Below are 141,146 nucleotides of genomic sequence, written 5' to 3'. Positions count from 1 at the left end.
TCGAATATTCTCCTCCTTATAAAAAATACATATTTTATTTTTCACTCCTCACCTTACATGCAGGAGAAAAGTAAGGGTTTCCTTTGTTGTGCTCCTCGGCTGCATTGCTCTGTGCCGGATCGGATTTGAACTTGAAGCCTTTGCTACAGCATTTCTGCTGGGGCTGGACCTGCTGCAGCTCTGCCCAGCTGGGGAATGCAGAAGAGCATTTGAGCTGGACTTGCAGACCCCTCAACTGGGCACAGTGACCAGCATGTCTGCTCTGCTGTGGTTTAACCCGCTGTTCCCAATACTTTCAGTCCTTGTTGTAAATCGGGACTCACCGACTCCAACTGCTTTCTCCAAAACACTCGAGATAGACCTCCACGGTCTATCCAAGCTGAATAACCCTGGTCTGTTCAGTCTCTTGGCATCAGGATCATTGCTGGATCAATCTTTTCACTTTTTTTCCCCTTGTCTTTTATGAGGGCCGGGGTCAGGAAGCTCAGTATTCACGGTGAAGATGGGCCATGGGTCTTTGTGCTGGTTACGAGGGCAATTCCCGTGCTCCATCTCAGGAGATGCCTTCCACGTCCTTGCCTGTTGGCCAGCACAGACCTGAGCAGCTTTCCCCGAGCACCCTCCATGGGGCTCTGTCAATTCTTTGATGAGCAGCGGTAGCTAATTCAGTGCTTATCATTGTCTGTTTGAACCGGGTTGCTGTTCTGGATTTTTTCACCTTTTCTGACGTTCACTTACATTTATTTACACTGAATTTCATCTTCTGTTTTATTGTCACTAACTCAGTCTCAGAAGATCCTCTGGAGCTTTTCACTGTCACTGTTAGATTTCATGATCCTGAATAATTTTGTTGCATAGGCAAACACTGTCACTTCATTATCCCCCACTTTTCCAGATCATTGATGAGTGTGTCACGCAGCACAGATCCCAGCACAGGCCTCCAAGGGACCCAGTGTCTATTCTTTGGCCAACATGAATAATGGCTAGCTTTTCTTCCCTTGGTTGCATGTTTTTAGCCACTTATATATCTTATGCCCTTATACGAGAGTGACTCCTCTCATATTCCGTAACCTCAGTGTCTGTAAGCACCTTTTGTGAGAGACCTTGAAAGTAACTTTGGGAAAATGTAATTTAACTACAGCAACCAGCTAATCCTTGCTTGGACCTGTGTTGACACCTTCAAAGAAATCTAATAGATTTATGAGATATGACTTCCCTCCAGAGAAGCCAAGTTGACTCTTCCCCAATATATCCAGATCTACCTAGGCTCCTGTTAATTCTGTTGTATATTACAGTTTCTTCATATTTGCCTGTCACAGAAAGCACACTTACTTGTCTCCAGTTCCTTATGCCCTTTTTAAAGAAAAATGATGTCATATTTCCTACCTCCCACACCAGTTAGTGCCACGTCTGAGGAGAGCGGAGGAAAGCTGGGATGCGAGCGATATTTTATCTTGCAACCTCATGAGAAATGAGAGCTACCTCAGCAGCCCCTCAATCAGGTTATGCGAGAGAATCAGCGCAATTTGCCAAAGCCCAAGTTAGCACCTGCACAGACGCAGATTTACACCTTTACATTCATCCGAGCAGGTCAAGATGCAGCCTTGGGCAAGGACAGGATTTGCTACCATCAGCTTAAAGGGACAAGTCCACGTCTGGGCTTGGGAACAGAGGGCAGGGGAGGCACACTGGACATTCGCATTGTCGTTGTTTTCCTTCTGTGTGGTCTTCTGCAGTTTACATGTTGGCTGCTCGGGCTGCTCAGTGTCCCCAGGCACGCTGCAGGAGTCAGCTCCTGGAGCATATTGTGCCCATCTCCGGCTGGCTGCTAATACACCTTGTGCACAGCTCGAAATATTCACTTGAGTAAGACTTCAAAGGTTTTGGTAAAAGGCAAACCAGAGATCTGGCCTGCTCTTTGCATCCTGCCTCTGCATTAGTCCTGAGGCTCTGGAGAGGACGCACCATGCCGCAGAAGACCTCAGTTGCTCCTTCTTTGAAGTGGGAAGACTGGGACTGTCTGGCCACTGGTGGTGACAGCTTGGCAGAAAGGGGACACCTCCAAATGCCTCCTCCTCTACATCAGGACTGAGAGCTGCAGTGCCAACTCTCCTGTTGCAGCCATAAACATCTTCTCCATCACTATTTATCCATCTTAAACTTACTTTCAGATCATCCTTATATTTTTTTTCCTCTTTTTCAGCCACTTCTGCCTGTATTGCTTGGGATACTCCCTACATAATCCCTATCAGCATAACCAATGCCCAGCTGACCTGCCCCATTAGCAGCTCGAGGTTAGTTTCTTGTGGTTTCTTTTCCAAAGCCACCAGATTTTAAGTAACACTGAGTTACACATCAGCAGTGACCGATGGAGCATGCTTTCGGCCCCAGCTCCCCATTCTCATTTCAGGTTTGTTTTTCTCCTGGCTGCCTTTTCACAGCTCCTGCTCTTTTCCCTTCTCTCAGGCTCTAAGGGAACCAATGTTTTCCATTCTTTCTTTATACTTAGGCTCAGACACTTTCCCTGGAGTTATCCCCTCTTTACTGTGGTGGCCACAGGACCTGCCTGCAATGTCCTATGTGTCCCCACTTGCAATGTCCTATGTGGTCACCACCTGCAATGTCCTGTGAGTCCCCACCTGCAAAATCCTGTGTGTCCCCACCTGCAATGTCCTGTGGGTCACTGCCTGCAACGCCCTGTGGGTTCCCAGCTCCAGCAAGAGGCTCCTGAACCCAGGTGGACATTGCTTACTCAGAGAGCCATGGGCAAGCTGTGCCTAGTAGGAAAGACTGCAAAAAGAAGCAGCTATTATTTTGGTGTCCTATCTCAGACTGCTTTTCCCTAAAGAATTAGGCTGGTGCTTTAGATACTTTTTTTTTTTCCTGTTACTGTTTTATTTTATTATACTTGTATTGAGATTTCTGCCCAGCTGCCGCCCCCACACCGAGCACCTCAGATATGAGAATAAAGCTTCGCCAGCAGTGCGCTCCTCCTGTGACAAAGCACAGCATGTTCAGCAGCCGGGATGAGAGGCAGGGGATGAGAGGCTGTTGTGAGCTTGCAAGTGACTGTCCTTGTTTGTTTTGTAATCCTGGGTCATCTAAATCGATTTGTCCCCCCGCGAGCAGCACTGACCAATTCAGAAAACCGGATCCTCCTCTGAGCCTCTCGCACACGCGTAGCACTGTCACTCAGAAATCCAACTGCCTCATCCTTGCTGAGCCTCTTTTTCCTTCGGGTTACACAGCTTGGGATCTGATTTGAGAAGCGGAGATTGCCCATACTCCCCTAGAAAGCACTGCCTGTCTTTAGACAGGGGTCCTCTCTTGTGTCGCTTCGCCTTTGGGTGCTGCACCCCTACAGCCGCTGCAGCCAGCTGCAGGGGACGGGTGCTGGTCACTGCCAACACGTGCCCGAAGATGTGGACTTCTGGACTTCTCCTGAGTGTCGCTGGCTGGCTGTCGCTGTGCCCTGGACCTCTCCAGGTGCCAGGGACACGCAGCTGGCAGGACCGAGTCGCACTCCGCACCGGCGACGCGCTGGCTTGAGCGTGCATTGCTTCGGGTTATTACAGCTCCCAAGGCAGACTCGGAATGTAAAATAGGTGCCACGGCTGCTTCTTGGAATCAAATAGATAAAAAATCAATGCATTTGAAAGAGAAATAAAAAATAATGTCTGCTAACACTAATATTCCTCCATGCGAGACTGCAAGTGCTGAGCTTCTCATGGCAACCTTGATTAAGAGAAACATCTTACTTTAGGGGGGGATTGAAGATCCACAAGATACATCTAAAAAGGTGACCTCTGGGTGATAAGCATAATTACTGGCGCTTACACGGAGCTTTTTTATGTGACTTAAAACAGAAAAATAAGGACCTGGCATGGGATCATAAATTCAAACTATCAAAGTATCAAAGCTTCTTGGAGGCAAGAAGGAGATGGGGACCTGCGGGTGCTCAGGTGTGGCACAGGCTGCTCTGCTAACAGACCTGCACACAGAGTTCTTTCCATTGATTTGAGAAGAAACAAGATCAATTGTCTCTTTGGGTTCCAGTGTGGGAATGAGATTATGTAGAATATTAATTTGGCCTGCAATGGGCCCTGACTGTAATTTTCTATCAGCAAAGGAGAATTCATATATTTCCATAAATTCAGATACTTCCATCTATTCATTCCACATATTCATAGACATTATCTCAATTCCCAGCTCTAGTTCAAACAAAAGTTAGTCCTTTTACAAATAAATTATTTTTCGCTGTTGATATTTCTAATTTTTGTAGGCAAATTTATACATTTGAACAAAGGAGACAAAAAGTATCTTTGATGTAGCAAAGCCTTTCTGAGAGCCATACATAAAATAAAAGAGAGAAGATAGTCTGGAAAATTTGAGGAACGGATGGGAATGACTCCAAGTTACCTTGTACTTAATTGAAGTTCTCAGAAATGTTCTTTTCTTGTTTTCTATATTGGAGCTGTTCCTTGAAGTACATATGAATGCCTCTTCAAACTGGCATTTAATCTTTGACTGCATATATTTTTTCTTAATTGTGGAAAGGGAGGGGCTCTTTATAGAATTTCTTATTCTTTGTCATCTCTCCACCTTGGTCCCTGGTTTGTGGTGGATGTTGCTGGGAGATATGGCAGCACCATCTGTACAGTTCAGAGCAGGATTTTCCCCAGTTTCTTCTTTCTGCTGCTGAAAATCCCCCCTGCCCGCTCTGCAGTGGTTTCTGTAGCAGGGTGACAACCTCCACCAGCACAAGTCTGCCCTGCTTCACTGCCCGTAACTTATCTCCTGGGAGGATTTCCTTGGATATCTCTAGCTAAACAGAACTATTGTCCAGTAAAGAGGAAATCTGGCCACTTTCCCTGGTTTTCTTGATATTCCACAGCTTGGAGGGGGCAAGAGATGGATGACAGGCACAGGGGAAAGTCACACTGGTTGAAACACACTCTTTCAATCCCAGCTGTTAAAATCCAAGCAAATTCCCAGGCCCTGTTCACACAAGGCTGCTGTGTCCTCCTGCAGCATCCCCAGCTCCCCGCTCCCCTCCCAGACCCGCTCCTGCCCGGCTTCCTCCGGTCTGCAGGAGCCCTGCTTCGAACCGTCCTGCAATTTATTAATGACAAACATGTTTGCTGTTCCAGCATGTGTGCACAGCGTCTCTGTCTTCAATTATTGCCTGCATTTGATTTCTTATATTAAGCTGCGTGAATCAGGGATATGCTTGACCTGTATGGAGCCACTCGTTCTGCCCGTAGTATACCAATCCTGGTAACAGCGGTAATAATACTAATGACAATGTTGTCATGGGTGGGATATTAAAATCCACTAGTGCCACAGCTCCCAGAGGAATCTTAAAAGGCACGATAATTAAGTCACAACAGAGTACGGACCTGCTGCGAAGGAGAGACGCGAGAAGAAAAGATGCAGGCAGGACGACTTCGGTACGGGCTCTCAAGGAGCCAAGGTTCACAAAACTGCTATGGAAAATACAATAGCAGGAGGCAATTCGGGATTTCTTAAGGCTTGGAGGAAAAAAAGAACAGGCTAACAAGCTGTGCTAGCTAATGGCATGGCCAAGGGTACGGCAGCACAACAAAGGGACCTTCTGCAAATGCGTCACAGAGAAAAGAGAAGACTTGCAGTAAACAAGGAGGGTGTGAAATCGATGTCAGCTCAAAGACGTTGAATTTGGGTGACCAGCAAAAAGCTAAATTCTTTAAAGAGCATTCTTCATAAGCAGTATACAAATGAATGTGTGATAAATTAAATTTGTGTAAAGAAGGGGTGTGAGAAGCAGGGAAGAGAATTAGCAGTGATTTATTGCCACACTGGCAATTCCCTGGGGAAAGATTTGTGTAATGGAGAAGAATAAAACACTGGAAAAAAAGTCAAGTGTTGGTATTAAAATGTATATGGAGGAAGAAACATGATTTTGGCAACTCTCATAAGTTAGTATGACCTTAGCCACTAGTAAAATAACAGCACAAATGGAAAAAAAAAAGCCTGTGTCTCCACACAACCAGGAGATAATGGAGCAGTAAGCAATATACAATATAATTTAAAAAGAAAAATCACTGCAGAGTGACTGCCTTTGAAAATAACAATTAAAATAAATGGTTTGATCAAAATATGCCTAATATTTCTACACAGGAATAATGTTGTTCGCAGGCAGCCCTCCTGAGTTCAGTGTAAGTTTCTGAAGCTGGAAAGATGTTTGAATCTATAAATGTGTGCAGGATCAGAGTACTTGTGAGTAATGAGAATGCAGCTCCCGGGATGTAAAACGTGAGCCTGGATCCCCGGCACCACTTTGTGGGGCCAGGATGGTCTGTGCCAGCAGGACAAGGGAAGAACTCACCTATTTGGATGCCCTAAGGGGTGCTCAAAAGAGTAGAACAAAAATGATAACCATCTGCATGCATCCGCATGCATAAACATGGGAAGGGGGGGAATTATTTTGAATGGCACCGAGAGGTGGAATTTGCACTACTGCGATGGGAAAAATAATAAAAATAATGCATACCAACAGGGAAAGGTAAACTTCAGAGAACATCAAAAGCTCCCCCCAGCACCTGGGGTAGGCTGAGCAGGGCCATGCTGGCGCGGCAGCCTGGGACGCGGAGAACCCGGTTAAACAAATCATTAGAAAACATAGAGTGGGATTCATTAGGAAATACGGAGTGGGACACGGTCTTATTCTTGCAAAAGCGAGCGGCTGCGAGAAACTAATTAGTTATTTCAATCAGGCTCCCTGGAGTCAGTCATGTCTGGATTTGCCTTCCTGATGCTGCAGCCAGCCTCTTTGGTGACCCATGCTGGTGCCGGCATTCCCGCCGGTCGCTGGTGGGCTCGGGCAGCTCGCACGCTCCTATCGCAGCCGTCTGCCTGCACGTGCACAGCACAGGCAGGAAGGAGGGGAGGCAAGCCGGAAAATCACGGCTTGACTATGCCGATGTATTCATGTGCATGCAGCCTGGTGGTATGAAGGTTGCACGTCAGTGCTTTGGGGCTGGTATCAAGCAGCATGCTGAGTTTATGCTGACATGGTGCTTCCCAATGTGTGAACGTGGCTATTTTGGTCCTATAGTTTGAGCTATAGATCTGGAGTCGCTATTGAAGTGTGGCTATAAGGGAAGCTTGGAAAGCACTTGGTAGGGTGGCAGCTCTGCTAACGGCTTTCCACCTCCAGCTCCAGGCTGGGTGGGTGCTGACGTGGTTTCTGTGAGTCAGACCAGTCCTGGTGGTTCTGTAGAAAATGCAAGGGGGAAAAATGCATTGGTTTTGTGAAGCAAAATCTTCTGGGCTGTCTTTATCCTTGTGGCAAGGGAGACAGGGGACAAGAGGGAGATTTGAGCAGGGCGGTAGCATGCCACCTCTGAGCATCCCACCAGGAAGGTGCCACGCGGCCAGCTGCAGCCACCATGTGTGCATGGCCCCATCCAAGAGCCAAGAGTGGCTTCCTGCAGGGCGAAGCCTGGCTGACACCAGGCAGCCATCAGGAGGTGCTGGCTCACGGACCTGAAGTGAGGTGGCTCCAGCTCTGGCTGCGGCTTTGCGGCTCGACTGCAGCCCCGCCGCTCGATTTGGTTTGTGTGGCCACCAGCAGGGCCTGTGGAGGAGAAGCAGAGGGACAGGACAGCCCAGGGACATCTCAGCGTGGATGGAGACCGGAGAAGCCTTGTGTGCCCCATGTTTGCTAACAGAGAGCTAGTTGGGGCCACCTGATTACTCCATTGATCAGCTCTGCCACCGTGCCTGTGCCGAGAGTTCGAAAGGTACCGAGCCCAGCGGAGAAGAGTGTGGTGGGGACAGCAGCGGCAGGGCGAGCTGCCCCTGTACTGATATCCACCACAGGATGTCCCAGCAGGATAACACAGAAGAAGAAAGCCAAAACATTGCATCTGTCACACCCAGATCACCATCTCCTCCAGGCTGCTGGGATTTTCCCCACCTTCTGATGTGGGCTAGGATGCCACCAGTGATGCTGGGGAACTTCAGCTGTCTGTCCTCACCATCGCCCCCACCATGTGAACAAAGGCAAAGGGGGATGTGGACACCAGGGAGGGTTTCACACCATGTCCTGCTCCCCAGCATACTAGGTGCACGGAGCTGGGTGCAGATGCTCCTTTGGCCCAGGCCACCAGTCTGGGACTGGCTCAGGGTCCCAGGGAGTTGACAGCCACACTGGGGAGTGCTGGGGACTAGAGCCACACTCTGTAGATGGATTTCTTTGCTTAACTTATGCTTTAATTTCCTCTCCTGGTACCAATGCCTATGTTTTAATGAGCTCGCTCCCCTAGCATATCAAGCAAGTCTGATCCCTGGTGCTCCCTGTTTGTAATTCCCAGTGGCTCCTAACCAAGAATTGTGCTGTTTAATTTTGCCAGTCTTCTAGTTTACATTGAAGCATTAAAAAAAAAACATAGTCGAAAGGACCATATTTCTCCCGGCCTATTGATAGAGCGTGATGGGTATTAAATTCTATAATTCTTTCACTGGCCTTTAAGCAGCCTTGGTGTTAATATTTAATGATGAAAGATGCTGGTAATCAGCCCTGTATCCCAAGTGTCTGAATGCTTTATGATCTTGCCTTTGGGAGCCTAATTGTGAACCCAGCCTGCTAGAGCTTCCCACCCCAACTTAATAAACTTTGCCATTCCTGCCCAGCACATCATCTGTCTCCAGGCAGGATCCAGCACAGAGATGATCAGGTAGCCTGAAGAGGAAGGATGGGAAGAGAATGATCGTAAGGGTGAGCACAGAAGATGCTGAGATGGAGACGGGTGTTAAGCAGGTTGTGTGCCCTGCCACTGCAGGGAAAGCAGCACCCAGGCAGGCACATTGATAGTGGATTGGCGCTGCTCTGGGGATGGCTCCAACTCCCATCTTACAGCACAGATTTCTGCAGGCTACAGAAACAGCCCAGAAACAGCAGACAAGTGCATTGACCATGTCCTCTCCAGAGGAATCAGGTAGCATGGGCTGAGAGCCTGGGGTCTGCATATGACAGCCTCTAGCAGTCCCACCGGGCTGGTGGGACACCTTCCTACACCCTCCTGCCTGATGCCAGTGTCTCTCCGATCTCCCATTCACCTGGCTCCCACACCAACACCCCCAGCTGGTTCTGGACACACAGCTCCATCTCTGTGGGCTGGTCTGGTTTCCAGCGCAGAGCGGGCTGTGGAGGTCTGGCACAGCGCAGGTAGCGCTGCTGAGGGTGATGCTTCACTGGATTTGAATGGCCTCAGGCAAAGTCAGCAGAGCCCTGTACCAAAGGAGAACTGCTGTTACTTGCTAATAGTATTTAGCACTTACACATCGCACAGACATTCATGTTCAGAGCCATGTACAAACATGATCTCATTAACTGCCAGCATGGGAGCAAGTGCTGTCATTTAAAGCCAGATGCTGGGAAACTGAGGCAGGAACAGGACCCATGCAGATGTCACCTTTCTGCCGTGACTGCATCACTGCCACCATCCCGCACACCGCCTCAGCCTCCCCAGTGCAGTGTTTCCACCTCTGGCTCTCCTGGGGCCAGCACTGGGCACGACTGGTCTCTGGCCCTGCTGGCAGCACTGCAGTGGGAACCTTTCCAATAGCACTGGGAGCCCTGCTGTAATGGTAGCAAAGCGTTTCACCTGAACATATTTTATTCCAATTTAGGAGATGCAATAAGCTTTCTCCATGAGGCATAAACCTTATTTTGCTTTATATTTGTCTGCCTAGAGTTTATGCTTGTATAATGAGATGAGTAAGTAACCTTGCAAGCTGATTGTGTTATACAGCCACATATAACCACAGTGGCGGCAGGGAGCAAGTCTTCCCTCCGAGCACAGCCCTGAGGGCAGCTCTCAAAGCAAGACATGGTTCTAGACCATGGAAACATGAAAAGCAGCAGGTGCAGGCACATGCTGCCAACAGGAGGAGCGTCACAGGACGTGCCAGTGGGACAGAAGGATTGACAGACTGAGCTCAGGGTGCCTCTGCTTGGGTGGCTCATCTAGCTGAGATCCTGGGAGGTTCTACCACAGTCCCAGGTCCAGCCGTAGCTCAGCCCTGGTGTCCTCCCAAGCTACTGTCCTGGCATGTCCCCGTTCCCATCCGGCCACCCCATGCCCATTGCAGCTGCCTCCTTCTCCTCCTTGCCACCAGCGCCTGTCCCTGTGTGCCCCAAGTTGTCCCCTGCACCCTGTCCCTCAGCACCTGCACTCACACCGTAGCTTGCAGCACCCTGTAGCAAGGCATGGAAGGGATCGAATATTGCTGGAAATCTTTGACTTCTTCCTGTTCTTTCAGACTGGAAATATCAAAGGCAAAATAAGATTCTCAGCGTACCAGAGAGCGGTGCAGGCACACTGTAAACAAACTAATGAGTTTAGTGCCAGTGAGAATAGCCCGTGCTATTACATCTCTCTTCGCAAAATGAGAGAATCCTTCTGATACAATTTACTGACATCATTAGCAGGACTTCCTGCACTGCTGCAGAGTCTTCCCCCACCACTGCTTCAGAATTTAAGCTTGCAGGCTTAAAATGTTATTGTTTTAATCTTTACATAGCAAGAACATTTTAGAATTGGGAACCAGGCTTGTCTAGGGGGTTGCCTTGAAAAGCTCGTATTCACCTACGGGGATGTAGACTCTGAAGTATAACAATGACAAATTAACTTTCACTGCTAGCAGCCATTTCAGGAAAATCATCAGCCTCTGGTTTTGTTTACTTATTTATTTATTTTCTTGTTGCAAAATGCTTCCTGTACTTCCTCGGGGGAGCTGAGCTGCTCCAGCCATTTCAGACAATGCCATAGTGATCCAGCGATCTTTGGCTTAGAGATTTGTTTTTGAAGATGAATTTTGCATTTTGATTCTTGATATTTGTATCTGAAAATACAACATTTCTGCATCAAATCCCATGGGTGTTTGCAATTTTTAGTGCAGCTGGGTTTGCACTGAGGAAGCTGGCTGGGTTGCAGAGTGCCCAGCTTGGAATAACAGCTGCAGGACTGGAGAATCGAGTGGTGCCAGGATGCTTCAGAGTCCAGTGTTGAGTCTGTTTTTGATGGCAGCACATGATCTTGATAAGCCTAACAGAATATCTAACGAATATCCAAAGTAATGTGTGAGCAATCCAGCCTCCCCTTCAACACCCTGTTGGTCTGCATACTGCTTCAATTATAAAGAGTGCTGAAAAACTTTCTGCTTGAAACAGGACCAGCTTCAAAACCAAGTCAGGTTGCTCAGGGCTTGACCTGCCTCATGGAAAATGACCCTCTCCTCTGTTCAGCTGGGTTTTCCTACATGCGCCTGTTGCCTCTTGACCTTTTGGTGCATACATCCAAGAAGAATCTGCCTCCATCTTCTTCGCACCCAGGAGTTTTCATTGATGCTGTAGGACCGCTTCTTGTTTCTGCTTCCTGTATCATAGCAAGGTCTGTTGGGGTTGCTGTTTTAGCTGTGGAATGGCAGAGGTAATTAAAGAGGAGCTTTCCAAATAAATCATCTTCCATCTTCCTTTACCACACTGGAGGAATCCCAAAATGTAACACCAAAAGAATGGGAGAATTGCTCCCTCCAGAAACCACATGGGTTTCATGGTCGCCTCTCTCCTTAATGAAGAGAGATTATCTCTACAGATTTAATTCTCCACCACTGGGATTTCCCACCGCAGCTCCACCTTCAGATCCACCCTGGAGCATCCTGCCTCAGTGCTGGCTGCAGATGGAGCCTGTGTGGAGATTTTGGGCGCACAGCATGGCATGAGGCTGTCACTCCACTCCTTGCCATCCCCTTCCTCCTGCCATGCACACGCTCAGCCACCTTCCCTTGCCTTGCGTTCGGATATAACTTCAGAACAGCTCATTCAGATTGAGCTGTTTCTTTTCCAGACAAACTTGTCAGAGCTTATTTGTATGCCTCCCTTGTTCTTCTTCAGAGCCTCTACCTTTTGCTTTCCTGAATTGTAATTAAAATCCTGCAGCTGTCCTGCAGACCCTGGGAGCAATTTCCAGGTCCAACACAAACTGCAGCCACATTTTGGATTCCTGTTAGTGCAAGACATGTGTGCACACACCCTTCTGTCCAAATGCTGATTTCCATTCAATCATCCATCCACATAGAAGCTGTGTCTTTTTCTGGCAGGTGAGAGTACTAATGAAGGGTGAACCATAAGCCCAAACATAAATCCTGGTGGTAGAGGAGGCACCATCATAAGGCGACTCTGGAGACCACCCTCAGTGGTTTCCAGGGCAGGTCATCAGATCGGGGCTAGGACTTCCTGAAGACAGCCAACATCCCTGCATTTATCAATGACCTGGAAAAGTGTACAGTCTTTAATGATAAGAATTAAGAAGGGTATAAAACCCATCAGGATGGTAAATGTCACCGAGACAGCATGAATTACTCGCTAGGCTGAATTCATTCCAAGAGTCTGAATTTTGGTACAGCGGAACAGAGATCCATGCATCTAGGAACAAAGGTTTACATGCAGGATAGGACTGTTGTACAGAGCATGGATTAGAAAAGCATTGCGGGATTAGGTAGAAGACATCTGAACTCAAAGTCCCTAAAGAGGAGAACAACAAAGAGCAGCACCCACTGGAATCACACTCATGCAGAACTGTGCATGGCTTTAGTAAAACCAACATTGTGCTCAGTGTCCAGTTCCAGGGTCACACATACTGACAGCTTGGAAAGGCTCCAAGAAAGAGGCACAAAAGTTAGCAAAACTTTGAAAAAAAAAAAAAAAGAAAACCACCTTGTTTTATAATGAAAGGTTTAATGAAAAGCACTTTAAATAGTTACTTGACACAAGTCTGGAAGTACCCAGCAGAAGAGAATGTATCTGAGACCAGAGAACGCTTTAATCTGGCGATCAAAGGTGTAACAAGATCTGGTGGCTGGAAGCTGAAATTAGACAAATTTGACCTGAAAAGAAGGCACATTCCTACAGTGAAGGGAATTAGCCATTAAGCAATGTACGGAGGAGACGGCTGATTCTTCGTCACCTGGGGTTCTATTCCTTGAAATTGGATGTCTTTCTAAAAGCTGCACTAGCTCAGCCAGAAATTGTAGGCCTGACATGGGAATCACTTGGTAAAACTATCTGGCCTTGGTGATGAAGGAGGACAGAGCAGCCTTGCTGGCCTTAGCATCAATAATCCATGGCATCCTGTCATGGAGACATTTGCTCATCTTGATCTACATGACTTTAAAAGCCACATGGACATGTCCAGTTGCACTCGAGTCACACTGAGTTATTTACAGTTTGTTCCACTGCATGCGAGAGCTCTGCACCAAGTGCGTCTGCAATCCCATGCGTGTCAGTGTGATCGGACAGATCCCCACTCCTCGCTCTTCACCTTGCCAGGATTTCACTTCCCGACACCTGTGCCACAAAATCCCCACACCTCAAAGCAGAGCTAATCTGGCTCCCGGGTCAGACACCCCCTGCACAGGGAGGCCCAGCCCGGTGAGGGCCTGCTGGCCTGCTCTGTCCCCGCACTGAGGGCGGCTGTGTTCGGTGCCCGCCAGGCCACAGGGCCACGTCAGGCCTTGGGAAGCAGCAGCAGGCCGGCAATGAGCGCCCTGACCCTGCTATGGGGTGCTGGGACTGGGGACCGATGTGGGACGTGGAGTCAGTGCTGTGCTGGGAGGAGGCTGCATGAGTCCTCAGACAGGGTGGGACAGCCCGAGGTGACACGCTGCGGGGGCCGTGCTCCTGTCCTGGGCATGGTCCAGAAGAGTGGGCGCAGGCTTTGCTTACCTGCTGGTTTTTGATGTTGGTTGTCTTTAGATTTGCATAATCCAGTACAGTAAACAATTCGGTGAAATGAGACCAAACAAGGGGGAAATAGAGAAAAACGCAAACATATTTGTTTACCTAGGCTAATGAGCAGCATCTGATCAGTGACGAGCTGACACCTGAAGGGCACAGCCTGGAGATTAGAAGTGGGGCAGAGCATCAGTGAGTGGGGGTAAAAGCAGGGCGAGGGGTGCCACATCTCTGAAGGGTCCCACACAGTGCCTCTGGTCTGCTCATGCCTGTGGTCACAGCAGGGTGAGGAACACAACTCCAGCACCGCCTGCAGCACTCCCTTCTCCAGCAGGAGCAATGGGGTTGGGATGCTCAGAGAGGCTTGGACCTGCAAAGCCACCAGACCGGGGACTTCCCCAGCTCCCCCAAACCTCTCCCTTCTTTCCCTGCTTCCCTGGCTCAAGAAGGTGCCATGAGCACATCCAGGTGAAAATGCTGGGAACAGAGCTGGCTGTCTGGAACAATGCGACGTTCACAAGCAGGGGTCATGTCTGAGCAAAGAGATCAGGAAACCAACAAGCACTGTCGCTCTACTGTTGAAATGCCAGGCTACTTTTTTTTTTTTTTTTTTTTTTTTTTTTTTAAGAGAGATTTTGAGAGTAAATTCATTTTAATTAAATGGCTTTAAAGGAAGCAAAACACAGCGTTTCATTCGGGGTTTAATGCAACGTTTCATTCCACCCTAAATCAATTTTGTGAAGCTTTGTGTCAGAAAGAGACTTGGAAAAAAGGACTGGTTTCAGCCAATGGGATGTGTTTTCTTTTGTCTTGGCTTAGTAAGCAAACTGAAGAAAAATCACCGTACAAAACCCTCCCCACAGGTGAAGCTCCTGACAGGTGCCAGACAGGAGGCAGAGAAGCTTTCAGCTGGGACTTGCTGCTTTGCCCGCGCTGCTCGCACCTCCCTGGCGGGGGTAATAAGAACCCTGGCAGAAGGCAACCTGCTGCCCGCTACAGAAGTGCATAATAAGGTGTATGTTTTATAAGGGAGACGGTTTTAATGGGGTTTAGTGGATCTAAGAGTCTCCACTGTGTCATAAATTCCCGAGACAAGCTTTTGGTGTCATATTGCTTCTTGTTATAATGAAGGGGATTTGAATAGGATGTAATGTAGTTGGGAGCTAAGATATGGCAGCAATTTATCAGGAGAATCTGCTGCAGTGCTTGAGAAAATGAAAGCTTTTTTAGATATAGATACAGATGGATTGGAAATGGACTTGATTCTCACACAGGAGTCTCCTTTATCACCAATAATATCAGGACAAATACTGCTTTGCACTTGGCACTGTCTCTAATTGCATTAACATATCAGTTGTGAGCGGTAATGCTTCCAGCCAGAAACTCATCACCAGTAGAGCCCCTGGCATACGAAGAAGGGTGCCAGCTGCTTGTAGGTGTGAATATTGTCATAAATGGGATTTCATAAGCAGAAGTAAAAGATCCACTCGTATTTCCTTCTAGAGTAAATGAAACAGCTCCTTGCTTTGCAGCTCCTTGCTCCCCTTCCCCAGCTGGGAGCGTGAGCCTGGATACATGCAGGGGAGCTGTGGCAAGCTTCTGGGGGAAAAAAGGAAAGGTTTACCCCACAGGGACAACACCTCCCATGAGTTCACAGAGAATAAGCCTTCTGCTGTTGTATTGACCCACTGCCATCCTGCAGTGGGACAATGTGTGTCTAATCTCGGCATGATAAAGAACACAGGGCACTGGGGAATGAGTCAGGGAAATAACTTTAAAAGAGTCTTAAAATAAAGTATGGGTGGATCAAAACATGGTACCGCTGCTCTCTCAGCCACATTCCCCTCCCTGCCCGGGATGGCTGGAAGGGATCTGCACAAGGAAGTGCCTACAGTGAGTGCAGGAAAACCACCTAGTGCCGTGTCAGCACAGGCAGCAGGTCCCTGGCCTCGTCCCCAGCCTGCCCCTGTGCAGGAGATGTCACAGGGTGGCCTCATGCAGGGCCAGCCCTGAGGCACAACCCCACCGCTGTGCTCTTGCATGGGCTGGCATGGGATGGGATGCTTGGGGACACGGTGCCACCCGTCAGCAGTGTCCTGCCACCCCTCTGCAGGCAGAGCTGCCCTCTCAGACCCCGCAGTGTGCTAGGTGCTCCTGTTCCCAGTCCTGAGGGGTCTCTCTGGTGGGGCCCTGGGCCACTTCACATTCTGTAGGACTCAGATGAACCTTGTCACCAGCCGGGTCCTGCTCAGTTAATACAGGATGTGGCCATCCCAGGGCACTGCCGTGACTCTGGCGTTGCATTTTGGCTTGTTCTTGCTGCTCCTCCGTGCTGTAGGCTGTCAGGGGAGCTCCTGCTTCACATGGAGAGCCTGAGCGGAGCACTGGAGAGCCTTCCAGCTCCTTCAGGAGGAGGGTAGGCCATATCCCAAAGGGAAAAAACCCATTCCCCAAAGTGAAAGGTAGGGGAAGCAGAGCTGTGCCTTCTCAGCTTGTCTTCTTCCCACCCTCCCAGCCTTTAGCTACTGGTTTGTCTGTGCCGCAGTCCCCAGGCATGCAGGATGGATGTGTGAGACAAAAATAAATAAATAAATAAAATAAATAAAACACCACCCGTGGGCTGTCTACAGCTTATGGATGTAGTGGGTTTTCTGCTCTCTGAGCACCTAGGGTCTGTGCTGCCCAAGACAGGGGTGGCTTGCCAGGAGAAGCTGCTCACCACCTGCAATACATCCTTCCTGCCCATATTCCAAGCCCCTCTTTTCCTTCTGGCTTTCTGTTCGAGTGTAAGCCTGCAGCTGCAACGTGGTGCTGGGTGAGGGCATCTCCTGGGCTCGCTTTGCATCCCCCACATGCTGATGGCAGACCCTGCAAGAGGAGGGCCAAAGCACTGTGGGGCTCTCACGAGGGATTTCGCAGGGAAAGGGTTCTGGTGTGGGGGGAAAGCATTCCCTAGCACAAATCCTTAACCAAAAGGTACTTCTCTTGCATCAGTCTTCCATTCAGGTTAAATATAATTGAATTCCTCACAGTTCTTAGAGGTATGGCTGTTACCTTCATCGTTTGGGCTGTGCCCTGGGTGGGAGGGGGAAGGACCCAGATCTGTTCTGTCACTGCCTGTGGGGCTTCTTAAGTGTCAGCTACTCTGGGATGTAAATGCTGTACACATCAGGGTATTCAGAATTTGGCTCATCCTCTTTTGATCTCATATTTGTGTCTTTTTCAGGGCTCTGGATCTGTTTATGCACCCCACCCCCTTCCTTTCTCCTTATAACTCTAATAATCCCTTTTAGCTTCTAAAGATAGGGCAATGTTGTGATAAGGAAAAAGTAATTTTGCAGCTTGACCTAAAAATGGGCATGTTTGGATTCAGTCAATTCTTGGAATGTAGTTTAGGCACAACCTCAAAAGCCCAAATCTGGACTTTTCTTGTGCTGTGCAGAGGGCTAGGTAACCTGTGGGGCGGTCGGTGCCTGTCCCACTGCCACGAATGCTTGGCACTGGGACTTGGTTTGGAGTCCAGGAGTGAATGGGAAGGGTGGGGTGGAGGTCTGAGATGCTTACGTTGGCTTTGATGGCTTTAAGGAGTGCCATGGCAACAGTGGTAGCTGGATAATTAATACTGCACTCAGGATTACAGTGCAGGCATTGGAGACAGTGCTTCAAATACATACACTCGCTCCCCTGCACGAGCCTGCTGTCCCAGCTGTGCTCCAGGATCAGCAGAGCCATGGGAAAGGCCAAAGGACCTAAATCCAGTGCTCCAGCTGCCCCTATTTCTGGCCCAAGGCTTGGCTTGTGACCGCAGTCCCTGGGCCCTTCGGAAAGGAGCCATGGCTGGAGGAGAGCCGGCGGTCACAGCAAACCTGCCCTGGGTACCTCCTGCAGGTCAGTGCTGGGTCTCCCACCTCTGCGGCCACGAGCTCGGTGAAAAGAGTCCTGCAGAAATAAAAAGGCATCTTCAGTCAGGCCTGACAGCTGTTTTTCTCAAATGTGCGGTGCTGCACTGGAACAAATGCCCAGCGAGAGCACACCTACTGGCACAGCAGCAGTGAGTGTGCCAAGAGACGGTGGAATTGAGATTTCCCCACCCTCCCCTGGAGCAAGGCAGTTCTTCCAGGGGGAGAAATACCTGGGGGGGAAGGTAGCATGAAAGAGACGAAAACAAATCAGCCTTGGCACACAGTGCAGGCAGCCTCTCCCCTCTGCCTCCCAGTGTGCCCTCATCGCAGGGTCCTTGCTCCTGGCCAGCCCACCCCACCTTCCAGCTGCTTCCTCCACGTGAAGGAGCTCGGTTCCTCTGGAGAACCGATCTCTGGAGGAAAGGGAAATTACTGCTAACAGAGCAGAGAGCGGCAGCAATGATGAAGGAAGAGTCAGGTTTCCTTTCCGGAGCCTTTAACAGAAGATATAACAGACAATACCCATAGAGAAGTGTGAACAAACAAAATGAACAGCTCTGCTGTTCATTAACGCAATGTAGGTATTGGCTTGTAGGGGAAAGTCAACCTACTGCTGCTGTGGGGAGCTGTTAACTTGAATAGCTATGGCCTGTTGTAAGTGAAGTGGTACTATGCGGGCCTGAAAGAGGAATGTTAGCTATTGTAATTGCATCTGCGGTAATGAGGAGCTTGGGAGTGGGGCTGATAAGCAGCTAGATAACAGACTAATGAGCAGGATGGCTATGGTCTGTCAAAGGACTAGCTAAGGCATCTGCAGGACCCCTATGGTATTGTAGGAGAAGGAAGTGCGGACCAGGAAACAGCCGAATATAGCATTTAAAAGATGTATAGGATGAACTGAGCACTTAATGCTGATAATAATTGGAGCTTGAGGGTGTGCTTAGTGTATGAATAAAGTAATTAACCAATTAAAAATGCACAAGAGACACATGATTGAAAATGATAACCAACAGGAAAATGATTGATGCCCTGCGCAGGGAGCTGGAGCAGTCGGTGTGTGTTATTAGGGGAGATGCAGGGGCTCCTCAGGTACCGGCGTGTGCAGACCCGCCGGGTGCTCTTTGGGCCCTGTCTCCAACATTGTGCTTGCCACCTGCTGTGCTGCCTGTGTGATAAATTGCTTGGAATCAGTTCAGCCCCCCCCTGTTTGCAGGAAGCAGGCTCTGGAAAACACTGGTGTCAGCACTGGCTGGCCTTGAAATGACCAAGCACATGGGGCTCTGGGAGAGGCGATGCCTGGCCGGAGCAGCCAGCACTGTGCGGCACATCCAGGAGTCCCCGGGTGAGTGGGGGGAATTGGTTTGTGATGTGTGGCTACGTTCTCCTGTGCTATCTTGTGTAAGGCCCCAGAAAATGTCAATAACAAAGGTGAAGAATTCAGAATAAGGCTTTGAACATTGGTGAACACAAAAACGAAGGTCACCTGCGTCACCAGAACTCATGTGTTCTGGATGAGCACCATGGAAAACTCTCCCTTGCACAGGTGTGACTCCCTTTTTGCTAGATCCAGGTGCAGAGGTAGGTCGGGGCTCCTCCTGGGGGCTCTGAGACCCTTCATCAGTTGCAGAAATATGAAGGTGTTAGGGAGGATGGCAAGCCTCTGTGGGAAGGGAAAGATTCAAGTGATGGTATGCTGACCTGGGGAACCACACATTATTTTTCCCTTTGCTACAGTGCTCCCATTTGATAGCTGGCAAGTCATGTACAGCAGATATTTCACCTGTGACTTGTGTTCCTCATTTCCTCGCATCTGGCTAGAGACCCTACTGCTTCAATTGCTTAAGGTTGGGCTACAACTGAAGTCAGTGGGAACCTGGCTCTGAAGATACAAGCTATCCTTCTGATAAGCTTGCTGCAGAAAAAAAAAAAAAAACGGATTCAGGGACTAGGTGTCTCAGACCAGGCATCTAAAACTAATGGATCTATTTAATCTTCATAAACCTGAGTTCGCATTACAGAGTTTTGTGCAAATGAATTCATGAGCATCCGTGAAGCACTCGGGTACAGAACAATGAGTTTCATAGGAAAGCAGATGAGGACATTAATATTTCTGTGTTTGCAGGATTAGGGCAGTGGCCAGTAAATAAGGCACTAATAAAAAATGAGAATGAAATATAAAGCGGGAGATTCTGTTCATGCAGGGGCCGCCTCACATTGAGCCGATGGCTCAGTAACCTTGCTGCTGTTTCCATGTGGGTTTTGGTCTGTTTTTGGGGTGTTTACTTGCCTTGGTGGCCAGCAGCCAAGCAGCTGTTGCTCTGTGGCAGGGAGACGGCACAGCACTAGCCTTGGGCCAGGGAAGCTCATGAAACTGCTCCCCAGCTGTGGGTGGAATTTGCAGGGTAAAGAGGCAGCTTCAGCTCTAAGGATCTCAGCTTGCAGACACAAAATGTTGTGTCTGCAGCATCGCACCTGGCCCTCAGCAAGCCAGAGCTGCTCCACAGCACCTCCCCTTCTGAGGCAGGAGGTGCTGCCGGTGCCAGGGCTCATCTTTGGAGAAGCTCAGGCCCTGACAGGGGGACGGAGTGGACAAGTGTCACGCCTGTGCAGTGCTAAAGGGCAGTGGCAGGGGGTGGGATGCTGCACCCACTTCATATGGACGCTGTCCCCAGGGGTGTAGGACCAACGGGTGTGTGCTGCACTGCCTCAGTGAGCTGCAGGGGCTTAGCCACGAGTCCGAGTCCTGCTCTCCTCTTTTCTCACATCCCGTGGCCTGTTTTAATGAATAAGTATATGCAATAAACTTATGTTATGCTGTGATAACAGCTAGATGTATTCTTTCTACCAGGTCCTTTACAGGGCAGATCGCTGGCAAGGCTGACATCTGCTTCTCCTTCTCTTCAAGCTGCTGGAGCCAAGCAGCAGACCTGGTGTCCCAGGAGGACAACAGTTAGCATGCAAACAGAGCAAGCTTCCCGGAGAGCAAGGAGTTGCCAAGCTCTGATTCCCTCCATGCCTTCATCCACAAGGGAATTGGAGAAACAATCTGATTTTCTTATTTCCTTTCTTACCCTCTTTACCCTGCTGTTTTGCCCTGCCTATCACAGAATCACTAAATATCCTGAGCTGGAAGGGACCCACATCATCGAGGCCAGCTCATGGCATTGTACTGTATCTCCTTTCATCTTCCTCCTCTTTACCTTCCTCTCTCACAACGGAGATGGTCAAATTATTGACTCAAGGCTGTTTATCTGAATATTTCAGCCCCCTGAGTCTTCTCACAATGTGACTTGAAGTGTTGAAACATTTTTGTGCTTATTATTTCTAATGGCTTATTCATCGCTTTCCTTCCACACAATGGAGCCTGCAGAGTGACCTCAACCATGAGGAATGGCAAAGGACTGAGTGAAAGGACACTCTACCTTGGGGTGTGACATATCAGTTAAAGAACGGGATTCTTCTTGTCTGCATGATTAAATGCTGTAAGTACCTCTGCCGCTCCTGAAAACACACTTCCTTAGTCTGTCACAGAATGAGCTTGGTCCCTTGAATAAATGAGCCTAAGCTCTGGACTTGAAATCCACAGCTTATGAGCATGCTACAGATATTAGTCACATTGTCTAATGCAATGCTGGAAAGCTCTTGGATGCTACAGCGACAAGCACAGTGTGAGCACTTGTACGAACTAGCATAAAAAAAAGCTTCTTCCTGCAAGCAGTCATGAGCAGGCTTAATGTAATTCAGTTTCTAGCAGAGGAAGTCTGCCCGACCCACTCATTTTCCCTCCCTCTCTGTTGAATGAGTTTGATATCTATGTTATTGAAGAAAAGTCAAGTCAAAGAGAAGAGGTTTGCGTTTATGTCCTGATTCAGAAAAGCGCTTGAGAACGTACTTAGCTTCAAGCCTGTCGTTAGAGCTGAGCGTCTATGCGAGTGCTTTGTTTTACAGGGGCTGTGGCCCGGGTCCAAAGAAAGTCTTGGGTACCTGAGGTGGGCCTGTGCTTGCATATCTAATGCAAAATATGGCCTTTCTCAAACTCCTATCCCAGTTGTCCCAGCTGGGTAAGCTGAGAGGCAATGCCTCTCCCCATTTCTTTGATGCTCACATTTTTCTTTATGCACCAGCAACCTCCCAGAGCTCCTCAGTCTTGGTGGAGATGAGCACCAGGGCGGTGCTGGGACATCCAGGCAGCAGAGCATCCTCTGGGTCCCCTGCAGGGCCTGCCCTGGGCATCGAGAGTGCTGCGCATGGCTTGGTGGTGAGGGGTGCAGGCAGGTGTGGGAAGGGCTGCCGGGGGAGCTGGGTGCTCCTCAGCACGCCTGCCGCTGAGACAAGGACAAGGACGGAGGGACAGAGCCCCGGGGCATCCACTGCTGTTCCAGGTTGTGGCTTAATAATGAGTCATGTCATATGATCGTGAGATAATACAATTGTACTGTTAATAATGTTAAGAATAACCATAAATGTTCTCGCGAAGGATAATGAAGTCTGAAAGACTTTGAAACATTTTGTGGGCACCCCAGGGTGGAATCCTCTGCTGCCCATGCTGTCTCCGTGCATAGACTTCATCTTCTCGGGGCCGGCTGCCTTGTGAGGCAGTCACATCGGCCACATCCTCGTGCTCACGGGTTGCTTTTGGGCTAGCTGAACCTGAGCCTTTCCATTTAAATTAACCATGTCTCTTTTCCCTTCCCATCTTCCATCCCCTGCCTGTGTGTTCCACTGGTTCAGCCCAAAGATGGGGCGCAGAAGGGCCCCTTGCAAAGGTGCACCCTGTTGCATGTCCTGGTTTCCCCAGGGAGCACTCAGCTTTCTTGCCCTTGCTCCTGTGCCACCCATCATGGGGGTGGGCCCAGACCCTCATCATCCCCCCACAAAGCTCAGATCCTGCAGTGGCTGCATCCCACCCACATGCAGGCAGTGTCCAGGGGTTCCCACGGGGGCCAGCTCTGTGAGGAGCAGCCTAAAAAAAAATCTCCATTGTGAAAAATGTCAATATTTACATTCTGTAAGTTGAGTTGTTCTCTTTCCGACTTTCTCCCATAAGTGCCTGTTATACTGTTTTGAAAAGACACGGACCTAAGAGCAACACAACCAGGAACTGACAGAATTAATAAAAGAGAGGCTGGGACTTATGAAAATAAGATGATATTAACAAGATAATTATCTCTCATCAAATTAGTCCAGAGGGAGCCAAGCCAAGCTCCACTCAGTAGCCTGGAAGGAAAGGAACTGGCAGGGGAAGCTATTTGTATAACAACAATAGAAGCGCTCTGCCCTTCTCCAGGAAAGGGCTCGGAGCAGCGAGGCACCGCTGTGATAAGCACTTTATAAATGCAGATAGAGGGAACCTTTTGTCTGAGGAGCTGGGAGCCGCTTCCACCGCAGGAGCGTGGCTCTGCTCCGGGGAAGGGCTGCGGCTGGGGGGTGCGCGTGCAGGGCTCCAGCACTGTGCTGCCCGTGGTGCCCCCGCTTTTCTTCCTCCTTTAAATCATCCCCCTCCCTGTATTTTTTTCCTCTGCTCTTGAGGCCCATGGAATAATTTTCCACCTGCATGCCTATGTGGATTTAGCTTGGATTTAGCCTCGCTGGGAATGTCTCATTGCTATGATCTCCCCCTTTCAGCAAAGCAGGGGGCTGGGTGCAGCACACCTCCCCTGAGCATGCTGTGGGTGGGTGGTGCAGGGAGCCCCAGCCCCTTCCCCAGCAAACACGGCAGTGCCAGAGTGGCTGCTGCGATTGCTTGGCCAGGGAGGCGAGAGCAGAGCTCGGGTTTGCTATTCCTGCACCTGTGTATTTACCGGGGCTGGACCCTGAATTCGCTCTGAAGGGACAGCCCTGCACAGGCTGAGCATCTTCCTCTCACTACCAAGAAATTTCCCTTTTCTTTTCTCAGGCTTTCAAGGCAAAGACTTGTGTTTGCAATTACACTACCCGGCTGTATTTCAGGCGTTTTATCTGCCTTCATTTTCACTCCGTTTCTATTTTTGTGGTTGCAGCTTCCCTTTGTAAAGCACCTGAAGGCTCCTGGTGTGTTTTCTTTCATAACCCACCTCCAAGCCACTGCCTTCTCCTGCTCCCCTAGATGGCAACTTAAGACAAGCGTTCCTCCAGCCGAGAGCAGCGAGGCTCAGGGAACACGAGCTGGGCAGGGAGGCGTGGGCGTCGGAGCAGATGATGGACTGAATTTTGATTAATGCAATACGATTCTGTTGCGAACCAGACAAATGCCAGCTTGGGTTGCGTTGCTGGTGAGCCTCCTGTGAGGGTGTCTCATCGCTTCCCTCTCAGATGGGAAGGGTGGGCTCTGCCCGTTTTGCTTTGCTGGAAATGTCACCGAGCCACAAACCCTCTTAGTCTCTGTTGTGTCTAAATGGGGACGGGGGATGAGTTCCAGCCCGGGAGCTCAGAAGCTCAGGAGTCCACCATGCTCCTTCTCCACACCACGGAGAGGTGCCCAGGACCTGGTCTGTGTCCTACAGGCAGCAGGAGGTGTTTGGGCCACTCGTTGACATGGGTCTTCACAAGAAACCCCCAGGGATCTGGATGACTGCTGAGCAGCAGGAGAAGGTGCCAGACAATGGGCAGCCACCTCTGGGGGGATGCACGGACAGCAGGGTGGTGACAGCATCGTGGTGTCTTACCAGGTCTTCTACAGACCCAAAGAGCAGTCCTAACTTCAAAGATCTCACTCCCCAGATGCCCAGAGCTTGCCACACTGGCCCTGAGAGGCCACCTCCATGTGGGGGACTTGGTAGCCGTGCCACCAGCTGCTGTGACCGCCATGGCTGGTGCCGGGTGGTGGCTCCTGCGTGGCTTTCCTGAGCTGAGCAGGATAGCATCCTTTGCTATGCAGTCTCCAGCACAAAAATAAATTCACATTGTGGAGCAGCAGCATGAGCGAATGAAGACTTCTGGCTTCTCCTGGCAGTGCAGAAAGCCGTGCTCTCCCCATGTGCCAGGCTGCTGAGGTCTGCCAAGTGCAAAGCCATCTGAAAAAAAAAAAGGGAAAACGACTCAGTGAGCTAGAAAATGCCTGGGCTGTTGTGTGAAATTCCTCTGCACCAGTGCTGTCACTCCTCCTCAGCCTTGCACCCAGCTCTGCCTTTGATGGGCATCTCTCGCATTAATTTAAGGCGACAGGGTGCCGGGGAAGCGATCGGGTGGGTCTCCTGGCGTCGCACCCCGGCCACCTCTCCGGTCTTGCTGCCCCTTTGCTCCTTCTCCTGGCCAGCCGCCAGCCACTTGCCACAGAGATCACAGAAGGGGCAAGAGGCAAAATGTTTGGTGCCACTTCCAATTAGTAAATTATTTTATCTTCTGGTTCCTCGCTCTAAATCTGTTATGGCGGCTGGAAAATGCCTCCCTTGGCTGATTAGATGGATGCACAGGATATTTTTTTAATTTGAAGGAGGGGAAAAAAACAACCCCAAAGCATCCTCAGATTTGTTTCCTGCTCCACTTCTGGCCCCCAGCTCTGCTGAAGCAGTGAGCCCAGGGAAACCTGCCTGGTTTCTGTGTTAGTGTTACAGCGCAGGGAGCGATCCCCTGCACCAATAGCTGCCTGCTGGCTCCCCGTGGAGAGATCCGACCTGACATGGGGAGCCAGCCCCCCGAGAGCTGGGCTGCCCTCCTGGGGGCTCTGCAGCCTGTCACCGTGCGTGGCTCATGAGCATCCTGATGGGATGGGGAACAGCTCTGTAGCACCCGCCTTCTGACCCCTGGACAGCAGGAGAAGAGAGCAGGAGCAGGGAAACTGTGAGCACAGATTGCAACCAGAGGTTTTGATGTGCATGGAGGTGGACTGAGCTGGATGTTGTGGGGCTGGGGCACTGCTCCAGCATCTTGGCCCTGCAGGTGTCTTGAGTTGAGCCCCTCTCCCCCTCCAAATATCATTTCCCAGCTGCTGGGACCTCCAGCTGCTGCGAGAGGTCTGTGCCCAAGCACACGCACCGTTCATGGGTCCAGGAGTGCTGCTCAGTGCAAACCTCAGCCTGCCAGAGCCTGGAGAGCAAACAGCTTAGGAAGAGTCCTGGAGGGAAGAACTGAGAATATCACCCAGTTTGTAAAGAAAGAAAGGTACTGGAGTGCTCAGAGCATGCTCCAGGTGGGCAACGCAGCATGCCAGAGAGATCGCACCTTGGAGAGGCTGCTGAGCCCCTGCCACGAGCCAAGAGTGCTCGAGGGCATTGTGCACAGGAACCAGGCTCTCTGGAGCAGACAAGGCTCTACAAAAAAAAAAAAAAAAACTTAGACACAGTTAAACGAGTGGAAAAGATAAAAGAACAGAGATAAGAGATGAGAACTCATATATGACAACAACACGATCTTCATATCTGTAGTAGATGAACAGGAAAAAATAGCCGTATTCAAACACTTGGAGAATTATCTTGAAAAACAAGAAGCAATTAGCCTATCTGGAGATGAATCACACTTTGCCTGCCTTGGTTTCAGTGCTGGGTTGCAAAGAAACTTCGGGTCACCTGCAAATGGGGATCTCTGCACAAAAAGGGATTTTCTGTATTGCGAATGCTGTTGTGCTGTGAAGACTGTCTTCTCTTTAATTACAAATGTAAAACAGCCTTACTCTGGGTGGAGCAAGGCAGTGTTATTGGCACAACCTCTCTGAGACTACAGGAGGCCAACATGTACCAGGTGGCAACCTGCAGACAAAGCTGGCTTCCTCAGCGGGGCGTGGATTTGCATTTCGGGGTCTTCTCACCACCAGTTTCTGGCCATCTCCTTCCCCAAGACCAAGGCCAGGAGGGCTTGCCCATTGCCTTTAAATCTTACTTGTGTGTTTCTAAGCTTCCAGCTGTGTTGATCAGAGATGTTCCTGGCTTTGTGTTCTGCTATCTAAGGTACCACGCCCTGCCCGTGTTAGGGTTAGGGCATGCTCCTATCTACACCCACATCTCTGCTTGGGAAGCACGCTCTGGGGAAGGCAAGAATAGCACCAGGGAGCATCTTGTGTCTTGGCTTTGGCACAGGCTGCTGGAAAGTGCTGAGGAAGGGTTTGTGAACAGGGCAAGCCAACAGCTCTGGCTGCCCCGATTGCAGCCTCCAGCAGTGACAAGCAAACTGCTGGTAAAGGGCTTCCCAAACCAGAGATTGTATCTGTACCTTGGTTTGTGATTCCTCGATGGATCTTTGTGCTGGTGGTTTATGTAACCACGTTCTGGGCTCGCCTGTCCGGGACACAAGGTCTTGTTATCCCTCATACCTCTTTTTGCATGTGTCAGTCCTGCTGCTCCATTGCTGTATTTGACACACTTAGCTCTTCCTCCATGCTTAATAATAGGGAAAACTCATTCCCAAGCCCTCTTCCATCTCATTTTTAGACCTCATCTGTTCAGCTTCTTCCTAACAAATGCCATTTCATGTCCCTGATTGCTTCCATCTTTCTCCTCTGTACCACTTCTACTTGTGCCAAGTGCTTTGGAGATGAAAACTCCAAGGCTGCAAGGACTGCTTGGGACGTGAGTACAACATGGGTTTATGCTTGGCCAGAGAAATGCTTTTTTGATCATCCAGCCCTAGGAACACAACCTTGGTTCGTCCTCTGCTGCTGCCTGACCTGCTGGAGGAGCCTGCTCCACTGCTCTTTTGACGCCACATAATAAACAGCAGCACGACCTGCAGTTAGTCACTCGTTCTTCCAGATCCAGCAGTGGTTCGGGAGGTCCTGTACCCAGCCCCGTGGCCCATCCCGTTGGGAACAACACAACAACATGCAATAGCGAGATGAAAAACATCGCAGTATATAGAAGGAGGCAAAGCACAAACCTGCCAGTGTGTGCAAGCATTGTATTCCACTGTCTCCTAATGTTTGACTTTGAAATGCTAATGTTCTTTTAAAGTAGGTAATTTTCATGTAACTTCTATCTACAGGACTCAAAGAAGGTGTTTATTAAGATCCTGCCTGTCCTGGGGCATAGGTAATGAATTACAGAGCCTTTCCCTGACCAAAATCCTGCCTGGCTGCTCTGCACTGAAGCTGTTCCCAGCCTCAGAAGGAGCAGGGATGGCCGAGGTATGGGCAGTGCATGACCAGGGAGGTAGCAGGTGCAGCTCCCACCTCCCCACTTGTCCCCAGGACCCTCCCCGTGAGCCCCTGAGCTGTCAGCAGGCAGGAAGACCCCATCCCAGCTTGTGCACCCCAGCTGCACCCCCAACATCCGTGCACATCTGGATTGTGGAGCACTGGCAGGGAAAGGCCCTGCTGCCTGCCCCAGGCCCTGTGTTCACCCATGGGGTGATGCCTCCAAAGCTGTTGGGATCCAGAGTAGGGGCTTTCTCAAGAGCTTTGGGTGGAGGGGAAGAGAATAAAGTTTGGCAAAGACCTAGCTAGAGAGGGGATTTATGAAATAATGAACCAGGAGAAAAATAGAGCAGTACAAGGACTGGCAGGTGAGCATGTAGCTGACATCCCACCCTTGCACGCTCTCTCCACCGAGTCCTAATGCTTTGTTTTGTCCATCCAGGACAAGCCTCTTTGTTTTGTCCATCCCTGTTCCCACTGCCCTGACCTCCATCCTGCCCAGTGATGGTGAGCTTGGTGTGTAGAACCAGAGAATCACCTAGAGTGGAAAAGAACTTGAAGATCATCAAACCTAAGGAGGGCACAGCCACCCAAGCCTTGGGGCTGGCATCCTGGCACCATGGGGTGGCATGGCGCCACTCCATCCTGTGCTGCCCCAGCAGGTTGGGGCACCAGTAATGGGACTGGGAGAGCAGGAGCAGAACTGGCCCCAGGACAGGCTTGGGGAGGGGCAGGAGCCTGCCCTGACCTGCAGCCTGGAGGCTTTTTCTGGGCAGTGCCAGGCTATAGCTGTGCCATGAGCTTCTGGGGCTGGGAGGTTGATTTGTTGCTGGAACTTTGCTGCAAAAGTGGGATTTGCACGCTGTGCAGCTGCCAGAGGGGCAGGGGTTTCCATACAACTGCATGGCAGCAGTGTTGAGTGCTCTGCCATGTGCACCAAAGCAGACCCGGCCATGTGCACAGCAAGCAGCAGTGAACAGAGCATCCCCCAGAGACTCTAGCACAAGCCCAGGTGATATTTTCAATCAGCATCCTAAAAGCAAGCTCCCTGTGAGCAGTGTGCACCGGCCTCATCCAAATATTGTTTTTCCTGGGGGCGTTGGGCATGCCAGGAATGTGTCAGAGCCTGGCCTCCCAGCTCGCTGGGTGATGTTTGTCCATAAGCATCTGGAGCTGATCTGTCTGGTCGCCACTCAGCAGGGCACTTAGTCACCCGGGGAGCAATGGAAAAGGAGCTTCGGTAGCTGGGGTGGAGCAGTGCGGGCCGGCTTGGCTGGCTGGGAGGCACCAGCGAGGCTCAGGACAAGCAAAGAGCAAGCCCCGGGCTCCCCAGCAGCGTGGGCAAGGAGTAGACGACTTGTCCCGCGACTGAAAAAGAGAAGGAAAATGAGATTTGTCAAAGCCACTGTCCTGCTTTGAAGGGCCACTCCCCAGGCTGATGAAAGCCAGTCTGCACAGGGAAGCCTCCGCAGAGGGCACGGCAGCTTGGGGAAGCACCAAAGCGCTTTGATGGGGGCTGAGGTTCCCATGGTGAATCCCCCAGCATCTCCCTCCCCATGCTTTGTGGGGACGCAGAGCGGGGACAGGCACCGGGTTCGGGAGCGGGGAACGGAGCCGATCCCCAGCCTGCGTCACCGCAACGCGGGGAGAGCTTTCTAGATGACTTGGCATGCTGTCCCGTTAATAATAGAAAGCGAGGCTGCCCGGATTCTGTGTTCTGGTGTGAATTATGTGCACAAAATACAATTTGCTTTGCTAATGGTTTTTTGCCGTTTTGGTGCTGGGGAACTTTTCAGAAATCATTACCATGCGCTCGGCTCTTTATATTTTTCTCTCTTCTCAGGCAATTTGTCAGAAGGGATTTTTTGACAATTTCACTGAACCATGCTTGAGAGCGGGTTAACCCCTCATGGGCTTAGTGCATTTTCCTCTCCTTTCCACTGGCTCGGACTGGTTCGTTACTGCTGCCTTCATTAGCGGCAGTGGGAAGCGGGATAGATAGGGGGATGGACAGGTGGCTATCTATTCCTAGGGCTCTGCATTCAAAATCCTCTTTGACATCCCCTGCACATCCAAACTCTCAGTCCTCCATATAATGAGAGGCTCTCCATTCCTCGGGGACACCTAAACAGTAGGATAATTGCAGCAATACTGTTAGGGATGTCTCCAAAAGCGCTGAACCGTGGAGCATCCCTGAGATAGGTACACACTGCCTGCACTCCCCAGGCAGGGGCTGGGCTCCTGTGCACCGATTGCTGGATGAGCCCATTGCAGACCAAAACACCTTGTCCAGCATCTATCTGCCCTATGGCCTCAGACACATTCAGGGGCTTTGCTGCTCTGTGCAGGAGCAGGATGCTCCATGAAGTTCCGTGATGCTGCAGGGTCTGATGGGGACAGAGGTGGCCAGGAGGGAAGGGGATGCTGTAAGCCCCTCTGGCGCCTGCTTGCTCCATCAGTGGGATGTTGCTTCTGCTCTTCAGAGAGCCCAGGGGAAGCATGCTGCTGGGGATGCTCTTCCCGAGCTGTGGCCGATGCTGGGGTTCATGCAGCCCTGCTGCTGTAGTTTTAGGAGAGCTTCATCTCCACCACCACCTCCTTTTATTCTCTGGGGGAGTGTTGCAGGGAAATGTCCAAGAGGTCTTCCTCAGACCCTGGCCTACACCTGCAGGAACTCAAATTCAAAGTGCATGTGGACACCAAAGTCTTTACACACTGCCAAATTTATTTGCGTCCTTATTACCATTGTCAAATTTTGCAGGTTAAGCAGCAGGGCACGAGCAGGTTTTAAATGACAGGAGAGCATCCCCGAGGGACGCAGATCCTGGAGCAGACAGCGGTCTGCAACTAGGATGTATCCGGTCTCAAGCTGTGGCATCTCTGATTGTGTTATTTTTCCGCAAGTGTATGCAGGGCCTGAGTAGGGTTATTAGCCACTGTGTTGTGGCCTGAGGTCGGGGCAGTTGATTCCCTCCTGCTCCCTGAAATTCCCCAGTTTTGCTGGCTGTGGCAGCCCCTTTTCTCCTAAAGGCTGTTGCAGAGCCCCTGCAGAGAGTTGCTGTGCTCTGCCCCATGCCAGTCTACGAATGGCTCCTCCAGGATGAAAGCAATTCTTTTGTTATTGCTCATTATTTGGATTATTTGTCAGATTATTTCAAATGAGAAGTGAATGAAGCTAGCTTGGGCATCGATTGCTGAACCCTTCCTGTTGAGCGACACTTATCATCTGCAGCGTGTGCTGCCAGGCACCAGGGCTATTAATTGCTGCAGTGATTTCTGTGCTGTCGGGAGCTGGTGTTACATGTTAAACCGTTGGCTTTGCTGCCAGGTGAGGCTGGTGTTTGTCCTTGCCTGTCCTTGGGGCCCTTGTGTCCTGCACGGCTCCTCGGGGGTGATCTGCATGGATCCTCCTGGGCCACCAGCTCTGTGGTAGGCTCATCTCCAGGATTTCTGCTGAGCTGAACACACTCCGCTGAAGATCCTTTTCTCTATTACCTAGCATTGCATCAAGCATCCGTCTTCTCATTTGTGTGCTCCATAACCTCAGTATCGGAGGTTCATTCCTTTAAAGCCCCTCTAGCCCTCTCAGAGGCTGCACCAAGCTGGGTGTGCGTGGAGGTGGTGCATGCGAATGCCCTGTGTCATCCCACCTCTGACTGCTCTCACGAGTCGCAGTGCCAGCAGCTCCCTCGTCTCTCTCTGGCCTGCACTACCAGCCCACCGTTTCTCCATGACAAATTAATCAGTTAACCTCTCTGGGATCACAGCTCCTTTTATGAAAGCCAGCCCACAAGACAAAAATTTCAATTTGTAGCCCTACCGGAGTGCTTTCTCTGACACCGTTAAGGACATGAAGCTGGGTGGTTAAATGAGCAGGGAAGCCTATCACTTCGTGAAAGCATCTAAATATCTGCAGTGTCACTTTGCTAAAGCATCACTTTCTGAAGTGAACTAAATCTCTGTGATGTCAGCTCTTGGAGAACAAATCTCGTGTTTCTTCTTCCTCTTTGATGAACTCGTTTCTTAGGGATGGCTGATGCTGGCTTGCCATCGTTTTCATGGACCTGGTGAGCCCCCCACCCTTGTGCCTGATCCCGCTGGTGAAACACCAGCAACTCTGTGGTCCTTCAGCCCCAGTGGGCTGAGCTGTGCTGGGTGGCCCTGGGGAGGTCAGGACCTGCTCCTCCAACGGGCACTTAGCACCCCAGCAGGGTGAGCATCAATGAGGGCGCCCAGCTTGGTCAAAGATTTCCCTGAGTCAATCCATCAGTCAATTCAAAGGTCTCAAACACACAGCTAAGGGCCAAGTGTCTCTTCAAATCCTGAGTGAGATAAGCTGGATTGAATCCTTGCAAAATCACCTCGGCTCAAGGAACCGACGAAGCTGGCCAACACTAGATGTCCTGTGCAGTTCTCTATGCCAAAAAATGACCAGGAAAGGTAAAATAATTTTGAAAGTGCTAAACCTTTAAATGAGACTGAGGAAATTCAAAGCTCTACTTTCAGGGGTTTTGGAGTCAGAGCATTGCAATGGTCTGTAGCCCCCAGCAAAGCCCTCACAAAACCAGCAGGGAGGTTGCTGTCAAACCCACTAAGAGGTCTCACAGGTGTCCCTTTGCCGGTTCTGCCTTGGAGGGCACAAGCACCACAGCATGCTCCAGGCCAGCTTCAAAGAAAAAGCAGTTTTCTGACCCATTTTCACATCCTTTTGGGCCAGTCTGTCTCTGGATTATGTTGCCACAACATAAGTATTGTCCCTGGGAGAAGGACCCGAAGATTCCACTTCTTTCCTGCAGGATGCAGACCCACTCTTTCGGTTGCACCTCAGTCTGCAGAGCAGTTTCCACAGCTTGCTGCGAAGCCCAGGTGATGCTTATAGTCCTGGAAGCTAGACTCTTATACTCCTTAGCATGCATGGTTAGGGCACAAGGGAAGAGACCCCATTTGTTTGCAGCTCCTTATTTGACCAGCCCTTTGGCTGCTGCAGATGAAGGCACCTCTGCCTCCACCCCCTCCAGCCTCCTCAGCTTCCTCCCTGTTCCCTCCTTGCTGTCTTCTCATCCCCCTTTTAGACCTGCCCTCATCTCCTATGCCATTTAACTTTGGCCACCAAGTCTGTGGTGCTGGGAACCACTTGCAGCTCCTGCTACAAACGCATTGCTCCTTGGCTCCTGGCTCTCCAGCTCCCCAGCCTTGGCTCTTTGCTGAGTGCCACCAGAGCAAACGACTGAAGAAGGAACACTTTCTGTCCGCCCATTTTTCCCAGCAGCTCCTTTCCTTTCCCCTGCTGGAAGCTCCTCCATCCCCAGCTCCTCCGGATACCTGGGAGTGTCGGGGCCACCATCCCCTGCCAAGCAGCTGCTTCCACCTGTGCTGACCTTCCGCACGCAAGCTGACGACTTGCATACTCAGGCATTTGTCACTTAACATCTTGATTACTGTCCCTTCTGCCATCTCAGGTGATGCTCATAGCCACAGCCCCCTCCGTCTGGTTTCTGTTGCCTGCTTCATGACTTGCACATGCAGAGATAATCACATCGAAGAGCACAGGAATGGCCCCACGGACTCGGAGCAAAGGTTTCTGCTGCCAGGAGTGGGTAATTAGGGAAGAATGGGAGAAATTGGGCACATTGGGGTGATTTCTCCAGCTGTCCCCGGCTTCCCACACTGCAGGTTATAACAGATTGGTGTTTAATAGCTGCGGGCGGAGCTGCCCTCCGTGGGTGTACCAATGCCTTTCTGGATGCATCCTATGGCAGCAAGCTCCTCCGTGCAGTAATGTGCCATAAAAGAAGGTACTTCCTTTTGTTTGTCTTAAACGCCAGGCAGGATAGTTTCATTTTGTTCGTATATAATGAGAAGCCATGAATAATCACTCACTAATCACTTTCCCTGTGCTATTCATGGCTTTACAAAACTCTAATCACATCCCCCTTTAGTCATCACTGTTCAAGGCCAAAGAGCTCTTATCTATTTAGTCTCCTTACGAGAAACCATCTATTTATCCAGCAGGGGATGATGCTTTCCTTGTTTCCTGATGCTCCCACAGCTGCTGCACCTTCAGTGTGTGGAGTTTGACCCCGTGAAGCTCAGGAGGAGTGTGAGGAAGGTCCCCAGACACCATCAGCAAGGACCTGCCTGTCAGCACTGCCCCCACAACCCCTTCTGCTGGGACAATCACGCTCAGATGCCAGCAGAACCTGCAGCTAGTAGAGGAGGCATCTCTCTGGCCCCGCTTGGCTCTCCAAACCCAGCAAAGAGGGGGGACCCCTCCACCACACAGGCTGTGAGCCCTGCACACAGAGGCAGTGGGGAGCCTGGAGCCAGCTGCCTGCTGCTCCAGCAGCAGTGGAGATCTGCTACAGGCAGGCAGAGCGTATGGAAACAAACCTTAAGTGGTTAATAAAAGAGCATTTGCACCACTAAAACTGTAGCTTTATATACGGAAATTGCCTTTTCCTTTCCTTCAGGGCAAAAATTTGCCTAAGGAGGGATGGCATCCTATGAAGGGATGGTGAAGCACAGTCCAGCCTGCACAAGAGACCCAGTCTGTGCATGCAGGAATCCCAACTTTCACAGCAAAGATAGTTTGCTGTGAGGATCCACAGCAGCTTCTCTTGTGTGGGTTGGGTGCTCTGACTGCAGTGCTGGGGTACCTGGGAAGATAGGCAGAACAGGGATTATTTATCTACCTGCCCATCACAGTCATAGCTGGAGGCTAGCCGTAGAGAATCAACAGGGCGCTGCAAGCCAACCGCAGGGAATTCCTGGTACTTGTCCTTATGTGGGACAACATCTCTGCCTAGGAGTTGTTTGTTTGTTTTAAATCTCATTGATTTCATTTGTTAGCTGGGCTGGTTAATGGTCTGAACAGTGTTGGGATCTGGTGGGTAAGGTGTGGGAAATGATTGGGGTTGTTGGAATGCTGTGTCCTCAGCTTGTTCTCATGGTAGGAAGGCAAAAATATAAAGGTTGGACAGCGTGGAGTGATGTGGCTGAGCCCTGAGGGGACTGGGAACCGCCCCGCAGGCGTGAGCAGGGGCGGGCAACTGGGATTCGGGCAGGGGCAGCGAGCTCTCGCACACGGTGAGTGCAAACCTCTGATCAAACATTCCCTCCTTCCCCCTGCCAAAGTCTAAAGTGCACCCTCAGTCAACAGACAGCTGAAATTTCGTTTTCATCAACCGACAGGCCAGCACAACCCGAGACCTCAAATGTTAGTCCAAAGCAAACACCAAAGGGCAAAGTCAGAGCTGGGTGGATTGGTTTGCTGAGCCTGGCAATGGCAGTCTCCCCAGAATTTGGGTGTGCAACAGTTGGGGTGGTACCTGCGGAAGGGTCTGGGTGCTGTGCACAGGGAAGGAAAGGCGATGCACAGCCCATGGGGAGGGAGGAGGCTGCTGGAGGATGCACAGCCCATGGGGAGGGAAGCGGATGCTCTGCTGCCAGCGTGCTCGGGGTGGTTGATGCAGCATTGGTCCCATGAGGTGCCCACAATCCAGGATGCTTCCCCTTTAAAGCATGGGGAAAAAAAAAGAAAAAAAAAATAAGAAGAGAAAAAAATACAAGACACAAATAAGGAGCCGGACAAAAATTAGTAGAGCAGAAAACTCCAAATGATGCAGAGCTAATTCCTTAAGTGTCAGACTGGCTGCCAGCCCCTCCGCTTCGCAGCCCCCTGGCCCCGAGCATCCCCGGGGCCAGCCCTGTCCCCCGGGGCCCCGCAGCCCCCCTGGCTGCCCGTGTGGGCTTCCTCCCCTGGGGCTGGTGCCATCGCCCCCAGCAGCCCTGTGGCATCGCCCACACCTGGGCGAAAGGGCAGGGGAAGTTTTTTAATATACTTTTATTGGGCTGTAAATTTCTTTTCTTTCCCCACTGGCTTGGATCGATGCTTGCAGTTTACTGAAGTCCCAGGCACACAGATTAAATCCTCTCCCTCTATTACACGAGATGGGCTTTTATTCTCCCTCTGATCACTCGGAAATAAACACAGTGCGAGCGAGCGGGAGAGGGAGAGGCAGGAGGAGGGGTGGGGGCTGACCAATTTCAGACCTGTTTATTCCCTACCAGCCTCGGAGCTCACAGCCATTAAACAAGTCACTTAGTCTGCGAGCTGCCGCATCCATTCTCCTCCTGCTCTCCCCTTTCCTCTGCCCCCCGCTTCTCTCTTCCCTTTTCGCCTCCTCTCCCTCCCCCATTATTTTTAGAAGAACAATAATAATTAGGCAGAGCAGCCTCTAACACAATTGTTTCAGCCTGAACTGGCAATTAGGACAGGCAGAGCAAGGCTAATGAACGGTGCACGGGTCCCCCGCGGTCCTGCCCCTCCACGCGCTCCCGCGTCCCCTCGTCCCCGCAGACGTGTGGCTCTGCTGCCGAGCTGCCTCTTGTAGCGCGGGCAGGAGCTGGCAGCGGCGCGGCCCCCCCGGCGGCAGGGGCTGGAGACAGAGCCACGCACCGAGCCAAGGGTGATGAACGGGAGCCGCACGCAGAGGGATGCAGCCGAGCTGCCAAGCTGCGGCTTTGGCATGGGGACTTGTCTAGAGAATGAGCGTGACAGCCCGTGCGCAGCCCCGGGGCTGGGAGCAGGAGCTCCCGGGTGCTGCTGTGTGCAGGGAGGGGAGATGGAGCAAGGCCCCTTGGGTTGCCCCATCACCCCAAGGCAAAAGCCTGGGATGGGCAGCATCGGGGTCACAGCACTGCTGGCACAGCCACAGTGCCCCCAGGCTGGCATCGGCCACGGGGCTGAGCCGAGGCGGGGACCCTGCGCACAAATCCCCCTGTAATGAGCGCTCCTGGAGACACGGTGCGGTACCCAGGGCCAAGCAGCTGCACTGAAATATTCATGCCAAGCTCGCTTTGAAGACGGCATGATTTCTTGGAAACTTGCTGCGCGTCTTAAATGGAGCTGTCTGCTCTGCACGGCTGCCTGGGCGTGATGGGAGCAAGCGGGGTCCGGTGGGGCTGGCAGTGCCAGCAACAGGAGCAGCATCCGCATGGACCCCGTCACACCTGCAGCTCCCCAGCCCTGCCAGCACCACTGCACACTGCGATCTGGGAGACACGTACTGGAGCCCCCGCTGGGTGCCTGATGCTCACCACCTGGAGGAGGCTGTGGAGCACATCCCATGCACGGCAAAGGCAGGGCAGAACCCATGGGAGATGCAACACCAGGGGACTGTGCTATCAGGGGAGCAGAGCCAAACAAGATGGGCAGAGAAGAAAACAAACAAACAAAACAAAACAAACAAACAAAAAAAAACAGAAGTAACCCCAGAGTCAAAACGTGTCCCAGACAGACAGGGAACAAGCCCTCGTGGTGGATTCACCACCACAGCACAGTGCCATGGTCCTATCACGGTAGTTCCCTGGGAGCAGCTGGCCCTGGGTTAGGACCATCTCAGAGCTCCGGGGATGCTGATGCTGAGATGTGCCCAGCTCGGAGCTGGCATGCCTAGAGGCATTGCTATTCCCCACAGCCTGGTCCAAGCATGAGATGCAGAAAAGGGGGCAATGGGAACTCCAGGTGCTCCTCCATCCCATGCTCTGCTGTGGCCCTAAACTTGCCCTGGGTTGCCTCAAGCTCGAACATCCCCAAATTTAAGTGACAGGACCTTTTGGCCCCAAAGCATCTCAAAATACCGTGGTAGCGTAACATGTAGCAGCAGCCCATGCAGGAAAACAGAAAACCTCCCCGTCTGCCTGTTCTGCAGAGCCCGAGAGCTGCCTGTAGCCTGTTCTGCAGCCCACCATCATGTATCGCAAATCCCAATGTAATTTGCTGTCCCTTAGGCCGCTCTCAGTATTACTGCTTTCCAAATGTCTCTCTCCCAGTCTCCATGGTGTTAAATTATATTTCCCCAGCTGGATTACTTTGCATTTGTTCAGAATGAATTTCATTTGGCTATTTCCTTCCTATGCCTGACCCTTCTTTCCCAGGGCATTATCTTTTAGCTCTTTGTCCTCACCAGGATTTGCAGCACCTTCCCATTTCATATCCTCTGCAAATTTAATTAACATGCTCTTTACCCTCCCTCTTTCAGATCAAATGAAGATGTTAAAGGAGAGCAGACCTGGCACAGATCTAACCACTAACCACTAACAACAATACAAGTACCTTGCACTTAAATTATGCACTTTCCATCAAAAGATTTCAAGGGCCTTTGCTGAACTGGATAAGTATAATTAAAGCTGGGAACTCCGCTACACTGGGGAATTTAATATTTGAGGTCTGCCTGAGGGCATATGTCTTGTTGACTGTTGTGTAGCCACAGACCTTGACAGCCCTCCCTTGGCTGTCCCCGTGGCGTTGTGCTTGTCGCACTGCTCTGGTCCCATGGACACTGAGGGCCCTGGCTAAGGATGCTCTGGCTGGAAACCCCAGTGTCAGAAGAAGCAAAGCAGTGACTTGGCATCAGGCTCAAAAATGCCTTCTGGCCTGGTTCCAGCAAATGTCTCATGCTGAAATTGTGCTGAAGGAGGAAACACCCATGAGATGCTTCCGTGGTTATCTGCACCACGCAGTGGGGAAACTGAGGCATGGAGCTGGTGGTTGGCATGGGGAGGAACCCCCTGGGCAGGGCTCCAGGACGGGATCTTGGAGCCACTCACCTGGGCTTGGACACATCCACGGCTGTGCAAATCTCACCCTTCCTCCCCGGCCCCTGGCTCCTCCCATGGGACAGCCTTCTGTCCCCCAGGTCTGCTCAGACCCTCCTTTGGCTTCGTCTTACTAGCATCATGTAACCATGTGGCATCTCGGTCTGAGTGCAAAAAGGGTTTGTAGGACACAGTTACCAAGCTCTTTACAAGGCAATGGCCTTTTTTTTTCCTGTTTTCCAACATTTAACAACTAAATGTTCTCATCTTGTTAGTGTTACCTTGATGATGAATAATGCATACTGTTCTTGCTTTGTGTGATACTGCTTTCTTAAATCTCTGTTGCATTATGTGTGTATGCATACAAGCATACCATAAAATTTTCCGCTGCGACCTCCTCCGGCTAAAAAAAGCACGAGAGCTGCCGCTGTGAGGAATGATGCATCGGGAGCAGCCCGCTGGGTTTGTGCCCCAAAAAGGGGTTTCACTGAGCTCACTGCCTGGGCTTTCCCACCTATGTATTGCTCAAGGCAACAGATATCGTCCTCGGACTGAAGGAGCTGAGCGTGCAGTTGCTGAAAGCAAACCCCCGTGGATGCAGCTCGAGTGTGATGGGAGCTCAGCAGCATGGAGCCCTAAGCACAGACACCTTGCTCAGGGCTGGAAAAAAAAACACAAACTGCTCTCGGAAGAGCCTCATGTGGCTTTTCCTTGCTTGGACAGCAGTCGTGCTTTCCTGGTAATGCCACAGTCTCCTATAGTTGGTCGGTGCTGCAGGCTCCTGCCTTGCAGGAGAAATTCTGTTATTCAAGGGCTGTGCCGCGCAGGCATCAGTCCTCCCAGTGTTTTTCTCTCCTGATAAGTCAGCTCATAGCCTTGATTTTCACAGCAATATTTCAGAGCTGCTAAGCGGGAATCCAGCCACTGCTTGTAGCGCAGGGAGGATAAACCCCGGCGCCGTTTAAGGACACTGGTGGGCACCAAGTGGAGAAGAGGAGACCGTGAAATTCTGCCTGGAAATTGGTGCCATCTTTCTAGCACTGGAGCAGTGAGCGCCCAAAGTGCCTCCTCTTAAGCGGTGAGGGATTTGGAAACCAACTTTCTCCTGTGATAAATCGTCGTTCATCCATGAAAGGAATGGGCTGACACTGCTGGGAGACAAAACTGCAGCCCTAGCTGGGTCAGATCTGCTTCAGGTAGCTACCAGTGGCAGTGAGTTCCTTGGCCAAACACTGCTAATTAACAAGTTAGCAGCTAATTAGCAAAGTATTTCCATTTTTTCCTTTCTAAGTGAGTTGCCTTACTCTGACATGGTGAGGAGCTGGGACCCCTCTGCACTTCCTCTGAAGTCCCTTGTTTCTCCACCTCTGCTCAAGCTGAATTTTCAGTCCATGCTGGCAGTGGCACCCGTCCTTTTGTGATGAATCAAGGAATTCCTGATTCCCCCCAGTTTTCCACCCCAAATGTACCTTGCACTGATCTCCAGCTCAATCCATTTTCTCTGCATTTGCAGCATCCGTCCACATCTCTGCAGAACGAGGACCGCTCCAGGATGCATGCTGCGATGGAGATGGAAGATAGCATGCACTCCCGCACATCAAAGCGAGGATTTTTTTCCCTTTCTTGCTGTTCTCTGCACAATTTATTATCAGAGAGTTGTGCCAAGCTCCTGCGTGTGTCCTGTGTTGGTGTACGTGTGTTCACCCACCGCTGCACACAGCCGTGCACGCACAGCAGCAGCGAGCCGAGAGCATCGCTGCTGCTGGATTTGATTCATTCAACCCAGGGAAGTCATCCGGGCTGCAAATCGTTCCCTTCTCAGTGTTAAATCTGCTCAGCCTGGATATCACAGCTGGAAAAAGCCCGTTTCTTGGCCTCAGAGAGGAGGGGGTGAAGCAGAAACATGGGGGCTTGGAGGAGCAAGGTGGGGAGAGCAACAGGATTTGGCTGCAGCCGTTTGTTGGGCTGGCAGTGGGCAAACGCAGCTCTGTGTGAATCTCTCAGATTCTCAGTGCCGTGAATTTCATTTTGTCCTCTTCAATTATTAACCCAGCAATAAACTTGCCCCCCTTCCCCATGCCTCCAAGCCCCGGCTGGAGTCTCCAGCTTTTGTCTCCAGCAGCATCACCGAGGATGCAGGCAGGGGGCGGGGTGACAAGATGGTCCCACAGGAGCTCGCAGAGCCCTGGGTTTGCAGGTGCCTCCAGACAGCCTGGGGCTTTCCTCCTTCATCCCAGGGTGAGCTGGGGCAGATCTCCCTGGGAGACATGAGGCCGGTGTTGTGCAGCTCCCCAGGTGCCCTGGGGATGCGGCAGCTCCTCCAGCAGCTGCAGAGCCTCATGGTGCCAAGTCACAGCCCCGCTCCTGACCTGGTGACTTTGTGGGGGGCTCTCAGTCCCGAGGCTCCTCTTTCTAGCACAAGTGCTATCTCTCTGTTTTCTGGGCAACAAGATATCCTGAAAGCCTAGGCTGATACTTGGAAGGATCCAGGTCTCCCAATCCACTCTCAGATTCTCCTCCCTGTATCCTTGCACCTGGTCATCACAGAGGTACCCTCTGAGCATCACAGGGCCAACCCGAGCACAGAAACAGCAGAGAAAATGGAGCTGCACCTCCAGAGATGGCAGCAAGCGGTTTGTCATGACCTGCTCTGTTTGAGGGAAGCAGAGCAAGAGGGAGCCCAGGCTGGTGCGGGGTGCGCGGGGCGGAGGAGGCACGGCTCTGCCTCCCGCCGAGAGCGCTGAGCAATATCTGAATCCTCCCTGCGTGGTGCCACGGCTCGGTGGAGGAGGGACAGCACCATGCGTGATGCCTGAGTGGAGGAAGCGTGTCTGTGATGAAGGAGGATGGGTTTCTTTCTGGTTGTCGATGGGGAAGTATGCATGGGGAGATGGAATACGGAGGTTTAGTGTGAGCTGCCATATAGAAAGGAAAAGAGGGTAAAAGGCAATGCCCAGCAGCAGCATGGTTAGAAATCAGTAAGCAATTGTTCTTGGAGATAATATTGCTTTCATGCAGAATAGTCCTGGACTGCTAACGAGGGGCTGTGAGCAGCCTCCTCCATAAGGTTATACAGGCTATGAGTTTTTTTAGTCTGAGAAAACCACAGCACGAAGCCTGGCTGGTTTTAAACCAATCTGACAGATCTGTCTGAGAGGCTGGGTGTAAGGAGAAACCGCTGAAGCCAGGGTCAATAACCGAGAGACCTCTGTGGGGCCAGCTGATGGAGGGTGCCATGCTGTGCTGGATGGGCACGGCCTGGGTCAGCGTGGTGGCAGGACCTGGTAGGTGGGGACAGGGCAGAGGGGTGCCAGCAGCAGGGGGTGGCTGTGCCTGTCCCCTTCATTCCTCCCTTGAGGACCCTGCAGTGTGAGAGCAGCCTGGGGGCTCTCCTTGGCGTTTTAGAAGTGTGGGCCAACAGGTTTCCCTGCCTGTCCTCCTCAGGAGTGCAGGCTGGTACCCTGCTTGCTTTGCACCCCCCCCTCAAAACACCAGTGCTGGGTCTTGGTGGGCTTTTGCTGGGCTGGAGGCTCCATACGCTTTGCCTTTCCTTCTCCAGCTCTCCAGGCAGTCCTGCTGCCAGCCTCGCCCTGCCCGCTGGCATCTCAGCACCGCCGAGTCTTGCACCACCTTCCCCCTGCTTTGCGCGACTCGCCGACGTGTCACTTACACCACCATCCATGTCACCTCCGATCCTGGCCCACAAGGCGCCGTGTGTCACCTCGGCGGAGGATGAGCCACGGAGAGCTCGAGAGCCAGCCAAGCAGAAAGCAAAGCATATGTCATCTCTCCTTATGTTTACAGGGGAGAACATCACCTGGCATCACCAGAGACAAGGGCACGTGGTGAGTGATCTCCTCCTGGGGAGCCAGCTCCTGATGGTGCTGCAGCTCCAGTGCGCCCAAGGGGGTCACCCCAGCACCCCCGAAATGGAGGTTCCTGCACCTGTACCTGGGAGCTCACCGCATGGCCCGAGCCTCGTGTTGGGGTAGTTTCCATCCATTTGCACCATCTTGGGACTCAGAAGGGAAAAATGCATTTCTTCAGGGCATTGCTGGCATAAAAACCTGTGGAAGCAAAGCCCAGCCTGATCTATCTGGTCCTAAGGAGACTTAATTGCAGAGCAGTTTGCTACAAACTTTCCATGAAATGCTCATCTCCTTTGCTGTGTCACCATGTGTTTGGCACTCCTTTTCATCACAATCCCTTTCTTTAATGTCTGTATCTTTTAGAACTCTTTCCCCCGCAGTGTTTTTGCTCTTGTATTTCACACCTCTGGACAGCTCGGGTTGAGAGCCTTCAGCATCACTCCTTCATGAGCCCAGGGAGAGCCACGATCCCATTCATTTGGCCCAGAAAGCCATTGTGGATGTGCTAGGAAATGCATTTATCCTCATCTTTTGTAAGATCTTCAGGTTCCCGTCGCATATCATGCCCTGACTGCCTTTTGTCTCAGCCACCAGAATACACAGCACCTGAGGGCTCATCTCTCTACCCGGCTTTTAAAGCGTTGTAGTTGTCTCATCACCAGCTCATGTCTGCAGGAGCCAGTGAGTCAGCGCGATGTGCCGCTGCCTGCCACGGTGCCTGCCAGTTACCTGCTCCTTCCTCAGCATCCCAGTGCCCCCAGCCTCGTGCCAGGGCAGGCTCTGGGTGGCGGAGCAGCAGAGGAACCCCCTGGCAGAGACCTAGCTTTAGGGTCCTGTCGGGACGAGCCGTTCCACTCTCCCTCCTGCCACGGTGAGGATGAGGTGTTTCACATGGGGCTATCTCCAGTAATTTTGGTGGCAGGGGTGTGCTGGCATCCTGCCATGGGTCTGCATGTGTCCACGCTGCCCCTCTGCAGTGCTGCTGGTGTTGGCAGTCACCTCCAGCAGGGCACAAATGCACCTGGGACTGTTTTTGGCCATTCCCAGGTGCTCTTGTGGCAGGGACCTTCCACCTTTCTGAATCTTCAAGGCCAGAAGGTAAGGTTGGCATCCAGCTGGCCACCATGGGATGCTGACCCACGCTGGGGTCTGGAAATCCTCTATCCACATGCAGTCCAAAAGTGAACCTCTGTCCCACACAGGTGCCATTAGTGCCGCTACCTGAGTGATGGAGTCTGGGCGTAGCTGAGGACTTGGGGCACCACAGCTGCTCATGCATTTACACACCTGCTCACCCTGTAGCTTGGGCATGCTCATCCCTTTGTGTGCCCTGCAGCTGGTTTCAGGGGGAGTGGGAGGCTCTGCGACGTGCTCGGGCTGGGAGAGGCCGAGCTGATGCCCGCAGCCCCGTGCAAAGTGCCTGACGCACCTGTAATGAGGATGATTGAGGGCTGAGTGCAGGATGATACAGAACAATATAAGTAAGTGGTTTTAGTGTCAGCAATCTTCAAACTTGCTGTCAAAGGGAACATTTAAACGATTTTCCTGCTACTCCAACGCATTCAGGTTATATTTATACCCAGAGAAAACTGGTGCTATAAATGTCAGGTTTGGAGAAGGGCTGGCTGCATCCATCAGAGGAGGAATTAGAAAGTAAGGAGGAATGATGTATCATTGCCGGCTGACAGACCTGTCTGGAAAGAAAATCCCACGGGCTCGACCCGTGCCGCCCGTGCCCTGGGCTGGGCTGCACGCCCTGCACCCTGCCTTGGCACTCACACGTGCAGCAAGCAGTGCCCATGCTGGACACGGCTCTGAAGGGGACTGCCTGGAGCATTAAAAGGCAGCTTGCAACACAACACCAACCTGTACAAGAGAAGTGTAGATAAAAAAATGAAATAATTCTGGTTTGCTGGGATGAGAAGAATAAAAGAGATTGTAAAGAAACCTTGCCCTGCCCACTGTCCAGGGGGGTTCATGCATTCTTCCAGCCTTGTTCTCAGACTAGCAGCTTTCCAGCAAGCATCAGTGGTGTCCCCTGGGTCTCTTCTTGCTGTCTCTGGCCTGACTGAGCTGTGCATCAGGTCTCTGGCCTGCTGGCTCACAGCCCTTGGCCTGGCATCACCCTTTGGAAAGCCCAGGAAGCCCCATCTGTCCTGCGGCCACCCCTGCAGCTGGGGGGTGGGCTGGGTCCCTCTCTGTCTGAGAGAACTGGAGACAGAGGATGAGATGGAGGACTCAAACCTTATCCTCCAGGGACAGCCCAGCACTCACTTTGGGGAAATTCACACCAAAAATGAGTGCGGGATGTGCTAAGGTCTGCAGGGCAGTGAGAAATGGGAATTTCAAGAGCTTTGTGTTGTTCCTGGGATGTCCGCAGCGAGCCAGATTTCACAGAATGTTATTTAGGATAGATATCTCAGGTAATGAGGGATGACTCCCCAAGACAAGCTTGCTGTCCTGGGAGCTATGCTGGAAGGCGGACACCCTCTGAATGGGTCAGAGGTTGGAGACCCCTCTGGGAAAGCAGGGTTGGATGCTTTTGCTTTCCTGGCCTTTTCCAACCCTGTTTGACAAATTTGTTCATGCCTAGGCTCTACAATAAGCCAATAAAATGTAATTTCACCGCACCTGGTTCATGGAGGAGACCGTATGGTGGTGCACATGGTGCAGCGTAACAGCATCTCCGCAGCCGCGCAGCTCAGGGTTTGCTACTGACATGAGACAGCTTTTAGGATGGCACATCCGATGGCAACGGGCTAAGAGCACCTCTGCTCCCAGAGCCCTGATCCAGCGCAAACCCACGCTGGTGCTTCAGCTGTTCAAAGCACGCCGTGGAATTTGCTTTTCCCCAGCAAACTTCCTGCCACATCTCGTCTTGCTGCCCTTTTGCAGCCGGTGCGCAGCCAGGATGGGGCCGGAATAAATAGCGTGTTGTTTGCTGCTGCAAATTTGACAGAAATGTGATCGCGTATTCAAACATAATCCAGGTTGAATTGGCAGCGGCAGGTGAGCCAGTCGTGCACAGCTCCTGCCGCACAGAAGGAGTCACTGAAATTCAGTTAATTGCTGGGTGAAAAATAAAAAATAAACGGGAGGAAAAAAATTGACATTCCCAAGAACCTTTCATGTATCAGCGGGAAACCGTTCCTAGATCAGCTAACGGGTCGTGTTGACAAGTCTGAGAGCGAGAAAAGGTCAGCGCTGCGGGGTGTGTGGGAGGCAGGAGGGGATTCCAGCAGCAGATGCAATGGGAGCTCATCCCTGCCCTGAAACCTCCTCCAGCTTTGCCTCCTCCCGCCCGTCCCTCCACTGAACTCTGCTGACACTTGTGCCTCCTGCCTCCGAGCCATCTGCCCTTACAAAACGCTCTGGGAACGGAGCCCGCAGCACCACAGCCAAATCCTGTGCTTCGCCCTGGTGAAACGTGGCTCTGGGGTGATCCGTGCCACCAGGAGCCACTTACCCTGGACCCACGGCCACATCCAGCCTGCCTGGCCACCGGGGAGCTCCTGCCCACCGTGTCCTGGGCTCCTGGCCCCGGGGTGCTGTCCCCATCCAGCCCCGGCACCAGAATGGGAAACCAGCTCCATACCCCCACGGCACAGCTTCAGCCCTCAGAGCGAGTACAGGTGGTGGGCGTGCAGGTAAATGCTGCGTTTGGATGAAAAAGGAGGGGAAAGGGAGACTTGAGCAGTCCGTAGGAGCCTTCTGGGGGCTAGACCTCTGTCAGTCATCTTGGTCTAAGAACCAAAGCAGAAAGAGATGCAGGGTTGAAGTAGTAAGCTGGCAAATTCAGACCAGAGGACAATTAATCATGGTGCTCCAGGGCTGTGGTGGTTTCCAATGGCTGGCATCTTATTATTACTTTTTTTCCCCAGAAAAATACCCCGTTTGGTTCAAACACAATCTGACCGAGGGAAGTGGTAACACCAGGATGCCATCTCTGGCCTTCAGCCCTTGGAGAGCACAAAGGCAGAGTGGGCAGCAACGTGTGCCCTCGGGCCATTTCTAGATGGGCTGATCATCATCCTGCATTGATCTGGGGTTAAATAAAGCTGTTTGGCAGCGGGTTGTGTGAGCACGGATGAGTTCCCTGAAGTTGCACTGGCAGCTGAGGCACAGGGAAAGGGGCAGGAGGTGGGGGACTGCTGGAGATGTGAGCAGACTTGGGAGCTCAGGCCTGTGCAACAGCACTGGGCACTTTAAGGACAGGGTTTGGGGACATCATTTTGGGGAAATTCCTTCCCTGGTGCCACTTAGTGGGGCGCAGGGGCAGGTAGGCTGGGTGGAACAGTCCCTCTCCCCAGCAGAGCCCAGAGAGATGCTGAGGAAGGGAACAAAGACCAGACAAGCATGCACAGCGCTCTGTAACAATGTCCCAGCCTCCCACAATCTGCAGCTCAGGGTCTTCCTAGGCCAAACATCATCGCTGTGCTTTCAGTAACCCTCTGTGGACTTCTTTTCCATCCCATCTGCCCTTCAGCCTGTGGAGATTTTTAATCTCCCTATGCTCTCCAGACACTTTGCACTTCCCCTTCGCACATCGAAATGAACGCACAGCAGGGGCATCAGGGAAGTTGTCCTCTTCTGTTCTGATGCGCCGGGGAAATCAGAGATGGGACTGAGAAAGGCGAAGCCTTCGTGGAGCCTGGGAACATTTGCATGGCATCGGATAGTGCAGGGGGCAGAGTGTGGAAAAGGAGCCTTGAAATAAGACCCTAGAGCCTCTCTCCTGGATTTAGTTTTTCACCAGGGTCATGTTTCTGCAGTAAGAAGCAGATAAAATTATTATTGTGGCCCCTTCAGGAGGAACTGAAGCTCCTGTGGGGAGGAAAAAAAAAACACCCTGCCCCTGCCCCAGCCCCAGCCCCAGCAGGAGGATGCTGAAAGCTCCAGTGCCCACACCCTGCCACAGCTCCACAGGGCAATGCTGCCGGGGGGTTGTGCTTCTTGTGTTTGATTTTGGGGTGTTTCCATCAACCCCAACCACCGCATCAGCACACGGAGCAGCAGGGCATCACCCCTTCACACCCCGTGGGAGCAGAAGGGTTCCCCAGCACTTCCAGCTGCTCCTGCACAGCCCAGGTCTGCTGGACCAAAGCTCTGGGATGCCACAGAGATTAGTGCTTCCTCCCGACATGAGCAGCTCACCGAGTCGTATTTTTGTTAGGGAGAAAATGGATTAGAAAGTCATATCGCTTGGTTGTAATCCAATTTCAAAAACCGCTCTGAATCCTGTGTCCCTCGGCAGAGAGGGACTTTTCTCACGCTGCCTTCCCACCCAGCACGCCAGGCATCCCCACCCTTCCCATGGCTCTTGGCACCCACAGACAGGCTTTTTCCACGTGGGTGACTGTGTGGAAGCACCCTCCCTTCCCCCGGGGCTTGCACACAGGAGGAGCCCTCCAGCACCTAGAGGCAAACCCACTGTATGGGTCAGCCTCTGATACAGGACAATTTATGGAACTCACTCCAGGTGATTGCTCTATCCAAACATCTATCCAAAAGGGAGATATTGGGCTGGAAAACTAAGAAATCAGACTGCCTTCCCCACCACAGAACAAACCACAGCATTGCTGGAATTGCAAACCGATAGATGGGCCTGCCTGCAGTGCATTTCCCTAGGCAGGGGGTGGCAGCTCCCAGGATTGTCCCACGCAGTCATTCTTGGTCTGCCCATTTTACTGCTCCCACAGGACTGCGGGCTCAGACCCACAGCTTCAGGGGAGAGGTGGGGAGCCCAAAGCATGTCCACGCCTCTCTCCTCGAACTGCAGCTCCTCTGCTCTTCTTTGCGCAAGGCCAATGTTATCTGTGGGAAGGAGAGTTTTCTTTTCCGGACATCTCCCTCTCCGCAGTTAACTCCACCGTGCACTTGGTGCCCATCTAGGAGAGGGCACTCATGGGTGTTTCACTGCTGAGAAAGCCAGAAAGATAAACTAACTGCTTCCCACAGCAGCTCCCATACCAAAGTCCTGGTGGTCCCCACCAGCTGCCAGAAACCCTTGGACCCAGGGCAATTGCCATGGGGAGTCTGGGCACCACGAAGAGAATCCCTAAGGGGACATGAGGATGTGGGACCAGATGAAGCAGACCCATCCACTTTGAACTCTTCCTGCAGAATGCAAAAAGTGTGGCAGAATTATCCCAGAAATTGTGCAAGCTGGGGAGCTTTCCCCCAGCTCGACCCTGAATGCCTGCAAAGCCCTGTGGGTCTTGTCAGCTGCTCTGGGAAATCTCATCCTCCATCCTGCTGACAGTCGGGAGTGCCCCAGTGCGGGGTGGGAAATGTGGAGTTTTTGTGAAGTGCAGTGGTTTCATTTCTGAATCTCATAAATCTCCCGGCGGGCTCCAAAGCAGGTGTGAAATACAGGATGCTCCTCATGCGTCCTGGAGCCAGGCAGGATTTACTCAACAAGAGGCTCTGGTTGCACATTCCTTATCTCATCGACAAGATTTATAGAGGCCCTGAGATTTATTCTGCCTGTAAAATTCTGTTAAATGCAGAGATGAGTTGTGCAATGACTATTGTTTGGGAATGTATTGTGTCTGCTGGCAGAAAAATGGCCACGTCCCTACCCGAAGTCACGCTGCTGCCAGGTGCGCTGGGGCAGCGGGGAGGATGCCCAGGGAGGGATGCGGGGAGCCAGAAGCTGCTGCCAGCAGCCGTTGGGGGCTGTGTCCTCCCACCCTAGTCCTGCTGGTGACGGACACTTGGGTGTGCTTGGGGACCCAGTCTGATGGACTGGCAGTGTCAACGGCAGCGTGGGTGGGACTCAGTGGGTGGGAGGTGCTGGGGGTGCCTGCGATGGAGCGAGGGGCGTCCTGGTGACATGTGTGCTCCTCAAACCCATCCCTGCAGCATGGCACTGGGGGGCGAGGATATCCATTGCAGGACGAGGGCAGAGATGGCGTGCTGGGGGACAGGCTTTGGGCGCCCATCTCCCCAGGCTGGGCTCGTGGTGCTGCCTGGGGGAGGCGGCGCTGGGTCTCCCGGCAGAAAGGCTCTTTTGACGGAAACGAGAAATTTTCGCTTCTGGAAAAAAAATAAATAAAAAAAAACTGGAGTCAGGGAACGAGCCTGGGGGTTACCATGGAAACCCATCGCAGAGCCGCGCCGCAGCAGGAGGCACAGCGACGGCGTCCCCGGGTCTGCGGCAGCGGTGCCGGCAGGAGCCCGAGCCCACGGCGCTGAGCCTCGGCGGTGGGCGCCGCGCCGGGACGTGGCCGCGCGCCTCACCGGGGCCGGGTGGAAAAAGGTCTCGGCCGCTGGATGGAGGCGGCTCCCGGCGACGGGGAAGTGCTGGGGGCCGGCACGCAGCCCCGCTATCGGAGCAGAGGCCACCAGCCCGACCGCGTAAACAAATCAGACGGAACAGCAGCAGCGAGCCGCGCACCGCAGCCTCGCTGCAGATTGGCTCCCAGTTATATCTCCAGGAAGATCAATAGAACAAATTATAGCGGCAGAACAATGCGAGGGAGCCCTGAAAACCCCAATTACTGAAAACCTAATTAATATGTTTTTAAACAAACACTATGGCAATACTTCAAACGGTATTAACACGGCCACAAAAGTTTCACAAGGGCAGCAAAGCAATTCGTTAGCCCATGGCGATAGGGTGGGAAGGATCCCAAAATGAGAGCGAGAATGGAAAACAATTGCTTTGATACAGCCACAGCTGGGGAAAAAACAAGTGCTCTTTCCAACACACAGCACAGGGACTCCCATATGCTACCCCAACACCCCGCAGGGCTGCAGATCAATAGTCCTGTAGAAAAACAGAATCAGAGAGCAAGGAATGGGAAAAAAAAAAAAAAAAAGAAAGAAAAAGAAAAATGCACTGCACCAGCTCCTGAATCCTTCTAGGAAGGAGGTTACCAGACAAAGGGATGCGAAGCCATCCTGGATCAGTGACCCGCAGCTGGAAGGAATCTGACCTGTAAAGCTGGCCCTGAACAGAACAGCATCCTTGGAAGAGCAACGACGCTGAAATCAGCACCAGTTGCTCCTGGGACCCCTGACATGATGCGGGAGTGGAGGGGAAGCCCGAAGAGGGTCTAGCACTGGGCATGAGCGCTGGTTCAGGCGGGGCTGAGATGCTGCCTGCTGCCCCGCACAGCACCAGCAGCTCGTCCCCACACAGCCTGGAGCAGCAGCATGGTGCTGGTCACCGCGCCGCATTCGGGTCCGCTCGGGTCCCTCTCCAGGAACCAACCATATCCGTAGCCTGCGGATGCTCGCGTAAAAGCAGAGGGAGGTGTTCACCTGCTTCAAAGGCTGCAAAAATAAAAATAAAAAATAAGAAAAAAACTCTCGATTCATGCTGGCAGCCAGGACTAACCTTAAACTGCTGCATGAAGGAAATGGTGGCAAATCATCTGACGGCTCTGAACCTGTGCACTGATCCAGGATAAAAATAAACAGGGCCCCGTGTGCCAGAGAGGCAGTACAAGCTGTGTGTGTGGCCAGGGTAACTTGCAGAGGGTGCTGGGGAAAAAACCCATAGGTAGTGTTGTGCGGGGAAAACCGCAGGAACCTGTGTGGCATGAAGGCACTGGAGCAAAAGCCCATGCGGGAGAGCTGTGTGAAGCTGGCCACAAGTGGTTTCACATGAGGAAAAGTCCAGTTCACCGAAACTGAGCCCTTAGGTGGACACACATGGGGATTCTGGTTGGGAAAGTTTCACGGGAGGACGCAGGAGTGGTTGCAGCAGCTCAGACCAAAGCTCCCCCTCACCTAGGTGCCGCGGAGGGCATAAACCCCAAATCGACACCATTTCCCGCTGACCCTCCCAGTTCCAGCCACTTGTTGCACACAATTCCCAAGATGTTGCGTTTTGTGCTCAGCCCAACTTTGCAGATTTCTCTCCCAAGAACATTTTTTGCACTGGCTTTTAGCTCCAAGAGTCATTCTTCTGATTACTGAGGGAGGATCCCATGGTTGGGAAGGAGGACCCCAGACGAGCTGCATGTTGGTGGCCCAGGCTGCCAGCCGACAAGCAGAGATGGACATTCAGCCCCTGCTGGGACTCTCTCTGTCCCTCTCTGAGGTCTTTTTCAGCTACACAGAGCAGAAGCACGGCAGCACAAGGGTCTCCAAGAGGGACCGCGCTGCCCGATGACCGGGGTGCAGGGTTGGACAGGCCACGAGCTCGACTCTCCCACGGCCTGGAGCAATGACCTGACTTCTGGGCTATTTGCAGTCCCTCGCTTCTTTTCGGAAACACTTTGAAAGGCTCCATTTTCATTCTGATGCAGGCCGATGACCGATCTGTTCTGGAAGGTGAATGTGTTTTTGTGCAAAGGGATTGCAATTCCCAGCCAGCCTTCGCAGCCCTGGGTGGACCTGACTCTTCCACAAGCCCACCAGAAGGCAATAGCCTAGCAAGGGGAGCTCTGGTGGGGCTAGAGCAGTGCAGTCACCATGCAGCTCTCCTGTCCCAGCCCCTGTCAGGCACTCAGCCACTCTGCCTGAAGACCCTGGATGAGAGGAGACACAGGAGCGATGCTGCAGCCTGCCCTAAACCTCCAACCTGCTTTGATCTCCTGGGGTCCCCAATCAAATGATGCTGATGCCAGTGCATGGCGCTCCCCAGCCCCCAAAATTGCAGAGGAGGCTCTGAGGCATGCAGGGAGAGCAGCTCGCACACTGTGCACGAGACACCCGTGTGCGTCCAGCACTGAGGAGCCATCAGGCGGTTAATTAGCCCCAGCACCATGCTGCCACTGGGGTCTGTTAGCATGGTTTTAGCCAAGCTCTCCCTGTTTGGGATAAGTGATGTGCACAGGATGGGAGAGAGGCAGCAGGAAGCCCAGAAATGAGGGTTTGTTCTCTGGCTGCCATGGGAGAGTCGAATTTGTCGCCGAGCTTCTTATTCATCTCCTTCCCTCCTGTGCAGGGAGCAGTGGCCGGGCCAGGCAGGAAGCAGCTGGGGCCTGCATTACCTGGTCCGATGGAGCGCCCTGATAATGCCCCGCTCCTTCGCAGCCCGCGGGGAGCAGGAAGGAAGCTGCACAATAGCTGAGGGCCGGAGGAAGGCTCGGCACAGGAACACTCCCCTCCCTCCTTCCTACCCCTCGCCTTGCGTCTTGGGACGCCCCCGGCTGTGCTCGAGGAAGGGACAAGGAAGGGACGTGTCTCGGCCTCGTGTCCGCTTCCCAACGGCCAGGGGTCCGCAGGCATGGAGCCCCTGGGGAGCAGGGAGCAGTTCTCCCTCCCCACCCCAAGCTGATGCTCTTCCCATGCAGCAAGGACTTTGCTGTGGTCAGGAGCAAATGCAGGCAGCAAGAGCTGCTGCTGGAGCCCCGGACGGGGCTGGCACCCACCTGTCCTGCCCACCCATGAAGGAAAACCAAGGAGGACATGTTCCCCCGCTGGGATGTGCCAGGCTGCTGCCTTCCCAGAGACCCCGAGCTCAGCCCTCAGCCCCTGTTGTGGTCCCATCCCCAGCAGCCCCCTCCACGTGCACGTCTCCATCTCACCTTCGCTCCTTGTTTCTCCCCTTGCAGGCTCTCATTCATGCAGATCTGCGAGGCTCTGCTGCCGAGCTGCCTCCAGGGGCCTCTCCCTCTGCTTTGCTCAGATTATTACTTTTCAAATTTTCGCTTCAACAATGGCAAACCCTTCCGAGCAAATGCAGCTGGGGAGCCCCCTCACCTCCGCGCAGGTTTCTACCCTGCCTTGCACCACACCCCCTAGGTGCCACAGAGGTGGAAATTCAGACTGTGTGCTTGCCCCCATAGCTCCCACTAAAGAACATCAAACAGGAATGAAATACAAAAGCTGCCGAGGGAAAAATAAAAGCTCCCAATGTGTTTTTGGGAGGGCTGGGATGGAAACTCTGCCTGCCTGAACGTGGTGGGGAAGGAATGGGGAAGCAAAAAGGATTCACCTGCTCCACGTCTATACAAGTGGGTGGCAGGAAGGGAGGAGGAGGAGGAGGAGGAGGTGTCCTCCCCTGCGAGCAGGACCCTGCCCCGGGACACAGATGCAGGCTGCGGAGGAGCCGTGCTGCTGCCTGTGGGAATCTCCAATTGCTTCCTGAAGCATGCTCGGCTAAATGGCACCGTGGGAATTCGCAGCAGGAACTTGAGGACAAGCTCAGCCTGGCTCTCCAAGGCTTGGCTTTCCTGGGATCGCCGCTGGAGGACTCGGAGGACGTGTCATTACCCACTGCAGAGAGCTAGCAGATCTTTGCTGGGATTTGTCCATGCATTCGGCCCCGTCAGGCTCGCTTTCCCTGGGGACAGTTCTGGCACGGTTGCCGTTTCCTGCTTGGAGCCGGAGCGGAGGTCGGGGGGGCACATGCTGCGCGTTCCCAGCCGCCCATCCCCGGCGGGGCTGGCAGCGGTGCCAGCTGCCCTCCTGCAGCCACCACGCCTCGCTGGGTTTGTCTTTGGGGATGCTGAACCTTTGTGTCCAGTCCTTGCAACACGGCCCCCCACGCTATGGGCTGCTCTCCGTCAGACAGAGCCACAGCAGACAAGTGGGAGAGGAAGCTTGTATGTTCATCCCAGGAGATCTGCCCCAGCCCCAGCCCTGTCCCCCCACAGCATCCCACCCAGCCCCCTTCCACCCCACCCATCTCAACCTCTCTCTGCTCCTGGATGGAGCAGCTGTTTCTCCTTCCCTCTCCCAGAACATCCCCCACAGCAGCCGCTCGCTCTGACATTCGAGAGTTATTTAATGTATGTTTTGCTTCTTGTAAATGCAATTTGGTGGCTGGAAACGGGGAAGAAACCACGTGAGCAGCAGCCTCCCTGCGGACCTCTGGCAAGCGTTCAGCTGCGCGCGCTCGAGGGACCGGGGCTCAGAGAGCGGCAGCCGAGGGCTGGCAGCATTTCTGCCCTCCAGGAGTTAATGCCCAGTGTGGAGCCCCTGTACCCCACCGTGCAGCCTGTCCCTGCACCCTGCTGCTGGGTCCCCCCTGACCGCAGCCCCCCTGCCACCCGCCGTCCCGCTGCGCCCAGGCTCGGGGCAGCGCGGCGAGGACCAGGAACATGGCTTTTCCCAAACCAGCCGCACCGAACTCCCAGGCAGATTAATTTAGCATGAAGGAAACGCTCTTGCAACACAAATGCCCCGCAGCTATAGGGACCGGGCATTTCTCAAGCTCCTCACTTTTAGCCACAGCAGAGCTGCCAGCAGCATGGAGAGCAGGGACCAGCAGGACAGCCAGGGCTGCCCAGGCAGTGAGGGGCACAGGGGGGCCAAAAGCAGCCGAGGGTCACCCCGACAGCCTGGGAGAGGGTCTGCAGCCAGTCCCTGGTGAGAGCAGCATGCAGAAATGAGAGGCAGGCAGGCAGCAGGGCTGCCAAAGCTCTTCCAGAATCCGAAGCAGGGTGGAGAGAGCACAGTCCCCAGCTGATCTGCCATGGTCCGGCCCCTTTCAGCAGAAGGGTGCAGGCTCCGTCCCGTGGTGTGTACCATGGTGTCACCCTGTCCCTGGGGAGGGGACAGCTCTGGGGAGCCCCCGGGGGGTTTCTGTGTGGCTGCAGAGCTGCATGCAATATTCACTCGCCTCGATAAAACAGTCAGCACGATGCTTGCACATGGTGCAAGCAAAGGGTCTGAGAGCCAAGTAGCCAGCACTGCAAAATGACTGCACAAGGCTTTGGAAACAGCATCCAAGTGGGCTCACAGCAGGTACTGAGGGTCTTCACGGTCTGGAAATGGGTCTGACTCAGTGTGCTGAGCTGAAGTTTGCTGAAGATAAGCAAACTATAAGCGGTCGTAAAAATTCCCTGATGAACCAAGAATGGGGGGAAGATCAGTCCTCCAGTGCACAGCCTGCATGTGGTTGTAGGGAGGGAGACCCAGGAAACAAGGTGGATGGTGCTCCCCAGACATCAGGACAAGGGTGGTGCTCCCAAAATATCAGCCTTGGAGAGGGCAAAGCTGCTGCTGGGGAGGAAAGGAGTAGGGAACCTCCCTGCCCTTGCACCAGACCAGGAGCTGTCGGTCCTTTCCTGCCCTCCTTCCCCATCCCATGGAAAGGAGACCTGTGATGGCTTCATCCCAGCAAAGGCACCAAAACAGACTGTGGGGAGTGAGGACACAGGAGGACATGAGTGTGAGAAAGGCACCAGGAGCAGCTATTCGGCACGCTGCTCTCCATGCTGGGAGGGCAGCAGCCTAAGCCTACCAATTCACTCGGTGCATAATTAAATCCTGGAAGCTGTTGTCCTGGGAGGTGGTGAAGGTCAAAAGCATGAACAGATCTGAAAAGGGTTTAGGCAAAGCCACAGTGCTGATCATGATTATCCAGGAGCAACTTCCATCTCTTGAAACACTGTCTGTGGGATGCTGAGCAGAGGAGGACCTCTCCAGATCTCTGTTGTGCCTTATACCTTCCCCCTCCACATCTCCTAGTGTCCACTTAGAGCTGGCCAGTGGCCTGCACGAACCTTTGGCCAGACCCTGTGCTGCCACATGGTGCTCCTGTGACCTTCATACACTGCCTGCTATGGACGGAGCCATGCTCTCATGGGAGCTCTCCCCATCAGCCAGCACAAGCTGACTGCTCAAGGCAGGAGGTAGGCTTGCACCTCCCGTGGTACCCCAGGTGTGATCTGGGGGTTCAGCCTTTTTCACCTGCAAGCCTTCCCAAGAGCCAGCCAGACACCACGCAGGATGCCAGAGCTGGCAACGTTTCCTAAGCGATGAAGACAGATGAGTTTTTGCAACGCTGATGCATGAGATTGTATTTTTCTGACTCAAATTAGAGGCTAAAGCCCATGAAAGCTGGGAGATGGTGTCACTCTTGGAGGCAGCCAGCTGCTTCATGCTGTCGTGCCGAAGCACAAGGCAGGTCCAGACAGCTGCCTACCATTGAAACTGTTGCTCTGAGACCCTGTCTCTAGATAATCCCTGCTACTCGCTTTCCCATGTGTGAGTTCCCCACCCCGTCCCAGTTCAACCATTAAAGCTGGCTCCGCTTTCAGTTTGCAAAGTGGCCACTAAAGGCTGTGCACCTCGCTGTGCGTTTCTTTCATAGCGACCCTCGTCCCTGCAGGTGGAGCAGCCCTGTGCTCCCTTCCCTGCGGGACAGCTGGACCGGTTTTGCTGCCATGCGTGTCCATTTCCATTAGGGCTGAATGTCCCCACATCACCTCCTGGTGCAGACACCCCATCCCACGAAAAGCCGCAGATCCTTGTCCTCAGAGCTCGTTTGCCTGCCTAAACTATTCTATGCCACTGATGACCTCTGCACCTTCCCAGACCTTCCCAAGCCTGTGATGAGCACCACAGCCCCACCCCCCATGGGACTTCCTGGACCAAATCCCCCCCAACTCTGACAACCACTAATTTTTGTACCCCATCTTTCCTATTCTTCAACCATGAAATGTACTCAAGAGAAGAATTTCCATTCCGGCCCACAGCAACCTTATTCCCCCATGAGTCTCTGACAAGGGATATTGCCAAAAGCATTTTGAAAATCCTAACAGATTATATTGACCAGATCACCCCTGCACACACGTTGATTCCTTCAGTGAACATTAATGGATTTCTAATGCATGATTTCCTTCCACTGAAACTGAAGCAACTCTCCCCTATTACGCCGTATTTATTCATTTACTGAAGAGCTCTATTCTTTGTTACGATTTCTACCTATTTTCTTGACACACAAGTCTGATGTACTGTTCTGTAAGACTCTATGTACCATTAAATACTTAAAAAAAGAAAAACACATAAGACCTATTGTCACTTTCGATACCTTCCTTTGCTTCATAGACCATTTTAAGCAATAGATTATGTATTACACAGCTAGTGGATGAGAAATGTCATTTCTTCCTGCTGTACGATTTTTGGGTGAGTATCTCTGGTTCTGGCAATTAGTTCCTACCCACGCTGCTGATTTGTTCTAAATTCTCTCTTCTAATGGCCCTTCCATTTGAATCAATTCCTTTGATTGTCTAATATCAACCTGGAGTGCTACCTGAGGCGACACCAGCCTTGGGGCACTGAGGCACTTGAGGGCACACCCTTTTCTCCCTCTTTCCTCATTCTCTGTAATTTCCTTCCTGGCTTAAAGCTGAGTTCCTCCCCCTCCCTTCCTCCCTGGGACTGGGTTTCTCTCCTGCCAGCCCTGGTATCTCCTCCAGATTTATAGCCTGACTGTGTTCTCAATTAGCATGTTCCTTCCAGCTTTTATGGCTTCCAAGTCACAACATTTTCAAGACTATGGCAACATATTATAGACTGTACATGTAAAACAGGTATTAACTGCATCTATATCTTCCTAGGCTCATAATTTCCATCTTCTCTTGAGCTCTCCAAAGACTACACAAGACTTGGAGGCAGACGTGACTCCAGACAGCACTTGCTAAATTACCTTCCCTGGTGCGTGTTGGTTAACAAAAGACCCTCCTGCCATTCACCCCCCGTCTTTGCTCCCCTTCCTCCCAAGCTGGAAATGAGCACAGCCGCCATTCCAGCACCTTCTCTGCTGCTTGCCTCCTTCTTAGGTCCTCAGGAGCCATGCAGGGCTGCAAGGCCCTGCTCAGATCTTCCCTGCTCCCCAGAACAACCCCACTAGATAAGGTAGAAGCCAAGCAATGGGTTTTTGGGGGCACCTTTATAAGAAGAGCAGGAGGGGACGAGGAATTGGTTTGTGGATGGAGACACAGCAGCCACCTGCTGAGCTGGTAGGACAAGTCCTGGAGCAATGGGTGCAGCCTTTCTCCTGCTTTGTCTCCTTCTCTTGCTGTCCAGCTTTGTTGGTTCATGAACTGGAGCCGAGCGTCCCCCAGGAGAAGGCTGCCAGGCCTGCCTGAGCCAGCGTGCTCTGGGCTGCGGATGGGTGGCTCCAGCAGTCCAGTGAACAGGAGACATCCCTGCTCCCCACAAGCTCAGCTGAAAGCCAACCATGACAAAATTTCCGGATTGTGAGAAATTGAGAAGACAAAGCCACTTTTGCACCTGATTAATCCCAGGGCTGTAAATAAGCTCAGAGGTGCGTTCACCTGCGTGGCGCACAGAAAGCCTTGGGAGCGAGCGGCGGGCAGGGAGGACATGGAGGGGTGGTGTTTGAGCTTTCACGAGGAGCAGGAGCCTCAGACACGATGTGCACGCTGGCAAGGCAGATGACAGCGTCACCAGGCTGAAGCTAGCAGCCTTTACGAAACCATTTGGACATCGGGAATGTAAGCGAATGTCTTTTGGTGTTAGCTCTGCTCCCAAGGCATTCGAAAGAATAATAGCACTGATCTTGGAGGGATTTCAAGAAGCTGAAATTAGAATGAATGCTGTTTTTAATTTGGACTAACGAGCTTAAAGAGCAAAATGAAAGACTCGGAGCAATTTTGCAGAGTCAAGACACTTAACACTGAGCTGAGGAACATCAGAATCTGATCTTTGAAAGCATTTTCCCTCTTATACACAGAAAGAGCAAACAAGACCCAGCATCTGATTCAGATTAAATGGTTAATTATTACTGCTATTGTTGAACTCTGACAGTGTAGCAAATCAGTGATGTATGAGAAGAAGTAAAGCTGAACAGCCTGCAACGCAAGAGAGGATACAGAGAGCACCAGAGACTCGCAGCATTGCAAGCATATTTATTAGTGTCATCTCACTTCTCCTGAGATTGACAGGAGATGGGGATCTTTAGCATGGACTTGACTGGAGCGAGATGATAGCCTGGGGGCCAAGCACTGGCTGAGCCTTAATAAAAAAAAAAAAAAAAGAACCGCACACAAGAAATACCCAGATTTATTGGGATGGTCACCTGCTTAGCAGAACTCACTCCCAACCTGTCTGTGGCAGATAAACCCCGAGGGATCTGCTGGACGGTGGCATCGTCTCATTCCCTGCAGTCACACCAGTGTTAGGTTCAAATTAAAATACCTATTGCCTCGTTATCGCCGCTGAAGTGCAGTGATTTAGGTACGGCAGGTGCTGCTCAATGGGTGTCTCTTTTGCATGACAGGCTGCATATTTTATGCAGGCAAAGCAGCTGATTGCCTTAAAAAAATAAATGAAACAGGCAGAGGCAGGATGCAGTACTCGATCCCAATCACGAAGCACAACACATGTGAAGGTGGAATGTGTGTGCACAGAAGCTGGCAGAAATAGACTTCAAGGTTTGTTTGGAGAGCATCTGCCAGATTTTATTTTTTAAAAGCACACAATTACAATTGCAGCAAGATCTCTGCAGCAAGGTGCAAAAAAGAAAATAAGTGTTACCAGCTGAGTCAGAAAGTCTGCTTATGTGGAAGCTCTATTTTCTCCTGTTTCCCGAAGCCCAGGTCTTGGCAGCTGCTGCTTGAACTCCACGGTACGGCGGAGGAAAGTGAAAGCTGAGCTGGGCACAGCGCTGCTCATGGCAGGGGCTAGCTACAAGATTTGTCTTTTTTTCACGCTTCCAGGGCCTCATCTGAGCCGATTGTTGGTGCCATTGTGGGCTTGTGTGGTGAAGCTTTGCTTCTGCTCCGTCTCTCCCTCATCCCACGTGCATGGAGGTGAAAGCAGTCGTCCCCCTCTGGCCTGTGTCCCCCCGGCCATAAACACCGCTCACGTGTGGCTTCCTTGTGAGCATCGTCCCTGTGGATGATGGCTTCGTGCTGCTCCTACCCAGGGGAAAGTTTGGTTTTCCTTTCCACAGAGTTTGCCAGGAACACCCAACAATTCCAACCAGGGTTTGATGGTGCCTCCTACTACCTTTCACGGGAGGTTTCCAGATTAATTTGTTGCAAAGAATAAATTTATGCTTCATTAGCATGGACCGCAGCGTTTTCAGTGGGAACCAGCACGTAACAGTTGGACCGAGGGGAGCAGAGCCCCTGGCCTGGAGCAGAGTTGTGCTGTGGGGGGAGCCACAGCCTCCCCTGGCCAAAGCAGGCATCTCCTGGAGCATGGGGAGCTGCCCCCAGGGCTCGGTGCTGCTTCCACCTCTCACCGGGGCAGCACACGTAGGAGCAAGGCCTGCCCCCCATCCTGCCCCACTCGTGGTCCCCACACATGGTCGCTGCCCCTCTCCACCACCAGGAATCCCCCCGACGGCCTCCTTGGCAGGGTGGAGAGGAGATGCATCCTCACCGCTTACGCTCTAGGAAGGATTAAAGGTGGCAGCAGGGACCGTGCCTGCTTCAGCACACCCAGGCGGAAGGAATCCCCTCCATCATCCATCTCCTCCCTCCCGCAGCCTCCCTCCTGCTCACATCCCACGGGAAAGGGACGTGGAGGTGTGGGTGGGAAGCTGGCCGGGCTCTGCCGGGCTCTCGGGGCCACCAGGGCGGGGAGGCTTGAAACAATCCAATTTAGCAGGCGCAGCTCACAGGGACATGAATAATGGGAAGTTGATGCTAAACTGGAGCCATAATTTTCATACCAGTGCAAACAGATCCAAATTGTGATAAAAGGTTTTCATCTGCGGAGGCTTGGAGAGGCCCCTGTGCTCTGATTTACTGCGCCTCTTAATGTCGCATCTGACAGCACTTTGCAAACAAAATGTTCTGGCCGTAAACTAGCAGGAGAGTGAGTTAGTGAGGCTGGGGTGGGGGGGCTGGACCCAGGGGGTGGGGGGAGAGGCTGGGAGAGGGGCAAGAGGGAGGCCCTGGCTGCACCACTGCACGTCCCCATGCATGTGGCTCTGCCCACGAGTGCAGCAGGAGGGCTGGATGGATGAGACCACGGTGGGAGGCGAGAGGAAGAAGAGGTGAAGGCGGAGAGGTAAGGCTCAGATTCATGAGGCTCAGATGGAGGCACCCAGCTCTTCCTGACAAAGCCCTCCTCTGGATTCACTTGTAGGTCTACCCCATCCCCAAGGGCAGGCCGGGTGGTGAGTGCTGGTTCCTCCTCTCCCAAGACGACAGGCACCCAGGAGATGAGGACCCAACTGGTTAGGCTGTGAGGATTCGTGGCTCTGCAGTGGTGCACTAGGGCCATGGATGTCCCACCTACCTCCTCCTCTGTGGCCACAGCAGCTCCATCCCCTTCCCATTCCACTTCCCTTCTTCTGCCAGGGAGCCTGACCCCAGGCTGAGACAGGGGGGGACACGTCTCCAGGGGAAAGGTCTCCAGGCCTAGGGCCGAGAGCCCACAGAGCCCACCAGGAGAGGTGGACATCACGCCTCTTGCCTTCATGTCTTCTGCCACGGCTCCCCTTCCAGCCACAGCCTCTTCCCCAGAGGTGGCCAGCTGAGAAGCCCGCTGCTGGAGAAAGCTGGTGTCAACAAGGGGTCCTGGTCCTGGGGGGGTGCTGGACTGATGGGGAGTCCTGGTGAAGCAGCAGGAGCTGCAGGCTGATGGATCACAGCCCCCAGGCGTCTGAACACGCAGGCTGCTACGTTTTGCACCAGTGGAAGCTTTCTCAGCCTGCTTGGCTCCATTCCCAGATATAATGAGCTGCAGTAATTGAGCCCGCAGGTCAAAAATGTGCTGCTCGTTGTTGCCAGAGTGTAGAGGGCACTGTCTTGTGTGCAGGAACGGCTTGGCAAAGGTGGTGCCTGGTCTCCATGGATATTCGGATGTTGAGCAGCATGGATGGTGCTGAAAGGACCAAGAAATCTTCTGGGAGCTGCAGTGCCAGGCAAGCTGGCCAGGCCCAGCACCAGTTTGCGGGGTGGTGCTCAGCCCCAGCAAGGCCAAGCACCGCAGCAGGGCCAGGAGCTTCTCGCAGGAAAAGGGAAGAGCCTGGTGGTGGAGATTCTTGGGCATGGCCCTGTCAGATGGGCACATGGAGGGCCATGGGTCTCCATGTTACCATGTGCTATGGGGCCAGGCCCTGCCCTAAAGGGCCCTGGGGCCAGTGGCAAGCAACCAAGGTGGTGGGGAGCAGACAGACAGACCACGGGCTTCTCAGCCTCTTGTCCAAGGAGAAGGGGACTGCACACTCTGTGAGGCTGAGCAGGTCTCCATTGGAGCCATATCTGGGCTGAAATTTAGTCCAATGAATCCCTTGACCCCATATCAGGGTGTTTTTTTCTCCTCCAACCTTGTGGCCAAGTTCGGGATGATTCGTTACGCTCATCTTTGATCTCTCCATCACCTTCCCCTCTCTTTCTGGCTTTGGCAGAACCTCCTGCCAGCTGCATGCCATCACGTTTTCAAAACATCCTGGCATCGCTGTCTCAGAGTTACCCTGGAGCTGAGCTTTCTGAGGGGGTCCCATGACCCAGACCCGAGAGATGCCAGAAAACCAGCAGCGCCGTGCTGCACGCTCACTTAGCGTGTAACTTACCCAGCAATGCTCTGACTAAGCGCTGACACATTTGTCATCCGAGCTGCCTCCTGTCCTCTGGGAAAAGTAAATGACATTATTGTAACCCAGGCGGTTAATATCAGGCCCTCCTGCCTCCTGTCCCCCGCATGTGCAATGACCACTTGAGCGCTGAAGGCAGATGAGCGTGTTCTTAATGACATTCCCGGCAGTGCATCCTCGCTCCAGAGAGGACTAATCCCTGTAGCCATTCATAATGTGGCTGAAAGCAAGCAGGCTGGGATTTGCTTCCCCATCTTTATGTGTCAGGCCCTGCTCACGCTGAAGCATCAAGCTCAGCAGGGAAGGAAAAATGAATGGAAATACCCGGGGCGAGCAGCCTGCCTTGGGTGCCCCAGCCCAGGGACTCCCCCCTCTCCGTGTCGGTGCAGAATAATCAGCACCAGCAAGTCACTTCCCCACATCAGACCTTGTCCCCACAAAAGCTGGGTCCCTTCCTGTGCCTGCCCTGTTTTCCTCCATTTTGAGGCAGGCTCTCCCCACGTTTTCTGGGGATTTGTCCCCATTGCCACCAGCAGGCTGAGGTCACATACCATGGTCCTAAGCTTTTCTAGTCTGGACCACTGGAGGCACCTGGCCTGGCTGGAGGTCTTGGATGGACCTGGCAAGTCCTTTATAAGACAAAAATATATATATTTTTTTTGACCAAGAGCTCCTGTTGTCCTCCTGAGGTCGGCCATGAGTTGCCATTTCTGATGTGGTCATCTGGAGGGACATTTGAGATCTAACATTTGCTACACTCATCCAGCTTGGCACCCTGTGGTCGTAGGCTGATTGCTCTTGGTTCTTTTTCCACTAGGAAAGCTTTTGCTCAAATGTTGCTGATGCTGCAGCCCTTTGTTCAGCCTCCACCTGCTTTCTCTCACCATGCACTGCCCAGGAGCGGGACATGGGAATGTCCCTGGTGCTGGGAACGGTCCTGGGGAAAATCCAGGTGCTGGAGAAATGCTGGCCAGTGCTTGCTCTGGGAAGAAGGACTCCAAAGTCAGGGTCCTGGAGCTGACCCAGTCTGGCCGTTCTGGTGTTCCCGAGTGCTCCAGCATTTGCAGGCCAAGGCATCTGACAGCAGATCTCCGGAAAAATAAGGAAGCCATAAAGACAGGGCTCCAGCTTTCAAGCAGCTGGCGCACAATGAATGCCAGTTGAATGCCAGTGTGCAGTAAATGAGTTTGGAGACAATTTTGCCAGCACACAGGGGAACAAGGAGTCCAGTGTCCCAAAAGGACGGTGGTTTTTCAGTGCCCAGGGTCTTCAGTTTGAAGGCAGCACAGCCACATCCAGGATCTAGGCACCACCATTCTCAGAGTGCCTTGGAAACCAAACCCCAGGTGAAATGCGTGGGATTCCTCTGGGGGCAAGTGGTCCTGCAAGTGGGCACTGCAATGAGCATGTCCCAGCCTTGGCCAGGAGAAGAGGCCATGGTGTCAGGCCCTGGGCACAATGCTCACCAGACCAATGTATTCTAGTGCTTCCACCTAGACCTGTTCTTTTGTCTGATGTAGAGGTTAAGGAATGACGGATCCATATTATGAGATTTTGGATATTTCTTTTCACCAGCCTGTCTCCAGCAAGGGGTTCTGGGTTGGGAGATATGGGTGCCCAGACAGAGTCATCTGCCCTGGCTCCAGGTGGACATCCACATGGTACCTTCGGGCTGAAGCAGCCCTGTGTGGCCGAGCTGGCAGCTAGACCACCTTGGAAAGCAAGGGCTTTATTTCAGACACGGGAGCTTTTTACTACCCTGAGGCATGGTTTGATCCCTGCTGGGACAAGGACCAGCACATCCTGTGACCTCGAACCAGGCCCACCAGCAGGTAGTGGAGGAGACACCCTCGTACAGCTCACACCGAGCTCGTCCCCTCGTCCAGGGGCTGGGCTGCTCCGGCTATTGTCAGAGCAACAGCAGCTGTTCTGCAGTTCCTCCTGGCAATAACGTTTTGCACTGAACCTCAGCAACAGTGCCATGTGCTCCCAGCCCAGATGCTCTCATGCTATCTCCTTGTGCTGCTGCAGAAAAGGGCCAGCACACGTGGTCACGTGAAGCACGCCTTAAATTGCCCCCAGCGAGAAACCTTGTGGCAGAGATCATCAGGCCAGTAAAACCAGCCCAGCTCACCGGTGAGTTCCCCCTATAAACCGAGCTGTGACAACATGGGGCAGATCGCACTGTGCTGCCAGCTGCGCTCCCCACCTGCACGCTGTCTGGAACCGCGGGAAGTCAGAGGCAATGGGATCGATTCCTGGGGGCCAGGTCTCAGCTTTGGGTTTTATTTCACTGCTGAAGGTGTGGCAAGTGTTTGGTGTGGGGATTTGTTTGTGTACACGTCACTCCTGACAGATAAAGGGGGTGGTTCCCACCACACTACAGCCCTACAGCCCTACTAGGGTTGGGAGATAAATGCCCTGTGCTCCCATCACCACCTTCAAGGGGTTTTGGGAGCACCCCTTTGTTCCTCCTTGGGTGCAACCCTGGGTGCTCAGCATCCTTCAGGTGACCAGGGGACATCCCACAACTCTGGTGCCCATTAGGGAATCTGGCCCACTGCAGATAACCTTCCTGAACACCCTAGTAGTGTAGAACATATAACACATGTGGCCTGGACCCCTCACAAAAAAAGAGAACAAAATCCTGTAGCCCCAGGTAGGAAGAAGCAACAAGTCCCGCGATGTCCCTGGGGTCCTGCTTGCCAACCCCAAGCACGCACAGTGGTGGTCCAGGCACAGCAGACTCTCCCTTTCCCCAGACCTGCTGGTGGTGTCCCCTGGGCTGGTGCAGAGAGCTGCCAGCCCTGTGGCCAGAAGCTCTGCTGTGAGCAACGGGGGCCAGGAAGCAACGCAGGCACCAGCTTGCCTTGGGGCGACGCTCTGGGTTGTGCAGGTTGAACCCAACAGCCGCCTGCTCTCAGGGTCCTGCGCGGCTCTTCCCCATTGCCTCCTGCCCCTGGGGTGCTGGTGAAAACCCCACAACGAAAAAGCAAACCCACGGCACTGGGGAGCTTTAAGGAAGATGGGAAAGGCAGCCCCGGCTCCTGCCAGCTGGCACACTCGGCGCTGCCCAGCGACTCGAGGGGACGAGCCCCCCATGTGTTGTTGCTCCTTGCCTGAGGAAATTCCCAACCCACCTGCTCCTGGGGGCCACTGGCCGGCGAGGGCTCGGCACTCCCAGCACAGCGAGGCCTGGAGCCCTGCCATCCGCCTCCCTTAGTCTGGTGCCACTGCAGCACAGAGCCCTTCCTGAGCAGCACAATAGCTCTCTACAATAGCTCTTCCTCTGCCCCTCCGAGGACAGGGCTGCAATCTTTCTAATGAGTTTGTTCAAAATGAGTTTTCCAGGTTTTGCCACAATTGCTCCCCCCTTTCCAGCTGCCTGGCTCCAGCACTCCCCAGCTCACCCAGTGCCGAGGCTGCTTCTCCCTTCGGTCGCAGTTTAATTATACGAACTGCTTTATTTCCCCCCTTTTGGTTGCTATTTGGTGTGTGAATTCAACGTTCATAATGCACCCTGGGAACCCCCGCGCTGCCTGTGCTCCGCTGGGTCCCTGTACTGCTGATTAGAAAGAGATCCTTTATCCGTGCCGTGTCAAAGCAGCCCAAACTTCGCATTCACATCTCCCCCTTCCTGAAACGCCTGTGGGTCGCTGCCGCACTTGGAGCCTCTTTGAAAAATCCCTGCAGCTCTAATAGCCAGACCGACGCTTTCATCGCTGGGGTCACGGCTCCTACCAAGAGTTATTAGCGTGCCTTTCTCTATTCTTTAAAGCTCTTTCATATAATGTTTTGTCTGTTTGTGTTTAGGAAGGATTTTGTGTGGGTTTGCCGCTGGTGCAGCTCTGGCGGTGCAGGGCCGGGCTGAGGGCTGGGGCAGATGCTGCCCTTTGCTTCTGCCTGCAGCAGGCGTCCTGCCAGGGGGGCTGCGGGACCTTCTCCCCGGGCTGGTGACCACGCTTTGCAAGCATTCCCCATTTTCCTCACTGCAGATCTCAGCCAAGGACCACTTTTCCCCAGAACTAGGGGAGCTGGCAGCCCCTGCAGCAGGGATGGGGAACGTGTTGGGTCCGAGGGAGCGGTGGCCAGATCCTGCCTCCAGCAGGACACGGCAGCCTCGCTGCTCTCCTGCATGGAGAGCAGAACTTGGCTCCTCTTTGGGGGCTTGAGCACTTTAAGGTAGTAAAGCCAGCGGGGGTAACCTCCCTTCCTCCGCAGCACAAGGGCTTGCTCATCCCGTCCCGAGCCCCTGCCCTATCAAGAGACACCATGAGAGGAGGAAGACGTGTGGTGCTGAGCACTGCTGCGCAGCTGGCCCGGCTGTTTGGGCAGGCAGTGTCTGCACTGTCACCGTCACAGCTCGCACCTCCTCTTCAGGCTGTTGTCTGCCTGCTGTCCCAGCCCCTAGACGAAGTTCTGCCATACCCCCAGGCAGGGATGCCTTTCCTTGCAGATGCCTGACGGTGTGAGCAAGTGGTCGGCCTATGGCCCAAAGCAAGCAGGCTTATCTCTTCCCTAAGCCAAATGTGCGATCCTGTACGAGGGAGGCCACCAGGGACCTCATCTTACCCATTTACAGATCTAACCCTCTTCTGATCCCTGCTAAATCCACATCCTTAGGCATGCCTCACGGCCACGAGTCCCTCCAGCTAAGCTCTTGCTGTACATACGAAGCTGTTTTCTTTTATCAGTTTTAATTAGGCTGCCTTCTGGTTTAGCAGCCTGGCACTTTCCTCTCCCTCTGAGATGAGCAGGGGGACAGGCAAACAGGGGGACATCACCTGGTATCTGCACCACTGCCCTGATCCCCACCTCTTCCCCAGAGCGACCCCAGCCCTTCTGCCTCCCTGCATGCCAAGGTCCTGCAGTGTGACATGTCCAATGCTGTGATGTTGGCTGCTTCCTAGTGTGCAAAAACATGGCAAAAAAAAAAAAAAAAAAGGACATTTAGCTGCTTCTTGCAACTAGCCTGGACGAAAGCAAACCTGTGAGATTTACCCTACACTGTGATCAGCTGCAACCCAAGGATGCCGCCTGCGGCACCTTTTGCCCAACCTCCAACATGAAGACAGACCCATAGCACATCCCAGCCCATTTCTTCTGCATCCTGACATGGTTGGTGGAACCCTGTCCAGAGGAGATGGGAGGGGAGAAGGAGGCCCATGGGGAACCATGGCCATGACCCATGAATTCAGAGCCATGCTCACCTTCTTTCTCAGGTGCATGCTTTCTCTTGCTGGCACACATATGCAAACTCGCAGCTCGTTCTCCTTATGCTTCTACAGTCCTGAATGGCTTTAACGATTCATGTTGTACCATGGCAAGGTCACCATTGCCCTCTTTTCCTGTGCAATGCACCACAGCCGCTTCTCTGTGCCACTAGATGCAGACTTTCAGGTCTCCCCTAGCAAGTGAGAGAACCGTGAGGCTGCGGAAGGCAGGCAGTGCCTCTGGAGCACGAGGCGTGGGAGGGGAGGGGGCGAGAGCAGGACATCTATTAGCTAAAAGCCCTGCAGGAAAATCAATTCCCAACTGCTGAGCTCCCCTCTGCAGGTGCTGATGTGCTCTGGTTCCTGGAAAAAGATATTGCCCTGCCTGATGTGGTGTGCGTGTGAGCGGGGTGCGCCGAGTCCGTCTCTGCTGGCATCAGGGGGCTGCAGCGTGCACCTTGCCAATGGGGCTGCTTGCTTCTGCCTCCTTAATAAACGTGCAGGCAAAAGAATACATGAATAAAAACAAAAATAAATAAATAAATACATAAAAAAGACTCTTAGGCAAAATGCATCCTGGCACGTGCCCCAGAGCTCCTGTGAGAGGTGCTGGGGTGACTGCTGCGGGTGATGATGCCCACCTCTGGTCAGATAAAGCGCTGATTCCTGTCCTGTCTTTCTGGGAAGCGCTCCCCAGGGAGGCCCGGAGGCAGAGGAGAGGCTGCGTTAATGTCCGAGGAGAGGAGCTGGGAGGGAGCTCTGCTTCCTAAACGGCGAGGAAGCAAGCAGCTGAAGCACATGAAAAACCATCTAGGAGGGCTGGAAGGAATTGAAGCTCTGTCTAAAGGCTCTCCAGGAGACATGGAGATGCCCTCCAGCTACAAGGAGGTCAAAGCCAATTGCCTGGAAGTGGCAGCTCTGCTGCTGCCCAGGTATCCAGGCACTGCTTCCACTGCTGCCCTGAGCTGCCCGGCGGTGGCTGGCGGGGGGCCGAGGCTGCCCCCAGCCTGTCCCCCCGGTGCCATAAGGCTTTCTGCAGACAGACAGCAGCCCGCATGCCCTGGCCTCCCCGGCGCTTGCTAAGAGCTGAGGGGCCTGGAGAAATGCCCCATGCAGAACCCCAAGGGCTTGCAAAGAAAAGGCAAGTATCCAGCACAACATGCACACAGAGCCTGCTCAGGGCACGAAGAGCCCTGCTCTTTCTGCCCTCCCTGCATCCCACAGGGGCATCAATTTGGGCTGTCCCAGTTGGTGCAGGGCACCCCCTTCTCCTCCCACTGCTGCTACCTTGCTCCATGAAATGGTGGCTGAGTCTGCATCGCTGTCCGGACAGGGGGATGAACCCCACGGGGACCTGAACGGGGCAGGGGCAGGCAGGGGATGAGCCAGGCTGGGGGACGAGCCTTGAAAGCATATTCTAGGCTGAGCAGCCAAGGCCTGGTGCTGCTGCAGGAGCTCTGACCCAACATATCCAGCTCTGGGACCAGATGCTGGGCTGCGTTGGCCAGCACCCAGCAGAGGGCCAGGCCAGGAGGTGCAGCAGGACCCCCGGCAGCTTTGGCCTCAGCAAGGACGGCAGCCAAAGTCAGGGGGGAGAGCAGGCTTGCGGCAGGGCTGCGGGAGCTCCAAGCTTGAGCCTTGCCATGCGAGGCAGAGGATGATTTCCACGGGGCTGCGCACACAGCCGCTTCCTGTGTACGTCATGGATGCTCATTTGATTAATGGCCTTTTTGGACAGTTGGAGAAATTGTTAGACTTGGCCAGGGAAACAACAGAGATTGGCAATCATGTGAAAAATAAGGCGGAAGGTTCAGTGAAATCCTGGCACTGTGAAATGAATGTTATTAATTCAAAGCCAGGCAGGCCAGAGTGCCACAAACATCAGGGCCAGGTCTTGCCCTGCTTGGGAAATGGGAAGGTGCCAGGTGGGGCGAGCAGAGAGCAGCAAAGTGGGCAGTGGTCCTACAGCCTTGGCAGTGGTCCCACAGCCTCAGCAGCAGCCCCACAGCCTCAGCAGCAGCCCCACAGCATTGGCAGCAACCCAGAGCTTCAGCAGCAGCCCCACAGCCTCGGCAGCAGCCCCGCAGTCTCGGCAGCGGCCCCACAGCCTCAGCAGTGACCCCATAGCATCCCCAGCAGCGATGGGACCTTGGCCACAGCACGCATCTGAGGTCCAGGACCACATCCTGGGATGCAGAGCTTGGGCAGCATGGTGGGGCCAGCAGGGAACTGCCCTGAATTTTGATGTGGTTGATACATGCCCTGTATGGGCAGGTGCCCACCCTCGCTGTCCCAGCTCACCCAGCGGAGATGCCCATCGGGGACACGTGGGGACAGCAGAGGCAGGCCGGGAGCTGCGGGCTGCAGATGCAGCATTAGCTGCTGCTGCTTTCACAGGCTAAGGGCAGGTCCAGGTTTCTGTCTGGTCACAAAATGATTAAGTTCCACTAGAAGTGAAAGAAAAGCCCAAAGCAAAACACATCCAGGGACAAATCGTAGTTGTCAGCATTTTGAAAATGAGCAGGAAACCAGGGACGGCCATTCCCCAGGGTGCCTGATGGGCTCCCTCTCTAGCAGAGGCCCACAGGAGCAGCAGGGCGTTGCAGGGATGCTCTGCCCCGTGCAGGGATGGGAGCACAGAGCTGCGTGCCGCTGGGATGCCGCAGAATTTCCATCCACAGGTGGCTGCTAAACACCAAGGGAGCTCCTCAGCACCCCACCACCACCAGCACCTGCCTCGCTGCTGGCAGCTCCTGCTTTAGGAAGCACAGCAGGACCCAGCAGGACCGGGCACTATGCCCTCTGTGGTGTCTGCAGGATGCCTGGGGGTGGCTTCAGCCCATGGGTGAGGGCATGGCTTCGTACGTGAGTGCTGGCTCCTCAGAGAGGACAGCACAGGAAACGTGGACCTCTGTGAAGAGCAGCTGGAGCTGGACACGGAGCATTTGCAGCCCGCGATGTAAAGCAGATAACAGATTTGAAGGGAAGGGAAGCAGTCTGGCCTCCAAATTATGGGGGAAATAAGGCAGAAAGGGACCTTTAGGTGTCCCTTTAAATGTTTGCATCCCTTTGGATGTCTTTTGGACTTGAGATTGTCAGCTTCTGCAGCAAGATGGAAAAATTGCTTGGCCTGGAGGGGAGCTTCTGGCAGCTCTGGGGACTCAGGGAAGCGGAGCAGGAGCAGGAGGTGGGTGTGCAGGAGCGTGCCGACCTGGGTGCAAGGCACCACGTCCCTGCATGCTGCCCTGCACCACTTGTCACCGCGGACACTTGTCACCTTGCGTGGCTTGCTGCTGCCATCGCAGAGCTGGCGCCCGCCTGAGGGGCTCTGCCCCCTGTACCAGCACTGCTGCAGCTGCTGACAGATTATATTTAACATATCAAGTGCTCAGGTTGATGAGATGATTACGTCCAAATCTTTTCCAAGTACGAGACCCCAAATACATTTGTGCTGCTTCTGGAACCTGATGCATCCCAGCAAAACCAAGGCACTCTGCTGAAGGGGCAGGTGGAGCTGTATGGAGCACAACAGGCAAAGCTTTCTGTGAGATACAAGCTAATGGGAAGCACAGAGAAAAGTGACTCTGGAGCTCCTTAAGAACTCAAATCTAAATCACAGGCATCTCTACAGATGTAGGGTTCCTGAGCTGGCACCACTAAGTGGTTTGGAGGACTTTATGTTCAGAGTTTGACAGATTGTCATGAGAAGACTTTACCTAAAATAGCTCATGGAAGTACATTTCCACTAATTACAATCACGAGACCAGAAGCAAGGATTGTAGGCACTCCTCTCCGTACTTGCTAATGACCATATTTTGCAAGTCTTTACGTGGGTTTTTGGAAAATCTGCCAAAGGAGAACCAGCAAAACCCTTTGGCCCTTGTGGGAGCATGCTGGCAGGCTCCTGGGGTGTAGGACCAGGTAGTGGCACCGAGCCCTTTGCTCTGGACCTCTTGGAGGCAGTTGCCTCCTGGCAGGGTTGCTATTTCCAGCCACTGGGCTGCAAGGCTCCTCTGCTGCTGCTGCTGCTGCTGAGCCAGGGGACTCAGATGTCACAGATAGGCTTTGACAGTCATCCCAGAGGAGTTTTCTTTCCAAAATCTATCTTCGGGACCTGAGCTGAGAAATCTGTGCTCTCCCCTGGGAGCTGGTTGCTGCCATGGGATCCTTCCTACAAACCGGGGTGCTGAGTCCAATGAGCACCAGGGGACTGGGGATCAAGGAGCTTGCTTGTGTTGAGAAGGAGGCTCTTTTCTTTCCCAAGCCCACAGATAGAGCCATTTTTCCCTGCTCTCTCTGAAACTTCAGTGAAGCCGTGCCCTTTGGACAGACAGCAAATAGCTGCAATATCAAGCTGCAAGGCTATATTTTTGGTTGATCATAATTCATTAGCAAAAAGCAGGGAGACAAAGGCACATGGAAAAGGTTATGTGAGCAGGCAGCTGCCTGTTGCCACATGACTGAGGTTAGCATCATGGTTAAGCTACCAGTTTTATAATAATCTCATCTGGGACCGTCTACAGGCGGAGTGCTTTGCTGGTGCACAAACACCAACACATTCTACCAGCAAAATTCCTCTCATGGATGAAGCTATCCCGTAGGATTTTGTATCCAGCACAGGAAAACCAAGCAAGCAAACAGATCTGGACCACAGGAAGCACACCTCTGCCCAGGAATTGGTTCTGCAGGAGGAATTTTTGTGACCCCAGACCACCCCTCTCCACCAGCCCTATGATGCTCGCAGGGTTTACCTGAGGGAGGAGCCCTGTGGCAGCTCAGGGGACAAGCTGCAGGATTGCAGGAGTGCACTTTTATTCTGATGAGCCCTAACACCAGCTGATGATGGGGTAAAAGCCAGAATAGCTGAGTTTGGAAGGAATGTATGAAGATCTTCTAGTCCAACCTCATGCTCAAAGCAGCAGGTTGCTCAGAGCTGCTCCCAGCTGGGTTATGGATATCTCCAAGGATGGTGACTCTGAAGCCTCTCTGGACAAGGTATTTTGGTGTACCTAGAGCTACTGCAGCCGCTGCCTCTCCCAGCTTCAGGGGCTCTGCTCCGGGTGTCTGCTCGTACGCTGGGCTGTGTCACCAGCTGCCAAGACCTCTGCGAGACGCCTGTGTGGTGGGACAAGGCCTGCTGGCACCAGCTGTGTGCTGGTTCTGGTTTGTGTCTGTGAGCAGCAACGGGGAGCGTGACAGCATCGGCAGGAGAAGGCTGGAGCCCGCAAAGCTCAACAGCCAGTTTTCAGAAGTGGAGAAATGGGAAGTGACAAAAGCCGGGCTCCTTTTGCCGAGAGAGGAGATGCTTGTAGCACTGACAGGCTGCCCAGCACTTCTCAGGGCTGCACCTCACTGCTGGAGGCCCTGCCCTCGAGCTGATGCCACTGCGGCACAAGCAGAATCAGGGACATTTAATTCATTTTCTTCTTCCAGCAGATTTAATGCATAGCTCATGCGTGTGGTTGGAGACCCAGGCACTGCTGCTGGGGAAGGGCAGAGCCAGGCTGTAAGAGGCTACGTGCTGCTCTGAGGCCCTTCAGCAGCCAGGACGCAGGGGAGGTCGGTGCCCACAGCCCTGCGCATGTGGTTTGGCCTCAGCACATGGCCCCAGACTGCAGGGACCACCAAGAGGCTGTCTGCGCTCTGGACACAGAAGCTGACTCTTCCACCCCCGTCCTGCCCCTCTGGTCACCCAGACTGGTCCATACTGGTGCATGCCATGCCTCCACCTCCTGTGGAGGAGGAGAGGTGGAAGAGGATCTGCTGCTGCTTGGGGAGCGGGACGGAGATGTGCTTCTGGGCTGGGGGCCAGCCGCTCCCCACGACTACCCTCTGCTTGGAAGCTCCCTGTGATCACAGGCTTCAAGGACAAGGGTCTGGTCCAGGTACAAGGTGTTTTGGGGCTTTTATTAGGAAGGGCCAATGGGTTATCTGTATCTGGAGAGCACATATAAGTGTTACGCGACCAAACCTCATGTTCCAGGGAAGCTCCAGGAACTCCTCGGACTCTTTCATTCCCCGTTCAAAGATGCACAATGTCTTCAGCACATCAGGCTGCTCTGGGAACTAACCAAAAATTGCTGTGCCAGAACTCATTTGTATATAATCTGCTTGTGAATTTTGCTCTGAGATAAACGCTGGCTGGCAAGAGGACACAGTTGTTTATACACCGGGGCTGGTGAGCACAGAGCTTTGCAAACACAGAGAGAAGGGGCTGTCGGGGTGGAAATGCAGCTTCCTGAACCTCTGAAAGCAAATGTTTGCTCTCCGTTTCCCCTTGGGTCTGCACACTGTGGAACGAGGGTCAGGCGAAGGCATCCCTCCTTTGGTCACATTCCCATAGGAAGCATCTGCTGCTCAACATATGCTGTTGGAAAAAACATAAATACAAACACATTTTTAGGTTTCTTCTGGTTCACAGGCACTTCTAGCATTTCGGGGTAGGTTTCTCAGGAGCTTGGAGATGACCAGCAGGTCACGGCTGGTTGCATCCTGCGTCGCAACCTCAGCGAGATGAACCTGGGCACAGGGTGCAGGCTCTGTGGTACCTCTGCAGGGATTTATCAGCTGAAGTTTGGGCCAGGCCTGGCACAGCCACTGCTGTCCCAGCCTCTTAGTGCATTTAGCAGGGAGAAGGGCGAGGGCCATGGAGGAACAGGGGCAGGCTCAGCGCAGGAATGGGGAAGGATGGGCTGCAAGGTGGGGGCACCCTGTGGGTCCCCAGTCTGCTCTCCATCTGCTTGGCAAAGCGTTTGTTGTTGCTTCTGTAACATCTGAAGCTCTTATTCAACACCAGGACCTATCAAGTGATGAGGACACTCTTTCCATGCAAGGCTGGGGCAGGAGCATTCAAAGACACGGTTTTGGACCCCCAGTACCTACGCACAGTGCCCCGTGCTGTCAGGTGTCACCGTGGGTCTTGTGCTTGGGAAGAGACCAGGTCCACTGTCCCCTTCATGTCCATGTGTGGGAACACCCAGTCTGGTCACAGGGCTGGTGTGAGAGCTGCCACCACTCGAGTGGAGTCCTTCAGAGACAAGGTCACATCACACCATGCAGGGCACCCCATTCCCTTCCCGCCCGTCACCACCGCTGCAGCGCCCCGTCCCAAGCGCAGCCCCCTGGGAGCTGGCCCCAAGCCGTCTCCCACCTCTGCTGAGCCCCTCGGCTCCCTGCACAGAGGCCCTGCTGCCCGCACAGCGTGTGAGGGTGTCCAGCCCTGGGCGAGGGGCTCCGTCCCGGGAAGGTTTAGGTGACAGGTTTCGGTGGGGCTGTGGATATCATGGTTCCTGCACCAGAGCAGCCCGTTGTGACAGCCAGTCTGCGCCTTCCAGTGCCATCCCCTCCCCAGGGAAGCTTCCAGCTCCCATTGCAGAGCTGTTGGTTCAGCCCAGGTCATGTCCAGGCCACTGCCAGCAGCAGGCTGGGGCTCTGACACGCTCCTCTCCAAGCTGTCCGCACCTTGCCTGGACTTTCTTCTCTGACACCGCATCAACGCTCACACCCTCAGGATCCTTCCCTGGGCCGAAAAGCTGGCCGAGCAGAAAGAAGAAAAATGTGATCTGGAAAAAAACACAACCTGAGAGCTGACCAGAGCACTACTCGGGGCTTGAAAATAGATTTTAAAGGAAGCTGTAATTAAAAACATCGAATATATAGAAAATGGGATTAAGTACCACATGGATTTACCAAAGGCATACTGTGGCAGGTTGGCTCGATAGCTTTCTTTAAGAAGGTAGCTGCTTTCCCAGACAAAAGAATTGAAGTAGATCTCATCTCCTTGAACCTCAGTCAAGCATTTGATGTAATGCACATGAGAAATTATTAATTACACTGGTGAAGATGGGGATTAATAGAGAAATGATAAGGAACAGGGGTGAGATGGGAAATGGCTGGAGGGGAAGCAGCAATGGATAGTGTTAAAAAAGCAAGTAGTAAGCTGCAGGCAGGCTACTAATGGAATTTCTCAAGGATCCATTTGGGGTCTGATTTTGCTTAATATTTCCATTAATGATCTTTGCACAAAAGGTAAGAGACTGCTGATAAAACCTGCTGATGATTCAAAGAAGGAATCCAATGCATGGCAGCAGTGGAATATCAAAAGAAGAGATTGGGTGACCTTAAAGACTGCAGTAAGAGACCTGGAAGGAAATTCAATAGCACAAATGTGGGGTCAGGTTCTTAGGTATTAATGCAGGAACTTCAGCCGTAGCTGGAAGTAAATGAAAATCATGAGCAGCTTGCTGGGGGAGTCAGTCACTGAACGGCCATGAACTGCCAATGCAGCTGAGCAGGGAAAAAGGCACGCGTGAGCCAAGCTGCAAGGTTTCCTGGAGAGAGGAACCCATCAGTGCTGCAGAATTCCCATTAGTGAGGCACATCAGGAGCATACCACGTCAGTGCTGCTCGTGGGTGCAGACACCCTCCCCGTCTGCAGAAGGGTTTATGCTGCCTGCCCACCCACCAGGATGGCTGCGAGGGGCCAAAAAGGCTCCAGAAGAGTCAGGAGGAGAGTCCTTTGGGCTGATGGATGACACTGGCACAAAGGAAAAGAGTTCAAACAAGTCACGAGTCCCGTGGGGCTGGAAATGAGATCTCTGGAGAGCAGCTGGATGTAACCTGCTTGGAGCAGGGCGGTGGAGAGCAAAGTTTATGGAACAGGTTGTGCTATGGTTTTTGTAAATGCTGGAGAGGGTCTGGGACCTCCAGCCCCGCTCTGATGGTTCTCCAGGTCTGCAGGAGTGAGCCAGCTGGTGCGATGCTGCTGCCTTCATGTATCACTGCACTTTCCCCTGCCTGCTGCCTGGAGGTTTGGCACCAAGCTGGGTGAAAAAGCCATCCATCAAAATATGGCACCTGCCACGCGCTGGGAGCCTGTGCCAAAGCTCACAAGACAGGCAGGTCTATGTGGCATGGTGGCCCGGTCTCAGTGTTGGTAGCAGCCAGATCTCCTCCAGGGCCACTTGCTGATGTCTCAGCTTGTACTGATGGGTGCCAAAACACTGGTGGACCCACGCAGGCGCAAAGCCCATCCCTGCTGCAAACCTCCCCACAGAGAGCCTGGCACCACCTCCACGGTGCCACTTGTTTTGGCCTCCCCAAAGCACACGGGGCTCTGCAGAGAGCTGCACATGCTGCTGCCGACACGCTGCACTGCCTGCATGATGGGACTGATGAGGCTGAGGTGACACTTCTCCATCCAACCTGACAGCTCAGGACATTCAGACACGCTGGCAGGGTGCACACGCTGCTCTCCGAGCGCTGGCGCCAGCTGTTTCTGCTTCCACTTCATCACTCCTCTTGGACCAGATCTTCGGCGCTGGCAGCAGCAGCAGCTCCTTGACTCAAGACCTCGCAGACATCAGCTCTTGGAGAAAGCCCCAGCACCCGTGTCAGGCTGGTGATGGGTGCTGCCAGGCATCCCACAGTGATGTGGCACCTCTGCGGTGCCACAAAGCGACTGCCCGGCTGGGATAGGAGGTGGAGGCAGGTGCTCAGGGGGTGTCACCACCTAAAATGGGAGCCCCAAGGCAGTTTAGAGGAACTCTACTTCCCCTGGGCAGAGGACAGTCGCTGGTGCTGCTGTGTCCAGCAGAACTCCACGACAAGCCACGAGCCGCATTTATTTCCTCACAGAAGTGTCTCTCACCCCTCTCTGAAACATATTCGCTTGTGAGCAGTGAGCAAGAACCCAAACTGCCATCATCCTTGGTTAAAAAAATCACTGTCGACCACCTGGGTCCTGCTCATGGGAGATCCGTGGGGGTCCAGGCTGGTGCCAGGAGATGCACCTCACTGATAGGGGAGAACCAGATCCTTGCTGAGGTTGATCCCAGCCCTGGGCTGTCCCTGGGAGCTCAAACCCTGCAGCACAGGGACACAGGGAGGCCAGTCCCACAGTGTATCAGCTTCAGCTGTAGGTCCTGCTTCAGCTGTATGTCCCCCTTCAGCTCTATGTTCCCCATGCATGAGCAGAGGCAGGGCAGTCCCTGCAGCCAAGCAGCCCCTGCTGCCTCGACGTGCCTGCAAGTGCTGCCCTGGGAGAATGCAAGAGGTGGAAGGGAGTCCTGTAAATCCTGCAGAGCCTGTCCTGCTGAGATGAACATCTTGCCATGGAGAGCTGCCTGGGACGATGGTTTGCAAGGCTGTGAGCCTCCCTCCTAGGCTGGGGAGGCTGCCTCCAAGGCTGCCTGGCGTGGGGCAGGGCTGGGGCCGTGGGACCTGCCTGCGCCCAGGTGGACTCACGGGCGGGCACCAGCACGAGGAGTGCTTGCTCCAGCAGACGGGGACATTTTTCCCCTGGGGTCAAGTGAGCCGTGAGTCAGCCCAGAGCAGCGTTTTCCTGTTTCCTTTGTCCTTCTGCCTTCCACTCCGGGCCTGCCGGTAGAAATATGAATTTCTTCTCGGTTAGATGGCTGCTTTTCTCCTCTCTATAATTAGATCTTCTCATTGTCTGCTCGGTGTTTGTGTGACCGTATCGGAGCTTGGCTTCTGCTGTCAGGCAACCACAGGGCATTCCAGTCCAAGCGCTGCTGATTTCTGCTTTTGCCCATCTGAAGAAACGAACGGGTGCGCTGACACGCCAGCGCTGGCCCGGCTCCACGCTGCAGCCTGCCGCTCCGCCGCGCTTGGGAGGAGGGCTCCGAGGGAAGGAAGCCAAGATGCCCTCGTGCTGCCCGAGCTGCCCCTGCTGCTGCTGCTGGTGGAAATGGAGATGCTGAGCCTCGAGTGGATCTCTGGCCTGGCCTCAGCATCTGTGCTTGTCCTTCGCCCTTTTTTCCCTTTCCAGGGGATACTCCGGGGATGGGAGCTGGTGGCTCTTTGTCTTCATGACCATGCTCCCTGGTCAGCATTTAACAGCTGTTAGTGATTTAGGGGAAAAATCTCCTCCTTGTAGTCAAAATATGTTGCTAAGTACCATTCAACTTAGAGTAAAGGTATTGTAAGTAACCTTTTGGTCAGCAGGTAGAGAACCCGGGCAGCCTGGAGGCTGAGAGCTGGAGACACGGTGATCTGGTGTGCCCAGGAGGATGGAGTGGGTCTGTGGTGGCAAAGAAGAGCTGGTGGGTGAGCTGGTAGGAGAGCTGGTGGTCCTGATTCTGGTCTTGGTCCTGGTCCTGGTCCTGGTCCTGGTCCTGGTGGGGCTGGCAGGGACATGACACCACTGCACCAAGGCCCTGGGCACTGCAAGGACGAGGAGCACACAGGAGCGTGCATCAGGAGGGAGGGCAGCTGCACAGCGGGGAGAGGTCTGAAACAATCCCGAGCAAATAACAGGGTGGAGGAGCCCCAGCTGCTGCCGGCCAGGCTCCATTGTGCCCATTTCCAGCAATCTGGGAACACAATTTGTGCTCTGACAGTTCCAGTCCATGGTAATATTTTTTTCTCCTAAGTTGATTTTGTGCTAAAATGAACTGCCCCGAAAAGAGACATTATTTTTTTGTTGTTGTTGGATTATTTCTGAGACGCTTTAGCAGCACACCATGCGACACTCGTGCAGGGAGGTGGAGCTGCTGCAGCCACGGGGGGATGCCCTGGATGGCCCCCAGGCACCCTGCAGCAGGCGGGTGGAGTGGTGCAGCCCCATAGCTGCTTCTCTGCTCCCGAGCCAGCAACGTCCACAGCCCCAGGTGCCTCTAGCACAGTGCTGGGACCACATCCCCTTGCTTGGAGCATGTGGTGCAAAGTGAAGCTGTCTAAAATTTTTATTTTTCCTGTGGTTTTGACCAAATAAAAATAATTTTAAAAAATAATAAAAAAAAAAAGGAATTAAATGTGTCTATTCCCATTTTATTTTATTTTAATGGGATTAACTATTCTGGTGCTATCAAAATGTCTGTTTCAACATTTCCAAGTTAAAGAATTTCTGTCTTTGTTCAAAATGACATTTCGGAACAAATTTAATTTCAGTGTTCTGTCTACTTCTGTTTGAAAAAGTCCAAATTGCGATGAAATATTTCGGCTTTATTGACACTGAACATTTGGTCTGATCCAGAAAAAATCCTTCCAGAACTTCATTTCTTTGGAAAAAAAAAAAAAAAAGGACAAAAAGCACAGACTGATGGGGCTGTTTCATTTGCAAATGAAGGAAAAAAAGGAAAAAAATCCCATTCTCAGCATTTGTGAAAGCACGGCTCCATTACTTCTCCCACGGTGCGTGGGACAGGTGGGAGATGCTGTGTCGTGGGTGACGGCTGCTTGCTGGGGCTGGGGGTGTGTTTGGGGTTGGGGGTGAGTTTGGGGTTGGGGGTGAGTTTGGGGTGGGGGTGTGTTTGGGGTTGGGGGTGTGTTTGGGGCTGGGGGTGTGTTTGGGGCTGGGGGTGCTGGCGCAGAGCCCTGTGAGGGGTGAGGAGCGTGGTGGGAGGTGGGTGCCGGCAGCACCCAGGCTCGGTGAGGTCGGACAAAGGGTTGGCCAGGTCCCGGCGGTGGCGTCCCCACTGCAGCCACCCCTGGCAGATGCTGCCCGTCCTTCCCCAGCCACGACCCCCCTCCCATGACCTGGCTCTGTTATTGCCACGTTCCAAGTGCAGGGGACCTCCCAGGACCTTCTTTTGGATCCCTTTGGAGGCATCTACAGCCTCTGGGACCTTGGGCCACAAAGGGGACTTAACCAGGGATGGATTAATCCTAATATATTTGCTGTCACAGATTGGTCTCGGCACTTTACTCCTGCTCTAAAGGAGTTTTTTTGCTCATCAGTTTACTCCGTGTGCGGCGTGGGGCTGGCTCGTGCCAGCAGCTATGGGTCTTGGAGGCTTCCCCTCTGAGCCCAGGGCTGCCTGGCAGCAAGAGGGGGTGAAATGTGCTTGTGAGCAGGGAAGGACAGAGCCTTTGGTGTCCGACCCACTCCGCCAAGGAGGGCAACTTCCCGCAGCTCTCCAAGCACACCGGGAGCGGGCGGTGAAACTCCTCGGAGCGATGCTGGGATGGGACTTGGGCAGCCTGCGGGCAGGGAGAGGGGTGGCTGGTGACAGAGGGAGGAGAGGAGAGGCAGAACGGGCTAACCTGCCAGAGAGGTTAAGGGGAATAGGATGGTTTTAGCAAATATACCAGGGGAGTCTCAAATACTGGAGAGAAAGTAGGGGCCATTAATAAATTAGGAAGAAGATTAAATTAATGATGACTCTCAAATGGTTGAACTGCTGCACAGTGCTCTAAAATCTGCCTTTAACCAAAAAAAAAAAAAAAAAAAAAAAGAGCTAAAGAACATCCTCAGACAATAAGGAAGCAAAGAAAACCTTGTCATATATAATTCCTGAGCACAGGCAGGGTGAACCTGCACAGATCAGCGGGGCTGGGGGCACGCGGCACGGAGCGGGGTGGGACCAAGCTTATGAAATAAAGCAGGGCCTGACAATAGAGTTGTTTAAGTTACAGAGAAGCAGGAAATTACCAGAGGATTTGGAAAAAGGAAGTACACCAGCCTGCATGAAAAGACAGCGATCCCAGCAGCGATAACTTTAAGGCTCCATCTTCAACCCAACAATAGACCTGATGGCCAGGGAGACTTCTGGAAAGGAACAAAACCACGGCAGTGCCGTGAGCCCCCAGGGCTCATCCCTAGCACCCCTGCCCTCTCTCCATGCATGCCAGCAGTCGGTGAGCTCATGCTCGGTGGCGGGGAAGTGTTTTTTCCCCCATGTTAGGGCTCTCCTTGCATAGCAGCCAGTTTCTGGTGCTGGAAATGCGTCGGCTGCTCGTGGGAAGCTCGACGGGCAGCCAAAGGAAGGTCCCAATCAGGTCAAATGGCAGCAGCAGTAATTATGGGTGCCAGACACATCCGTTGGATGATTCCAGGGTGGAAACACTGAATTCTAGGTCAGTTTTCTTATTGCAGAGAAGTGGAAGAGGAGCCCCCGAAGCCCTGACCCGAGGAAGCAGGGCAGCTTCCCTCTCCATGACCTTCAGTTGTCGTCTCTGCAGGGCCAGGCAAACCTGGCTGGATCAGATCCTCCTCCCCACAGCCATGAGATTCTCTCTGCCATTACCAGAAAAGTCTCTGGCTTTAGCCCAGAGTTCAGATTTCAGCCCAAATTTTGCAGAGAGAAAGCATTGAGGTGGTGAATCCCCACGAGAGCAGAGCCCTGGGCAAAGCAGCAGCAGCAGTGGGCACCCAGCACTCAGCCGGGCACGGAGCAGGTCCCAGGGCTCTTGGCCAGGCACATCTGCAGGCACTGCTGTCCCCAGCAGGTAAGGACACTGCTGTCCCTGCTGCTACACAGGGACAGACCCTGACCTGTGCAACACAGCCCCGTGGGAAGCCACCATTGCACCTGCATCGTGCCCGAACCGGCTGTCGGTGCCGGAGCTTACAGGGGATGCGATGGGTGAGCACAGGGGAAGCCACCTCCAGCTGAGCACCCTGGATGTGGTCCCTTGACACCCTCCTTCAGCCAGAGGTCACCCCCGGCCCCGGGACACGGCGGGTGCTGGCCCGGCTGGGGGGGCACGGGACTGCTCGGCTGCCCACCCGTGCTGGCCTCCGCGGCGCGCGGCTCCGCTCGTGCCCCCGGCAGAGTGCTGCCTGGCTCAGGCTCTTTATCTGCTTTCATTTTCCATGCACACCTCTGGGGCACTGTACAGATATAAAATAATCAAAATGACAGTCCCCAGATAAAGGCCACTTTTGTTAGGAACACACCAAGTTCTCATGTGAAAGCATACAAATGGCAGTTTATTTTCTATCTCAGCACCTTCTGGGTCCTGCAAGCATTGAATACCTTGCGAGTCCATTGAAAAATACCCTGGTCAGCTCTTTCACACCCGTGAAACACGGTGCAGCACATAAAGTCCAGCGCCAGGAGTGAATAACAGCAGCTTTCATTAACTGTCAAGCGAAACCAGAGGCAGGCTGAAGTGCTAATTCCAGTTGGGACCCGTTCAATAGCAAATTAACCTGCCAGTGATCTCCCAGTAGGCTACTGAACAGAGGAGAAGGAATAATTTGAAACTAGGTTTGTAGAGGTAGGTAATATCTTTTTTATTAGATCAGCAGATAATTTGTAGCCAGATATTTATCCAACCGGCCGCTGTGCGTGTGAGGGGCCATCTGCCTCCCCCTCTCCCCCCGCAGCCGAGCAATGGTGAAGACCTTTTCTAATCTGTTTGATGGTCAACAAAATCTGAACGGGGTCCGTGACGGACCCTGCATGCAGGGAGCAGACCGGACCCGCCGTACGATGGCTACGGGCACATTTTTGGTGTCGTCCTTGGAGCTGGTTTCTGCAAGCGCTTGCTCACTGCACCCAAAAGAGGGGAGAGCAAGACGAGGGGCACAGGGCGGGCTGGGGAAGGCTGCATGATGCCCACGAAGCCTTTTTTTCCTTTTCCCCACTGCGTCTGGCCTGGCTGGGAGAGACAGGGCGGCCTGGCAATGAGCGGTGCCGGAGGAGCATCACGTCACCGGCGCAGGCCGCGTTGGCCGCGCAGCGCAGCGCCCGAGGAGGAGGATGCTGTCTCCTGGCAACCCCCGCGCCTGTCACATCCATCAGCATCCGCATCGGCTGCAGCGGGGCCGATCGTCTCTTGCAGCACCCCTCTGCCAAGAGGCTGCAGCGGGGGCCCCGGGGCTTTGATGAGCGCTAACGAGGCCTCCCGGTCGATGCGGCTTCCCGGCTGCAAATCAGCTCCCCACCACCCCCCGAAACGGGCTCTTTGGCTGCTGTGGGCAGGAGGAAAGCGGCTCCGGGGCTGGGCAGTGGCACGGCTTCTCAGCCTGCAAGAGGAGCACGGGAGCTGCTGCGGCACAGAGGGTCCTGCCTGCAAAGCTGGCCGAGATGTTCCTGGTGCTGGCAGGCAGGGACACGGCTGCGGGGAGGTGCTGGCTGCTGCCAGAACGAGCTGCAGGCACCCCCTTCCTGCAGGCTTATGGGGGTCTTCTCCGTGTCCATGTCCGTGTCTCTGTCCCCATCCATGCAGGGCTGCCAGCAGGCTGGGTGGATTGATGGCTCCGTGTGCCAGAGTCCTTCCCCGAATACTCCTACACGCCAGATTTTATCCTTCTGGCATCCAAACGGAAGGAGATGAGGCAAAATATCCGCAAAATATCTGCTGGGGGAGGCAGGGTGCCTCTTCACCCATCCCTCCCTCACCCAAAGGGGCTTTCCAGAGCACCCGTCCCTGCTGTCCCCAAGGCAGAGGCACCCTCCAGGAGCAGCACGGAGTGGGATAAGAGGCAATCAAGGCTGTGAATCGGCCTGGGGCTGTCAGCCAGAGCCTCTTCTGGTGACAGGCGAGCTGCCTGCGTGCCCACAGCCCTGTTTGGGATGTCCAGTGCTGGCCTGGAAGCAGGATGGGGATGGGGCACAGGAGGTGGTTGGGACACAGGACGAGTGCTTTCCCTGTGTGAGGATGCGGAGGGGTGGATGGAGGAGGAGCAGAAGGATAGGGGGAGTGGGAGGCGAGGCACAAGTGTCCGAGGGGATCTGCTCCTTCTCGAAGGAGATGTCAGCTCCTGAGCTGCTTTCAGCCAGGGGCTTAATTTGCAACCGATTCAGCAGCATAGCGGCATCCGTGCCGGCAGGGGGGCCGGAGGCTCTCAGCATCCCCAGGCTGTTGCTGGCAGCAGAGAATCCCCAGTGCCCTGCAGTCAGGGCAGTGATGGGATGGAGCGGGAGCGTGAGGAGGAGCAGCCACCGGCTGGCTGCAGAGACCAAGGAGGGGAGATGGGGTGGGGGGGAGATGGGGGGAGAGGAGGACGGGGGGAGAGGGAGCTCCTGGCGAAGAATACGGGAAGGGGAGGCAGACAGAAAAACTAATCGAGGATGATTGAGGGAGGGAAGGAGGGCGAGTGAAAGATTGAGACAGAGTGATAAAGAATATGTCAGACAGACAGGAAAACTAATAAAGAATAATAGGCGCCCCTGGCCAAACGCAGCACACGCACCTGCCCGTGGCTGTGTGTGAGCGCAGGTGGCATGTGCTGGACAGGACACATGGGGACGTGCCCTGTGCCCCCCAGACACATGTCCACATGCACAGCAGCCCTGTCCTCGCTGGGACCCCCTTCCTGGGAGAAGAGATGTGCACACTGCGGCGAGCTGCCCCAAAAGGGCTGCATGCTGTGCTGGCTCCACGCCCTTTGCTGTCTCCGCTGAGCCTTGCAGGCTGCTTGGTTACATGAGAGCTGTCAGGGTGAGCAGAGAAAGCTCCCAGAGCAGCGCCTCGCCTGCATCCTTCCCCCTGCCACCACCCACCTCTGGCTCTGGAAACCCCCCTGCATCCAGCTCTGGATGGGGCAAGGGTGGATTCACCAAGCCCTGGTGGCAGCTCTGCCCTCTCCCATTTTGGCCTGGGGAGGTGGGATGCTGATCCCAATTTCGGGTGTCACCGTGTCCCAAAGAGGGGCTGGCAGGTGACATCTGCAAAGGGTCCAAGCGCTGCTCCGGTGCGCTGCTGAGCTCAGCCTTTGCTGGGGGCTGTGCTGGTGGAGCAGGTTCCAGCATCGCACTGGGATGGAGACAGAGCTCAGGAACACCAAGCTGGGCTTTATCTCCCCGTTGTCTCCTGCAGGATGGAGTCATGAGCACAATTCAGCTGGTTTCAGGCCAAGCCAGGCAGGGGAAGGCAGCTTCTCCTTTCCATGTTCCTCTTTGGAAATGGCCAGCCCTCCCTGCCTGCCTTATTCCCATGGCAGATTTCCCCCAGCAGCCAAAGAGGAAAGGTGCCATCCTTTCTGGTGAGCTTCGAGAAGTATCACTGTGCACCACAGCCTTGAGTGGAGGCAGTTATACTGATAACACAGGGGACATGCTGCAACTAGTGCCCACCCATGTGTTATGGGATGGAGAGCCTTAGCCTAAGGTCAAGCATCCGTAGGGAAAGGTTTCCTCTGGTCCTTCCCCCCACAGCCCCCCAAGCCTGGCCACAGCTCTTTGCACCTTCCCAGCTCGCAGCCCAGCACTGCTGGCACGCAGACGTTTGCTTCCTTCAAGGCTTTCCTGCTTGCTTCGATTTTTGCTGCAGCTGAGGCGAGTGGAAGTGGTCGGATGGGATGCATGTCAGGGTGATGTGTTCAGTGTGTGGGCACGGCAAGATGACCTTTATTAGCCATTTCCTAATGAATGAAGGACTGTCCCAGCTCTGTGTGGCCTTGGAAAAAAACATTCTGCCGGGAACGCAGTCTGTGCAGCCCTTTCCTCTGATCTGGGATTGTTTAACAGGGCAGGAGAAGTGAAAATCAGCTAGAAAGGCAGGCAGAGCATCTCAGGGCTCCGGAGCATCCCTGCAGCGCTGGAGCTGTGACAACACGACAGGCTGGAGGAAGGCTTTAGAGTCCACCCTGACACTGCAAACCGTCGGTTTAAAGCCTCATGAAAAACCTTTTCTCCAGGGGAAACCTGGTGATTTATGAATCTGGGGCTTTCACAAAGTGAAAGTGGGCTCTGCAACAGCTGCCGGCTGCCCGTAATGAGATCGGGGCAGAGAGGCAGGCTCGGGGAGTTAAGATCTCTCTTACCCTGGTTTTTGGAGGAGCCGAGGGCAGCGAGTGGGAGAAAGCTGCCTGCTGTGAGCAGCGTTGGTGCTGAGCTGCCTGGTGTCGGGCACCGGCTGGGGGTGGCGGGCAGGCGGGGATGCAGAGGTGAGGCCGGTGGGGAGCAGAGCGGGGGTCCTGCGTGCACTGATCCCACCAGGGATTGCAGCATGGTGAAGGGGAAGCGGCTGGCTCAAGGTCGGGATGAGACCGGCAACGTGGGGTGAAAGCTGGGCTGGAGCTGCTGTGGGCTGAGATCTGGCTGCGGAGCCGATCTTGGCTTGGGCGATGCGAGTTCCCTGCTCGCAAAGGGGTAAAATCCCCTGCTCTCCAAGTGGCCACGGCCGGCAGCACCCCAGCCTGTCAGTCACCTTGGGGAATGAGCGGAGCTGTGTGCTCTACTGGCCTTCAGCTCGAGGGCCCCCCGCCGAGGGGGCCGGGCTGGCTGTAAATCCCCTAAATCCCCCCTGTCACACCGCCAGGCAGGGACATGGCCGCAGGCTGCCTGGGGCTGCCCCCCCCCCAACCCGGCCTCAGCCCCCACAAATCCCAATCATCCTGCAGGCAATTACAGGGGCCTGTCCCGTGGCACAGAGCCCCGAATCCCCCAGATCTCCCCCAGAACTCCCCAGCATACACAGGGATGCGATCTGTAGCCACCACAAGCATGGCAGCCCTGCTCACCCTGCTAACGGCAGTGCGGGCAGCTGAAGGCAGCCGGGGAGGGAGGGCTTTGAGGTTCCCCAGCACCGTGGCCCTGCTCCTCCTGTGGGATCTCACCATGGGTTGTGGGGGGCGAAGCCCACCCGTGCCCTCTCTATGTCCGGCCCATATCTGTGGCCCCGCAGCGACCTGTGGGCATGCTGGCATGGAACAGCTCCCCTGCCAGAAGGGTAGGGGCAGCTCCTGAACTGCCTGCAGGTAATGTCAGGTAGGTGGGAGCAGGGGCACGTGGCCTGGGAAGAGCACAGGGACGGTGCCCGGATGTGCAGGGGTGGGATCAGGAAACCCAAGGCACAGATGGAACTGAGCTTGGCAAGGGATGCAAGGAATAACAGGAAGGGATCCCACAGGTGCATTGGCCAGGAAAGAAAGGGCAAGGAGAGCATTCCCCATCTGATAAGGGAGAAGTGGTAATGACAGACATGGAGAAGGCTGAGGGACTCAACTTCTTTTCCTCAGTCTTTGCTGATGGTCAGGCTCCCCATGGATCTCATTCCCCTGAACCTGCAGGTGAGGGCTGGGGGAGCAAAGTCCCTGTCACTGTAAGTGAGGAGCAGGTTGGAGACCAACCGATGGAACCGAACAGGCACAAGTCCATGGGGCCCAATGCCATGCAGTGCAGGGTGCTGAGGGAACCGGCTGATGGCCTCTCTCCGTCCTATTTGAAAAGTTCTGGCATCCAGGTGAAGTCCCTGGTGACTGGAAAAAGGGAACATCACTCACATTTTTTAAAAGGGTAGAAAGGAGGATGTGGGAACCTACAGACTGGTGAGCCTCACCTCTGTGCCTGAGAAGATCCTGGAACAGATCCTCCTGGAAGCAATATCAAAGCACAAAGGAGGTGATCCAAGACAGCTAGCATGGCTTCACCACGGGTAAATCATGCCTGACCGATCTGGTGGCCTTCTGTAATGGAGGGACTGCATCAGTTGACAAGGGAAGACCGACCAGTGTAATCTACCTGGACTTCTGTAAGGCCTTTGACAAGGTCCCTCATAACATCCTGGTCTCCGTATCGGGTGGTGGACCATTCAGCAGATAAGGAGTTGGCTTGAAGGTCACACCCAAAGAGCGGTGGTCAATGGCTCCATGTCCAGGTGGAGGCTGGTTATGAGTGACATCCCTCAGAGGTCTGTCCTGGGGCTGGTGCTGTTTAATGTCTTCATCACTGACACGGACAGTGGGACCGAGTGCACCCTCAGCAAGTTTGCAGGTGACACCAAGCTGGGTGGTGCAGTTGATATGAGAGAAGGAAGGGATGCCATCCAAAGGGACCTGGACAGGCTGGAGAAGTGGGCCCACATGAACCTAATGAGGTTCAACAAATCCAAGTGCAAGGTGCTGCACCTGGGCCGGGGCAATCCCAGACATGAGCACAGGGCTGGGAGAAGAACTCATTGAGAGCAGCCCTGTGGAGAAGGACCTGGGGGTTCTGGTGGACAAAAGGCTCAACACAAGACAGCAGTGCATGCCTGCAGCCCAGAAGGCCAGCTGCACCCTGGGCTGCATCAGCAGAGGGGTGGGCAGCAGGGGAGGGAGGTGATTGTCCCCCTCTGCTCTGGCCTGATGAGGCCCCACCTGGAGTCCTGCGTCCAGGTCTGGGGTCCCCAGCACAAGAAAGTTGTTCATCTGTTGGAGTGGGTCCAGAGGAGGGTTACAAAGATGATCAGAGGCTGGTGCACCTCTCCTATGAAGAAAGGCTGAGAGAGCTGGGGCTGTTCAGCCTGGAGAAGAGAAGGCTCTGGGGTGACTTCCTTATGGCTTTTCAGTATTTCAAGGGGGCTTATAAAAAAGGTGGAGAGTGACCTTTTGCTCAGTCAGATAATGACAGGACAAAGGGGAATGGCTTTAAAATAAAAGAGGGGAGATTTAGATGAGAGGTTAGGAGGAAATTCCTCACCCAGAGGGTGGTGAGGCACTGGCACAGGCTGCCCAGAGAGGCTGTGGATGCCCCATCCCTGGAGGTGTTCAAGGCCAGGCTGGATGGGGCTTTGGGCAACCTGATCCAGTGGGTGGCATCCCTGCCTGTGGCAGGGGGTTGTAACCGGGTGATCTTTAAGGCCCCTTCCAACCTGAGACATTCCATGATTCTGTGCATGTTGAGCCTGTGCCCCGAGCACCAGGCCGGCACAGCAGCAGCCCACTGCCTGCCCCCAGGCCAGCCGTGCGTCCGCAGCCCCCACTGCAGCAGCAGCCGTGCCATCCCATCACTCACCCGTGCGAGGAAACCACCATGGTGGGAAATCATCGTCTGGCCACCTCAGCCAGGTCTGCCTGGTCCGGGAGCCACCTCAGCAACATTTAATTTCTTTAAGGATTCAGTGAAAATGGATCAGGTGTTTCTGTGATTTCCACCCAGTTCCCTGTTTCGGGCTTGCAGAAATGCTCGTTGCTCCAGAAGTGAGGACCTGAGACAGGGAACCAAGTAAAGGCAATCTTCTCTGCTTACTGACAGCACTGCTTTAAACTTCACAGGCATTCTTACTGAGCAAGGCCCTGCTGGGACAAAGCCTCAGGAGAGGCAGTCTCCATCAGGAAGACAGTGCTGCTGCACCTGGTCAAAGCCCAAAGAGATCCCAGCCCTCCTCCACTTTGCTCCATGAGCAATGAAGATGAATCTGCCAAATCTGCACAGGCAGCTGCACAGCTGAAGCTGAATGTGGGGGCCCTCAGGAGCCATGAGAATTGAGGTTTCCACCCAAATGCGTGGCCCTGGCCTGGCATCCTCCCAGAACATATGCAGGTCCTACAGTAAGGTGAGGACCCTTGCAAAGCAGACGTGCTTGCAGAACCCAGGTCAGACCACAGCTTATGCAGCAGCTGGTCCCCTGCTGTTCCTTTTGTATATGTCCCCAGCCCATGTCCCCAGCCCATGGGAGGCCACCAAGCAGGAGGAGGAGAAGAGTGAAGAGGAAGAGGAGAAGAAAGAGGAGGAGGAGGAGAAGGAGGAGGAGGAGGAGGAGGAGGAGGAGGAGAAGGATGAAGAGAAGAAAGAGAAGGAGGAGGAGGAGAAGAAAGAAGAAGAGGAGGAGGAGGAGGAGGAGGAAGAAGAGAAGGAGGAGGAGGAGGAGGAGGAGGGGGAGGAGGAGGAGCCACCCCTCTGCACACCTCCGAGCGCCCACAGACCCAGCAGGGACACCGAGGCCGGGTTACTCGACTCCAGTTTGGCTCCTCATGATGCCCAGCCCTGGGGGAACACCCTGGTCCCACCATACCTCTTCCATGTCCAGATGTGGGGTTCTCAGGCACCAAAACCCACCCTAAAGACAGTACTGACCAGGGGGCCCTGTGCACCCAGTGGTGCAGGGCAGCCGCAGCATCCTCTCAGCAGCATCCCTTCCCCGATCGATATTCGCTGTCATGGAAACCCAACAGTTCCCAGAGCAGCGTGCAGGGGGCTGGATGCTGGGAGGGGGCGCGGGGGGGTTGCTGCGAGGGGAGCGTGCAGGGAGCAGGGCAGGGGCGCAGGGGGGAGCAGGGTGCAGGAGGGTGAAGGTGGGAGGGACTGGAGGAGGTGGCATGGTGGGAGGAGGAGAAAAGGAGGCGTAAATGGGGGGGCAAGGGGGCTGCAGAGCCTGGGGTGAGTGGGGAGGAGGAAGGAGCATGATGAGTGAGGGGACACAAAGCCAGGAGGGCCTGGGAGGACCTGGGATGGTGTACCCCTTCCCGGGTAACCCAGGGGCATGTCTGCTGCCTGCCCCCATGCCAGCCGTGGGAGCCTGGCACTGTCCTGGTTTGGGGTGGTGCAGATGTTTTGTTTGGGTCTAAAGGACCTAAAAAACCACCTGCTTGGTGAAGGAGGTGGTGAAAGGGTGAGAAATGGTCCCCAAGGAGCAGCGATGGAGGTGGGAGCCACAGAGGCTGCCCGCTGCCCGCACGTGCCCTCTCCCGTGGGGAGGCGAGGTGTGGGAAGAAGCTGCCAGGCACAGGCACCCGGGTTTTCACACTTTTATTGTAAAGCTTTAGGAAGGGCTAATTACAATGGAGTTGGTCATCTGACAGCTCAGCAAACAAACAGAACAGGAGAGAACGGAAAGGGGATCACGACGGTGTCATGCTCACTGCTCTGAACAGAAAGTTACAAGGGAATCAATTGTGCTCACAGCGCCCGGGGAAAACCAAGCCCAAGGCCGAAAGCCTTCCCCGCACAGGGAAATGCATCACACATTGAGAGCAATACAACCTTAGCAAGAGGCGTTGCCTTAGACATAGGTCACCATCTGAAAAATAGTTGGGTACTTTACTCTGCCATAGGATTTCTCCTTTAGAAAAGCTACACCTGCATGTACATAAAACTGTACAAAAAACAAGGCATCACAAGCAAGGAAATGAAATCTCGTATAAATAGAACCAACACTGAAGAGCTACAAAGGGGTCGCTTAGATCCTTCCCACGCAGCCCGCCTGCTCCCTGGCTCCCACCTTTGGTTTTACCCCTGGCTTGTCCTAGTGCAGTGTGAGATACGGTGAACCCCCCCGCAGAGGCATCCAACCCCCTCCTCTTCCCTGTGCTTGTCTAGGCTGGAGCCCGTGGGGAGCGTCCCCCCACGTGCACGGAGGCTTTATCCTTCTGGCTTATAATTGTGCAAATGAGCTTCTTTCCAACAGCACCTCTTCTTCGTACAACCCCCTCACCCCCCCAAGACTGGTCCCCAGTGACACCATCAGCTTCACCCCCCCCCCCATTGCCCAGTCCCAGCACCATTGCCCAGTATTTTCTCTTCCCCACGGATCTGCTGCCCCCTTTGGCAACCCATGGAGGACCCGCTCCCTCTGCCCCCTCTGTTCCTCCCCGTACACCTGCCCTCACCCCCCCCCCAAGATGCCCAACCCCTCTCCACCACCCATGTCTTCTCCCCACTGTGCTCCCCTCCAAAGACCCAGCCCCAACACCCCTCTGAGCGCCCACCCAAACTTGACACCCCTTATACCTCCAATCCCATGGCTCCCATTCCCATGTCACCCACCCCCATGGCTTCCATCCCTCCCATCCCCACGACATCCATCCCCATGGCTCCCATCCCTCCCATCCCCACGGCTCCCATCCCCATGTCATCCATCCCTCCCATCCCCATGGCTCCCATCCCCATAGCACCCCTCCCCATGGCTCCCATCCCCATTGCTCCCCGGGGACCTGTCCCGTCTGCACTCACCCCCCCCTTTGCAACACGCTCGCACTGAGAACATCGCCAGGCGCTCCAGGAGACAAGACAGCAACCCCAGCCACAGGGTTTGGAGCTTCGGGGTCCTGCTGGTGACCCCGAGCAGAAGATAGGGAGCCCACCCGCAGGCAGCAGCCAGGGGAAGCTGGTCTTGGACAAGCACCCCTCTGATCTGGCTCTGTCGGGGGGTCCCCAAGAGGGGCACCGGACACTGCCACCGCCGGAGCCGCGGGGAGGCGTGAGCAGTCGAGTTGGCAGTGGAGTCAGAGATCCTGGCCAGCGCGGCCAAATTGCACATTCTGCCCAGTTAGGCCCTGAAACTACAGAGCTACAATTAAAAACAAGTTCAGGAGCGTGACCTGCTCAGGCAGCCAGGCCAGGAGAGCGTGGCCCCGCTGCGTGGCCTCGGGTAGAGCAGGGACGCCTGGACGGACGGCCACCCGGAGCGAGGCGCCTGCCCCACGGGGCCGCCGGCCGGCGGGTGGGGAGCAGCAGCGGGGGGCCGGGAGGAGGGTCCTGCCCCCTCCGGGTGGCACCCCGAGGTCCCCGGGGCAGGTGAGGAGCAGGGCTGGGGCCGCGCAGCCCCGCAGGTCACTGGGAGCTGGCCGCATCCTGCCACCGCTGCCCAAGCAAAGGGAGAGGAGCTGCTCAGAGAGGGGCTGCTGGAGGTGGGAGGTGGGCAGGGGGTCCCCGACAGGCACTGCAGCGCCGGCAGGGCAGCCCGCTGGCCGCAGCAGCCAGTGGGGCGGTGCCGGGGCGCTGTGTCCCTGCGGTGTCCCCACCCCGTGCTGGTCGAGCCATCGGTGAGAAGAGCCCCAGCCTCTCCCCGTGCACGGACCGAGGGTGAGCAGGGGGGGAAACCGTCCTGCAGCTACCACTGGCCTTGCTCCCTAAGGAAGATCCCAGAGATGAAGACGACCGACGTGCAAGTACGGGAAGAACAAGGGTGCAGCACAGCCTGTCCCCACGTCCCAGCGGGGAGGGGGGGACCGGGGAAGGGTGACCCAGGAATGAGGCATGAGTCCCCCAGAGCCCTCCTGCTGGGGTCACCCAAAAAACAGGCGGAGGTGCTCAGGGACGCACCACCTGGGCATCCCCGCTCCGGCGTGCGCATCTCCGGGAGCGCCGTCCCCGCCGCCTGCGCGGTGTCACCCGCTTGGGTACCCTGCAGGGGAGCCGGGGGCAGCGGGGACCGGACAATGGAAGAGAAAGCTGGAGCCCGTGAGAGCGGCCCTGTGGCCTAAGGGCGGTGGGACACCAGCGGGCAGGGGCGTGGTGGCCCCCAGCGTGACCCTGAGACAACGCTCCTCCTGACGAAGGCAATGGTGGCTTACAGGCGGACAGGACGGAGGTCGAAGGCATGGCACAGCCGGCCCCACCGGCATCCCCGGCCCCGCAGGAGGCACAAGGCAATGGGCTGAGACGCCACAGCCGATGCCGACCTCCCTGCCAGCAGAGTGGGACTGAGGGCTTCTCCGGACCCAGCCGGTCCCTTGCCTGGGGACTTCCCCGTCCCTCCTCTGGCCACGGGGCGCAGGGCCACCAGGGACACCCCCAGCGCGGCCCCCGCCTATGGCACCGGGCAGTCCCTAGGGACCCTGCAGCTTGTGGGCACAGTGACAACGTTCCGAAAGAGATCCAGGCTGAAAAATAGTCAAGTCCCTACAGTCCGGCTAGGGCTGCCCCTCTCCTCCAGCTCCCCAGCTGCTGTTTCAGGGACTGGTCACATCTCTATTTACAATATAGAACACGAGTGTGGGCCGGACGCTGCGCTCCCGCGGGCTCTTCCACACAGCAAACCATTCATAGCTGGAACTTGCTCCCTGTGGATTGGGATTGTGTGTGTGTGTGTTCGTTTAAATGTCTTTTGTTTCAAGGACAATAAAAAGTTTCGATCAGGCAGGACTTGAATGTCATTCCTAAGGTTCGTATTTACAGGAGTCTACAGCAAAGAGCCGGGCAGCTCGCTCCCTGTGCGCGGGGACACCCCTCGTCCTAAGCCCCAGGAACTCCACCAGCTCTGCGCGGACCTTTGGTACGTCAGCCCTTCTCCCCGGCCGTGCCCTCCGCACCAGGAGCCTGCCCAGCCCTCCCCGACCACGCAGTTCAGAGGCATGCACCCGCAAGTGCTCAGAAATCGGGTTTTGAATGCCTTCACCCCTCCCACCCGCCCCGGAAAATGGGTTATAAAGGCGCTCCTTCCATCCCTGCCTTGCCCTGCCCTGCTGTCCTCACAGCCCCTGGGCACCTCAACCACCACCCGGAGGAGACCCGGCCACAGGAGCCCGTAAAGCATCGAAGTTTCAAATGTTCCTCTGGACGCTGGCCTCAGAAGCACGTCTGCTCCCAGCCCCTCGGGCCAGCCTCACAGGTATATCTCCCTCTTGGTGGTCTGGGACGAGGGGGTGGTGGCTGGCTGGAAGTCCGAGGTCTGGGTGAGAGGAATTTCCTCCATGGGAGAGTCCTTGCAGGGCTCATGGCTACTATTGGAGAAGGCACTGTACGTGGGGAGCAGGCGGAGGTTGGCCATTTTGGTGCTGCGCTCTTCTGAGAGTCTGGGGCTGCCATTCCCGACTTGCTCTTGACTCCCTCTGTCTTGGTAAGGCACAAAAGTGGAGAGTTTGAGGGCGTTCTTGGGCCTGCGGCTGGGGGAGGATTGGCCGGGCATCCAGCAGGTGTCGGAGTGGCCGAACTCTGTGCACTCCCGGGTACAGGTCCCAGTCATGGCTACATCGGGCAGAGGCCGGAGATCTGCAAGAAGCAAGGGAGAGCATTGTTAGGCACGGCCGGGACCCGCCAGGTCGGTGGCGTGAGGCTGGAGGTCCCCCCAGCACCCATGGGGTGACCAAGAGAGCCAGGCTCCCAGGCCAGAGGGGGACCCCACGACCCCTTGGGAGGAGGAGCAGGGCTGGGAGGCCTCTGCCCTCCTGCAGCGGGGGGACGGGGACGGACAGACCCGCGGCCACCCGGGGAATGGAGGCAGAGCTGGGCGGGGAGCCCAAGGCTCCTGGCAGCCGATGCCTCCTGCCAAGCTCAGCCCAGCGCCCCATGGACAATAAACCCCTGCAGTGGGTGCGGGTGGGACAACGGCGAGGCAGAGCTCCCTGCGCCCACCCTAGGGCCCAGGAATCCCCCTGGTCCCGCACTCTTGGACACCCCAAAAGCTTCGTCATGCGTGGACAGGAGTCCTCAGGGAACTGCCCCAAACACAGCCAGGCTTTTCACTGCCCTGAGGTACAGCCAGGTCTCCTGAGCACCAGCCGTGGGCCATCCTGCCCTGCTTGCCACCGGCCAGCCTAAGTACCAATTGGAGGTTCCTCCCCAAAACCAGCCAGAGGTCCTCGGACCTCTCCGGGTCTCCCAGAGTCTGAGAACATGGTGAAGCACACCTGGGCGAGCCCACGGCCACCCTAGAGTGGCTGGACGTTTCTGATACGCGTGGATCCCTGTCCCAGGTGTGTCCAAACTTCTCTGTGCCAAACACCTGCCCGTGAGAGCGCTGGATATCTGAGGGCATCACAGCTCCCTGCTTGCTGGAAGGTGGCCACCAGCTGCACCGCGTCATGGGCTGATGTCCTCAGGCACCGGTCACTCTCCATCCCAGACATTTCGAGGCCTTGTTGTGCCCTGGCCACATGTCCTGGCCACAGGGAGTGCCCTTCACAGGTCTGCAGAGGCCCCAGTGTGGCATTTCCAGGTGGAGGTGAGCGACCCTTCAGGAGCCGTCCCGGGCACAAGCCATCCCTTGCCATCAGCCCCCTCAGGGCACCACACAGCCCCCCCTCTGCCACCGCCAGGACACTTCACTGCCACAGGCGCCTGCTGGCAGCTCAAGGCTGGTGCCGATGCTAGGACAGAAGGGCAGGCTGCTCAGGACCCCTGGCCCTGGGAGGGAGCAAACCAGAGCCCTTTGTAGCGTGCTGAGGCTCTGTCCCTGCAGCACGTCCCTCCTGCCACCAGCTTGGGGCTCGAGGACACGTGTGTCCCCAAGTCACCCCGCACAGCTTTCACACACAGGCACCACCGTGGTTGCAACGAGGTCGCTGCAGGAGAAGGCTCTGTACAATGCTGGGAATGGCTGGAAAGGGTCAAAAGTGAGAGCTAAAGGGACAGGCATGGACGAGGGGGCACGGTTAGCAGTGAACCATTGTGGGAACGTATCTTGCCCTAAAACAACGCCCACTGCATCCCAAATTGTCCCATCCGCTGGCGCACATGTTAGCTGTGATATCCTGGCAGACGCCACAAGGACATACCTCCGTGCAGACCCCCTTCACAGCCTGCTCCGCTCAGGGGACTCTAATGAGGAGCAGAAAAAGGACGAGAGGGTCACATCAGTGCACAGCCCCAGCCTCCACCAGCCCCCCCCATTGCATTGCACCAAATCCCAAAATGTCCTCTCGGTACCCACTGCCTCCAAGGAGTCCCTTGGCCTCTCCTGGCCCCGCTCCAGCCTCCTTCAGGCTGCTTGGCCACCGCTGCCAAGCTCTCACTGGTTTCTCCAGCCTCACCCTAGCCTCCCAGCTGGCCCTTGCAGGGCTCACAGAGCCTGTGGCCACCCGGCTTGTGGTGGCCCAAGCCCTGCAGGCAGATGCGCGCACAGGCACACTGCTACGACCCAACTGGACGTGTTTCCATGGGCGCTCAGGTGGGCACACGCAGAGGAACCCGCACGCAGGGGACAGCCATGCTCATGCTGCAGGGTGCAACAGCAGGGGACCAAGCATCACAGGGACCAAGGTGCCCCCACATGCCACCGTGAGAGCTCAGCTTGACAGCACAGGGCTTTGGGATCATTCTCAGAGCCATGGACGAATTGTCCTACCCTGAGCACATGCAGAGTTGCCTCATTTATTTTTCTGAGCCTCAGGTAGAGAGAAATACTCAAAGCCAGAGGTGGGACACCTCAGTTTTCACCGCTTAGGACTAACAGGATGCTCTGGTAGCCGCTGGCCATGTTGTGTTGCCTTTCACTTCTGTTCAAGAAGCAATGTCTCCGTCTCCTGTCATCTCCTTTCCCAATGCAAAATTTGGACAGCTTGTCATCATTTCCGCATCCAGAAAGCCTGGGTGCTGCTCACTCATGCAACGGGGAGTCCTGGGTGCCCCCACTTCCTGCTCCAAGGGAAGGTGCTCTGCCGAGGGTGCCGGCAGGGCTGAAATAAAGCCACCTCTCCGGGGAACAAAGCTATGGAGATTTCCTTGCACCAATAGCAGCTGAGAAATCGCAGGGTCAAGCAGGAACTCGGTGTTCAGGGTCTTTTATTCTGCTTTTCCCATTGTCTGTTTCTGGCACGAAAGCCGTTTTCCAGCGTTGTCTCTTGCAGTGAGATGCTGGCACCCGCGCTTTCTGCTAAAGGAGCGCATTATGTGCCGCGAGCACAACCAGCTCCGCTTCCAGAGCCCGGGAACGGGGCAGGGTGCAATTCCTGAATAGCCCCAATTTACAGCAAACACGACCCCACGGCCTAATTCTCAGCACATGCCGGTGGGCTGGAGTTCAATGTGCCACCACAGGCAAGCACAAATCTTTGGGGGTAAGCGCCGGTGGGAATCCTGCCCACAAAGGGCCGATTCTGGGTGCGAGGTCCATGCAGACGCTGCGTTTCCCAGAGCTTTGCCTGTTCACTGCACGCCAGAGGGGTCAGCCCATCCTGTTATCAGCATCTCTGTGCCAGAAGGCTGAGCGTCCCTGCCCGGAGGGATGCGTGCTTGTTTGGGCATCTGCAGCCCACTGGTTCCCCCCTTTCTATTGCTTGGCTCCCTCCGGTTGCCTGGGGGCTGCTCGGCCTCATTGCATAGGAATGAGCCGGGGCAGTAAAAGTCGCATCCCTTTGAACTTTTCAGATGAAAAGGGGGCTTTTATGGGACATGCATTCAGAGATGCTCTGAGTCCGGCCCTGGCTGGAAGAGGGGAAGCTCCCTGAGCAGCAGCCCTGTTCTCCCCCCCTTTCTTCCGGCATCCAGGGCACCTCTGCTCTTTGGGAAGGAATCTTGTGCCGGGCGGTCTCCTTAGAGGCACATATTGGTGCCGCTGCTAATTATCTCTCTATATCCCACTTGCAAGGGCTCCTCTAGTAGCGTTATTGCTCTTCGTGGGAGATTTCAACAGTGCACTTGAGTGCCATTAGACAGGAGACAAAAGCAGGCAGCATCACTCAGCAGGCACTTTCATCTCCTGCAGTAGATGGGCTGGGGCTCCCTCGCCCACTACAAGCCAGGTATCTTCAAGCACAGGCTGACAGCCAGCCCGGACCACAGCTTTTTGCCACCATCTCCAACGTGCACGCTCTGGTTTGGTTCTTCCACTCGTGTCAGACGTCATCAGTACCATAGGCATGGTGCTCAGGGCTGGGGGAGCGGGGATGCTGCAGCACACGGGGACAGGTATTTAGGGGCGAGAGGATGCAGAGGAGCAGCTCTGGGAAGGAGGAACATGGGGCTGGGGGTGTGAGACAGCAGGGCACAGCAGAGGATGCAGAGAAGCCCAGGAGGGGGAAGAGGGAAGCAGAGCACGCGAGGAGGGAGTGGGGAGGCTCAGGGCTACGGGGAGATTGGGAGAGCAGCTGGGAGGCAAAGCAGGATGCATTCCTGACGTGTTAGATTGGAAAGACTTGTCTTCCCTACCTGATGGTATGGAGAACATCAGACCCTGACTTCAACCAGCCCCCCCTGCTCAGAGCCCAACAGCACTGCTCCTCTCCCAGGCCATCCCACCTGGGATGGGGAAGCCAGGAATTGCTCTCCAAACTGCTGGCTTTTGGCCGAGGCAGGACACTGCTCCTAGCATGGGCTGCTTCACCAACTCTGCTCCCTGGTGTGGACACCTGGCAACACCACTCCTCCTGCACCGAGCCCTCGGGGCTCTGCAGAGCATTGCTGGGACGTCCCTTACGGTGGTGACCTTCCACGGCACCCTGTCCCAGCAGGACCGTCCTCCCTGCCATGGGAACAGCTCCTCCCTGGTGTTGCTCTCTCCCTACAGCACACCTCCCTCAAACTGGTGCCATTCCCCAGCTCCACCCTAGCTCACTGGGGCCATTCCTGCACTATCACTCCCTCCATGTCCCACCCCCAAAGCTCTCGCACCTACAGGCACCAGCACCTGCAGGCTTCCCCCAGCGGGCCCCATTCCCTCGCATGCTCCCGCTGCCAGGTACCATTCTCCTGCTCTCCCCAGGCACCACTCCCCTACAAGAGCCTACCTCCAGGCAGCACTCCCCTGCCGCGTTCCCCCCTACAGGTGCCATCCCCTCTCCGCGCCGCTCCCGGCGAGCACCGTTCCCCCACGGCGCTGATGCCTACAGGTACCGGTCCCCCGCGGTGCCACCACGTCCCCCAGGTGCCATGTTTCACAGCGCTGTTCCCTCCAGATACCTCTCCCCTGCGGTGCCGCTTGCTCCAGGCACCACTGCTGCATGGGCTGCTCCCTCACAGTGCAGCCGGTTGGGTAGCGCGCCCCAAAATCCTGGTTTTGTATGCTGCAGCCCCAGTGCTCTCCATGTCTTCACACCCCGGTGCTGCAGGGATGTGTCCCCTGTACCATCCCTCCCCTCGACGCACCCTTCTCTGTGCCTTTCTCCTGCACCTCTGGCAGCAGGAGATGCTCAACAGCCCGTCCCCTGCTCGTCCCCTGACTTGGCGTGAGCTTTCTTTGGTGCACAGGAGCGCAGGGGCTCTGCCCCAGTGCCCTTTCCCCTTCAGAGAGCTTTTGGGAGGGGGGAGCCATGCTGCAGGTGGCTGCAGAGCCCTGTGCTGCTTTGCAGAGCCCCGACACCAGGCCCTCCCCTTCAAGGCCCCCCAGACGAGGTGGGCACGACAAGTGGATGCTCGCCTTCTGGACACGGGGGGACCGAAGCACCAAGCTCACCTCCTGCAGTCCCCCACCAACCCCTCTGGTCCCTGATTCCCACACTGCACGTGGCCACCAGCGCAAGCCCTCTGCCTCCAGAGCAGCACCAGCGTGACACCAATTTCTCTTTCCACGCCTTGGGGGAGGCGGCTGGACCGATGCCCATTTCCACAGCGATGCTCCAGAGATCAATGAGCAGAGAAATATCAGAAGCTGAGCGCACAAGCGGCGCGCTCCCCGCCGTCCACGTCAGTCCCTATTTTTCCTAGAATGAGCTCATGCCATCCCCACAACACCCGGGCAGACGGTTTGCAGGACCACTCCTCGCACTACAACACCCAGACAGACGGCTTCGGGGACCAATTCTAGCACGACAACACCCAGGCAGATGGCTTTCCAAACTTAACACCGTCGTGACAGCACGCAGACAGATGGCTGCCGGTGTCTGGGAGCGACCCTACAGTGCCCATCAAGGTGGTTACTGCAGCTCCACGCCACACCTACAGATCTTGGGCCATGGTGAGCATCACCAGCGCTCGCAATAAATACTGAGAAAGATCCGGCTCTGATGTCAGCACACAGGTGGATCTCTCCTGGGCACCAAAGTCAACAGATAGAGCGCACGCAGCCTTCTCCCCCAGACCCTGCAGCGGCGAGCAGCGCTCCCCTAACGCTGAACAATGGTGTCTAAACACCAGTGCAGACAGCTCGCTCCAAAGTTAATGGCCTGTCAGCCCCCAGATGCACACACGGATCAAACCATGGCCCCTGGAGTATATTACAGCAGCATATACTAACTGCAGCACCGAAGCAAACGACTTCCCAGATCCTGCCAAGGGTATCACAGCAGAACCAGTGTGTAATTAATGGGGACAGATGCACCCACCAGCCTCAGCATCACCAGCACAGGTAGCGTAACGCTAAAACGCTTTGTCACAGGCCTCGGCAGTGAGGGCCCGAGCCCAGGCTCCCAGGGGACATCTTCCACCTCCTTCCCTTGCTGCTGGGGCTGCAGGGGCCACGTCCCCGCCGCCGCTGCACCTGCAGCCTGCAGGTGGCTGTGACACACCAGCATCCTGAAGCCATCGCCGCGGCAAAGGGATGCGGGTCGCACCGCTGGCACCGGGAGCATCCAGACCGAAGGCTCTGGGTCCTGATCATGCTCCTGAGGCTCAGAGGAAGACCTCCAAAATCACCTGCCCCCCGACTTCACCGCAATCCCTGCAGTACTCAGGGAAGCAAATCCCATCCCCTGTAACAGATTCTGCACTTGTGGTGCTGCCTGGATGATCTCCTACCCTGGCACCACGGGGCTTCAACCTTCTCTGGGCTATAAAAAGCAGAATTATTACATTAAATTACAGAATAATTACATTAAGAACTACCTTAATAGGATTAGGGGGTTCAAAGGTTAGGAAATGCCAAAATTAGGATTGTCCCTGCAGTCTTAATTCACTTCTTGAAAGTCTGCTTCGTGAGGCAGACCAGAGGCACTGTCTGGTGGAAAATATTTCCCCTGGGGTCTTTTGGGGCTGCAGGGGAGAGGACAGGAAAACCTGGGAGATGCACGGGGCTTTTTGGGGAGGGGCAAGGGCCTTTGCCAGTGAGACTCCACCCCACAGGCTGTGGAAACCAGAGACGGCACAATGAAAGGGTCAGGAAATCACAGCAAATTGCATCTTCAAAGCTTGGGGCTGGGGGGCAGCGGGATTCTTTTACTATGGAGTAAGCCCAGCCATTTCCTTTCCTATCTCCTTTTGGAAGCAAGATATCTGGGCAGGTTTCAACAACACTTTTCAAAATACTTGGTAAGCCACAGACATCCACCATGAAAAACCATTTCCTTGTCATTCAGGTTTGCCAAAACTCCAAACAACGTAAAGAGCCCAATAATAGGCATTACTGGGCACCCCTCCTCACCTATGCTCTATAAAACAGAGTGACAAGTCTCCCTCTGAGATGAAACCCCACTGCCTATAACACCCAAACACTGTCCTCTGGACAGCCAAGAACTCCTCATGACTCCTACAAAAGACAGACCTTCAACAAAAGACCACCCGGAAGGTCGGGCAGCCACGCAGTAACCAAACCAAACCGTGCCGTACCCAAATCACCTTCCTGGTCTCATGGTTCGCCCCTGCAGTACCCAGGGGAGCACCAACCCCTGGGACACCTTTTGGAACACACAGAGGTCTGGACAAGGAGCTTCCAGCTGGTTCCTCAGCCACTCTTCCCCTTCTGCCTTTTGCATCGTCCTCTCTAGCTGGAGCTAATGATGGTTATGTAAATCCGCAGAGGAACAACACCTGCCGTCCCCAGGGGCTGTCAGCTCATGCATGCCTCGTATGCGCATTCCTGCTGCCCAAATACCGACACAAATGCTGCGTGCACATTCCCACCTCGCCTTTGCCAACGCCTCCTGCGCACAGGATTCTTCCCAGACGCCCCCCAACCTGTGTCCGTGGGGCTGACCTGTCCCCCTGTCCCACCAGGGCTCTCTGGGGACGCATGGAAGCATGGTCCAGGGACTCCCGCTGATGGGACAAGGTGACCAGAAGGAGCCAGGCCACCAAGAGCTCCAGCTACCTGCTGCCCTACAGCCAAGGAGCCACTGGCCCTCTGAAGCAATGCACTCTGCAGCCCCACGTCTGGGTGAACAGCAGCAGAGCAGCGGCCATGCTGTTGTAGCACCAGGCCCTGGCAAGCTCCCGGTCCTTATTATTATGGGTTGCTGACATCTCCCCACATACAGCAGTCCTCTTACCCCATCTCCTTCCTCCCCTCCCAGAGCTCCCACAGACCTCTCCCATGGCTCCTGCGGCAGGATCGTGCCCCGCACCCCTGCCACTGTCCCCAGGAGGGGACAAGTGCAGCAGCATGGCAGCCCCGGGCCACCCACCAGGCACAGGACGCGTTAAAGCAGCAAATGCTTCAGACAGAAGGAACCTGGCCGGCTAATCCCAGAGCTTTACTTTGCCTGTGAAAGGCGGAGATCTAATCCTGCTGCTGTGGCACGGGGTGGGGGACACACAGGGGTCCCCCCCAGCTCCCATGGGAACTGCAGCATCCTACCCCTGGGGCCAGCCTTGGCACCCTCCTGCCGCTGCAGCCAGCCTCCCTCTAAGGGTTAACTCTCCTCATCGGAGCTTCTGCAAGCTAATTAGAAAGAGCCCAGGCAAGTGCGGTGGCAGACACCGCTGCACTTATCTCCCCACTTCCGGGGCTCTGCCCTTATCATTTAATTAAAGCTGCAGCCGTGCTTCCCTTCCTGGCAGCAGCTCATCAGGGAGGGCACTGGAGCTTGCGGCAGCCTCGGTGGGAAGCGGGAGAAGGGCAGGAAACATGCCCTGGGAATGCCAAAAAAAGGGAGAAGCCGACAGAAGGGCACTCCCTTTGGGCAAGCTGCTCTCAGCCCCACTCCAAGCAAGCAGCAGCCCATGCCATGCAGCACCAGCCCCCCAGAAAAAAACTGTGACCCCCCCCCCAAGTGCTGCTTGAAGGCTGCACCAGGGCGTGTGGGCACAGCTACGTGGGGGATGCGTGCTGGCATCCCTTCGGTGCAAACCCCAGCCTTTTGGGGTAAACAACCCCCAGCCGATGCTGACAGCTTCTGTGCCAAATTCCACACCTCTCTTCCAAAGCATAGTTAAGCTAATGTGTCTTGAAAGGAAATTTTTATAACCAGTTTGTTAGCACGGCTGAGACAGCGTGTCTTGTTCTCAGAAAACAGCTGGAATGCCTTAGCTAAAACTTAAGAAAGAAAGAAAAAGAAATCAACCTGAGGGAAACCCAGCATGGAAAATTTAAGCTTTAGTGTTGGAAATCTGCTGAAGTGATAAGCAATTGAAAATAAGTCTGTATAATGCAAAATGTCAGGCAGCCCGGGGCTGCACGGTCTATATAATGATCCCCACCGCAGGTTGTGAGGGGAGATGCGGGCGCACGCCTGGCACGCTCCGAGGGGAGGAAGGGGGTGACCGTGCCGTGCTCCTTCCAGTGCTGCTCGCCTCCTGGCTCCTCGGCCCTCCCAGCCCCCTGAGCGTATGAGTGAGAATTAATACAGGGGGAAAAAAAAAAAGTCTTTTTGCAGGGGGTTTTGGACCTCACCTAGAGGCTGGCGTTGGACAGCCGCGTGCCAGCCCAGGAGGTGACCGCGAGGTGCACCAGGACGTGGGACACCACGCCGGCTTTACGAGCGCTCTGCGCTTGCTCCTCGGTGGCTGCCTTTCATTGTGCGCTTGTATTGCGGCTCTTGTGTCAAGGAGAAAAGAACTGGCATACGTGTGTCTGCCTTTGAACAAAACCATTGTTAAGCTCCATCAACAATTTAATAATCTTTCACTAGCAGGACAATGAATCAGGGGAAATTGTTCTTGCAGGGGGGCCAGGAGCCGTGCAGCAAAGCGCTGCTCAAGGCCTTTGAAGTCACATAGGTGTTTAAGTGACAAAAGAAATCACAACTTTATGAAAAGGGCTGGCCTCAGCCGGGGGGGGGCTGCAGACAAAGGAACCCCAGAGCACAAGGGGGAGACGCGGAGCAGGGGGAGGAGGAGAAGCCGCCCCTGGAAGGGGCTCAACCCTAAGCCCCAAGGAAGCTTGGAGAGGAATCAGCAGTATGGATTTGTGTGCTGGTGCTTTGTTTCCTTTCCAGGACCTTTCCTGGGATGCTTAAGAGCAAAGAGAGCACAGGCTCCTGTTGTTTCACCTTTTTTGCAGTCTGCCTGTAACAGCCTGCTGGTTCCCTGCACAGTATCACAGACCCCGAGAAGGGAGAAAAGCAGAGAGCAGGTCCCCGCAGGGCTCCAGCAGCGAGCAGCGGGCATTTGGAGGGCCAAGGGATGGGCACTAGACCCAGTCTGATGCTCTCGGGCACCACAGGGTGTGGGCACCCAGCACCACGTCCAGCCTGAAAGCCCAACACAGGTGAAATGCAGCATGCACCAGTTTGGGTGAGCATTAAGGCAGGGACATGGCCCTGAAGCTGAGACCCCACACACGGCTTCAGCTGGGGGCTGTCACAGCGAAAATGAGAAAGGGTTTGGAACGAGGAGAGGATCGGGTAGGGTGTGCTCAACCACAGATAGCCCTCCCTGAAAACACAGCCAAGAAACCAGGAGGAACACCCCGGCACCAGAGGAGGGTGTCAGGCTGTCAGCTGCTGGAAGGTGAGGAGCAGCCCCTGGGGGAGAGCGCGAACCAGGCACTGAGGCCGGCTGAAAACGCACGTCCTTTGCTCCCCAACAGCCACACGCTCACAGGTTGGAAGTCCGCAGCGGATGGTAAATGGTAAAGATTTTTGTGGCTGGCGCACGGCAGAAGCAGCAAGCACACTGGCCAAATCCTCCCGCAGTGCAGCCAAAATTCCTGCCAAGGAATCAGCCCAGGTGGTTAACGATTCTGAATTAAACGGCTTGCCATCGTGCTGGCATGATTCCCCACAGAGGCACGGGGAGCTTTGCAGCTGATGGCCGTGACTGGGGAGATCTCATCTCCTGGAAAAATAGGAGGCGTCAACGCCACTGCAGCTTGCTAAAGGTGAGCAAGCACAGGAGGACATCAGCTCATCTCTGAAAACAGGGAGGTTTAGGAATGGGAAAAAGAGCAGACTGCGGTTTGTTTGGGGAAAGAAAAAAAATTCATCAACCTTCATCTGACACTGATGAAAACTGCTCTGCCCTATGCTTGCTGTTAGGATCGCAGAAAGTCAGCCTCATGGGAGAGCGGGAATGGGAAGGGAAATCTCCCCTCTGAGGGGGAATGCCAACCTTCCCACCCCTGGGTGCTGCAGCTTGCTGGCTGCGGGTCGGACACCACAAAGCCTGCACCCTTGTAAGGAGGGCTGCCAGGCACTGAATGAATACCACATGCTTAACGAAGGAGCAAGGATTACACCTAGCAAGGCGTGAGGGACACATCCTCATCTCACACTTGAGGCAAGCTAGCCGAAGGGATTTGCCAGCTCCATCACCCCCAATGCACGGCACGAGGGAACAGCAGGACTATCAGGAGGAGATTTTGATTTCATGGTCCACCAGAGATAGATGAGAACTTCCCAAATGGGTCCAAGGGCAAGATTTGTTCAGGTTATTTTTCAAAAAGGAGAAGATAATAGCAGCAGCTCTTACAGTTCAGTAAAAAATCAGTGTGTAGCACTGAGCGAAGCAGCAGCAAACCTGTTGGAAAGAGCAGCCCCGACCTGGCCAGGTAGAGAGCTCAAAAGCATCTGCAATTTGAGATGTATAAGATCAGCAATTGACCCTCAGGAAGAAGCTATTAATCATCATTAAGGAGGTTTATGTGCCAAGTGACCGAGAGGCAAGCCGTCCCGAGTCTCATGACATGGGTTAGCAGAGAGGGAAAACAGGGCTGGGAGAACAAAAAAAGCAAAATGCATGCGGGCAGCAGGGTTTGCCTGCAGAAGTGCCGTGGAGAAGAGCCCAAAGGCGGGCAAGGAAACAATGTGGGGAACAATGCTGGCAAAGCAGCTTTGTCTTCGGGAAAGTGAGATATTTGCTTTCGCTCACTGATGTATCTGCATCTCTGTGGGTGCCCCTTCCTGAGTGTGTAATGAGCAGCAAGACGCTAGACGTGGAATACACAATTTCTTTTGCTTTTATTCATTTTCCTTCTAGATAATAAGTCTTGCTTTTGTCAAGATCCCTGTTGTCTGGGTAATTTCATCTAGAGATCCTCAAGGAACAGAGATCTCCATATCCCTCAAAGTTTAATATCTTGGTTTTAGCTGGCATATTTTCAAGCAATAACTTATATCGCTGAAGAAAAAAAAAGTTGACTTATGTTTAATTGGTGTTATACTAATTACTAGCAAAATACATCAGGCAAATACCATGTCTACTCACTCTGTCATTTTACATTCCCTACTCCATCTTCTCTTTCCTCAGCAGCTATAAAACAACACAACATGCTGTTCTGACGCATCCCTGAGCAAAGATCAGACCCTAACCCTCTCCCTGCTCTCGCTGCCTCCTCGCTTGTTCACTTCCGAGCAAGGGCATTTTAAAACAGACACGGTCACGTAACTGATGGAGAACTGCTGCTGTCGTGCACCCGTGCCCATGCAGCTCCAGCATCCTGCTTTTCTCTCCCATCCCATTCCCTAGCCTCCCCCCTGCAGAGGGACGACGGCCATCCGCAAAAGACCATTTTGCTTTTTACAACCTGAATAAGTAAATGGCTGCAGCCAGCCTCAACCAGAGGCACACATACGTGCCAGCTGAGCTGCTTTATTCCTGACTTGTAGCACTTCTGCTGGCTCACCTGCCGCAGGCTATCTGGGAAGCCCCATGCCCGCAGCCCCACGATCCCCAGGCACAGCAAACGCACAGGCAGCAAAACAAGCAAAGCACACAAGGGGCTGCAGGTGCTTGTAGGAGCTCGTTGTGCTGCTCAGAGCAGGCAGAGGGGATGGAGAGGGAGCCCAGACACAGAGCTGACCGCTCAGCGGCCACGTGGGCCCCGGCCCCGAGCAGGCTGCAGGGCTGCATCAGCTCACATGAAATGAGCCCTAGATCCTGCCGGGGAGCCTCGGCTTCCTTAGAGGAAAGGCAAACGCAGGGGCCGATACGGTTAGATAACCTCTGAGTCAAAGCAGCCTATCCTTGGTAGCTCTCGCCAGATGCCATGACTAATGTTAGATTTATGGAGTGTCCTCTCTGCAAGTAAAGCAAAGAGCTAGCGTTACAACCACTTAATGGAGGTGACTTCAAATCAGGATGGATGAGAGCTTGTGGGAAGGAGACAGGAAGAGAGATTCATTGATAGTGAGAGCACAAAGGATAAAATCCTGGGGAAGAGCGAACAACTGAGACTGACATTTGACCTGTCTCAATAGCAAAGCTCACGTTGATTTCACTGGGGACAGGAATGAATCCTTTATCCTCTATCTCACGCCGACAAGAGGGATTTTCCATTTGAGGGATCTACAGCTGACCGATCCTTCAAATTCAGGCACATGCTATTTTTATGAGAAAAAAATGCAGTGTGAAGTCCTCAAGAAGCTCAAATAGGAGAGTTCATAAGCTTCTCGGGCATTAAGTTTAAATCCCACACTAATGCAGGTCCCTTTACATGGGAGGAGGCGCTGGCAGGCAGGCAGGCTTATGGAGATGCTCAGGTGCATTCGGAGAAAGATAAAGGGGAAATAACCGAGTTAGATCATAGAGGAGCTGGAAATGGCATGTCAAATTACTTCAAAAGGAGCTTTCTAAGGGAGCAGCTCTTTGAAAACAACAAATAGTCTGGGACTGCTGAGGGATCCTAGTTGTCTATTGCTTTTACTCTCCGTTGCTTATTCTGGTTTAGACATATTCTAAATCTGAGCTCCGACCTCACCCGGCTGCTCATTGCTCTTCTGCAGAAGCCCTGCTTCCTGTAAGTTCAGCTCCCAGAGGAGCCCCACAGTAGCCAAAACAGCAGAAAGGAATCCAGCAGGACACCAACCTGCTCCGCTCCCCCATCCAGTTTGCCAGGCAGCCATCCGGACAGCCGTGCCAGCGCAACACAGCTCAGGGACAGGCATGGGCAAAATGCAACAGAGGAAGGGAGCTGCCTGTTCTGGCACCCTTGCTAACAAAACACACAGGGTTCTGGCTGTGGTGAGCAGGTTTGGCAACCAAAATGCACCTAACTCAGGTGCTGACTGCCTCTCCATCTCCTGTAGATGTCACATGGACCATCTGCAACTGCTCCGGACCACCTGTCTGAACAAATACAGGACAATGGGTCTCAAGCCCTGTTCAAATGCGTATTTCAAAGTGTTACAGAAGACGCAAACAAGGAGCCTGAAGGAGCTTCATCCAACCTTTCATTCTGAGCAATGTCCTCTCTGGAGGAGCAACACACTGGAAAAGGAAGAAGAGACAAGACCCATGCTCTTGTCCCTGCTGTAGACTTGATTCTAAGCTTCTTCCAGTAACAAAGCTAAACGACCTGGCCCCAAATCCGCAAATAGTTTGGGGATGACAACCTATTATTTGGCAAATAGACTTGGTACTGAAGAAAGGGTGCTTAGATATGGTGCAGATAAGAATAGCTACTGATGACTGGTACACTTTGGCATTTGCAGCCATTGCCAGGCAATAGCAAAGAACCTAACCCCTGCGTGGGCTGAGTGGCTGTAACCTACACCTCCCCTTGCAGCTGACACTGTGCAGGTGAAGAGTTCCCCGTCTTAATGCCAGAGAGCTGCCAGAGCATGTGCCTAGACAGGTGAGAGCTGGGAGCCAGCCCCACTGGGATGCCATGGTGGAGGAAAGCATTCCTGCCCCAGAGCAGGGACGTGGCATCGCCTGGTGGGCTGGGAAATCCTCCCCTGTCTGGGACAGCAGGAGTCTTCTCCCCTGCATAAGCTCATTTATAGGTCCTAGATAACAACTGTCTCCTCCCATCCGTTTGCAGTAGGCTCCTCTCCGAAAAGTCTCAGCAATCACTGTGGAGCTGACTGAGCCTGGTGGCTCCAAAACTGCTCTTCCCTGTTCATTTGTTTTGGTTTAATAAGCTAAAATTTTGAAATGCTTCCAAATGGAAGAAAGAATAGATGTAAGAAAAATGATGGGACTTGCTCCACCTGGTTAAGTTCAGAGCAGGAAGAATGCAAAGGACATAAGAGAAGGGAGATGACATTTATCCATCGTCCTCCCACAGAGAGCACGAGGGAATGGAAGATGCCACAGCCCAGCACAGGGCTGGAAAGAATAGCAGAAATCTCAGGAATCCCATTCTAAATGCAGGAGACACACACACAGCCACAGGGACTGATATATTCTCCAAGAGAAGGCACCTTCCTACTGAAATATGAAGCTTTTGTCTCTGGGGCACTGACTCAGAGCAACTGTCCTGCCCAGATTTCTCATAAGCTGCAGCCACAGTTCAGGGACAGAAAGGGTGAAAAAAGTCATCAGAATCCAGCAGGGAAATTTGGCTCCTTCAAATAACCCCTCTGGAGATGTCCAGGATCTGCCAAGGATCTTTGGAGAACTTCAGGACAATCTTACATGTGCATTACCACATAATCCTGTGAGACAAAAAGAGAATGTCAAATAAATTATTAAAGCTATTTTGGACAGCCTCTGAAGCAAGTGGCATCCTCCTCAGAAGGTCTTGAGAGGATTAAAGGCATTCTCTGTAGCTGGTAGCGATGTATTTGTTATTGAGTCGGGGGAAGAAAAAACAGCTGTACTGTTCCCCCTGGGATCCTCAGTACAATTAAGGAAGGTGACACGGGTGGTGTGGCATGCCACGGCTGCTCTGACCTGAATGACTCTTTCGTAAGAGCCGCTTTACCCAGACAAGGGTGCTGGAAAACATGGAAAAGAAGAAATAGGGTGAGAACGAGTTTGAAGTAATAGCTCAGACAGAAATGGCATGTTGAAACCAGGATGATGTAATCCATGACCATTAGCCATCTCTCAGACTGTCTCTCACGATAAGAATCTTTTCCCACACCACTCTTAAGGAGCTATTAGGAAAATCAGACGCTATCTTTTGGGATGAACCAACATTAGGTGAAGAAAGCAGAGAAGCTCCTGATTTCTTATAAAGAAGTGCAGATGTCTGCAGACCGGAGGACCACTGAGAAACCCAGATGTAATTTGTAGAAGCAGATGAGATGTGGTAGATGGTCATAGGGAACCCTTTGTAACACATACCCTAAACAAACAAGAGTAGGGCTTGGAAACCACTCGTAATAGTGAAACACCTACAATGGGCAGCTCCAACCCTGATGTCACTGAGTGCTAAAAAGCAGGAGGCTACAGATTGGTAAGACATAAATCTCAAGAAATCTCAGCTACAGAGTCCAAGCACCAGCCAGACCCAAGCCAGTGGTCAGAGGTGACCTTGTGGCCCCCAGCAGAGGGGACACAGGCATGCAGTGCCAGCCAGAGACCACGTTTCTTTGCTCTACAGACAGCAGCATTGACCTAGTCCCACCCACATCCAACAAGGTGAGACTTCTGCTACAGAAAGGTCTCGGTGCCCCAGATGTCCTAGCCAGGCTCACTGGTGCTTGGCTGGGAGCAGCACAGAGCCAGCTGGAATCCCACAGCCAAGCAGGGAGCCCAGTCAAAAGCATTCCTCAGCGCTCTGCAACAAAGCAGAAATGCTGCAGGGTACGGTTGAAAAAAAATCCGCAGACTGAACATGTGCTTGGAACACTTTCTGCGAGACAAAAGGGACATTTAAAGATAATGCAAAAAAGAAGAATAGGTTTTAAGATGTAGAGACTTCATTCTGGCAGATCTGTGTTGGAGGAGACAAAGTAATTTTTTTTTTGTCCCATCTGCTGGCTGGAAGGAACAGAACAACAATAATAGCAAGGCGCTTAAAGAGAAGCTCATGACCAGGCTGAAACTAAGCAGAAGATGGGGGAGAGCAGCTGCCCAATTCTGCAAAAAACATCTCAGCACCACAAGCATGGGGAGGGCTCTCCTGAGCCACCCGTGCTCACCCAGGGCAGATGGGGCACACGCAGCCCAGCACCACCAGAAGCAGCTCAGTTTGTGCTCAAAGGCAAGAGGATAAATGCCAGCCGCCACGTTACGTCTGCGCCCGGTGGTGCTACAGGTGGTGCTGGGAAGCTGTGGGCCATCATCTGGCTGCATCCACACCGATAAGAGGTTGTTGGCAAATGGGAGGTCATGCAGAGACAGAAATTATATGATGGAAAGGAAGACATGAGCTACAATCAGACGTGTAGCAAAGGGGAGCAGGAGGAAAAATCTCCCCAGGCTGCCTGGAAGGGCTGCCAGCAAGCAGCACGTACATCCAAGCCCTGCCAGATGTTGCTGCTGCCCAGGAATGGGGCTGCAGGGCCACGGTGGCATCGTGAGCAGATGGCCGTGGCTGGGAAGAACCAGAGGAAGGGTGGGAGGAAAGGAAGAGGGACCCAGCTGCCAAAACGTCTTGCCTTGGCTCTGCTCACAGGAAGAGACTTCACTCAGCTCGAGTGTATCAAAAAGATCTTTAGATGTTGACTTGCTTGCACGTGATCTACAAGCATGCATGAAGTGAGACATCTTCTGATACTGTCAGGTTCAATGGAAAGAAATGGAAGCTAGAGCTGCTCAAGTGGAATTTTAAGTACAGGCTTGTGAAATTGGGGGCAGAGAGGACCCGCAGCTGGAATAGCTCACCGGGGCTCTCACACGTTCACCACCAGCCTGCTGTCACAGCCGGATCTGTTCAAAGCAGCGCTCCCACTCAGCCACGGCACGCTGCCAAAGTCACAGGGTCAAATTGTATGACCTGCATCACAGGCGAGCTGGACGAGCTGCTCCTCCTGCCTTTGCCATCAACCCACCAATCGTTCTCAAAAGAAAGAAATCCAGACCTAAAGGGTCTTATTAAGCCTAGCAGCCAAGCCCTGGGAATGGTGTTTTGATTCACTCACTCGGGCTGAGCTGAGGTGCCTTCGGAGCGGGGCTGAGCATGCAGCCCAAGCAAACCTCCCAGGAAATGCAAATTATCATTTTGTGCATCACCCCCCACCCATGGTGGAATTTCCTCCCCAGAAGGGGAGCTGTGAGGATCAGCTCGTTAACATCTGTGAAGTACAGATACTACTGCACTAAGTGCATTGCAAAAGCTCACGGGATGATTGATAATTACAGATTCAGTGCGGGGTTGTAATGGCATGCATTAAGAGTGGCATGGGGTCCCCATTTTAAATAACAGGGATAAAACAAATTCAACATTTCCCCTGTTCTGTGAGCTAGAGAACACGACTCAGGAATGCTTCAACCACTATATTGTCATCTCAGGTACCTCCGCACCACACAATGGAGAGAAACAGCCTTCAGGTAACATCTAACAGCTTTCATGTAATGCTTCCTAAATTGCAGTTTGGTCCTGCAGTCTTACCAAGTGCACACCACAGGAGAAAGGAACGAGTGCAACACCTGCATCATCCAGTCTCCACGTGTGCTACGATGGGGCAGATTTTTTGTGGCACAGAATCGCTCCCAAGCTCCTTACCAAAGTCTCCCTTTTAGCCAGGCAGCAGGAGCAGCCATCCTTAGGGAAGGCAGCTGGTAGCCAAGTGGGAGACCAAGCCCAGCATCCTCACAGGAGTGGGCAACAGAGTGGCAAAATGCAGGGGAGGAAGCAGTGGGCAGCTAGATAAAATAGCAGGGATGACAAATGCCAGTGATGACTGGGGAGCTGGCACGTCAGTGCCAAGATACTGGAGAAGTCTCCATCAGTAACATCATAATTCCTCCTGAAAAGGACCTGGCTCAGCCCCTGCAATACAGCATTTTACTGCAGTCTGCAGAGTAAAAGGTGTCCAAAAAAGGAGGACACTGATTTGTGTGTTAATCAAGTGAAGAACCATCTACAAAGAAGAGGCATGGATCTGTCTTCCAGTTGAAGAGCTATAAATAGCCTTGCATACTTGCTTATCAGATTGGTTCGGCTGCAGGGATAATCTCCTGGAGAAAGCAATGGAAGCCCTGTTATGTTGGATATTTATAACTAGATGAAAGCCTAGAAAATGCACAGTCGTGTCAGTCTTGAGCTCGTGCCGCGAGATAGGGTGTGTGGGATCCAATTAGTCTCTTCGGTTTAATATAAGGTCAAGAGCAGCTTAGTCTCCCCAGCGCCACGAGAACAGGGCCTGGCCCCCCCGGTGGGGCTGCTGCTGCTCGAGTGGCTCCAGGAGCACAGCGAGATTCTCCCCACGGGACCACGATGGTCCCATACCACTGCTGCTGGGGGGCAAGGCCTAACCCTTCCCTTGGCAAAGGAGACATCCCACATTGCAGCAAGGTCTGGGGCAGGCTGTGGGAAACAGCCCCAACAAACCAACACGACACAACGGGTACCTCACGATGGCCAAACGGCACAGCCCAGCGCCAGGCTGCCCTCAAAGCCCTGACCCCACCCCCTTGCAGTCATTGAGCTGCCTCTGCCAGATTATCTGCAGTGCACCAGCACTACAGGGTTAATCCCCAGAGCCGTGCCCTGCCACGGCCTCTGCGTGAAGCTGGGTTTGTGGAGGGCAGGACGGCTGCTGGCAGCACCGGAGCAGCCAACGGCTGCCACATGCAGGGAGCAGAACAGGTTAGGGGCGTCCCCAGGAGCCTGTGCACACCTCTGTCCTGCCTGGCTTTGTTTGTGGTGGGGTGTGGTGACTCCTGTCCTCTGAAAACCCACAGGTCTGTTATCCCCATGCTATCCCCTCAGGGAGGCACCGAACACTACAGTAACTACAGACTGCCTACCCTCTGTTTTCTGCCACAGCCCCTCCAGGTTCTCCTCTCTCACCTTGCGCCTCCCTCATCTTCTCCGGGTCACCCTTCCCCTTCAAAGGCTCCAGCCTTCCTCTCCCAGCCCCACAGCCACCACCACTCCTCCCACACCCATCAGGACAGCCACCTGCAGCTCTCTGCATGCCTGCCTTCAGCCTCCCGCATGCACATGGCTGGTACCCAAGGACACCTGAGGAGCCCGCAACCACTGTCCTGCAGCAGGGTTCCAGGAAAGTCTCCACATTGCTCTTCCCAGCAGACTGGCTGGTACTTTAGGGAAGAAAGGGGTCTGTAACATGCTCCTAGATAGGAGGGTGCCTCATATTGCCAGAGCAACGCATGGATTTGGGAGTCCTGCCAGACTTGGCACCATCTTGCATTGCTTCAGCAATCACAGCACAGGAATTCCAGCATTCCCCTAGGAACTCACCTGGGGAGAAGGGGCAGATGCTCTGCTAGACCTTCAAGACCACAAATTGCTCTGGGCACATCACATTCCTTAGGAAGGGGACCCAGCAGATTTCCAGCTCTGAGACCATCTGAACACACTCCCAGCCCTGTCCCAAAGTCAAGAATACTCCCAGAAGTAGGAGACATCGGGAAGACCCTTCACACTACCTCTCCTTCCCCTCCCAGAGGTTCCTTTGAAATTGCCAGCTCCACTGCAAGCTCCCCCTCAGTACAAGAGCACAGAAGGCAGCAGGTACAGGAAAGTAGATGTTATGTGCACAGCCAGAGCCAAGTCCAAGGAAGCAACTTAAGCTGGCCAGAGAAGATAGCTCAGGGAGTGGGCTGGTTGTGGGTAGCCAGGCAGGCAGCACAGAGGCAGCACAAGGAGCAGAACAGGGGGCAAAGCTGTGCCAGAGCAGGGGAAAGCCGGCTGTCCCACCTTGAGGCTGCTGGCACTGCCAGGGCGTTCTCAGCTGCAGAGGGACCCGAGCCAGAGGGGACCCGAAGGCTTTCAAAGACAGGACTTGTCACCCTCAGCTCTTCCACCCCTGCTCTTGGATCCTTCACTCCATGCATTCCCTACACCGTTGAACCTCCTCTCCCTCTGCTCCCTGGGGGCTTGGAGCTGCAGGGCTTCCCCTGCCCTCTGCTTTGCCGTGGGAGCTGGCACCCACAGGACCCCCAGCTGCAACCTCACCACTGGCTGGGCTACAGCCTCCTCGCTGCCATCTCAGAGCAGCTTTCTGGGACCCCTCTCTCCACGTTGTGCCAAGCCCTTGCCCCCCCTTCATCTCCTGGCCTCCTCCCAGACCTCCTTGCCCTCACTCCTCTCCCCACCCCACCGCATCCTTGCTGCTCCCTTGCTTTCAGCCTCGCCTCTGCTCCAGCCCCCCAGCCCCACCAGACTGCACAGGGCGAGCCTGTCCTGACCCGGGCCTCGAGGCGTTAAGGCCGAAGGAGGTCCCCAGGAAGGGTGCAGAGCCGCATGCCGCCGGCACCTACCGTTCTCGGGGTGCTCCATCTCCCCGATGCTGCCGTCGGGCGTGGTGCGCTCATAGTGGTCCTCGGGCAGGGCCAGCGGCCCGATGCGGGGTCCCGACGATGATTTGCTGCTCGGGGTCTCCGACTCCTCCAGCCCGCTGTCATAGTAGCTGTGCTGGGAGGGGTCCTGCAGGTCCTGGGCCTGGCTGGCCGCAGAGAACGTCACTCGGCGATGAGGTAACTGGAAGAAGAGATAAGCCCACGTGTCAGCCAGGCAGCAGGCGGTGATACAGGGCAGGGGGTCAGCAGTTCTGACCCCAAAATGGAGGCAGAGCTCCTGGCAGCAGCAGGGAGCGGCACCAGCCCCCTGCCAGGGCTGCAGGCTCCATCCCGGCTGGGAGCACCCCCTGCGTGCCTTAGCCCAGCGGCTCCTCCAGCCCCAGCCTCCATTGCCACCCACGGATGACACAAAGTCCCCAGGCATGCTCAGGGCAGGCTCCCCGGTGGCACTGAGCCTCCGGTGCTGGGCTGGCCCCCACCCCACCCTCATCAGGCGCCCTCACCTTGCCTGCAGACCTCCCACACACCTTTGATGCTCTCGGAGACCCACCTCTGCCGAGAGCCTCTCTAATGGGATCAGTGCTCAGCACAAGGCCTCCGGTGACACCCTCCTCGCCTTCCAGCCTCTGACCCAGCCTCCGCCATCTCTCATTGCAACAGACTCCCCATCAAGGGTCACAATCGCTTCTTTTGTCTGCTCGTTAAACATTTCAAAGCCCTACTTCACGCTTGCTCTCCCCAGCCTTGCCTCATGCTAGGGAGGAGCTCATTGCAAACAGCCATTAAGCTGCATCATCAGCCTCCTCAAATCCTTCCAGAAAATCCCTCTTTGTCATGATTACCGAGGAGCAGAAAGGGTAGCTCGAGTTCACAGGGCAAAAGCAGGATGATGAGAACACAAACACCGAGAGAGAATGACACACAAAATCAACATGGGAAGGAGCTGCTCGACGGGACCAGAACGTGGTGGGGAGGCAGAGGAGCCAACACACTGAAAGACAGCACGATTTAGGCTAAATACCTCTTCTGCTGCAGCCTTTACTAAGATCGAGTGGCAATCAGGCATCCCACACAGCTAGCACCAACGAGGAAGGGAAAGGAATCAAACCTAACCAAGGGAAGGAACACACAGGGAGCATTTAAATGAGCTAGCTGCTTTTAGGTTGGTTGGGCCTGATTAAATTCACCCCAGGTGCTTAGAGACCTGATTTAAGTAACTTCAGAGCTGTTAGGGCTTTTTTTTTCTCTCTCTTTTTTTTTTTTTAATTTTTTTTTTCCTAAGAATTTGTAGAAAATGAGGGAGGCTCCAGAAGAGTGGAAGAGAGCTAAAATAGCGCCTGTCTATAAAGATGAGAAAAAAGAAGAGCTGGAGAATTATAAAACAGTTAGCTTAATTTCAGTTCCTGGAAAAATACTGAAACAGATAAAAGAACTCTTTGTAAGTACCTACAAGATAACAAGGAAATGAGTAACAGCCACTGTAGGTTTGTCACAAACAAACATGTCAAGGCATTGAACTTCTTCCTTTGAAAAGACATCAGGCCTCGTGGATGGAGGAGGAGCAGTAAATGTTATGTCTTGGCTTTAGGAAGTTTTCTGACACTATTTTAGATGATATTCTCATAAGTAATGCAGGAAAATAGTGTAGGTGCAGCATAGTACTTCTCTGCTTCGGTAATATAGTGCATTTCGCTGCAGGGTGGATGCAAAGCATTTAGAAAGTTGTATTCAGAAAGTAATTACTGAAGACAGGTCTTTCAGCTGGGACGATGTATCAAATGAAATTCTTCGGGTTGTGTCCCGAGTCCATTGCTAGCCTGTATTTTCATTAACTGCTCGGATGACAGATGTGGAATATATCTGTCACATTTGCACACTTGGGAAAAATAATCACCACAGAAGCAGCAGGCTAGCTGAAGGATTGGGGGTTACAGCAGATCATGGGTCGACGATCCATCAGCAGCATCAAAGCCTCACAAAAAATGTGTCTATATCGGGATGCACAAGCAGGATGTTTGTCTTGAGGTCACCCAGGGACCTGTCTGCGCTGCTGGGCTCCAGCGGGGCTGCAGCAGAAGTGCCTTTGGGACACCGCGCTCAAGGCCGTGTGTGCCAGTGAGGTGAAGAGGCACAGGGACAGGAACGAGGAGAAAAGTCCCAATAAGCCAGGGAAGGCTGAGGGAAGGAGGCTGGGGAGGAGGAAGCTGAGGGGGCCCAAAGGCAGCAGCTGTGGGGCTCATACGGCCTTCTGCACAGGGTGGACTGCTGCTTTCGACTGCATGTAAGCAAGGTGGAGCGGCCTGCACCCGCAGCGAGGGAGGCCAGGGCTCCCCACGACAGGACTGCCCTGGGAGGTGTTGACAAGTGCTGCCCAAGCAGACGGTGTCACCCTTCCCGAGTGGGATTGAGTTCCCCCGAGGAGGTCTCCGTGTGCCACTCAGGAGCCGAGCTCATCACACACAGCTCTCAAGGCCCACCGGAGCCTTCCAGGCTGTGCCCGGCCGTGCTGCCCCACCGCTCCCTCCTCCAACCCCACTGCCCATCTGGGAGCCTTCATGCTGGCACCATGACCCCCCCCCTCCCCCCCCAGTCCGAACCCTCCACTCTCACTGTGCCATAAAGCCCCAGACAAACCACGAGGGCTCCGTGGGGTGTGTGCAGTAAAGCAAACACCTTGTGGAGCCCTGGCCCCTGTAGGCCTCCTTCCGAGCGGCATGGCTTCTACCTGCAGGACACCTCTTGCGGAGGCCAGATCCTGCCTGGAGGCCCTGCACGGGCTCTGCTCCTTGCTGCAGGGCCGAGCCAGCGTGGCACGGCCGGGCTCAGGGCCCCACCATGCTGTGACCAGTGCGCTGCCACAATAATAGCAGCTTGTGTCTGGCTGAATCTCTCTGCCCGGAGAGCCTTGTTCTGGAGTCGCAGAAAGACACTGGCTCCATTTGTCTGGCACGGACTTGCAGAAATTGGGTTTTGTCTGACCCTTCTCTGCGAGGTTAAAGAGCCTTTCAGCCAGCAGTGCTCTCCACACAAGAAGCTGCTTGTGCAGGGCAACCAAGGCACCCCTCGATCTTCTGCTGTGAAGTTAAACAAACCGGCTTCCATAAGCCTCAACCTGCAAGGCAGTTTTTGAGCCAGTAAGTCCATTTTGTGGCCCTCATCCTGGCTTGTCCTCCATTCCTCATTGGGGTGATCCCTGTGACGGGGAGCCCACCTCACCAGGGCTTTCCCTCAGCTCCCACCTCTAGGTTTCTTCCCCCGAGGGCAACGTTAGCCCTTTGGTCCATGCTGAGCTCCTCGTGCTGTGTGACCCTTAATTCATTTTAGAGCTGGTGCTTTCCAGGGTACGCAGCAGCATTCCCTATTTCTCAACATACAGCTTTGCATTTGGCTGTGTTAAAATGCACTTTGTTTAAATGGGCCCAGTTTACCAAGCAATCTGGATCGCTCTGCATGACTGCTCTATCCTCATCATGATCTCCCACTCCACCAATCTCCATGTCAGCTGCAAATTTTATCAGCGGTGATTTTATATTTATTTCCAGATCGTTGATTGCAACATTGAATGGCAGCAGGCACCATCGTGCTGCCGAAGAGCTCCTCCAGGAGAACCTGGTTCCACCAGGACTCCCAGCCAGCGCCTGCTTTTCTCCCCAAAGCTGCTGATAAACCAGATCTTCATCTAGCTGACAATGCCTCACATTTAATGAATAGTGTTAATTCAAAATAATAATAATAATAACATAAAGCATTATCAACTCAGCGTCTTCATCAAACTCCGGGGCGATCGGCTGCACGCTGTAATCTTGCATGAGCGCAAAGCTCCCTGCTGGAGCCCTGCCGCCGTGGCCCCGCCAGCACGTCTGGCACGGATCCTGCTCCTCACGGTGGCCAGGAGCACATGCCTAAGGAGAGGCTCAGGAGCTGGACCCAGCATGCAAGGACGCTGCCCGGCATCCTTTCCCATCACACTGCACTGACTGGCGTCAGCTCTGTTTCCATCACCGAGTCCCCCGCCGGGGCTGTTAACCCAGCCCTTCCCAGGCGGCACGGTCGCACCCAGCGTCCCCTCGCTGCTCCAGTCGGCCCATGGCATTATTCCAACTATTGCTGTTCCAAGGAAATGGTATTTTGGATGTCTTTCTCTGCTATCAGCGCATTGGCAGGTACCGCATCCTGCCTTGTTCTGTCTCGGTCCAAATTACTAGAACTATTTACTGAATACTTTTGCATTTTTCTACATAATTAACAATTTTGCAGTCTCCATTTGGAAATGACAATTGCTGGTGCTGCCTCCTCCTAGTGCATTTTTAAAGTGCTCCTTATTGTGTTCAGCTTGTCAAAATTGATTTTCTCCCAATGTTTTTTGGCTTTCCTTGTCAATTTTTTACACTCCAAAACTACTCATTTCTACTAATTGTTATATGCTCCCCCCCCCCCCCCCCCTTTGTTTGCTGGTATTTATTGCTTTTCTGTTTCTAACTGCTGCCTCCACTTTGCTACAGCTCTAGAATAGCCCCCACGGCATCCTGCAGCAACAACCCCCTCGTACAGCCCCACCAAGGGGCTCCTTCATACTGTTCTCCATCATGAGGGTCCCCAGGACAGACCACCGCTGCTGGAGGGTACCCAGGAGACCCTTTCTGCTCCCCCCCACCTCTCGGCTTCATTGCAAACATCTCCAGCTCGCAGCAGGGCATGCACCAAGCAGATTCTGCTTGCAAACCAGCGGCAATGGGATACAAGGGAGCAGGGTTGGGGCATGCTGCACCCCAACTGCATGTATCGCCCCGTCACACCGCGCCTCCCGCATGCTGCGGCACGGACCCAGAAATCCCAGAAATCCCAATTTGCACAAAAGGAACCTTAAAACCCGCCCCAGGCGCCCTTTTCCTGCCGACGGGAGCTGTGCGGGCGTGGATTAATGCTGGAGCCGTGGAAACGTCAAAATTGTTAACCCCTTCGCTGCTGCCCCGCCAGCGGGACTGGGGCTGGTCCAGCAGCCTCCACCCGCTCCCGCGCCTCCCCGGCCTCTCAGCCTCCCCAGCCTCTCAGCCCTCTGCCAAAGGAGCTTGCTTCCCCGGCCGCCGCCACAATGCAGCAACTCACAGGGCTGCGAGTGAAAGGCAATGTCAGACCCGATGCCCAGAATATAAAAATAAGTGACAAGGGAGCCATTGTGGCCCAGGAGTTAGCCAACTTCAGATTAATTCACGAACCTCCTCTTGCCTTTAAAAGCAACCTGGAGCTCTGCAACGTCCCTGGTTACAGTAAAAAATAAGAAGATAAGTACAGGGACTGTGCGCAAAACCACAGAGCTCCAACTTTTTGCATACAGAGGCTTTGCTGCATGCAGGAATTATTTTATCTGTTAGTGTTGTGCCTGGAAACTCCGCTGTAATGCAACGCAGGCTCCGGAGCAGGATGCTGAGGGGAATATGGAAACCAAATCCAGAGGCTCTAGGAAAGCAGGACCATAACTGCCAAAACCAGTTCAGGGCTAGGCTCTAGTGTGAGGAAACAGGACCCAAGCTCAGCTCGTGGCCATCAGTAGCTGACTGCTTTACAGCTCGTCCGAGCAGCTGTGGGTGTGCCTGCTGGTGTTCTGCATGGGGCGGACAGCCCTTCCCTGCTCCTGATCTACCCTTCTGGCCTCTCCGCGGGCAGTTTGCTGGGGCCAGCTCTGCCATATCTACCATGATTGCACAAGGAGCGTTAGCAATGGGGCCGCCAGCTCTGGTCCCCCTCTGGTCCATGAGGTTTTGGCTGGTGGCTCTGCTCTGCTCCTCGTGCCCACCCGTTTCCCTGTGTCTGAAGTGAGGTTTTTCCCAACAACCCTCTAACTCCTTGGCCATGGACAGAGGAGGCCACAGAAGGAACCCACAACTGCAAGGAAGACACAGGAATCCACGCAGATCGCACTTCCCAAAAGCAGGCATTATTTGAGAAGCACCTGCTCGCTCTTCTGCGTGACTGCTCGCATGGCTTCCACTTCTGGCAATTAGCAAGTGCTGACCTTGCATTCAGGGGAGAGGTGTTACCAGTCCTGCTGAAATAATGATAGCAGAACAGCCGTCCTGAAATGGACATCAGATGCTGAGGCACTGTTTAATGAATAAGTCTGGGTAAAATGTGGGCTGACTCCGCATAGGTGCCCTGAAGCCTCCCAAAATTTGCATGCTGCTCAAAGAAGCCGCCAAAGCCCGGTGCCAACCTGCCTGGTCAGATCGAATTTATCTAACTCATAGCAAGATCTAACGCAATTAGAAACCCATTTAGACAGCCTCGGGACAGAGATTGCCTAACCTCTCAGCCTATCAGAGCTCCGAGCCCATCAAGGATGTGCAATTTGGCTTTTCTTTGTTTGAAATGAGAACTGGAAAGGAAAATATGGAAATAAATCATCTGAAGGGTGAATCGTAAAATCTAAAGGGGTCATAATCTTTATGGAATAATGTCTAAATTGTACTGACCATGGTGTCCTGAAATGTCTATCACCTTCAAGCTGATAATAAAGACATGCTGTAGATGGTTGGTACAGAGCAGAAATCGCTCGGGACACAGAGGGAGGTCTCATCATCGCATTAAAACCATCTGAAGATCCCAGGGAGGAAAAGGTTCCAGGACTGGGAGAAACACTTGAACAAAGCCCTCAAGGAGTCCAACAGCTGCCAAGTGGGAAAATAATGCTGGGAAAATAATGAGCTAATCTGGCTCCCAGTTGCACCCAGTGGAGCTGACAGATAGCACGGAGGGCTCTGAGGAGAGCAGGGGGTCCCCAGCAGTAGACTCAGGCCTCTTAAAGAAAGAACCAGGGATGCTTCAGCAGAAGACTCTGCTTGGAGAACACGTCAATTTGCTGAAATCAGATCTTGCAAATGGGCTTCTCGTTTCAAAGCCGGGGCAGGGGGAGTGTAAAAAGGAAAAAAAATGATGCTCTTGTAGAGGTAATTTTCACTTCGGAATTCAAGCCTAGTACTCGTTACAAAATTAAATTAAAAAGTCAGCCAGAAATTTTGCCTCTATAAATTATGAGGAAATCTATCTATCTATCTATCTATCTATCTATCTATCTATCTATCTATCTATCTCACTATCTATCTCACTATCTATCTCACTATCTATCTTTCTACCTACCTCTCTGTGTATCTATCTATCTACCTACCTATCTATTTTCTGTTGACTGATTTGAGCTAAAATGAGCAAAACGATTATCAATTCTTTCTGGTTTGTTTTTAAGTGCAAAATTCTCCCCAATGGCAAGCCTGTTTCCTAACCAACTCTGTTTCCACCGGTAAAGGGCAGAAGCTTCTCCTGGTTGTTCGAGGAATCGTGTCTGATCCACAAGCCTGTGCCTTGCAGCTCTGGACCTCAGCAGAGCCCTGACGTTGGTGCTCTGCAGCCAGCTGCGCCTGGTGACGATGCAGGGTAGGACATGAGCTATTGCCCTCATTTGGAGCAGAAAAAAGGTGAGACAAGCAACATGGCCAGGCTTCGGTCCCCTTATATCTGGCATCTCTTGCTACCATGGGATACGTATGGGTGAGCAGGGAGCTGTTTTGCCTTGGGGAGCACCCGCATGGTGATGGGCAGTGGGGATGGTGGAGGAAGTCAGGAGGGCTACAGGGCAGGGAGCCAGAGGGGCCTCAGGGGGATCTGGGGCAGAAGGGAGGCTGCACCCGAAAAGTGTGGGCAGAAGGGAAGCGCCCTTGTCATGCCCTGGGTTGTGTGCTGCACCCACGTGTGCCTGATGGCAATGAGGATCCTGCCCAGCATTGCGTCTTATGCCTGAGCTGGTTCCCAACATGAGAGATGGAGGTGTGGTTGGACAAGAGAGGTTTGACTGCCCATTATAGGCAGGAATTTTGAAGGAGGCCACTCAAGAGGGAAGGTGTAAGGTGCAAAGCCTGTTGCAGTGTTGTCTCTGGCATGACTGGCAAGAAGAGCAAGGGGAGTCACACCAAAGGGAGCCAGCTGGGTGAGGACACTTGTGAAATAAATGTGTCTTGCCCAGTGTCAGGATCTCTCAGCATGAGGCTCTTGTAGGCCACAACTTCAGAGTCCTTTTTGCTCCCTGAGGATGTCCCAAGTGCCTGCCCCTCTCCATTCCCCTGTAAAACCACAGTTCTAAAGAGCAGTGAGTGGAAGGATCCAGGCCGTGGAGCACATCTCAAAGGACCAGCTTCTGCTTCACTTCTTTCCTGTGCAGAGCCCACAACAATCTTCCCAGGTGAGTGAGAGAGTAAGAAACATCCCAGCTACACCCTAATGGTATTGCAGATCTGCTGTCCTTAATTTAATCTCTGATCCAGTTCTCAAATCCTGTTAGGTCCTGGTCCAGACCTTGCAGACCGTGGCTCTTGAAAAAATTCCTGGACAATAAAGGTTCTTGAGCTCCACTCTCTGTGCAAGAGATGTTCCCTAATAAACTGTCATATTCTTGAAATCCTGGGGAAAAGCAGCCTGAGCCCCTCCAGGCACCTTAAATCAGTGTTACAACACCCTGAAAGGTCTCACCCAGCCTTGAACAACAAAGGAGGGCTCTTCAGACATCTGAAATACTGATTTCCCTTCTAGTGGGCTTGAGCACATTTGATGAAAAAGCAGAAAGATTAACAGATTAGTGTAAGGGAACATCAGACATCATATTAGCAAGATGTTTAAAGCAGGATTGCAGTCTGAGTTCAGACAAGCCGTACCCCCGCAGCAGGGACTGATATCTGTCAGATCCTCCCTGGCAGCAGCTTTGCAGATGCTCAAGAGCATGGGGGAGTTGGGAGCATGTGAAAAACCAGGCCATGTGGGAGCAAAATAGCTCCAGGCTTTCAGGTTGCTTGGGCCTTCAGAGATCTCTCAGAGGAGCCGAATCAGGGCACTCTGCTCCGACTTGGTTGCGATGGAGCAGGATCGGTCCTGTGGGAGAGGTGGCGAATTGCTGCCCTCCCAAAATGACGGCCCTAAAGATGGCTTTGATGAATCCTGCCGAGGTGCACGGCTGCCCAGCGGTGCTGTGCCTCGATGGCAGAACAGGCACCGTGCCCCTGAGGAGGGGCTCAGAAGGGGGTTTTGCTAATGGGGGGCACTTTTTGTGGTCTCCAGGCAGGATCCTCGGGGCATGGCTATGAGTGCTGAAGCGGGCTGTAAGTTAGGGGCTGATGCGTGGGCTTTGCCCTGCCCTCCTGCAGGTCGCTGCTCTCCCCCACCCCATATCCTGCGAGCATCCGAAGGACTGAGGCAGCTCCCACCGTGGAAGCCATCGGTGTAAAATAACCATGAGTTTTTAAGGGATCTTGGAGAGTTTTCTTTCTCAAGGGCCTCCAGGGTGAAGACTGAGGCCTCCCAAATCCTCCAGAAAGTTGGAGAGGAGACGGGGTCGATGGGGAACCCGCTGTGGGGGGGGCTGAGGGGCCTGACGCTGGCTCACAGAGGTGACACCAGGCAGACCTGATGGACACCAGAGCTCGAGGTGACAAGAAGAAGCTGAGGGCTTTTCGGCCCATTGCGGGGGAAGCAGAGGGCACAAACGCCACTGAGCTCAACCCTGCCCCGCCCCAGCCAAGTCAAACCATCCCGGCCGAGGACAGCGCCTGCTTCTTGGGAGAGGGGGGCCATGGGAAGTCCTGTCTGCAGCAATCGCCAACCACCTCGGTGCCTCCCAGGAGCAGCACCGGAGTTGTGCAAGTGCAGCCGGGAGGGCCCAGCTGGCAGGGCACCGGGCAGGAATGCGGCTCTGCCCGGAGAGGGGCTGAGCCTGGGATTCGTGGGCATGGGCAGTGTGTGTGGGTATGGAGGGCGGGGAGGGAGGAAACGCTTTGGGCTTGCCTTAGGGCTCAGGTCCGGAGCTGTCTTTCAAAAGAACATAAAAGAGGGGTTTGGTGGGGTCGCACAGGGCCCCTGAGTGCCCCGGAGCCCACCAGCCATGAAGGGCAGCCCCTGCTCGCCGTGCCTTGGGGTGGACACGAGCACCCAGCGGTCACCTCGCCCCTGCTGCCCCGTGCTGCCGTGGGGCTGCCCTCCCCACCCACAGCTGCCTGCTTTGCTCCACGCACCTTCCCCAACCACCCCACCCCATCCTGCCCTACATCGCCAACCCTCGCATTACCCCAGCCTCCGCTCCGTCCCCTCCCAAAATGTCCCGGCCCTGTCCTCACCCCACCCTCCACACCCTTCCTTCTGCTCCTGCTGCTGCATCCCACCCCAAAGATGCATCCTCATCTCTCCCCCCTTGCAGAGGGATGAAAAAATGCACAGGGACACATGCTGGAATTGCAGAAATCTCTTCCCCCCCCTCCCCAGTCAGGGTGCCTGATTAAACAGGCTGCAGGCTTGGGCCCTGCTCCAGGCGGGTCCGGGAGCAGCACTGCAGCTGAGAGCCCGGCCGAGCGGGCAGAGCGGTGCCGGGAATATCAATCAGTGCGCCTTGGCCACAGCCAGTGCTTTCATCGCGCTGGGGACCCGCTGGAGCCAGCAGGGACTCAGCAGGGCTCAGCATCCCTCGGGGTTTGGGGAGGGGAAAGCAACCGGGAAGGGGGAGATCGCTGCCTGGGTGGAGCACGAGGAAGGGGGAGAGAGCAGGGGAGAGGGAAGGAGGGGGCAGGCGTAAATGTGAGAGCCGGTGGGGGGTGGGACTGAGAAGCAAAGGGAAGAGGGGGGAGCGGGCCAGCACCTGGCTCAGCAGGGTGGGAAGGAGGAACCGGCCGCAGCTGGAGGGTCTGGGGAGCTGAGAGCCCCCCAGGCAGCCCGGCATGCGGCAACGGTGAGGAGAGCGCAGGGCACAGGGGCTCCATGCAGAGGAAGAGATTAAAGTTATTCCTTGCAAGCCATCAGAGGAGCAAAGGGTGAGGTCCCCAGTGGCAGCGGGGCCAGGGGCCTCAGTCAGGAGAAACCCGATGCTCTCCCCAGCGGGACGTGGACAGTCAGCACCAGGTCAGCACCACGGCCCCCTTGGATGCACACTGAGGAGTCACCGTGCTCCGCACGCTCCACTGTCACCTCTCCGTGTCGTACGGCCTGCATGCAACCCCCCGCCACCTCCTCCTGGGACAGCATGGTTCCCATTCCCGTGCCACCTCCTCCTGCAGTGGATGCAGGCTGCACCCCATTCGCACCCCAGCCTGTGGCTGGGAGCTACAGGCTGCGAGCACCCCAACCTGCCCCGCTCCTCGCCCCTTTCATGCTCCCCACGGATGCTCAGGGTCCCCTGCACTGCATCCCCAGTGCCCACAACTGTGCTGAATCTGCACCAGTCCCAAATGATGTGGGGAGCAGGAGCTGATCTGCAGACTGGGAAATCTTTCCGGAGCAGAAGAAAACAGGGCAGGTCCCCCCTGAACCCTCTGCTCCATCTGCAGCTCGGCGCTGGATCCATTTATCAGCTCATTCCACGTGAGCGACCTTGAGAAAATCCACTGACCCAGGACAGCAGGAGACTTTCCCAAACATCTGCCAACACCTAAACCTGCAATTTATGGAGACTCTAAGCGAAATTCTACAACAAGACAATTTCATTTCTGTCCATTACAGCTACAATATTCCTCCTATTCCCCCTCACCCGCGGAGAGTAATTAATGCTGCGCCGTGCTCCTGAGCCTGCAGGCAGGTGCAGGTGCCTCTGCTGAGCTCGCAGCAGCACGCCCAAGCCAACATCACTCCAGCCGGCTTCTGGAGCAGTGGGGGGCTGCAGTGACCTGGGGCAGCCCCGGCTCTGTGCAGCGGTGAGAGGATAAAGGAGAAAAAAAAAAAAAGTACAAAAAATGCCCCAAAGGATGGAGCCTGGGAGATAGGCAGAAGAACTTGAGCACCTGAGAGGTTGCGTTCTCGCTCCAGGTTCATCAAAGAGCTGCTGAGGGCAGGGAAGGAAGGGAAATGGCTTTCAGACGGTTCCCAAAGGGATGCAGATAGCAGCGCCGAGCCAGGTCCCCAGCCTGCCCGGCCCAGCCCTGCAGGGGCTGGGCTGGAGGTGGGTGCTGCCGTCTCTTTTCCTCTTCTGCAGCCACCACATCGCCCCGTGGGGCCCAGCCGTGCCTGCCCAGGAGGCCCAGACGCTTCCTGAGCGGTTCGAGATAAAACCTTACACTGTTAGCAAAACAAACGAGGAGGTTGGGAGAGCCAAGGCTGGCACCGGGCTGAAACCACCAGAGCCAGAAGCACTGGTTTCCCCGGATGATCTAATCTCTCCAAGCACCAGACCTCCTCTCCTCCAGCGGGCTGGTAGGGCTGGTTGGAGCCCCTGGGGAAGAGGTGAATCCGGTACCTCCCCACGCCCGCATTTGAACCAAAAACCCTGAGAATGAGGAGGGGGTGGCCAGGGAGGGACTATGGTCTTAGGGGAGCTTGGTCACCTTGCCCCATTGCAGGCCTGCTTGGGAGGACATCTCCTCCACTGCAAGGGTGCCCGCTGCATGGCAGGGCGGGGAGTGCCTTGCGTCGGGTGCCCCCCCGGCGCTGCTGACGCACCCAGGCTCCATCTGCATCCGCGTCCTCATTGCGGCACTGCGGCAGGATTTGGGTCATGCTACCCAGGCAGGGCTCCGCTCCTCCACGTGCTGGCCTGGGGAGATGGGGGGTCTCAAGTGGATGTGGGGATGAGCACGGCCAAGGGGTGTTGGGGTGTGTGCATGGTGCACCGCGTCCTGGGGAAGGCGTCTCCTCTTAGAGGGCTGGAGATGGGAGATGTAGAGCAAGGGGGCCTACACAGATGGCCCCCACAGATGGTGTCACACTGAGACCTCTGTGGGGGCCACGCTGGGGGCAGAGGGGAAGGTTGGCCCACACTCGCATCTCTTCTGGGTGCTGGGGCTAGGGGAAGGCTGCCTGGGAAACGGCCGTGAGCCAGAGCAGCCTCAGGGGCAGCACGGAAAATAAGGCACAAGTGGTCAAAAATAGAAAACTTTATTGAAGTCAAATCCAACAGGGCAGCAGAGCTCAGCCCCACGGCAGGAGCCCAGCCTGCCGCTGACGGGGCACACGGGGTACAGCACGGTGTGGGGCGGAGCAGGCGGTCCTCACCCATGGGGCCGGGAACAGGTGAAGCCAGAGGCACCCGTCCCCGCTCTCCCTCCCTAGCTCGCTAAGGACAGACCCGACAGGCGCCAAAGCAGAAACGTGGTGCAAGCCAACTGGCCAGACAGCCCAAGGAGAGAAGGTCCCGCAAGCTCCGGACCCCTGCGGTCCTCCCGCGACCTCCAAGCACACCAGCCAGCAGCCCTTCCCGCTCGGCAGCCAAGTCCTTCCTCCGCCCTGCCCCGCAGAAGTCCCTGGCCAGACGGAGAGCAGTGACCCGACCGCAGCACGCAGCAGAGACCCCGGTGCCCCGCTCCTCGGCCACCCTCCCCTGCCGGCCCCGTGCCACCAGCGAGGAGCCCTGCGTGGAGAAAAGCCGCCGGGCTCTGCTGCTCGCACCGAGGCGGATTTTCACCGCGCCAGCTTATGGCAGAGGGCCCAAGCCCTGGGGAAGGCAGAACCCGAGCCTGGGAAAAAGGCAGCGCTTTGCTCCTCAGCCCAGCCCCGCCTGCCCGGGCAGCCACGGAGCTCCCTTTTTCGGGATGCTTTGCACAGGGAGCTGGCCACAGCAAGCGCCTCGCTCCATGCTCCCTGGGGTGGCATCGCCCTGCTGGGTGCCGATCCCCAGAGGGGACCCAGGCAGGTGGGCTTCCCTCCCCCAGTGCTCCCCATGCAGAGGCACAGGCATGCAGCGCCCTTCATATCACCGCCACCCAGGTCCCAGCCCCGGGCGCCGTGACGAGGGCTGTGATATTTTTCTGTCCCCTTCCCTGTCCCCTCCCCATGGTGGCCGTCCTCCGCCAGCCTCCCCCGGCCACGTGCGCCGGGGGCCAGTCCAGGCTCACTCCCACACCTCGGTCCAGATGGCTCCCCGGTGCAGCGGGGGGGCCGCTGCCGGCCTCAGGATGAGCTCTCCTACCTGCTTGTTGGTGTATTTCTGGGGGTTGGTGCGGTAGCTGTAGTCCGAGTACTGCTCGGAGCCCGTCGAGTTGTTGTCCCCGGTGCCAACAAAGGTGTTGGTGGCCGGCAGGTCCTGCACCACCTGGTGCTTCTTGGAGGCAGAGGGCGACTGAGGCTGCAGCTGGATGGAGGGCAGGGGTGAGTTGGAGCGGTAGTGGCGCCCCAGGTCTGGGCTGCCCGGTGGGTAGTTGAGGGGCAGGTGGATGCGAGGGCTGTCGCTGACGGAGTCATTCATGAGGTTGAACTTGAGCGATTTCTGCAGCCCCGTCTCCTCCTCGTCCTCCGTGGGCTTGGGCGGCTTTGGGGACTTGCTCTTCTTCACCTTGTTCTTGCTCTTACCGCTCTTGCTGGCCTGCTTGGGTGCGTACAGGTCCTTGGTCTCCTTCTTGCCTGCCTGGTAGCCACTCTTGGCCTCCCGCTGTCGGCAGTAGCGCACCAGCACGACTAGCACTATGACCAAGGTGACTGCCACGATGCCAGCGATGACTCCAAAGAGGATATTGCTTCGCTGTTTGCTGCGCTCGTATTCGGGGTCTCCAGCGATGTCTATGTCGAGCGGCGTGTCCAGGCTGTGCCCCACCAGCGTGTCCAGCAGCGTGCGGTTGGCCAACGTCTCATTGACGTAGAAGTGCACCAGTGCTGTGCCGTGCCTCGAGGGCTTGCCCTTGTCGTTGACGCGCACAACCAAGCGGTGCAGGCCGTGGTGCTTGCGCAGGATCTCCTTCTCCAGCGTGATGTCTCCGCTGTGCGGGGAGATCTGGAAGAGCTCGAAGGGGTTGCCTCCCGTGATGCTGTAGGTCAGCTCCGCGTTGACGCCGGAGTCAATGTCTTCTGCCTTGACCTTGCTCACCTGCTGGCCAGGGCTCGTGTGGGGCAGGATGTGCTTGTAGGTGGCATTGGAGGGCGAAGTGATGAAGGGGGCATTGTCATTCTCATCCAAGACATTGATGGTCACCCCCACGTATGCAGACCTGGGAGGATCCCCACCGTCCACCGCCTTGAGCCGGAAAGTGTACGTACTCTGCTGCTCCCGGTCAAAAGAGATGCTGGAGAGGATGGTGCCAGTGCCATTCTGGATGACAAAATCCCCATTGTCTTGCTCCACCGACAGCTGGATGCGGGCGTTTTCTCCTTTGTCAGCATCGATCACCGTCACCATGCCCACAGGGCTGAGGGGCGGCATGTTCTCCATCACCGAGAAGTTGTAGCCGCTCAGCATGAACTTGGGGTCGTTGTCATTCCTGTCCATGACGTTGATGGCCACAGATGCTGTGCCCTTGAGGCTGGGGCTGCCCTTGTCTGCCGCCACCACCAAGAACTCGTAGCGCTCCCGCTGCTCGCGGTCCAGCACCGCCTTCACTCGGATCTCCCCAGAGTCGGGGTCAATAGTGAAGGAGCCCTTGGACGAGGGGTCTGTCACCAGCGAGTAAACCAGCTTGGCATTGGAGCCGCTGTCCGCATCGCTGGCGCTTACCTCCATCACCAGGTCGTCGGGCTCGTTGTTCTCAGGGAAGGCCACCTCGGTGAAGCTCTGGCTGAAGACAGGCGCGTTGTCATTCACGTCCACCACCTGCACCTTCAGCGAGTTGGTGCTGGAGAGGGGCGGGTTCCCCGAGTCCACCGCAACGATCTCAATCGTGTAGTCCTTCACCGACTCGTAGTCCAGCGGCGTGGTGGTCTGCAGGAAGTATTTCTTCTTGCTGTCGCTCCCAGTTTCACTTGCCTGCCGCAGCTGGAATGGGACATCACCAGCCACGACACATGTCACCACGGCGTTCTCGCCCTCATCTCGGTCGGACACCTGCACCAGAGCTACTGCTGTCTCTACTGGCACGTCCTCCGAGATATTTGCCATGCCATCCTGGTGCGTGACCAACCCGATGCCCCGAATCTCAATGGAGGGCGCGTTGTCGTTCATGTCCTTGATGGTGACCACCACCTGGGTGCGGGCACTCTTGGGGTTGGCCCCCTTGTCCTTGGCCATGACGGAGAACTTGAGGATGCTGACGTCCTCGCGGTCAATGGGTCCCTGGACGGTGATGAGCCCCGTGGCGCGGTCGAGGCGCAGCAGCCGGCGCACCATGTCTGAGGCCTGGTGGAACGAGTAGTCGATCTCGGCGTTAGCGCCCTGGTCCGAGTCGTTGGCCTTCACCTGTGGGACAGAGGGAGAAGACGGTGAGCAGGAGAGGCCAGGCCGGGGGGAAAAACCTGGATTTCCTCTTCTAGGGCCAAGACCTATGGGGCAAAGAGCCTGAGACCGGCAGGACGGCTGGGAGTGGCTCTCCGGCACGGAGGCTGTCCCTCGCTCTTCCAGAGAAACCGGCTGTGCCGGTCGGGCAGAGCTCCCCTCCCAGCCCGCTCCAGCATGCAGGGAATCCTCCAGGAAGCAGCACTGCCAGACCCAGGCAGCATCGGGGAGGTACAGCCCTGGCTGCCCCTGCACCCCCAGACCCTCCCTTCCCACCACCCCGCAGCAACAGTGGGGGGCTTGAGCAGCCGCCTGGCCCCAGTGAGGATGGTGCTGAGGATGGCAATGCTGCACAGAGCCACCGCAGCTCCCTCCCTGCTTGCAGGGGTGCACCAGCCCACCAGCCAGCAGCTCTGCGTTCGCATAAACCTGCCTATTATTTGCTTTCTAAAGAAGATGAGGTTTGTCTAACATTTGCCTCCCTAATCGGCTCTCCGAGCAGCCTCTTCTCTGCACCATTTGCTGCTCTGCCGTTATCTTGCTCAGCAGATTTGGATGGAGAACGAAAGTTGTTAAATGTAAATTCCACCTTTTACCTCCACTCACAAAAAAAGGCGGAAGTCATTTTCCCCGAAAGATAAAAGCTGAGCAATGGCAGCGGCAGCGGCTCAGCCCATTCTCCTCCCGGCCGCGTGGCTCCCTTATCTGCTTCCAACTTCCATTCTCTTAACAGTGAAAAATGAATTCTTAAAAATCCACATCAGAATTAGCAGATGAGAGCTGGCCACGCTCCGCTTATTAAGATGGCAGCTGCAGATAAACAGATGTCGGCTGCTATCTCATTGCCAACCCCCCCCCAGACCCCCCCGTGATGGGGCAGAGCCCCATGCACAGCAAAGCACCCCCGGATCTGCAGACGGTACCCCCAGTCTCCTGAGTTTCCAGGGAGCAGCCATGGGAATGTGACTTGCAAATGGGTCAATGTCCTGTCTGCGGACAGCATTTGTACCAGCCAGGCATGAAGCCAGGCTCTTCTACGGACCGTGAGTCCCAGCCCTCCCCGAAACCTGCAGCTGTGCTCCTGCAGACCCGCCAGCCTTGCTGCTGCTTCTAAGTTGTGGTCTTGCAGCCCCTGCCCCGGCTGCAGCTTCCCGAGCATCTTGTCCCAACGTTTTTCAGCAGAGGTGACATCCCAGGGTGACGCTGCCGGCTCCTGTGGCATGCAGCCCTCTGAGCTCCCCCTCCCAAGGCAGCACGTGGCCATAGAGAAGCCCCCAGGTTGTCCCTGCAAGGAGAGCTGGGGAGGAGAAGAAAGCCCCCGCAAACCCACCTGGAGGACAGAGTGCCCCACGGGGCTGTTTTCGGACAGCTCTGCCTCGTAGAGGGCCTTCTCGAACTTGGGCGCATTGTCATTCATGTCCACGATGGTGATGCGCAGCAGGGCACTGCTCGCCCGCGGCGGGCTGCCCCCGTCCTGCACCTTGATGGTCAGGTCATAGGAGTCCCACTGCTCCCGGTCCAGGTTCCCCATGACGATCAGCTGCGGCTGCTTCTCGTCCTGGTCCTCGGCCACCTGCAGCCCAAAGAGCTCCTGCGCCTCAGGGCCGGCCATCAGCTCGTAGGAGGCAACGCCGTTGGGACCCGAGTCGCGGTCCATGGCCGGGGGTATGGAGAAGAGAGCCCCGATGTTGGTGTTCTCGGGGATGGTCAGGGTGAGAACAGGCGAGGCGAAGTTGGGCGTGTTGTCATTGATATCGAGCACCTCTATCTGCCCCTCCAGCAGGCGTGGGCTGCTGTTCATGATCAGGTCAGTGATGGACACCTCGAACTCCAGGTAGCAGGGCTCGCCGGGCAGGAGGTGCTGGCACTCACGCAAGCTCTCCCGGTCGATGGAGGTCTCTGTGGTGTAGATGTCCCCAGTCTTGCCGTCCACACGCAGGTACGGGGCCCCCACTTCCAGCTTGTAGAGGTGCCCCACGTCTGGGAAGCCGTAGTCAGAGGCCAGGCTGCCGATGAGCGTGTTGGGGGGTTGCTCCTCCTGCACTTTGTAGACCACCCGCGTCCCGCAGACCAGGGCAGGCAGCTGGCAGAGGAGCCACAGGCCCAGGCAGGAGGCGAGGGGCCTCATCCTGCGCCGCAGGGGAGCTGCAAGGAGACACAGACACCGTGGGTTAAGCGGCGCGAGCCCCAGCAGCTTCGGGTGCAGCCGGTGGGACTGGACGTGGTCCCAAAGCTGTGTCCCCAAGGGGAAGGGGCGCCAGGGGACCGCCCGGCCCCAACCCCCACAGACGAGTGCCCGGGAGGACTGGTCCCGGTCTACCAAGTTCCTGCACCACCCTGCCCGAGTGAGCAACCCCGTCATTGCAACCCTGGCCCTTCCTGCAAGGGACAGGAAGCCACTCCTGCCACCGTCCACCCTCTTCGTCAGCATGCAAGCTGTAATTACAGACAGCCAGGCACGCTGACGGGGCAGGCTGCACGCAGCCTGCTGCCAGCGACCCGACGGGAGCTGGCTGGGCTGGGACACAGCCTCTCACCGCAGAGACATGGGGACACTGCGTGCCACAAGCTGCGGGGACACTGCCTGCCACGCACCCTGGGGGCACAGGGCACTGTGTGCCCTGCCAGCACTGCGTGGTGGAGGCAGCAAAGGGACAGGGGCTGTGCCTGGGATGCAGGGATGACACCTGTGGGGCACTGCAGGTGCATGGGGCACCGATTGCACTGCAGGGATGTCACCCCTCTGGCACCGTAGGGGCATGGGGCACTGCTTGCCCTGCAGAAACACCACGAGCCTAGCACTGCAGGGACACAGGGCACTGCCACAGCAGGGACAGAGCGGCACGGGACAGGCTTCGCACTACAAAGGCACCACCCATCCGGCGCTGCAGGGGTGCAGGAGCCCCGCACATCACCCACCCCGCACTGCATGCGGGGCACTGCCCCCTGCCCACGGCCCCACAGGATCAGGGGCAGTGCCCAGCGCAGGGCCTGAGGGATGCAGCCCCGCTGCCCACCCCGCACGCAGCCTCTGAGCCTCCCCACGGCGCGGCGGCACCGCACAGCCCCTGCACGCCGCGCCGGTCGGCACAGCATCTCCCCGCTGCTGCACGGTCACTAGGCAACCCCGCACCCTGCGCCAGCCCCAAAACATCCCCTGCGCTCGCTGCAGGAGCGCTGCTCCTTCCCGGTGCTGCCCGCTCCAGGCTGGGACGATGCCCGCATGCAGTGGGGTGCCCTCGGGTGCCAGTGCCCACGCTGCCCGCTGCAGAGACGGCGCCCGAAGCGCTGCCCCCCTGCATTGCAGACGCACACTGCACGCTGCACTGCAGGCGCCCGGCCACTGGAAACCTCCTCCCAGTGTGCCAAAGCTGCAGGGGCAGCACCAGCCCCACGAGGACTGCCCCCTTCTGTGCCGAGCCACACGCTTCGGTGCTGTGCGTGGCCACCAGCTTCCCTGCCCCCTGCTTCCCTGGCTGGGAACGGACACACTGGCCTCACTGCGTGCCCAAAAATCAGCATCTGCAACATCTGCCACGGCCCCGCGGCGGCGACCCACTCTCGCCACTCCCATTGCTCCTCTCTGCACGCTGCACCCAGCCTGTGGGATGGGTGGGTGCTCCTCTGGCATCACCCCTGTGCAGTGCCACACGGCTGGTGCCAAGCTCCTGCTCGCCCCAGCATCGGGTGGACTCTCAACAAGTGGAGCATCCGGCACTGTCCACCCTGCTGCCTGCCTCCTGCAAGCCAGCAGCTTACAGCCCCTCTGTCCCTGCGCTCACCCACGGACAGGCGTCTGCTGGATGAAGAAGTGGGGAGCTCTCCCTCGGCAGGAGGGAAGGCAGCTCTGCTTCTGGAGACAAAGCTATAGCCCCAAAGCCTAGCTCCGCTCTGCTCCCTCATCCTACAAACATCCTTCCTGCAAGGGAACAGACATTCCCACCCTGCTGAGGGCACGCACAGTCGCCCGAAGGCATGTCCCGGGTGGAAGGGAGGAGAAAAAGCAGCCGTCCCCACCCTGCACGGGGCCAGGGATGGAGGTAGGAAGCTGAGCAGGAGCACGACACAGCTTTGGATCGATCCAAGCAAGCCCCGGCAGTGAGTGTACATGTACACGCGTGTGCACAGAGTGTGATGCATCCATTCGCGCACCCACACAAAGCAGGAAAAAAGCACGTGTGCACGAGCAGGGTGTGCACACGTGTGCACATCCGTGCCCGCACCGGCTGAGTGTGCGCAGCGGATCGGGGCTCGCGTTGCTGCACCACACGCACGTGTGCGTGCAGGGAGCACCGCGTGTGCCTGCGCGGGGGGAGCAGCGTGCGCGTGCCCCCGTCACCGCGGGCTGTGCGCTGGTGTGATGTCACCCTGCGTGGGGGATCTGCACCCGTGGGTGTGAGTCCGGACCCACGCTGAGCATCGTCACCCCATCGCTTCGGCCGTGCAGGAGGGGTGGGGAGAAGGGAGCAGGAGAACGGGGACCTGAAATGTGCCCCGTCCGGGAAAGGCACCTGGCACGGCACTGTTTGCACGAGGCCGCTGCCGGTGACGTAGCCTCCTGACTAAGCCTGGGCGCGAGGATCTCAGCTAAAGGTGAAAGTCCCTGCGTGGGGCCACGGCTCTGCCGTCACACGGCCCTGACTCACCAGCACCACGGACCCAGCAGCGGGACCGTGCCAGGAGCCTGGGGCAGGGAGGGAGTCACCGAGGGTGCCCGGCAGCCACGCGATCTGCTCCGGGAAAGGGGCCGCAGCCCGAAGCCCAAGTTCCCGCAGGTGGAGGGAGCCTCTGAAGCGGGGAGGCTGGAGGCAGGGCGAGACCGTCACCCCAAGCAGAGGCAGGGGGGAGCCGGGCGCTCAGATCCACAGGGGGAACAAATCCTGCCGGGTGCTTGGGGTGGGGATGACACAGCGCCGACGTAGAGAGCCCGGAGCAGGGTGTGAGGAGGAGGTGGAAGCTCCACCGTCGGGGAAAAGCACGTCTGTGCAGGAGACGGAGGCTTCCCAGGGGCCAGTGCACAGCAGCGGGCTATTTTCCCATGGGATCTAAGGACCATCCCACACTTTCTTCTCTGGTGCCAGCCACCTTTTTCCGACCTGCTGGCAGAATACAGAGCACTTAAAAATAAAAACCCCTCCCAAAACAACTATTCCTCTGCACACACAATTCTCCCTACGGGGAGAGCGCGAGAAAGCCCGAACCACATGAGAGAGGCGTTAGTCACGCTGCTTAATGCATGACTAGGAAGCTCTCAGAGGACAGTGGCATGCAAAATCTGACAGAATTCAGTCATTCCCCCCCAAATACCAAGCCCTAATGAGGGAGAGGTTACAAAGCACTGCGAATTCAAGCAACTGCTCAAACAAGCCTTCACTGCCTGTGATTCCCACAGCCTCTTGGCCCCGTTCCACAGCCGGCAGCACCAAAAGGGAACGGGCACCAAAGTCCACCCTCTCCCTGCTCCCGAAGGCTGGCGGCGTCGCTCCGAGCCCTGCTCACAAATCCACCCAGACGCTGCGCTGGGCACGCACGCACCGAGCCGCCCGGCCTCCCCGAGCCCTGCTGCGGTGCTCCGAGCTGGAGCGACATCCCAGCCGGCAGCACGGGGATGAGATTAAGGACAATATTTCCCAAAAAACAAGCACCGATGTTCACTCTTACACCCGAGGCGCGGATGGGCCGAACCCTGAGCTTTTTGCAGCACGTCCCATGCCCAACGCGCCGCTTCCTTCGGCTCCAGCCACTGCGGCTGCTCGGCATCGATGCGGGCTGGGCCCAGGCGCCCCAAGCCGAGCACCCAGCACCGCTCGCTTCCGACAGCTTCACCCCAAAACCATCTCTCGGGAGCCACACGGAGAAAGAGAAGAGGGCGAAGCCCAGGGCTCTCCTTCCTCCTGCTCCCCGCCGCTGCAACTCGGCCGGGCGACGAGACAGAGACCTGTCAGAGCCTCCCGGGGGGCAGCCTCCGTCCTCCCTCCCGGCCCCCCCCGAGCCTCTCCGGGATGCTGCGGGCTCCTGCGCCCCCCCAGCACCATCCCACCGGCTCCGGGGGCGGGCGGTGCCGTGGCGGGCCCGGAGCAGCCTCCTCCGCAGGAGCTGGTGGCAGCGGCTCTCCGCTAGGACCGGGGGCCGGCTCCGCGCACACCCGCATCGCTGCGCACACGCGCGCCCGTTGCGCGGACACCCGTGGGAAACCCACGGGAGCCGCTCCGCCGGCCCCGCTCTCACGCTCAGCCCGGCGCCCACGCAGCGAACGCGGCTTTCCCACGGCGCACGCACACGCAGCCCGCTGCCACGCGCGCTCACACGCACCCGCCCCACGGACACGCTCCTCCGCGCACCAGCCGCGCACCCCGGCGACACGCACACGGACGGGGACACGCCGCGGGTGCCACAGGCGTGCCCCCGGCCACCAAACACACCTGCCATCACCCCCCCCCCGCGACCCCCACGGACACACGGACACGGCCCCGCTGCCCACCCGCAACTTCTCCCACGCACCGCTCTCACCCTCGCTGCCCACACCCACAGCCACCCCCGACGTGGGAGGCGGGGGAGACACACGCCCCGATTCCCCGGCACCCAAATACGCACCCAGACGAGGAAAAAAACACCCCCACGCTGCGCCCCCCCCCCGCCCAGCCACGCACCCACGCGGGGGCACGGCTCCGTGCCGCACAACAAGTGGCAGCGCCCGCCCCAGCCAGCCCCGGCAATACCGGGAGCGGGGCGAGAAGCGCCCAGCCCCGCGCCCCCGGTGTCCCCCCCCCGTTCCCCCCCTTTCCCACGGCCGCGGGGCAGCCCCACGGTTGCGCGTGGGGGCTCCCGGCCCTGCCGCAGCTCTTACTTGGATGCGGCCGGTCCCCGGAGCGCTGATCCAGCGGCGTCTGCATCGCCTCCTCCCCGCCGGGACCGGGCTCCCCCCACCCCCCCGGCTCCTCCGGTTCGTTATCCACGGATGAAAAATCAAATTTTAAAAAGGGGAAAAAAAAAAAAAAAAAGGAAGGGGGGGTAGAAAAAAAAATATATATATATTTCTGTGTGTGTTTCCCCGTGGGAACCGCCCCCCCCCCTCTCCCCCGGGCCGGGGCTGCGGCTCCTCCGGCGGAGCGGCGGCGGCAGGGCTGGCGGCAGCCCCGGTGGGCAGCTCCGTCCGTGCCCGCCTCCGTCCCTCGGTGTGTGTGAGGATGTGCAAGGGAAGCGCAGCGCAGGCACGGCCCCTTTCCCCCCCCCTTGCCCGCCCGTCCCCCCCCGCTCTCCGTCCCCGCTGCCTCCGCCTCCCGCCGCCGCCACGGGGAGGTGGAGCTCCGGCTCCTTATCTGATCCCGAGCCCGAGCCCGGCCGGGCCGAGCGGGCCCGATCCCGGTCCCAACCCCTCGCGGGGGTCGCAGCATCCCCCCACGGATCACCCCCTACCCGCCCCCGGCTTGGCCCCTCTCGCCCCTGGGTCTCAGGTGTAGGGCGAGCGTCCCGCTCGGTCCCTGCTAGACCCATTCATTTCTTCCTGAATTTCTTCATTCATTCGTTTCATTCGCGCCCTCTCAGGGAAGGGGTGTGCGGGGGGCGCACCCAGCAGTGCTAAGGGCAGGGCTCCTCGCATCCCCCCCCCCTCTCCAGCCCTGCTTGGGTGAGGCCTGCAGGGTCAGCCATCCCCTCCCGCCCCACCTGGGTGAATCACGCCTTTATTGCAGGCTCTCAGGGCTGGGGAGCAGCAAGCACCTGCCTGCCGCCCTTGCAATGCCTGCACGAAGCCGTGCCACCCCACCCGTTGCCCCCCATGGGATGTGGGGTGGGCGAGTGTGAGCCCCAAACGTGGCCGGGGCTTGGGGGCAGCGTGGTCCGGGGGTGTCCCCGCTCTCGCTGCTCCCGTGTCCCCGCAGGGGATGTGCAGCCTGGCCCTGCCGAAGGCCTCGCTGCTCGCAGCCGGAGCTGCTGGGGTGGCCGCCAGCACCCAGCACGGCCAGGCACCCTCGGGGCCCCTCGCCCAGCGGCACCCTCCTGCTCCGATGGCCCTGCGGGACTGCAGCCGGGATGCTGGAGGAGTCCTTTCCTCTCCTCCGCAGCGTGGGGATGGGAGCAGCTTCCCGCTGAGCTACGGCAACCTGTTGCGCAGCTCCCTTCGCTGCACACATGCTCAGCTCGGCTGCGATGACTGCACCATCTAGAGGCTGCGCCGGCTGGCTCCAAGCAGCCCTGGCTCCGTCTCAGCCCCAAATCTCCCCCGCAAGAAGGCAGCTCAGCCCCCGGCAGGGCTTCTCCCAGCTGGGCAGGGGCTGAGGAGTGACCCTGCTGGGTGGAAAACCCAGGCTTCCCCGCAGCGGGGCCATCTCAGCTCCTAATCAGTGCCGTTGGCTTCGCCACGTCTGTGTGCGTGGGTTTTTTTCCAGGCTGCAATTCTCCCAAAGCTAATTTAGCAGAGGATACAAAGCGAGAGCCCAGGGAAGGTCAAAGCCCACCATGGAAGGGTGGGGAAAGGAGCTGCGGGTTTGTCAGGGCTTACCCTGCTGAGACAGCGTGAACCAGGATCCGGATAGGGAGTGGGAACAAAACTCCCTGGGGACAACAGGAGGTTTGACTTCTCGGCTCTGGCAGTCCCCCTGGGAGGGAGGAGAGCTGGAGCAACGGGAGGAGCCGAGCAAGCCCTGACCCTGTGCACCCAGGGCAGCGGGGGGGGGAGAAGGCAAACTTCAGAGAGCGCTTGTGACCAGAGGCTTCCATTTCACACGAGACGCAGGCAGTCGGTGCGCTCCTTACTGCAGAGGCCGGGCACACACGGGGTTTGCAAGATGCATCCTCTGCTCAGGCACACTTTGGGGGTGTCATAGGAGTTGTGGGAGTATGGGGTTCGTCTGCCTCGACCTCTCTGCCTGGCCCCCTACCTGGATCCTCCCGGACAGTCCCATGCCCTCCGGATACCAGGAGTCCTGCCACCAGCATCGCTGTTCCCTGTGCATTAATGCACGTCACTGGCCTGGGCCTTGGCCTCCCTGTTTCCCAAAAAGCAGAGCCTGCCTGAGCAAGGGGGAAGCATCCCACCACCGCTTTGGCCGCAGCAGCCTTGTCCCGAGGTATTTCGTGACACCAGCCAGGTCCCACCCGGCGGTGCCGGTGCCACCGCCCCCGGCGGTGCTGCGCCACGGTACCCAGGCCGGCCGCGCGGAGACAGCTGCTTCGCGGTGCCAGTGGGCATCATCAGGAGAACAAAGCCCGCGAGGGAAGAGCATCCAGCTAAATCTCCGGGAAAGCAAGAAGAAAGGGAAACACAGAGAGCAAATGAACCTTACAAGAGACTAAATCCCCCTCCCCGACACATGCACGCAGCAACCTGGCTGCCGTCTGCTGCAAGGAGTTCAAAGGCTCCTCTGTTCTCTCTCTCATCAGCGCAGGGCTCTGCAGGAGAAGCAGCAGCGCGGATTTGGGCA

The 141,146-nt window shown here is 55.2% G+C and overlaps 1 protein-coding gene across 12 annotated transcripts; it reads right to left on the bottom strand.

Annotated features, from left to right (window-relative positions):
- Window positions 1–90,740: 90,740 nt before the first annotated feature.
- PCDH1 (protocadherin 1) lies at window positions 90,741–140,283 on the bottom strand. Of its 12 annotated transcripts, none has more exons than XM_083798944.1 (6): window positions 140,225–140,283; window positions 138,572–138,662; window positions 133,055–133,869; window positions 129,496–131,688; window positions 115,539–115,758; window positions 90,741–94,718 (listed from the first exon to the last, which is right to left on the bottom strand). In XM_083798944.1, the coding sequence occupies exons 2-6, from the start codon at window positions 138,615–138,617 to the stop codon at window positions 94,333–94,335; spliced, it is 3,660 nt and encodes a 1,219-aa protein (XP_083655070.1). In that variant the 5' UTR covers window positions 138,618–138,662; window positions 140,225–140,283; the 3' UTR covers window positions 90,741–94,332. The 12 variants fall into 12 exon arrangements, with proteins under 12 accessions (XP_083655070.1, XP_083655071.1, XP_083655068.1 ...); XM_083798953.1 differs by lacking the exon at window positions 140,225–140,283 and adding an exon at window positions 96,224–96,266 and having other exon boundaries at window positions 94,579–94,718; window positions 138,572–138,942; XM_083798947.1 differs by lacking the exons at window positions 90,741–94,718; window positions 140,225–140,283 and adding exons at window positions 107,553–108,539; window positions 114,517–114,643 and having other exon boundaries at window positions 138,572–138,943.
- Window positions 140,284–141,146: the final 863 nt, after the last annotated feature.

This window comes from Anser anser (genome assembly GCF_964211835.1).
Source record: "Anser anser genome assembly, chromosome: 14".
Taxonomy (NCBI): Eukaryota; Metazoa; Chordata; class Aves; order Anseriformes; family Anatidae; genus Anser; species Anser anser.
Note: the sequence above shows the minus strand (reverse complement) of the source record. Positions and strands in the feature narration are given on the sequence as shown.

Coding starts and splice junctions, on each gene's coding strand:
- PCDH1 (XM_083798944.1), bottom strand. CDS start 138,617: ATGCAGACGCCGCTGGATCAGCGCTCCGGGGACCGGCCGCATCCAA. Junction 133,870..138,571: donor CGGGGACCGGCCGCATCCAA/GTAAGAGCTGCG, acceptor GTCTCCTTGCAG/CTCCCCTGCGGCGCAGGATG. Junction 115,759..129,495: donor AGAAATACACCAACAAGCAG/GTAGGAGAGCTC, acceptor CTCTTCTTCCAG/TTACCTCATCGCCGAGTGAC.